The sequence below is a fragment of the Oncorhynchus nerka genome, linkage group LG10, assembly GCF_034236695.1.
Source record: "Oncorhynchus nerka isolate Pitt River linkage group LG10, Oner_Uvic_2.0, whole genome shotgun sequence".
Classification (NCBI taxonomy): domain Eukaryota; kingdom Metazoa; phylum Chordata; class Actinopteri; order Salmoniformes; family Salmonidae; genus Oncorhynchus; species Oncorhynchus nerka.
In genome coordinates, this window is record NC_088405.1 from 73,635,522 (window position 1) to 73,779,700 (window position 144,179).

The 144,179-nt window shown below is 42.0% G+C and overlaps 4 protein-coding genes, 2 long non-coding RNA genes and 2 pseudogenes across 7 annotated transcripts; 2 read left to right on the top strand and 6 right to left on the bottom strand.

Annotated features, from left to right (window-relative positions):
- Positions 1-14,629: 14,629 nt before the first annotated feature.
- On the bottom strand, positions 14,630-18,755 carry LOC135573783 (uncharacterized). The gene is made up of 2 exons (XR_010464918.1): positions 18,202-18,755; positions 14,630-17,763 (listed from the first exon to the last, which is right to left on the bottom strand). It is a non-coding gene; the product is annotated as an uncharacterized LOC135573783 (long non-coding RNA).
- A 3,923-nt stretch (positions 18,756-22,678) lies between these two features.
- Positions 22,679-33,935, bottom strand: LOC115135992 (E3 ubiquitin-protein ligase rififylin-like). 2 transcript variants are annotated; one of them, XM_029671278.2, is made up of 6 exons: positions 33,757-33,935; positions 29,150-29,328; positions 28,212-28,349; positions 25,640-25,960; positions 25,130-25,340; positions 22,679-24,601 (listed from the first exon to the last, which is right to left on the bottom strand). In XM_029671278.2, exons 2-6 carry the CDS (start codon positions 29,318-29,320, stop codon positions 24,420-24,422), a joined length of 1,023 nt encoding a protein of 340 aa, XP_029527138.2. In that variant the 5' UTR covers positions 29,321-29,328; positions 33,757-33,935; the 3' UTR covers positions 22,679-24,419. The 2 variants fall into 2 exon arrangements, with proteins under 2 accessions (XP_029527138.2, XP_029527139.2); XM_029671279.2 differs by lacking the exon at positions 33,757-33,935 and adding an exon at positions 28,913-29,064 and having other exon boundaries at positions 29,150-29,237.
- A 25-nt stretch (positions 33,936-33,960) lies between these two features.
- rfc2 (replication factor C (activator 1) 2) lies at positions 33,961-40,854 on the top strand. The gene is made up of 11 exons (XM_029671276.2): positions 33,961-34,127; positions 34,777-34,846; positions 34,951-34,992; positions 35,135-35,241; positions 35,394-35,495; positions 35,595-35,695; positions 35,957-36,114; positions 36,370-36,435; positions 36,540-36,620; positions 40,096-40,209; positions 40,389-40,854. The coding sequence occupies exons 1-11, from the start codon at positions 34,018-34,020 to the stop codon at positions 40,497-40,499; spliced, it is 1,062 nt and encodes a 353-aa protein (XP_029527136.1). The 5' UTR covers positions 33,961-34,017; the 3' UTR covers positions 40,500-40,854.
- Positions 40,855-61,249: 20,395 nt separating this feature from the next.
- Positions 61,250-63,374, bottom strand: LOC115136493 (uncharacterized). The gene is made up of 4 exons (XR_003864635.2): positions 63,276-63,374; positions 63,034-63,119; positions 62,526-62,629; positions 61,250-62,281 (listed from the first exon to the last, which is right to left on the bottom strand). It is a non-coding gene; the product is annotated as an uncharacterized LOC115136493 (long non-coding RNA).
- A 1,701-nt stretch (positions 63,375-65,075) lies between these two features.
- On the top strand, positions 65,076-86,148 carry LOC115135993 (myb-binding protein 1A-like protein). Its single transcript, XM_029671280.2, has 26 exons — positions 65,076-65,307; positions 65,745-65,840; positions 67,025-67,108; positions 67,240-67,314; positions 69,332-69,439; positions 70,532-70,722; positions 70,827-70,994; positions 71,239-71,356; positions 71,587-71,876; positions 71,958-72,068; positions 74,145-74,270; positions 74,472-74,678; positions 74,762-74,870; positions 74,975-75,062; positions 75,317-75,480; positions 75,644-75,763; positions 77,945-78,073; positions 78,334-78,507; positions 78,726-78,883; positions 82,870-83,089; positions 83,408-83,539; positions 83,667-83,735; positions 83,936-84,049; positions 84,270-84,374; positions 84,474-84,598; positions 85,416-86,148. Exons 1-26 carry the CDS (start codon positions 65,104-65,106, stop codon positions 85,729-85,731), a joined length of 3,801 nt encoding a protein of 1,266 aa, XP_029527140.1. The 5' UTR covers positions 65,076-65,103; the 3' UTR covers positions 85,732-86,148.
- A 4,222-nt stretch (positions 86,149-90,370) lies between these two features.
- LOC135573723 (ctenidin-1-like) lies at positions 90,371-90,926 on the bottom strand (annotated as a pseudogene).
- Positions 90,927-94,968: 4,042 nt separating this feature from the next.
- Positions 94,969-96,477, bottom strand: LOC115135995 (uncharacterized protein C11orf87 homolog). Its single transcript, XM_029671281.2, has 2 exons — positions 96,075-96,477; positions 94,969-95,559 (listed from the first exon to the last, which is right to left on the bottom strand). Exon 2 carries the CDS (start codon positions 95,452-95,454, stop codon positions 94,969-94,971), a length of 486 nt encoding a protein of 161 aa, XP_029527141.1. The 5' UTR covers positions 95,455-95,559; positions 96,075-96,477.
- Positions 96,478-105,825: 9,348 nt separating this feature from the next.
- The window catches only part of LOC115135997 (probable ATP-dependent RNA helicase DDX10), a 126,737-nt pseudogene continuing 88,383 nt past the window's right edge, over positions 105,826-144,179 (bottom strand).

The window sequence follows — 144,179 nt, forward strand, 5'->3', positions numbered from 1 at the left end:
TCAATGATGTCTTTGACTTGAGCCTCGGCGCCATCACCCCTGCTCTCAGGGTTTTTTCCTTGGAGCTACAGGCTCCAACACACCGCTCCAGGTTCCCAATGTCCTGTCACTCAAAGAGGTCTTTCTCTCCCACGTCCTCTATCTTTTTCGTCCCTTCCTAAACGCTGTCCCTTTTTCTCACCTCCCTTCCTCTCCTAATGCTGTCCCATTTGTTCCCCCTCTACCAGTGCTTTTGCATAAACACCAGGCCCTCACTAGCATAACGTTCTGATCCTTCTCCTCCGTGTTGAAAAGAGGGGGTACAATGAGGAAAAAGAAAACATAAACTGTGGCCAAAAGTATGTGGACACTGCTCGTCGAAACTCTCATTCCAAAATCAATGACATTAATAGTGAGTTGGTCCCCCCATTGCTGCTATAACAGCCTTCACTCTTCTGGGAAGACTTTCCACTAGATGTTGGAACATTGCTATGGGGACTTGCTTCCATTCAGCCACAAGAGCATTAGTGAGGTCAGGCACTGATGTTGGGCGATTAGGGCTGGCTCGCAGTCGGCATTAAAATTCCTCCCATCTGGGTTTGATGGAGTTGAGGTCAGGACTCTGTGCTGGCCAGTCAAGTTCTTCCACACCGATCTCGACAAAACATTTCTGCATGGACCTCGCTTTGGGCTTCCGAGCCATTGGACTCTGGCACAGTGGAAACACTGTGGAATGATGGATCACTCTTCACTATCCGGCAGTCCGATGGATGAATCTGGGTTTGACGGATGCCAGGAGAACGCTACCTGCAACCAATGCATAGTGCCAACTGTAAAGTTTGGTGTATGAGGAATAATGATCTGGGGCTGTTTTTCATGGTTTGGGCTAGGCCCCTTAGTTCCAGTGAAGGGAAATCTTAATGTTAAAGCATACAATGACATTCTAGACGATTCTGTGCTTCTAACTTTGTGGCAACAGTTTGTGGAAGGCCCTATCCTGTTTCAGCATGACAATGCCCCCATGCACAAAGCGAGGTCCATATAGAAATGGTTTATCAAGATCGGTGTGGAAGAACTTGACTGGCCTGCACAGAGACCTGACCTCAACCCCATCGAACCCTTTGGGATGAATTGGAATGCTGACTGTGAGCCAGGCCTAATAACCCAACCTCACTAGTGCTCTTGTGGCTAAATGGAAGCAAGTCCCAGCAGCAATTTCCCAACATATAGTGGAAAGCCTTCCCAGAAGAGAGGAGGCTGTTATAGCAGCAAAGAGAGAACAACTCCAAATGAATGCCCATGATTTTGGGATTAGATGTTTGATGAGCAGGTGTCCACATACTTTTGGTCATGTAGTGTAACTTAGTTAAAGTAACACGAAGATATTTACCTAAACAACTTATGGTGCTCTTAGTTATTGTGTATGGTTCAAATCTTACACTTCTGACCAACTATCATTTGTGTGGGGGTTTAAAAATACTGATGCCAAGAAAGGTCATTTAAAAATAAAACCACAGCCTTGCAGGTCACTACAACTGGACATGTGATTGGAACAATTATTTCTCTTTTTATTAAGTGGCCCCTTTTTATAGGTCTATTGAATACAAAGTGTGTATTCAGTTAGAGCCAGCAGAAATGGGGCATTTATGCTGCAGGGGGCATGTAAAATCAGAAACTTGTGTTTCTCTTTTAATTGTTCTAAATACTGGGGACTAGAGTGGGCATTTAAGGGAGAATGGAGGCGCAAACATCGGAAACAGACCTGGGGCTATGTTTCGCCATGCTGTTTGCTACATATCCCATGAGAAAATGTTGCATTTTGATGTCTCCACACAGAGGCTGGAGCTGCATCAAGTGGTCTCAGAGGGCCAAGGGAAGCTATGCGGGGTAGCTTTGGCATGTGGGAAAATGACCTCTCTGTAGGCCAATCAAAGGTTGATTGAGATGAGGACCATATACAATATTTTTCCTGCCTTGAAGGGTACATTCAACCCCCCTGATTCATTGTTTTACTTAAAACCAACCTCTTAGCCTTAGGACAAATATAAATTCAAATGCAGCATATTGTATCATTATTCGCAATTTCTCAACAACAAAACAATTAAACTCCTTGATAATATTGGTGATATTAAGATTGACAGTAGGATTTCAAAATCAACCCAGCAATAACCTTTATTTGTTATATCCTTTCTGCCCATCTCATCCATCAACCTTCTCCTCCTTCTGTATCACTCCATCCATCCACAGGCTGGCAAGGGACTGTGCCTGTGCCATTTAACCCTGCTCTGCAAGACCAAATAGCTCACCACACCAGAGAAAGCAGGAAGCATAATATTTACATCAACAATGACCCTCTGTGCCCAACAAGGTAACCATGTCGGCATTAGACTACCCAAAAACCAATCACCCATTTGAAAAATAATGTTCAAGATGAAAAGGTTGTAGTCTTTGGAAGAACTCGCTTCAGCTCCATTTGAAATCCTTCAAGAAAAACATTGGGGGAAAAGCTGAGCTGTCAAGTCTGCAAGTAATTATACAGAGGGTCCGAGAGAAAAAAAGGCCCCTCCGCTTTATATGCAAGGAAAGAGGCCTGAACAAAAACACCACTGTTTTTATGACGTTCCCTTGTAGGTTTCTCCGCCCCTCGACATATAAGCCTACATATACTTGACCCCCAACAGAGAGAGGAGCTCTCATACCCTGAGGAGGAGCCCTCATACCCTGCTTGTGGTGGCAGGAACCGAATCTCCAAGATATGGTGATAAGCAATCAGCTCCTTGACAAAGCCACTTCTGTATTGGAGGGGAAAAGAAAGGAAACATCCTCCTTCTCTCTATCTTCAGAACGCTGCAATTCCAAACAGCAGGGCGTGTGTTTAATCAGAGGGAGAGCAGCGAGAGGAAAAGAAAACACAACCTTTCCTAAACCTGAAAAAAATGGGGGGATGGCGGCACCACTTTAGATGTTATGAATAGGACATTGATCCACCAAATGGGGCTGAGAGGAGGGGATCGAATGTACGCAAACGGCCTAGGAGTGTTTTCATAAATTATTACTCTACAAATCATAATAATGCCAGGCAGAGTTGATTTAAGAGTAGGGTGTGTTTCTTCTTTCTCCTCAGCATGTTCCCTATGTGCCTGGTTAGACATGTTTCAGAGGCTTCTGTATAGCGTGGCTTTCGTCTTGGCCCTGATGCTGGCTGGTGCTGAATTGGCTAGCTGACTTGGCTGGTTCTCTCACCCAGTGTGTGCCGCAGCCATAATGCTCTCTATGGCTCATTGACTCCTGGGGAGTGAGGGCTGACACACACACACACACACACACACACACGCCAGTGAGCGCTTGCGCATCTCAAAGGCCATGTTTCTGTCAGCACCACTGGTATATTAAAGTAGACCCAGCAGAACAGGCATGGTAGTGAGACCGTGCCCCTCTGGTCATCCAACTCCCAGGACACAACTAATCTTAGACGTTTCTTGGAGCTCCGTTTGATGTGCCATCATCCCCTGAGTGATTTTGACCGTACCTCCACCGACCCCAAGAGAGCATTGGCACCCATGGGCTGTGTAACTAAAAGCATAGGCCAACAATTACTTCTGATGTTTCTGTAGGTTTGGGAGTGTTTTTAACCCACTGCATCCTCTTCACCTTTAGTACATACAAACTGTCAAGTGTGTCAAGCCCCTAACGTCATCGTCTCAGCTCGGTGTGGTCTACCTCACCCAGAGAGTAAATGGTATCACAGTTTCTGATAATATCTTTGTTGTTGCTGGGTGGCTCCGTTGGTCCTGCCTCTCTGCAGACTCCATGGCAGCGCTATCTTATCTGGCTGGCCTTCCTCTATGGATCCTCATTGAGTTCCATCGTCTCCTCCTCAGGAACAAACTAGAGCTCAGGCATAGAGCTGATCCCTTTGTGTAGACCTTATCTGCTTGTTCCATCTGAAGGCGCTATCTGCTCAGAGTTTGCACGAAGGCCTGTGTACACAAACATAACTGCAATGGGCTTGTACTGTCTAGACATGCAATGGGCTTGCATTGTGGTAGGTCGAAAACTTAAGTAGGCGTTTGAGCGTCTTCATTCTTAAAACCTTTTTACACTGCTCTGTGTAGGGTACCGTCTTTCGGATGGGACGTTAAACGGGTGTCCTGACTCTCTGAGGTCATTAAAGATCCCATGGTACTTATCGTAAGAGTAGGGGTGTTAAACCCGGTGTCCTGGCTAAATTCTCAAGCTGTCCCTCATACCATCATGGCCACCTAATCATCCCCAGCTTACAATTTGCTCATTCCTCCCCCTCCTCTCCCCTGTAACTATTCCCCAGGTCGTTGCTGTAAATGAGAATGTGCTCTCAGTCAACTTACCTGGTAAAAAAATATATATATATAAATAAATAACTTGAATGTAAGCACAATGAGTGGATAAAACATGCTTGATAGACTGACCAACCCTTTGACAGGGTGTCAGCCTGGAGAGAACTACTGTATCAAGACAAAAACACACTGCTCTTTGCTGCCAACCGTTGGCACGAAAAAGAAGACAAAAAGAGGACAAAACTTTGGGACTGAGTTATATGGATGTGGTGAGAGTTCAGACACACTCTCCAGTGGGCTTAACATACAAACCCTCAGTGTATCTAACTCATATGATTGGCAGTCTGCTTCTCAACTTAAAGGGGAACTTATTAGGGGACAGGATTGAAGGAAGAGGAGGGGTGTGATGATTTACATTAAAGAACATATCCGATGTAAACAAATTGAGTGGTCATGTGATAATGAACTAGAATGTATCGGCCTGAACGTTACACTGTCTCCCCAAATGTCTTTTACCCTCATTGGAATGTATAGGCCACCTTCCACCAAAAGTGTGTTTTTTGATCAGTTTAATACAATGCTTAGGGAATGTGATTTTGGGAAAGAGGTCATCTTAATGGGAGATTTTAACATGAATTATGAAGACAAGTGTTGTAGGAAAACCCTCAAACGGATCACTAATACCTTTGACCTTACACAGCTAGTTAAAGGGCCAACCAGGGTGACTTGTTGCTCTAAAACACAGATTGATTTGGTGTTCAGATAAACCAGAGAGAGTGACTAAATCATTCAATATGGTTACTGGGCTGTCTGATCATAATCTGACACTTATAGCCAGAAAGCTGTCTAAGAGCAGGTTTAACCTCTCTACTGTTAGAAAGCCGGATCAACTCAGAATACCTAAGAGTGATTTAAACTATTTTGAAAAAGCAATTAAGGGAATAAACTGGAATGATCTCTTGTCCTATACAGACGTGGAAGCTGATAGTCAGGTTTTTCTATCCACAATCCAGACTACAATAAATGGCTTCCTAAAGAAAATCAAATCCAAACCTGGCCAAAAGAGCACTCTTCCTTGGCTAAATGGAGAAATCTGGAAATTGATGAAAGAACGAGATTATGCTCTAAAAATAGCCCTAAAATCTAAATTAGAGCATGACAGACGTAGGTTTACCATGTTGAGAAATAAGGTGATGAAAGAAATCAGACAGGCCAAGGCAAACTTTTTTATTAACATAATTGGTGAAGCAAAGGGAAATTCTAAATTGATATGGGAGAATCTAAAAAAGTTAACAGGGAAAGACCATGGTAACACTGCAAAAAGACTAGAAATCATGGTGAATAACAATCTAACACAGGATGCAGTCGAAATAGCAACAGCCTTCAATTCCTACTTTATTGACTCTGTCAGGGTACTGACACAGAATCCCTCCACTGGTTTCTTGGGCTCAGTGCTAGTGAATGACACTCAACCTGTCTTCATCATAAGGGAGGTTTCTGAGTCAAAGGTGAACAAGGTGATTAGCTCACTAAAGAACTCTAAAGCCAAAGATGTGTTTGGGATGGACTCTACCTTTCTTAAAAACTACAAAGAGTCACTCATTGGCCCCATTACTAAGGTCACCAACACATCTATTGGTCTCGGTGTGTTTCCCAAGGGTATGGAAGTCGGCCATAATAACGGCCATCTTTAAATCAGGCGACCCTGCTGACGTGAGTAACTACAGGCCCATTAGTATACTACCTGTGGTGTCAAAGGTTGTTGAAAAGTGTGTAGCAGAACAACTGATTGCCCACCTCAACAACAGCCCCTTCACATTACACTCCATGCAGTTTGGCTTCAGAGCGAAACACTCCACAGAAACGGCCAACTGCTTTCTTCTGGAAAATGTGAAGTCCAAGATGGACAAAGGGGTGCTGTTGGGGCTGTGTTTCTGGACCTAAGGAAGGCTTTTGATACTGTTAACCATGAGATTCTCATCACAAAATTGTCCAAGTTCAACTTTTCCCCTGATGCCTTGAGATGGATGAAATCATACCTTGAAGGCAGAACTCAGTGTGTCAGAGTGAGCAATGAGATGTCGCCCACTCTTAGCTATGATGTGGGCGTGCCCCAAGGGTCAATACTGGGGCCCCTCCTGTTCAGCCTGTACATTAATGATCTGCCTTCTGTCTGTACTGGGTCTGAAGTTCAAATGTATGCAGATGATACAGTGATATATGTGCATGCAAAGAGCAAACAACAAGCTGCACAAGAACTCACTACTGTAATGGTCCAGGTTACAAAGTGGCTCAGTGACTCGTGTTTGCATCTCAATGTGAAAAAAACTGTTTGCATGTTCTTCATAATGAGGGCAACAGATGCTACTGAGCCAGATGTCTATGTGTCAGGGGAGAAGCTCCAGGTGGTATCCGATTTTAAGTACCTTGGCATCATACTTGATTCCAACCTCTCTTTTAAAAAGCATGTGAAAAAGGTCATTCAAATAACCAAATTCAACCTAGCTAATTTCCGATTTATACGAAATTGTTTGACTACAGAGGTAGCAAAACTGTACTTCGAATCTATGATACTCCCCCACTTAACATACTGCTTGACTAGTTGGGCCCAAGCTTGCTGTACAACATTAAAACCTATTCAGTCTGTCTACAAACAGGCTCTCAAAGTGCTTGATAGGAAGCCCAATAGCCATCATCATTGTCACATCCTTAGAAAGCATGAGCTCTTGAGTTGGGAAAATCTTGTGCAATACACCGACGCATGTCTTGTATTCAAGATCCTTAATGGCCTGGCTCCCCCTCCACTCAATATTTTTGTTAAACAGAAAACCCAGACATATGGCAGCAGATCCACAAGGTCTGCCATGAGAGGTGACTGTATAGTTCCCCTAAGGAAAAGCACCTTTAGTAAATCTGCATTCTCTGTGAGAGCTTCCCATGTCTGGAATACACTGCCATCAGACACACATAACTGCACCACATATCACACTTTCACAAAATGCTTGAAGACATGGCTAAAGGTCAATCAGATTTGTGAACATGGTCCCTAGCTGTGTGTTGCCGCTTTCCATGTTGTCTGTTGTCTGTAGCTTGTGAGGTGTGGAAACACTTTGTTGCTTTTATGAATTTTGTATTGCTGCTTTTTGTTCTATGTTGCTCTGTCTGTATGCTACGTCTTGCTTGTCCTATGTTGCTATGTCTTGCTTGTTCTATGTTACTATTGTCTATATTGTAATTGTTTTTAATAACCTGCCCAGGGACTGCGGTTGAAAATTAGCCGGCTGGCTAAAACCGGCACTTTTACTGAAACGTTGATTAATGTGCACTGTCCCTGTAAAAATAAAAAATAAACTCAAACTCAAACTAATTGACTTTGACAAATCTTGGATGATAGGTTGATAGGTTAGATGGAGCGTCTCAAAAGTTTGAAAAGGAACGTAGCCAGCGGTTGGCTATACATAGGCACTGAGCCTTTTGCACAGGAGGAAGTCTTCAGAGAAAGGGGGGTGACAGGTGAAAACTGCCTTTATACAACATTACATCAGGTTATTTTATCAACTTAAACTAGAATGTGTATTTACAGGAAAATATATCAAAATATGAAGAATATCAGAAGTTAAATCATCTGAAAAAGAGCACATTCTGAATGTTGCTGATACTGATATTGTGGGTGTGCAGTTATGCCTTTAATGTGGACAGGGTGAGAGGGCACAAAAAGTGGAGGGGTACGCATTTTACCTTCGTAGGATGCCAACAAAGAAAACTAAACCGCTCCATTCATTCAGCAAGCCTAAAATATCCAGTATTTATTTTGAATCAATTGCAATTACGACCCCAAGGAAAACAGTTTACCTCAGCTTCAAAACCTTGGGTAGGATAAGCATTTTCTTCAGCCCGCTGCAAAACAGCCTCCGGGAACCCCAAGGAACTGAAGAGGGGCTTGTCTGACTGGGTTTACAACGATGACCTCCAATGCTGTGCTTTGCGTGAGTGAGAGTGTCCAGTTTATAAAGGCAGCATTATATGGTCTGACCTTTGCTGAATGTGTCAGAAAGGACATCATCACACACCATACATGACTGTAGAGCAACCTAAATGAGAGGTTTCACACCCGCACTGGCTAATGTAATGGATGCAAATATATTCACACCAGACTAAAAACTCTCCACGCACAAAATACCTAAATCCAAGCCTTTCAAGTCCCAAAGACAAGAGTACAAAGCCTAGTGTTCCGTCTTTATCACTCAAAGACAAGCACTTCAGATACTTTAGAGGAAATGTTAATGGTTAGACTTCCCAAATCCTAACTAATTCCCCAAACCCTACCTCAACAACACTCCTCCGCCATTCATTACTCAATATATATTCTCAATAAATATAATGTAGTCATCAACCCCAAATAATTACTCTAAACCCATTACTTGGATGTGATATTTCAGATTCCATCCTGTATCTTCATAAATGAACAATAACAAGTCTAAATATTACACTTTCAATACAAGGTAAATGGATACTCTTAGCAAAAAGGGTTCCAAAAGGGTTCTTTGGCTGTCCCCGTAGGAGAACCCTTTTTGGTTCCAGGTAGAATCCTTTTGGGTTCCATGTAGAACCAAAAATAGTTATTCAGAAGGTTCTCCTATGGGGACAGCTGAAGAATCATTTCAGGTTCTAAATAGAACATGTTTTTCAAGGGGGTAGATTCAGTGCAATCCACAGCACTTTAGATGCTGACTGAATCACGCTCAAAACATGTTTTATTTTATTACAGACTATACTGTAAACATAATTACTCAACAGCATTCATGGATTCTAAACAAATGTGGTTGCGCACCCTCTAGCATAAACAAATCTTAAAATAACATAACTTTGCAATTGGACAGACTTTTGAAAGTCATAGTAAAAGGAATTTGGATGTCCTGATTCAAATATAAGCCTGTACTCATTAATTTAAAGTCAAGAGGACAGGATCACAGAGGGAATGACAACTAAAACGAGAGGCAGAGTACATCCCTGTGGACCAGAGCAGGAGTCTCGGTCTTGTATCTGTGTATGATGGAAATACATAAATACCCACACCCATTCCACATTTAGCCAGAAGTGCACAATTTACACAGCAACAACCACGTTTAAATTATTGCTACTGATTTTCTTACTGGGACTCAAAAGGAACCGGGGATGCCCTGCAAACACAAACGTCCAAATTAACACCTAAAATTACAAATGCTCGAGCTGCTGCCTTTGATGACGTGTTAGACGAGTAGCTGTCTTTTCTACTTGCAATATGAAGATGGCCGTTTTGTGTCTACTGAACATGACCAGAATAGTTGAAATGTGAAGCATAATAGCCAGCGATAGCATTAGCACCAGACACTTAGTCTGCAAAGCCTCAAACAGCCAGAGCATGGAATGGCGACACCAGCAAAACGGCATCAACCAAAGCCACTCAACCCATCTGTCACGTTCTGACCTTAGTTCTTTTATTATGTCTTTGTTTTAGTATGGTCAGGGCGTGAGTTGGGTGGGTTGTCTATGTTCCTTTTTCTATGTTTTGGGATTTCTGTGTTTGGCCTGGTATGGTTCTCAATCAGAGGCAGCTGTTTATCGTTGTCCCTGATTGAGAACCATATTTAGGTAGCCTGGTTTCACTTTTGAGTTGTGGGTGATTATTTTCCGTGTTAGTTACCACATGGGACCGTTTTGTTTGTGTCACTTTGTTATTTTGTATTTTTGTAGTGTTCAGTTTATCTTATTAAAATGGACACTTACCACGCTGCAAATTGGTCCGACCTCTCAGACTCCTCATCAGAGGAAGACGACGAACGTTACAGAATCCCCCACCACCAAAGGACCAAGCAGTGTGGTAACGGGCAGCAGCAGCAGCAGTGATCTCAGGACTCCTGGACATGGGAGGAGATTCTAGACGGAGAGGGACCCTGGGCACAGGCTGGGGAATATCGCCGCCCCAAGGCAGAGCTGGAGGCAGCGAAAGCCGAGAGGCGGTGGTATGAGGAGGCAGCACAGCAGAGCGACTGGAAGCCCGAGAGGCAGCCCCAAAAATGTATTGGGGGGGGCACACGGGGAGTGTGGTGAAGTCAGGTAGGAGACCTGTGCCAACTCCCCGTGCTTACCGTGGCGAGCATGGAACTGGTCAGGCCCCGTGCTATGGGGTGATGCGCACGGTACCACGACGGAGTATTCACAGGCCGGTATGCTCGGTGCCAGCGTCCCGCATTTGCCGGGGGGAAGCTGGCATCCAGCCAGAAAGGGTGGGGCCAGCTCTGCGCTCGAGACCGCCAGTGTGCCTCCACGGCCCTGTGTATCCGGTGCCCCCACTACGCACCAGGCTTCCGGTGGCAGCCCCACGCACCAGGCTGTCTCTCAGTCTCCTCCCTCCCGCCTGTCCGCCCGGAGCTGCCAGATTCTCCGAGCCGCCTGTCCGCCCGGAGCTGCCAGATTCTCCGAGCCGCCTGTCCGCCCGGAGCTGCCAGAGTCTCAGAGCCGCCTGTCCGCCCGGAGCTGCCAGAGTCTCAGTCTAGTCACGCCCCCTAGTCACTCCCCCTAGTCTAGTCACTCCCCCTAGTCACGCCCTGACCTACTACACCATAGAGAACCAAGGGCTCTCTATGGTCAGGGCATGACAGCAACTGCAGTGGGTGTGGGCCACACCATTGAAAAGGCCTGAAAACCTACAGAAAGGTAAACTGTAGTACGCAGTAATGACAAAAAATGAACCAAGTTAAGACCTAGATGTGATAAAGCCTGAAAATGATTTGCAAAGCATGATCTTTTAGCCATATACAATCCCATCAAAACATGTTTTAAAACGTTTTGCAACAGAAAACAAAAATAAGCCTTTCTTATTGAACAGATAGGCGTACACAACTTCCCGGCTTGTTTTTCTGTCAGGTCAGGTGTTCTCTGCTGGGAATGATCTAATTGTAGTTAGTGTTGTTGTGGATGTAACAGTCAGAGAGGAGAGTTGCTGCTCTCCACACGATCTTCCCACCCTATTTCAAACACCTGATTGCATGGGCCTTTTCTCAATTAGACTTGCTCAACTCTTGTGTCCTCTCTCTTCTCCATCCTCTCTGGCCTCTTTTTGAAAAAGGTCAAAGGTAATTGAGGAGAGGCGGCAAGGAGTGTGAAAGTAGACAAAAATGCGCTTGTATGAAATGACTACTCCAATCACATGTTACAGGGTGGAATCCCAAAATAATTCTAAAGTAATTAAAAACTAAATGTGCAAGACATTTTATAGAGAAAGGGATAAATAACATAGTTTTTAGCCAATGTTTGCAATGATGATGAAAAAAATAACATTCAATTGCTCATTAGATTGCGAGGCTGTCTTGCTTGTGTTTGATATGCTGCCTAGATAGCTGCATGTAACTCCCCACTTGAGTATTGCACTGGGGCAAAAAACTATCTGCGAGTTTGTACAAACATGATGACCATGTCTTTTGTGTACAACATGAAGTTTATAGGCTGCACCAGACAGTGTTAATTGCTGATCAAGGAGGGGGAAGCTGCAGTGTAACACTGAGCAGCAGCTACGTGAAAAAAAACCTGCAAATGTCTTTAGCCATGGCTAAATCGGGTTTACAGAAAATCCGGAACCACAGCCAATCCGTACATAATAATGGGTTGCCTCCAACCTGCACCAATGACTATAGACCTAGACATTGAAAAATGAGTGCCTCTAGCCTATTAGACTAAATTGACTAACTCCTTTAGCAGTAAAAACATGGTTTCCCTTCCAATCATAATACAGAGTAATTGAAATGGCTCTGCGTCCGCTATAATGAGCGAGCTATCTCGTGATCATCTACCACTTTAAACAAACACCGGGTGGGAGAGTTTCTCTGCCTCACTTGTGGTTAAAAGCCAAACACTGTTTAGCTGAGGGTCTCCGACAAAGATCTTTGGTGAGGCACACTCGCTAAACACACATGGAAGGCTCACTCCTGGACAATGATGGTAGGCGGAAACCACATTGCCTGCAGAGTACCCGGCAAGCATGCCCCACGGTCAGCTAAGCAGAACAGGTGAACATTTAGGATAGATCTCGGGTGTAATTTGGCTTCTTCCCCTTCTTTCCTACTCCATCTAAACACATCTGAAAACACAGGTAAAAGCAATATGGCAGACACCCTACAGGAATTTACGTTCACTTGTCCAGTTCTTTCACACCAGTCTAAATAAAGGAAACAAGATGAAGGGATGAAGGTAGGGAGCCACTTAGACTATTCAGATGCACCTTTCAAGTTCCTCCATTGAATTCCTCAGTGCTTGGGGAGCGGGCACCGCCAAGGCAAAACTGTGTGGCAGGAAGCGGAGGCAGTAAAAGCAGTCCTTGTGAAAGGACTAGCCCTAGGCTATAGGATTTGGTAAGGTGAAGGGATAAATAACCGTAGACATGGCTTCCACTCTACACTGCACGCACAGCTTACCTCGAAGAACCACCTAGGCTCTTTAGGTTGGTCAGTGTTAAAAGAAAATATCCACCGGACCACCGTCAAATCAAGCTCACAGCTCTTTCCAAAACCTGATATGATCTTAGAAATAGGCTCACAAGTAAATTATAGTCAGCTTGAAGCAATTCCTCGATTATGGCTTCTGAAACCATAATGCTAGGCATAGAATCCAAATATGGTCATAAGCAAAGAGATTGATTTAATATTGCTGTCTGCATAATGAAACAGAAAATCTATCATTTTAACATTAATTTACTGAAAAACTCCTAAAAGCTACTCCTGGTGCAGCTGAAACTGCAGCGCCCATGCCCCTCGCATCTGACTTTTTCAGCCATCTATTTCCTGTGTTTGAGGGGTGGAAAATCCACTTGTCACTTAAATCTCACTGGATTGACTGCTTCAATTTGACTCTTTTATACTCTTGCTTTTGCCTGTTGTTTTTTCCAGTTAACGTTACGACCATGAAAATGTTTGCAATGAACTGTCATGAACCCGGTAATTGCTGAATTGGCTCAATGGAATACATCGTCTTGCCTGTTGCATTTCTAAGAACGGTAAAGCTTCATAAGGGATTTAACACACTCTTGACATTTATATCACAAGAAAGAGAAGAAATATAACTTCATTTTGATGTTCAAACGTGTTGATTTTTAAATCGAGGGTATCTGCTATTGACACACTTGTTGAATTATGCAAGAGAAACGTGACAACAGTAAAAAATGAAGCAGTATAGACAGAGCAGGTGAGTGCTGGTAGGGTAGACAGAGCAGGTGAGTGCTGGTAGGGTAGACAGAGCAGGTGAGTGCTGGTAGGGTAGACAGAGCAGGTGAGTGCTGGTAGGGTAGACAGAGCAGGTGAGTGCTGGTAGGGTAGACAGAGCAGGTGAGTGCTGGTAGGGTAGACAGAGCAGGTGAGTGCTGGCAGGGTAGACCGAGCAGGTGAGTGCTGGCAGGGTAGACAGAGCAGGTGAGTGCTGGCAGGGTAGACAGAGCAGGTGAGTGCTGGTAGGGTAGACCGAGCAGGTGAGTGCTGGTAGGGTAGACAGAGCAGGTGAGTGCTGGCAGGGTAGACAGAGCAGGTGAGTGCTGGTAGGGTAGACAGAGAAGGTGAGTGCTGGTAGGGTAGACCGAGCAGGTGAGTGCTGGTAGGGTAGACCGAGCAGGTGAGTGCTGGTAGGGTAGACCGAGCAGGTGAGTGCTGGCAGGGTAGACCGAGCAGGTGAGTGCTGGCAGGGTAGACCAAGCAGGTGAGTGCTGGCAGGGTAGACAGAGCAGGTGAGTGCTGGCAGGGTAGACAGAGTAGGTGAGTGCTGGCAGGGTAGACAGAGCAGGTGAGTGCTGGTAGGGTAGACAGAGAAGGTGAGTGCTGGCAGGGTAGACAGAGCAGGTGTGTGCTAGCAGGGTAGACAGAGCAGGTGAGTGCTGGCAGGGTAGACAGAGCAGGTGAGTGCTGGCAGGGTAGAAAGAGCAGTGTATTTTTGTGCAATAGTTCAGTCAATATCTGATGAATTACAACAATTCTAAAAGTTTGGAGTATCTACGTCCAGTTTCTAACTGCTGCATTTATTTTAGTTGTTTTTAAAGCCTTAACAATTTCGATGTCCGTTGCTAGTTTGTTTGTCAATGGTATCAAGAGATTTAAACAAAGAGAAGTATATCAACTCTGCCTTGTAAAACCAGCATGTTATGGTATTCCAACTGGCTTCCATGAAATGTCCTTCAATACAGGTTTCCCTAGGAATGCTTTATCTGAAACTTGCTTGAATCACTGGAGAATATGTTTATTCAGACAAGACAATGGTATGTTTTGGAGGCTTTACCTCTTGAATATATCTCAATAAACAACAATGGCCCTTGAAAATATTTTAACAAGATGAACACAAACACATTTTTTATTATTAAGACATTTCACTGTGTCCCAACTGCAGTTGGATTTAGTGTACAGAATAGCTTTGTAAATGTTGGTACATAATGAACAAAAACTCTTGAAATCAAAGTGAACATATTTACATAATGTAGTAAGGCTTGTGTGAGTCTTCGGTGTTGACTTTAAGTTCTCCTTACACCATCACCTGCAACAGAATGTGAGTCCAAAATGTAGCTTCAGACATTGCTCCTCTCTCTCTCACTCTCTCCTGGCAGGCAAATAGGGCAGATCCCACCTTGTGATACAGGGAGGACACCTCAGCAAAACTGGAGTGTCCTAAAGCTCTGTAGAACGCCCAGAGCATGTAGGCAACATGATTCCCAAATTACACTCAGAAGCCTTTGATCTTGAGAGAGCGCTGCCATTTGAAGATGAGAGTCTGGAGTTTGGATCCTTGCATAGGCAAATATTTATGTACCTCTGGAAAAAAACAGGTTCTGACAAATCACACTCAAGTTTTGGTTGGTCATCCATTTGGGAACAGATGACTGCAATATCTCTGTGAGCTGCCTGTGGATATAATATTGCATCTTCCAATTCCACATGAAAACATGACTATACAAATATGCTAGATGATTGCATTGTCTTAGATGGGCACTGATGGCACTGCCTATCTTATTAAAACAAAGTGAAAAGGGGCAACTATCTGAACTGGATACAGATAGTTAGCAATGTATGTGGCAAACATCAATCAATGCTTTGAATCTGTTCATACGGCGCCCTCCTGTGGCTAGCACAGAAATACAAGGTTACCATCCGGCCTTTTTATGTGAGTAAAGTACATGTCGGGTAAAAAAAAGTCACAACAGGCCTGATGGAAACAGAAAATGTGTCCGTAAACGTTCCAAATGTCGACAAAACAAAATACACTAGACAAGGTGGGCTCCCCGTGTTGGTCAAATTAATTATGTGAGAATTTTTCAAATGGTGGTGGAAATGCCTTTATGCGCAATGGACTTCTGTGGGCAAATGTTCACCTTTGACAGCCACTGGCACGCTGGAGAAGTGTGCTCTTCACAGATTAATCCCAGTTTCAACTGTACCAGACAGATGGCAGACAGTGTAGTGTGTATGGCGTCATGTGGGCAAGCGGTTTGCTGATGTTAACGTTGTGAACAGAGTGCCCCATGGTGGCGGTGGGGTTATGGTATGGGCAGACATAAGCTATGGACAACGAAACCAATTGCATTTTATCGATGGCAATTCGAATACACAGAGATACCATGACGAGATCCTGAGGCCCATTGTCATGCCACTCATCTGTTGCCATCACCTCATGTTTCAGCATGATAATGCACGCAAAGTTCTGTACACAATTCCTGGAAATTGAAAATGTCCCAGCTCTTCCATGGCCTGCATACTCAGACATGTCACCCATTGAGCATGTTTGGGATGCTCTGGATCAACGTGTACGACAGCGCGTTCCAGTTCCAGCCAATATCCATCAACTTCACACGGCCATTTGAAGACGAGTGGGACAACATTCCACAGGCCACAATCAACAGCCTGATCACCTCTATGTGAAGGAAATGTGTTGGGCTGCATGAGGCATATCGTGCTGACACCAGATACTGACTGGTTTTCTGATCCAAGCCCCTACCCTTTTAAGGTATCTGTGACCAACAGACGCATATCTGTATTCCCAGTCATGTGAAATCCATAGATTAGGGCCTAATGAATTTATTTCAATTGACGGACTTCCATATATGAACTGTAACTCAGTAAAATATTTGAAATTGTTGCTTGTTGCGTTGAGTGTATTTGGGATTTGATTAAATCATGGTGAATCAAATCATGTGAATCAAAATAATATTTTGTGAAACACAAACAGTAATTTTCATAGACTTCCTTTGGGATTATGTGGCTGCAAAACTTGTTTTGTAGATACTTCAAATTGATTTGGACATTTCATTTATGGGACATTGAAACTCAATAGATGCTAGTCAGCCTGCAAAGTAACTTCTAAGGTAAGATAAATATGACTAAACTAGAAAAGGTACATTTCCCGAAGAAAATCTGTGTGCTTGCCTGTCTAAAAATATTTGTTAAAATGTAGAATTCAAGCTGAATAGAAAGTGAAATGGTTCATCATAGTAAGAATAGGTCTGATTACTTAAGTATATACACTCGGTGGCCAGTTTATTAGGTACAACAAACTAGTACTAAGTTGTACCCCCCTTTGCCTCCAGAACAGTCTGAAATTATTTGGGGCATGGAAACCTAACGTGTGCCAGGAAAACATTCCCCACACCATTACACCACCGCCACCAGCCTGTATCGCTGAACCAGGCAGGACGGGGCCATGGACTCATGCTGCTTATGCCAAATCCTGACTCTGCCATCAGCATGACATAAGCCTGTAATGCTGGAACCGGGACGCAACAGGAACCGGGATTCGTCGGACCAGGTACATTTTTTCCACTCCAAAATTGTCCAATGTTGGTGATCGCATGCCAACTGAAGCTGCTTCTTGTTTTTAGATGAGGAGTAGAACCCGGTGTGGTGCTGCAATAGCCCATCCGTGACAAGGACTGGCGAGTTGTGCGTTCCAAAATGCCGTTCTTCACACCATTCTTGTACTGCGCCGTTATTTGCCTGTTTGTGGCCCGCCTATTAGCTTGCACGATTCTTGCCATTCTCCTTCGACCTCTCATCAATGAGCTGTTTTTGCCCACCACACTCAAAGTTGCATAGGTCACTAATTCTTCCAATTCTAATGTTCAATCGAAGAGTAACAGAATGCCTCGATGCCTGTCTGCCTGCTTTATATAGCAAGCCACGGCCACGTGGCCACGTGACACAGTCTGTAGGGGCGAACCATTTTTGTGAACGGGGTGGTGTACCTAATGAACAGCCACTGAGTGTATTTCAGCTAGCAAAGTTTTAGGCAATTAACTGTGCCTAAAACTCCACTGAGACAGGCTTTCAAACTGTGGTCCCTGTGTCTGTCATTCTAAAACCATTATAACATCTCTTGGCACTGGTGGGCCTTCTCCAGGTTGGACCTTCTTGATCCCGCCATCGCCCAAGAGGTCCTGCATCTGCTGGCCCAGGCGGTGGAAAGGGCTCTGACAAGGATATAGAAAAGTTAACATTGATAACATTTACCTAATTTTTTTTCAAACCTTTTTAAATGTGTTTGCAGTCTTGCCAAAACACCGTTTTATATCTTAGTTAGATAGCTAGTAAGTTGAAACGAAATTCTGCAAGATGGGACGCGAAGCAAAAATACTTTTGCGTGACAGGATCAAGCTCGCGAGGCTGAAGCATAGTGTCTTGGTTAGTTAGCTAGCTATCGAGCAAATGAGCAAATTATGCACAAAAAGTTGTATTCATTGTAACCAGTGAGCAATACATTTTGGTTCATGAAACAACCCTATTAATATGGTATAAAGTTGAGCAAATAATAGTTGTGTTCAAATGTTGACATCACATGTAACGTTAGGTTAACTAGGGAACGTTAACTCGCTGCTGGCAATAAGACAGCCTCCCATCCACCTCTTTACCTGAGTACCTGCCATTAGCCGCTCGTGGGGATCCAAAAACTGCTGAATTCTGGTCGACAGTCCGTTTCCTGACATAATGTTGTCGAAAGATGATTGCAAATTTCAATTGCACTAGCTAGCTATGATAATGTAACGAGCTTGCCGCACGAGCATGCTTTTGCGGCACAGTCGATAGCGCGCCGGACCTCGGGCTCGAAGGTCGAGGGTTCGAGACCTGCTCCCTGCTGTTTCATTACACTGGTCTCAGAAGTGATCGGACAGTGCGTGTGCTTGACCGGTGAGCGCGTTCCTGTAGTAAGACGTAGAGTCGCAAGCTAGCGCGAGGACGCGCTCTTTGAAAGGAGGGAGTAGTGTAACCTGCTCCCTGCTCTTTCATTTCAATAATATAACATTCTATGAATAATGTGTGTTGCTAGTTAGCTTGCGTTAACAGATTTCCCGCGGCGAACGTAGCCAAGGGTGCGTTCAGTTCAATCGAACGTTTGCTTACTTTGCTTTACGACTTTTACACGTTTCCCCAAAACGTTCAGGTCGTTACAATACTTTGAGGTACGTTCTCTACGTTTGGCGGGTGTGTCCTTTTAGCAATGAGTGACGTTTTAAAGGGCAGCGGTGCATTTTAGAACCCACAACCCAACCAAAGTGGTCCTTCAGAACAGCACCGTTCGTACTATTTCCCCTTTTGCACAATTCTTATTTTTCATGTTTGTCATTGGCATAACAGTCTATTGGACATAGATACGCCTACTGTACACATTTAGTTTGTAAGTCTGTTGGAGTACTTTGACATTTTTACATTGATAAAAATATAAACAAAACATGTGCACAAGAACATCAATAGCATAATACATTTTCAAAAATATGTTTTTCTGAAAAATAAATGCTATTAGCTTCCGTTGTAGTTTTAAGAACAGATCCAGCATTTAGCCTATACCACTGAACACATGTTTTAAATGTTTAAACTACAAAAGGCAATAGTCCATGCTAGTAATTTGACAAATGTACAACACACTCAAACATATTTAAAATTATACAGTGGCATGGGACTATTTTATACAATTTCACAGTTTAAGATAAAGTTAAATCCTCAGCGTATACCAAACACAAACAAAGAATTTCACGGTCGTTCGTAGAATTAACGGACCAAGGCGCAGCGTGCATAGAGTTCCACATGTTTAATTCAAGAAACTCGCCAAAACAATTCAGAACCAAAACTAAACGTGAAGTCAAATGCAGTGCACACTGGCAACTACACACAAACAAGATCCCACAAAAGCCCAGTGGAAAAAGGCTGCCTAAATATGATCCCCAATCAGAGACAATGATAAACAGCTGCCTCTGATTGGGAACCATACCCGGCCAACATAGATATATAATAACCTAGATAACCCACTCTAGTTACACCCTGACCTAACCAACATAGAGAATAAAAGGCTATCTATGGTCAGGGTGTGATAGTACCCCTCCCCAAAGGACCCTCCCCAAACCTGACTCAATAGGGGAGGGTCCGGGTGGGCATCTAACGTCGGGTGCGGCTCCGGTGCAGGGCGAAGTACCCACTCCGCTCGCAGAAACGTCCGCTTCGGTGGCAGCTCTGGTGCGGGGAGAGACAACGATACACAGCTGCCTCTGATTGGGAACCATACCAGGCCAACATAGACATATAATAACCTAGATAACCCACCCTAGTCACACCCTGACATAACCAACATAGAGAATAAAAAGGCTCTCTATGGTCAGGGCGTGACAATATACTGTATACGAGTCATTCCAAGTGTTTTCAAACAGACTTTTGCCAGAGCAGTCTTCCATCAAAGTTTTACTTCATATGCTAATAATTCATCTTTCCCCCCCAGGGTGGGTTAGTGCAGACTAATTTACCTGTTCTAATCTATTTACTGGTGGGGGTGTTAAGCTTTTAGCGCAACACTCCATAGCAAGACATTTGCAAAAATGTTGACTGTTAGAGCATCAAATATACGATAACTTTAGTCTGTAGTCTTCAGAATACGTCCATCATTTAAGAATAGTACATTGATTTGTCTTCAAAATACCTACGTTTTAATGTCACCCATCACAATTAAACATGGATATCTACACTCTTAGAAAAAAGGGTTCTTCGACTATCCCCATAGGAAAACCCTTTTTGGTTCGAGTAAAAATCTTTTTTGGTTCCACATGTTGTGGAAAGGGTTCTACATGGAACACAAAACTGTTCTACTTGGAACCAAAATGGTTCTACCTGGAACCAACAAGGCTTCTTCTAAGGGTTATCCTATGGGGTCAGCCGAAGAACCCAGCTCTCGTTTGGAGAGCTCCTTAGTCTTCATGGTGCCACTTGCTTGCTAAGCCCTTGCTTAGTGGCATTGTAGACTCTGGGGAATTTCAGAACAGGTGTATATATACTGAGATCAGGTGACAGATCATGTGACACTTAGATTGCACATGGGTGGACTTTATTTATCTAATTATGTGACTCCTGAAGGGAATTGGTTGCACCAGATCTTATTTAGGGGCTTCATAGCAAAGGGGGTGAATACATACAGCTGAAGTCGGAAGTTTACATACACCTTAGCAAAATACATTTAAACTCAGTATTTCACAATTCCTGACATTTAATCCTAGTAAAAATGCTTAGGTCAGTTAGGATCACCACTTTATTTTAAGAATGTGAAATGTCAGAATAATAGAGAGAATGATTTATTTCAGATTTTATTTTTTTCAACACATTCCCTGTGGGTCAGAAGTTTACATACACTCAATTAGTATTTGGTAGCATTGCCTTTAACTTGTTTAACTTGGGTCAAACGTTTTGGGTAACCTTCCACAAGCTTCCCACAATAAGGTGGGTGAATTTTGGCCCATTCCCCCTGACAGGGCTGCTATAACTGAGTCAGGTTTGTAGGCCTCCTTGCTCGCACACACCTTTTCAGTTCTGCCCACACATTTTCTATAGGATTGAGGTCAGTGCTTTGTGATGGCCACTCCAATACCTTGACTTTCTTGTCCTTAAGCCATTTTGCCACAACTTTGGAAGTATGCTTGGTGTCATTGTCCATTTGGAAGACCCATTTGCGACCAAGCTTTAACTTCCTGGTGGCTTGAGATGTTGCTTCAATATATCCTTCCATAGGATGCCATCTATTTTGTGAAATGTTCTTTGGCTTGCAAGCCTCCCCCTTTTTCCTCCATACATAATAACGGTCATTATGGCTAAACAGTTCTATTTTCTTTTTCATCAGACTAGAGGACATTTCTCCAAAAGTACGATCTTCGTCCCCATGTGCAGTTGCAAACCGTAGTCTGGCTTTTTTATGACGGTTTTGGAGCAGTGGCTCCTTTCTTGCTGAGTGGGCTTTCAGGTTATGTCGATATAAGACTCGTTTTTACTGTGGATATAGATACTTTTGTACCTGTTTCCTCCAGCATCTTCACAAGGTCCTTTGCTATTGTTATTATTCTGGGAATGATTTGCACTTTTCGCACCAAAGTACATTCATCTCTAGGAGACAGAACACGTCTCCTTCCTGAGCGGTATGGCGGCTGCATGGTCCCATGGTGTTAATACTTGTGTACTATTGTTTGTACAGATGAACGTGGTACCTTCAGGCATTTGGAAATTGCTCCCAAGGATGAACCAGACTTGTGGAGGTCTACAATTTTATTTCTGAGGTCTTGGCTGATTTTTTTGATTTTCCCATGATGTCAAGCAGAGGCACTGAGTTTGAAGGTAGGCCTTGAAATACATCCACAGGTACACCTCCAATCGACTCAAATGATGTAAATTATCCTATCAGAAGCCATGGCGTCCTTTTCGGGAATTTTCCAAGCTGTTTAAAGGCTTCTGACCCACTGGAATTGTGATACTGTGAATTATAAGTGAAATAATCGGTCTGTAAACAATTGTTGGAAGAATTACTTGTGTCATGCACAAAGTAGATGTCCTAACTGACTTGCCAAAACTATAGTTTAACAAAAAATTTGTGGAGTGGTTGAAAAACGAGTTGTGACTCCAACATAGGTGTATGTAAACTTCAGACTTCAACTGCACGCACCACTTTCTCATTTTTATCAGTTTTATTTTTCAAACAAGTTCTTTTTTTCCATTTGACTTGACCAATTTGGACTATTTTGTTTATGTCCATTACATTAAATCCAAATAAAAATCCATTTCAATTCCAGGTTGTAATGCAACAAAATAGGAAAAACACCAAGGGGGATGAATACTTTTGCAAGGCACTGTATGTTATCATTTGTGCAGAAAACACTCCTCGGAAAGAAGGAGTGACTTGACTGACAACCTGGCTTGTATAAACTGATATCCAGGATAAAAATGAGAAGTTTGTAAAAAAAAAAAAAAAAAAAAAGATCCAGTTGTCTCATGACACTGACATATCTTATTTCACCTGCTCTCTGCAAATTACACGTGAGATTGTTGCATGATATTATAATAGTTATTGACAACAGGCATATCAAACAGATTGGTGTAAAAATCTATTTGCGATATTGGCAGTCACAGTAAGAAATGGTTTTGTTATTGTAGCTAAACAACTTAAAACCCGTACATTCATTTCAGACAGACTGGGTATCTGGGATGAACAGAGTCTATCCCAGCGGATTTGAATTCACTAAAACAGACATTAATTAGTTTAAGTGCATTTTCCTTATATGAGCAGTTTTATGGTACATTCATTACCTATAAAACAAGATGTACAGTAGAAACACCATTTAAAAGTGAACCGTTATGTTTCTCTATGATTTTAAAACAACATGTTCCATAAATGTTAGTTGCAGAGAGGGCTGGCAAACCATTTCAATTACAGGAAATCGGACAAATGCATTCCAATTAACATTACCGAAAATTGCCCCTAATTTTAAAAATTCAATCTCAATAAATTTACTGAATTGCCTAGTTGGAATAGAATGAACCCCTCTTAAAAAAACATCAACACAAACAAAAGTACATTTTCAGAAAACGTATGTTTTGATAAACTAGAACATAATACATCAACTTGTCATTAGGAAACGAGTGCATTCAGTGCACTGCGTAGTCAATGAGCATTCCATTCTGGGGCACTTGCTGATAAGAGGGGGATGGTGAGCGCCTTAGAATGTAGACATGCTGCCAAACGAGGTCAGCTCTATTTATTTACCTCAAATCTAATTTGGGGTAAGGTCACAGAACCAACCTCAAACAGCAGCAAACAATTGACAACATCCAGAGAATTTGTATAAATGCATATCTACCGTACTGTGCATGGTTTACATTTCAGAAAATGTTCCCATTGTGGCTCATTTACAGAACTGTATATTAACTGTCAAGTCAATGTGTGTTCTTTTCCAGTTTTGATAAAATATCTACAAGTTAAAGGGTATTTTGACCATAAAAGGGCAAATGAACCCAAGCTGTATGCCTCCTTGACCCTCAAGTACTTTCAGTGAGCTACATGTAGACAATTGCATTTAAAGGGTTGTTTCCACTCCTAGGATGCTATGTTCAACCACCACACATCTCTGTGTCTGAAGGATCGCCAATAAGACAAATAAGGCCTGGGTTCTATGCTTAGCAAGTGCACTGCAACCTAAAGATAGCTCTGGACCACAAAACCAATTAACAGATCAGCTGGGTTGCAGGTACTGAAGTCAGAGTGTCATTTGGAGGATGCAAAACAGACCTTAGCACTTCATATATTCTGTGTGACACTTATTGCACCAATTACACAACTACTGCATTGCCTGCATTAAATATCCACACCGTCATATCCAAGCCTGCTTTTTCCAAGCCTTGCTTGAGGCGATAAGGTTGGAAATAAACTGTTTTGACATTACCGCCGCTTATTCGCATTGTCAAAATGGGGCCCTGAATGTTGTTCACCATTGGTCAAATAGCACCATTCTGGCCACTCTCTGTTTTGCTATTGATATGAACAAGAGTAAAACTAGTTGAATAACAAAGTTATTGTACTGAAATCTTGAGTTCTTGTAAGACGCTGAAAGATCAGAAACAATAGGTTCAGGTAGAGTAGAAAAACTGAGAACCCAGAAAAGTTGAGTCAGGTTATTTCTCTGGAACACCAGTATGAAGAAGACTGTTTGAATGAGTGAGTGTGCATTGGTGGTGTTCATTTATATAGTGTATTCTTGTAAGCTATGCTATCACTGAGCAGTGGTGGCAGCAATGCCATTTTGTCCATTGTATCCCTCCCTGTGGCAATGCATCAGGACCTGAAGACATGCACCGCCCGTACCACGTACTGCCTACAGATGGGGCACTCGCTCATGCGTTTGCCGCACTTGCTGCAGGTGACCATGTGGCCGCACTCCAGCAGAACACAGTCAATGGGAGAGTCCATGCAGATCCGACAGAGGTTCTCCTCCTGGCTCTTGGGAGCCACAGGGTCTATGGTACAACGACAGGGGAAAGAGGAGAGAAGAGAGGTCTCTAAGTGTATTCTAAATAACTACTTGGGTCATCTTTCATTGTTTCATATTTGGCAGGTTGCCCATAAAAGGATACATTTAAGCAGTGGGAACAAATATTTCCATTTGGATTAGTGGATGATTTAGGTGATCTTCAAGTACTTCTCAAAATGCTTTTGATCATGCTTCTCTTGTCTTTAGAACTTGATACAATACCCTTACCTTTACCTGTTGTATTTGAAACTGGAAAAATGAAAAAAATAATTGAACTGAATTGAACTAATATATATATATATATATTTTTTTTTTCTTTTACGGGCTAAAATTCCACACCAGTCATCCCCAGATATAATATATGCCATTTAGCAGACATTTGGAGTAGTCTACAGTGAGTGCGTACATTTTCATATATGTGACCCCAGCGGAAATCGCACTCACTTCCCTGGGATTTCTAGCGCCACGCTATTACCAACGTAGCCTAACAGGACCACACACTGAAAATGCTCACCTTGGTTCTGGAGGTCCTTCTGGTTGTTGTAGAGGCGGGTGACCCTCTCCATCAGCTCCCACTTCTCGCAGCAGCCCTTGTAGTTGACAAAGTTGCGGGCCAAGATCTCCTTCAGCTGGCGCACGCTCAGGCCCTCGATGTCCTCAACGCAGCTCAGGTCAGACAGAGAGGCCCTCCGGCCGGGGATCAGGGTCTCCTCGTTGTCTGATGACTGCAGCAACAGGACAATCATGGAGGTGTGTAAAAATAATAATGTATATTTTGTCTGGTCTGTTTTTTTGGTTTGGCCAGTGTGTATTTTGTCTTGTCTTTGTCAACAACAGTGGTTTGCTAAACAAAAAACAACAACCTTTATGAATTTGATTTTGTCTGGTCTACGTGTATTTTGTCTGGTCTTTGAGTCCGTCTCTGCTGCTGTCTGACATTGATTATCCCCTTGGTGGTGATAGATAAATGGATACCTAACAGCTACTGATTAATCAATCCCAAAACCTTGAACTTAGCAGTTACCTCTTCACCTTCGTCCTCCTCTTCTTCATCCTCCTCCTCATCAGATATCTGCTCTGACTCTGGCTCTGCCTCGGGGGCTGATTGTTCTGGCTGCTCTGGGCTCAATGTGTCGGGGCTGATAGGGCCCTGTGTCTGGGGAGGGGATGGTGTGCCTGGGGAAGGGACGTTGTTGTGAGCCGTGGGCTGGGAGGACACGGTCTCACTGCTGGTGCTGGTGCTAGGGGTCTGCTGGCCCAAGACCAGCTCAACCAGCTCCTCCTTTTCCCGGCACGTCTGGGTGGGCACCTCATGCAGGTGGAGGTAGTCGCGCAGCTCCCGCACCTAGTTTTTGGGGTTATTGTTGAATTCCATTTAACACTATTTAGATATTCCCTATTTGTCTGTGTAATTACAAAAAAAACTAAAACTCAATTACTATGCACCTAAAATGCAGTTACTAAAACATCATGTCATCCTGACATCTTAATACAATGTCTAACTAATGTAATTAGTGTTATTACACAGATATACGAATAACAGAATGAAAAGTGTTATTGCTTTAGCTTTCACTTGACTTAGCTACAATATACACTACTCAAAAAAATAAAGGGAACACTAAAATAACATCCTAGGTCTGAATGAATGAAATATTCTTAAATACTTTTTTCTTTACATAGTTGAATGTGCTGACAACAAAATCACACAAAAATTATCAATGGAAATCAAATTTATCAAAATTAAAGTGGAAAACCACACTACAGGCTGATCCAACTTTGATGTAATGTCCTTAAAACAAGTCAAAATGAGGCTCAGTAGTGTGTGTGGCCTCCACGTGCCTGTATGACCTCCCTACAACGCCTGGGCATGCTCCTGATGAGGTGGCGGATGGTCTCCTGAGGGATCTCCTCCCAGACCTGGACTAAAGCATCTGCCAACTCCTGGACAGTCTGTGGTTTAACGTGGCGTTGGTGGATGGAGCGAGACATGATGTCCCAGATGTGCTCAATTGGATTCAGGTCTGGGGAACGGGCGGGCCAGTCCATAGCATTAATGCCTTCCTCTTGCAGGAACTGCTGACACACTCCAGCCACATGAGGTCTAGCATTGTCTTGCATTAGGAGGAACCCAGGGCCAACCGCACCAGCATATGGTCTCACAAGGGATCGGAGGTTCTCATCTCGGTCAGGCTACCTCTGGCGAGCACATGGAGGGCTGTGCGGCCCCCCCAAAGAAATGCAACCCCACACCATGACTGACCCACCGCCAAACCGGTCATGCTGGAGGATGTTGCAGGCAGCAGAACGTTCTCCACGGCGTCTCCAGACTCTGTCACATCTGTCACGTGCTCAGTGTGAACCTGCTTTCATCTGTGAAGAGCACAAGGTGCCAGTGGCGAATTTGCCAATCTTGGTGTTCTTTGGCAAATGCCAAACGTCCTGCACGGTGTAGGGCTGTAAGCACAACCCCCACCTGTGGACGTCGGGCCCTCATACCACCCTCATGGAGTCTGTATCTGACCGTTTGAGCAGACACATGCACATTTGTGGCCTGCTGGAGGTCATTTTGCAGGGCTCTGGCAGTGCTCCTCCTGCTCCTCCTTGCACAAAGGCGGAGGTAGCGGTCCTGCTGCTGGGTTGTTGCCCTCCTACGGCCTCCTCCACGTCTCCTGATGTACTGGCCTGTCTGCTGGTAGCGCCTCCATGCTCTGGACACTACATTGACAGACACAGCAAAACCTTCTTGCCACAGCTCGTATTGATGTGCCATCCTGGATGAGCTGCACTACCTGAGCCACTTGTGTGGGTTGTAGACTCCGTCTCATGCTACCACTAGAGTGAAAGCACCGCCATCATTCAAAAGTGACCAAAACATCAGCCAGGAAGCATAGAAACTGAGAAGTGGTCTGTGGTCACCACCTGCAGAACCACTCCTTTATTGGGGGTGTCTTGCTAATTGCCTATAATTTCCACCTGTTGCCTATTCCATTTGCACAACAGCATGTGAAATGTATTGTCAATCAGTGTTGCTTCCTAAGTGGACAGTTTGATTTCACAGAAGTGTGATTGACTTGGAGTTACATTGTGTTGTTTAAGTGTTCCCTTTATTTTTTTGAGCAGTGTATATAGTTCGACATGTAACTTAACCTAATGCATTTGTCCTTGTTTATTTGCCATCAACTGTTTAAAAAAAAGAGCAGCGGGCCTCCTGGGTGGCGGAGTGGTTAAGGGCGCTGTACTGCAGCGCCAGCAGAGATTCTGGGGTCACGCCCAGGCTCTGTCGTAACCGGCCGCGACCGGGAGGTCCGTGGGGCGACGCACAATTGGCCTAGCGTCGTCCGGGTTAGGGAGGGCTTGGCCGGTAGGGAAATCCTTGTCTCATCGCGCACCAGCGACTCCTGTGGCGGGCCAGGCACAGTGCGCGCTAACCAAGGTTGCCAAATGCAATGGTGTTTCCTCCGACACATTGGTGCGGCTGGCTTCCGGGAGACAAGATAGTAGCCACTAAACAATTGGATACCGCGAAATTGGGGAGAAAAAAAAGGAGTAAAATTAAAATTAAAATTAAAATAAATGTAAAAAGAGCAGCGGCACACCTTGAGTCGCATCAACTGGGCGCGGTCGAATAGGGTTCCGTGAAAGTGCTGACATGTGTGGCAGAGGCGCGGGCGTGGCGGCTCCAGCTGCACAGAGCAATGGCCGCAGAAGTTCTTCTTGCAGTCCACGCAGACATGCTGGGTTAATGAGAGAGGAGGACAGGACACAGTGAGGGTGAAACTTACCAAGGAATGAACGGTCACAGTAAGGGGTGTGAAAGAATAACAGTGCGTGTGGAATGTGCAGGCTACCTGAGCTCTAGACTAGAACCTTATTGATGGGTAGTTGATTAGTTGAATCAAGTATGATAGCCATACTGTACAAAAACTTCAACTTTTCTCACCGAAATAACTAACCTCTGGCCAACAGCTGTTGGCACATTTATAGAAAAGATGATAAGAACTTACTTCCATGCATGTTCAGTAATAACTAATATAAAATGCAATTAAAAAGTTGCTGTTTACTTTGCAGGTGAGATTGTGTGTGGCAACTAGCAGGCAAACATGTCAGGAGGGCAAGGCCTGTTGGAGAAATAACTGACCTACATTTGCTAGTGATTTAAACAGCCTTCTAAAAAAATATAGTCACTATTCTAGAGGTGTAGCCTACTATTTAGGATTTTCCAGAACATGAGCATCTCTGTGTTGTAAGACTGACTAGTACAGGGTCAGTTACTGTCAGCTACTAATGAATTACTTACCGACATAGTGAATCTAAGAATTGTAGTGAATCATAGACGTCTAAATTCTAGTAACTCTGTTGACAATCAAATCTGTTACTTTGGAGTCTGTAGCAGCTCATCTGTATCAAATCCTCTTGGGTCTATGCTGTTCCAGACTTTCAAGTCGCACTCTGTTACACAAATTTCAGATGAGAGCTGACCAGCCAGCCCTCCTTTACAATATTTATCAAGGTATTATTACCAAGTGCCTCTTACCTTCCTAGCGATGGTGTCGAATTGGCTTCCGCAGGCCTTGCACATATGTTCGGGAGAGGTCAGGGATTGGCTGTAGACTGAGTTTGTGTAGGCCTGGCGCCAGGAGCTGACATTTTCTTCCACTGTGACGGTGGGTTCTAAACAAAACCAGCTACAACAGGATGTCCACATGCTCCTGCCTGTTCACACAAAATACATACACAGGAAATTACATCACTTTCTCATGGAAAGACTTGCACATGGAATTAGAATCTTAATTCTAGTTCTATGGACTTAAAGGTGCATAGAAAAACAGAGTTGCCTAGTAAGGAAATGTAATTGCAGAATAGTGAAGCATGGCTTTCAGATGAATTGTATAGATATTAGTGATGGGGGGGCGAATCGAAACAGTTACATATCGGGATATTATTTGACAATATATTGTATCGTATTGACAATATCGCAATATTATTTTGTTCACTAGTTGGCTGTAACGGACCCAAAACTTTTCCTTCATAGCTTGTTCTCTGTTTTCAGCACCTTTATTTCCCTGACTGATCAAAGCTCATTTTCTCATAGCTCTCTCTTGTCCCTCGGCAGCAGACATATGGTGAGCAATATGTTTGGATCATCGAAACGCAACAAAATCACAGTATCGAATCACAATACATATAGAATAGCGAGAATCGCAAAACATATCGTATCGGCACCTAAGTATTGTGATAATATAGTATTGCGAGTTCCCTGGCAATTCCCAGCCCTTGTAGATACAGTTGAAGTCGGAAGTTTACATACACCTTAGCCAAGTAAATTTAAACTCAGTTTTTCACAATTCTTGACATTTAATCCAAGTAAAAATTCCCTGTCTTAGGTCAGTTAGGATCACCACTTTATTTTAAGAATGTGAAATGTCAGAATAATAGCAGTGATTTATTTAAGCTTTTATTTCTTTCATCACATTCCCAAAGGGTCAGAAGTTAACATACACTAAATTAGTATTTGGTAGCATTGCCTTTAAATTGTTTAACTTGGGTCAAACGTTTTGGGTAACCTTCCACAATAGCCCATTCCTCCTAACAGAGCTGGTGTAACTGAGTCAGGTTTGTAGGACTCCTTGCTCGCACACGCTTTTTCAGTTCTGCCCACAAATTTTCTATAGGATTGAGGTCAGGGCTTTGTGATGGCTACTCCAATACCTTGACTTTGATGTCCTTGAGCCATTTTGCCACAACTTTCCTTGCAAGTAAGCTTGGGGTCATTGTCCATTTGGAAGACCCATTTGCGACCGAGCTTTAACTTCCTGACTGATGTCTTGAGATGTTGCTTCAATATATTCACATAATTTTCCTTCCTCATGTAACCATCTATTTTGTGAAGTGCACCAGTCCCTCCTACAGTAAAGCACCCCCACAACATGATGCTGCCAACCCCGCGCTTCACAGTTGGGATGGTGTTCTTCAGCTTGCAAGCCTCACCCTTTTCCTCCAAACATAACAATGGTCATTATGGCCAAACAGTTCTATTTTTGTGTCACCAGACCAGAGGACAAACCAGAGGACAAAAGTACAATCTTTGTCCCCATGTGCAGTTGCAAACCGTAGTCTGGCTTTTTTTATGGCGGTTTTGGAGCAGTGGCTTCTTCCTTGCGGAGCGGCCTTTCAGGTTATGTCGATATAGGACTCGTTCTACTGTGGATATACAGTGGGGTAAAAAAGTATTTCGTCAGCCACCAATTGTGCAAGTTCTCCCACTTAAAAAGATGAGAGAGGCCTGTAATTTTCATCATAGGTACACTTAGACAAAATGAGAAGTAAAAAAATCCAGAAAATCACATTGTAGGATTTTTTATGAATTTATTTGCAAATTATGGTGGAAAACAAGCAAGATTTCTGGCTCTCACAGACCTGTAACTTCTTCTTTAAGAGGCTCCTCTGTCCTCCACTTGTTACCTGTATTAATGGCACCTGTTTGAACTTGTTATCAGTATAAAAAGACACCTGTCCACAACCTCAGTCACACTCCAAGCTCCACTATGGCCAAGATCAAAGAGCTGTCAAAGGACACCAGAAACAAAATTGTAGACCTGCACCAGGCTGGGAAGACTGAATCTGCAATAGGTAATCAGCTTGGTTTGAAGAAATCAACTGTGGGAGCAATTATTAGGAAATGGAAGACATACAAGACCACTGATAATCTCCCTCGATCTGGGGCTTCACGCAAGATCTCACCCCGTGGGGTCAAAATTATCACAAGAACGGTGAGCAAAAATCCCAGAATCACAGAGGGGGACCTAGTGAATGACCTGCAGAGAGCTGGGACCAAAGTAACAAAGCCTACCATCAGTAACACATTATGCCGTCAGGGACTCAAATCCTGCAGTGCCAGACGTGTCCCCCTGCTTAAGCCAGTACATGTCCAGGCCCGTCTGAAGTTTGCTAGAGAGCATTTGGATGATCCAAAATATAACTTTTTGGTAAAAACTAAACTTGTCGTGTTTGGAGGACAAAGAATGCTGAGTTGCATCCAAAGAACACCATACCTACTGTGAAGCATGGGGGTGGAAACATCATGCTTTGGGGCTGTTTTTCTGCAAAGGGACCAGGACGACTGATCCGTGTAAAGGAAAGAATGAATGGGGCCATGTATCGTGAGATTTTGGGTGAAAACCTTCCATAAAACCTCCTTCCATCAGCAAGGTCATTGAAGATGAAACGTGGCTGGGTCTTTCAGCATGACAATGATCCCAAACACACCACCCGGGCAACGAAGGAGTGGCTTCGTAAGAAGCATTTCAAGGTCCTGGAGTAGCCTAGCCAGTCTCCAGATCTCAACCCCATAGAAAATCTTTGGAGGGAGTTGAAAGTCCATGTTGCCCAGCAACAGCCCCAAAACATCACTGCTCTAGAGGAGATCTGCATGGAGGAATGGGCCAAAATACCAGCAACAGGGTGTGAAAACCTTGTGAAGACTTACAGAAAACATTTGACCTCTGTCATTGCCAACAAAGGGTAGTATTGAGATAGTATTGAGATAAACTTTTGTGATTGACCAAATACTTATTTTCCACCATCATTTGCAAATAAATTCATTGAAAATCCAACATGATTTTCTCATTTTGTCTGTCATAGTTGAAGTGTACCTATGATGAAAATTACAGGCCTCATCTTTTTAAGTGGGAGAACTTGCACAATTGGTGGCTGACTAAATACTTTTTTTGCCACACTGTAGATACTTTTGTACCCATTTCCTTCAGCATCTTCACAAGGTCCTTTGCTGTTGTTCTGGGATTGATTTGCACTTTTTGCACCAAAGTACGTTCTTCTCTAGGAGACAGAATGCATCTCCTTCCTGAGCAGTATGACGGCTGCGTGGTCCCATGGTGTTTATACTTGCGTACTGTTGTTTGTACAGATGAACGTTGTACCTTCAGGCATTTGGAAATTGCTCCCAAGGATGAACCAGACTTGTGGAGGTCTATTTTTTTTATCTGAGGTCTTGGCTGATTTTCCCATGATGTCAAGCAAAGAGGCACTGAGTTTGAAGGTAGGCCTTGAAATACATTCACAGGTACACCCTCCAATTGACTCAAATGATGTCAATTAGCCTGTCTGGAATTTTCCAAGCTGTTTAAAGGCACAGTCAACTTAGTGAATTTAAACTTCTGACCCATTGGAATTGTGATACAGTGAAATAATCTGTCTATAAACAATTGTTGGAAAAATTGCTTGTGTCATGCACAAAGTAGATGTCCTAACCGACTTGCCAAAACAATAGTTTGTTAACAAGAAATGTGTGGAGTGGTTGGAAAAACTAGTTTTAATGACTCCAACCTAAGTGTATGGAAACTTCCCACTTCAACTGTATGTATGTTATGAAATCCTGAATCACCTGAAAATGTTGGGGGGGGGGGACAAGCAACATTGAAGGGTTAATATTCCATTCTCTAAAGAAGTAATACACTGAGTATATAAAACATAAGGAACACCTTCCTAATACAGTGGATCATTCTGACTGTTTTCTATACAGGTGCCTACCAGTGTCTGGTGCACACGGCATCTTATTGAGAGAAGCTCAAATTAAATATTATAAAAACACAGCAATGAATGACTGTATGTCTTGTCTAGGCCAACAGCTGGTGCTAGGTGTAATACAATCGATACTAATTGCTGTTTTAATTAGCCCACAACGTGCCTCTGTGGTGGTCACGCCTAGAATAACTTGGACATTGCATGGGAGGGGCACCTTGCAAAATGCAAATCAAACAATCATCAGTTGATTTTTGGATTCCAAAAGAATGGATAAATAAATCAAGGCATGCACAATACAGAGATATTTAGCCTACATTAAACTATCCCTGTGATTGACGCAAGGGCGTGTGATCGAATGGCCTTGATGCTGCATGATGTTTCATTCCACCCAGCCATTTCGAATGGGATATCCCAGATCCTTGCCAAGAGGAATGGAAAAAATTAAGGATGACATCTTCGAACAATAAAGGGGATAAGCCTCCATTTTGAAATTATTTGACATCATGCAACTACTAACTGAGATTTGGACATAAGCTACCTCACTCTAATTTCTTAGACCCGCCAGCTTGTCTGATCACACTGATGCGCAAGCGACCTTACCTGGGTGACCCGGAGCAAATCCTCTTTGTAACAGCCATCTCGGATTGCTGAAACAATCACACACATGCAAGGTCTCAAAGCCAGGATTTTGTCGTAAGCATAAACTTGGTCCACTGTGTTGTTCAATGTCTGGCCATACAACCAACTGGCTGGTATGAAAATCTACGGTTGGAAGACTGTTCGCATCTTCAAGGAAATGACGTCAGTTTAGCGCCAGCTGTTTGGTTCCTGTCTTGGCGGGAATTTTGTGCACCCGAAAACATGGACGTGGCGATGAATGAGGTAGATTCTGAGCAAATTCAAACAGAAGTTCAACTGAAGAAAGATGAGGCCCCTGCGAAGTTGTCTAGTAGTGGATATGAGCTGCCATGGTAAGGTTTACTAGCTAGACTAGTTGGCTAATTGCAGTATTTCTGTATTTATTAGCGGACTGAAATCGCTCAGCACAGCTAGTAGTGCTAATGGCTAATAGCTAACGTTAGCTAGCCAGCACAAGTATGAGTACAGATGCTAGCATTGTACTTAACTACGCAAGGCATACTATTAGCTATGAAAACAAATCCATTCTGCATGCCTCTCAAAAAGTAAGTAGATAGCTTGCTATGTAATGTTATGTCAAATATACTGGTAACTAGCTATCTTTTAAGCATCTCATAGAGCAACAGCTAGCTAGTGCAAGTTATAGCAATAATAATTTGATGGGTGCTAATTTGTCCTGTTTTACACATGTACACGTGTTTTATACACATACGTGAATTGGAAATGTGTGTTTTTATTGCATATCCCAACCCTGTCTGACACCCTCGCGGAGAGTACGGTCACAGCCCGGCCCTGCTAAAGGGCACAATGACAGATTGTCACCTTGTCTTCTCGGGGATTTGAAATGGCAATCTTTCAGTACTGGCCCAACGATCCAACCACTAGGCTACCTGCCGCCCATATCTACCCTCCATATATATCGTGTGAATCACTATGAATTGCTTGTTGCTGATAGCTATGCGTGTTCTGAATATCTCACAGGGTTGAAAAATACAGACCCTTGAAGTTGAATGAAATAGTAGGCAACGAGGAGACAGTTAGCAGATTGGAGGTAAAGTATCCTCAATATTTTATTACAGTAGTTTGACAGTTTCAATACATTTGATGCTAAATAATAGCTACTTGTATGAAATATTGTTCCATTCTTTCTTACAGGTGTTTGCCAGAGAGGGAAATGTGCCGAACATCATTATTGCAGTGAGTGACTGAAATAATTAATTCTTAAATCATAACTATACGATATTACATACTGAGATGTTGGCGCAGCAGAGTAATAGTATGCAAGTTATGCCATCTTTCATATGCCATCTCTTTTTAAACACAATTATCAATATTATAGGGTCCCCCCGGTACAGGAAAGACCACCAGTATTCTGTGTTTGGCGCGAGCTCTTCTGGGCCCAGCCATGAAAGATGCTGTCCTGGAACTGAACGCCTCCAATGACAGGTGAGTAAGTGAAGTCTACCATGAAAAATGTTACAGTGGAATACTTAAGTGCACAACCTGTGAGTCCAGGAGCTGCATTTTGAGTTAAAATCACGTTGTGTTTCTTTAGAAAGTGAAGCCTACACTAACACATTGTCATCCACCTTCCTCAGAGGCATCGATGTAGTTCGAAACAAGATCAAGATGTTTGCCCAGCAGAAAGTCACCCTCCCTAAAGGGAGACACAAGATCATCATCCTGGATGAGGCTGACAGGTAAGTCAACTGAGGGTCACGACATCTAAGCTGAAAGCTGATCTAGTGTACCTGTACCTATAACGACTGTGTCTGTAAAGGCTGTGCTTGTGCCACCAGTATGACAGACGGAGCCCAGCAGGCCTTGAGGAGGACCATGGAGATATACTCTAAAACCACACGCTTCGCTCTGGCATGCAACGCCTCCGACAAGATCATTGGTGACTGTCCTTTTTTATTTATTTTTGAGAAAATATTTAACATTTCTGCATTGTTGGTTAAGTACTTAACCAAGCATTTCATGGTAAGGTCTACTCCGGTTGTATTCGGTGCATGTAACAAATAACATTTGATTTAACAGTTCAACACCGATGCTGTCGTATTGAATAGAGACCCTAGTGTAAGCGACAGTCGCATTACAAAACCAACCTGGCTTTTTCACTGTTGTGATGGTCTTCCATGTTGCTGTGCCCCCTCCACAGAGCCCATCCAGTCACGTTGTGCAGTCCTGCGCTACACCAAGCTGAGGGACGAGCAGATCATGATGCGTCTGCTGGAGGTGGTGGAGAGGGAGAACCTGGTCACCAGCAACGACGGCCTGGAGGCCATCATCTTCACCGCCCAGGGAGACATGAGACAGGTGGGGGAAAGGGCCAACTGTACTCAACCTCCATGTTGGCACTAAGGGTTCCGTGAGAATAGCATTCTTGTTACCATTGACTAGATTGGGAATGTCTTAGGCGGTTTGGGTGTAAACATGGCACCCCTTTAAAAATCTGAAGTTTGTTGAACAATGTATATCCATGGCTCCTCATAGTGCCTTGTACTTTTGGGCCAAGTCTGGCTGAGACGTGTGAAACTATATAACTTAAGCTGTCTTTTTTTGCATCATCAGGCGCTGAATAACCTACAGTCCACAAACTCTGGGTTTGGCTACATTAACAGTGAGAATGTGTTCAAGGTACAGTTCTGTTTCCAAACCTGTCTTTTTCAGTCATTTTAGAACAAAGTTGACAAATGCCTAGCTCTGTTTCAAATGAAAGAAAAGTAAATTGTTTTTCTCAGGTGTGTGATGAGCCACATCCCCTGTTGGTGAAAAGCATGCTCGAACACTGTGTCAATGCAAACATTGATGAGGCTTACAAGGTATTGCAATCCACATTCAATAACAGTAGACATAAATATAATCATATGGCTCTCAATGAATAACCCTAATTTCTGTAGCCTTTTAAGCATGGTTCTTGAAGTGACCAATAACTGATTAGTTAGAATATAGTATGAGCATATAGCTGATATACAGTAGGGCAAAGTATTTAGTCAGCCACCAATTGTGCAAGTTCTCCCACTTAAGATGAGAGGCCTGTAATTTATCATAAGTACACTTAACTATGACAGAAAATGAGAGAGAGAGAAAATCCAGAAAATCACGTTGTAGGATTTTTAATGAATTTATTTGCAAATTATGGTGGAAAATAAGTATTTGGTCACCTACAAACAAGCAAGATTTCTGGCTCAAAGACCTGTAACTTACTTCTTCTTTAAGAGGCTCCTCTGTCCTCCACTCGTTACCTGTTTTTAATGGCACCTGTTTGAACTTGTTATCAGTATAAAAGACACCTGTCCACAACCTCAAACAGTCACACTCCAAACTCCACTATGGCCAAGACCAAAGAGCTGTCAAAGGACACCAGAAACCAAATTGTAGACCTGCACCAGGCTGGGAAGACTGAATCTGCAATAGGTAATCAGCTTGGTTTGAAGAAATCAACTGTGGGAGCAATTATTAGGAAATGGAAGACATACAAGACCACTGATAATCTCCCTCGGTCTGGGGCTCCACGCAATATCTCACTCCCGTGGGGTCAAAATGATCACAAGAACGGTGAGCAAAAATCCCAGAACCACACGGGGGGACCTAGTGAATGACCTGCAGAGAGCTGGGACCAAAGTAACAAAGCCTACCATCAGCAAGGGCATTGAAGATGAAACATGGCTAGGTCTTTCAGCATGACAATGATCCCAAACACCACCCGGGCAACGAAGGAATGGCTTCGTAAGAAGCATTAAGGTCCTGGAGTGGCCTAGCCAGTCTCCAGATCTCAACCCCATAGAAAATCTTTGAAGGGAGTTGAAAGTCCGTGTTGCCCAGCAACAGCCCCAAAACATCACTGCTCTAGAGGAGATCTGCATGGAGGAATGGGCCAAAATACCAGCAACAGTGTGTGAAAACCTTGTGAAGACTTACAGAAAACACTTGATACTCTTTGTTGGTAATGACAAAAGTATTGAGAAACTTTTGACCAAATACTTATTTTTCCACCATAATTTGCAAATAAATTCATTAAAAATCCTACAATGTGATTTTCTGGATTTTTTCTCTAATTTTGTCTGTCATAGTTGAAGTCTACCTATGATGAAAATGACAGGCCTCATCTATCTTTGTGGGAGAACTTGCACAATTGGTGGCTGACTAAATACTTTTTTGCCCCACTGTATAATATACACACAGTACCAGTCAAAAGTTGACACCTACTCATTCAAGGGTTTTTCTTTATTTGCACTGTTTTCTACATTGTGGAATAATAGTGAAGACAGAAAAAAACATGAAATTATGTAACCAAAAGTGTAAAACAAATCAAAATAGATTGTCTTCAAAGTAGCCACGCTTTTCCTTGACCGCTTTGCATTCTCTCAACCAGCTTCACCTGGAATGCTTTTCCAACAGTCTTGAAGGAGTTCCCACGTATGCGGAGCACTTGTTGGCTGCTTTTCCTTCACTCTGCGGTCCAACTCATCCCAAACCATCTCAATTTGGTTGAGGTTGGGAAATTGTGGAGGCCAGGTCATCTGATGCAGCATTCTATCACTCTCCTTCTTGGTCAAATAACCCTTACACAGCCTGGAGGTGTGTGTTGGGTCATTGTCCTGTTGAAAAACAAATGATAGTGGGACTAAGTGCAAACCAGATGGGGTGGCGTATCGTTGCAGAATGCTGTGGTAGCCGTGCTGATTAAGCGTGCTTCGAATTCTAAATGAAAAACAAAACAAGAAAATGACCAGCAAGGCACCCCCACACCTCCATGTAACACGGTGAGAAATTTGGGCTGCAATCGGAGGTGAAGTTAACGCTAAGGAACTTATCCTCTGCAGCAAAGGTAACTCTGGTTCTTCATTTCCTGTGGCATCTTCATGAGAGCCAGGTTCATTATAGAGCTTGATGGTTTTTGAGACTGCAGATAATAAGTTCATTAGAGTTAACTACACCTCTGATTGCAGCCCAAATATCCCACCGTGTTACATGGCGGTGTGGGGGTGTCTTGCTGGTGATTTTTTTCATTTAGAATTCGAAGCACGCTTAACCAGCACGGCTACCACAGCATTCTGCAACGATATGTCATCCCATCTGGTTTGCACTTAGTCCCACTATCATTTGTTTTTCAACAGGACAATGACCCAACACACACTTCCAGGCTGTATAAGGGCTATTTGACCAAGGAGGATGGAGTGCTGCATCAGATGACCTGGCCTCCACAATCACCCGACCTCAACCCAATTGAGATGGTTTGGGATGAGTTGGACCTAAGAGTGAAGGATAAGCAGCCAAAAAGCGCAAATATATAATGATTTGTTTAACTTTTTTTTTTTTTTGTTACATGAGTCCATGTGTTATTTCATAGTTGATGTCTTAACTATTGTACAATGTAAAAAATAAAGAAAACCCCTTGAATGAGTAGGTGTCCTAACTTGACTGGTACTGTGTATGTATGTACACTACCGTTCAAAAGTTTGGGGTCACTTAGAAATGTCCTTGTGCTTTAGTTGTTTTGTCCATTAAAATAACATCAAATTGATCAGAAATACAGTGTAGATATTAATGACTATTGTAGCTGGAAACGGCTGATAAAAAAAAATATATACATACAGAGGCCCATTATCAGCAGCCATCACTCCTGTTTTCCAATGGCATGTTGTGCTAGCTAATCCAAGTTTATAATTTAAAAGGCTAATTGATCATTAGAAAACCCTTTTGCATTTGTTAGCACAGCTGAAAGCTGCTCTGAATAAAGAAGCAATATAACTGGCCTTCTTTAGACTAGTTGAGTATTTGGAGCATCAGCATTTGTGGGTTCGATTATAGGCTCAAAATGGCCAGAAACAAAGACCTTTCTTCTGAAACTCGTCAGTCTATTCTTGTTCTGAGAAATTAAGGCTATTCCATGCGAGAAATTGCCAAGAAACTGAAGATCTCGTACAACGCTGTGTACTACTCCCTTCACAGAACAGCACAAACTAGGTTTAACCAGAACAGAAAGAGTGGGAGGCCCCAGGGCACAACTGAGCAAGAGGACAAGTACATTAGTGTCTAATTTGAGAAACTGGCAGCTTCATTAAATAATAGCCGCAAAACACCAGTCTCATCGTCAACAGTGAAGAGGTGACTCCGGGATGCTGGCCTTTTAATGGACATAAGTGATTCTTTCAAAAACAAGGACATTTCACAAGGGACCGCAAACTTGTGTGTGTGATATATATATATATATATAAATTAGTCACACTTTATTTGGATAGTCACCTATAGATTTACAGATGGTCAAAATAATCTATGCAATTGCTTGTTTAGATTATTGAGCAGCTGTGGGCCCTGGGTTACTCCCCTGAGGACATCATCGGTAACATCTTCAGAGTGTGTAAGACCTTCCAGATGCCGGAGTATCTCAAGCTGGAGTTCATAAAGGTAAGAGACAAAAACAAGTCTGCAGTTGTATATTGTTATGTATGTCTCATGTTAGATCCTTTCCTGTGGTTTCTTTTCTGAAAGGATTTAGTTGGGTGAAACAGAATGGCTGAAAAGTGCCAAAATGTAAGCCATGTCACCTCTTCATTTCTCTCCCTTTCTACTGTCCCTTTTCTCAGGAGATAGGCTACACCCACATGAAGGTGGCAGAGGGCGTGAACTCCCTGCTGCAGATGGCAGGCCTCCTGGGTCGACTGTGCAGCAAGACGGCCACCCCGGATACCAGCTAACACCCCACCCACGCTGCCACCCATCTCAGCACTGTCTCTTCTCCCACCTGTCTGTCTCGTCGGGGTTGTGTTCATTAGGGGAAACAAAACACTTTCCACGAAATGCAAATTTACATTTTTTGTTATTGTCCTTCCATGTTTGGCTGGTTTCTTCTGTTTCGTTCATAATGTACACGACTTTGCTTCAAAACGCTGACTAAGAGTCCTGGGGAGTTTTCTGTTTAGACATTTCTGGATGAAATACATGTTGTATTTTATACAAGTTAGTTAATGTAAATACTATTGTAAGTCACTTCTGTAATAAATCAGTGTTGTAATTATGACTTATTGGAATATAAAGAGGTTGTAAACTTAAGTTTTGAATTAAGGATTTATTATTACAGACTGACATGTTATCTACATTTGAACTGTTTCTGAGCTCTTTTATTCATTTTGTAACACTCAAGTACTGTACATGGTTCCCCTACATTTTTAGACTCAAGGGAATTCATTATGAAGTAACACTGTTTGGGTGTTTACCCATTGCTGGCATTGAAATTTGTATCACTTAGCATTTATCCAAGCATCTCAACAAAGATGGTAAGAACATTCCATTCCCATAGTCATCTACTCGTTGAGCATGTAGTTTCCATATCATGCCGTTTTGTTCACATAAACTGGTTCATCTGTGACAAATAAAAGTACATTCCTAGTTAATTACATGTAAGCAATCATTTAGCACAGTGTTTCCCAACTCCAGCCCTTGAGCATCTCCAACAGTACACATTTTGTTGTAGCCCCAGCCAATAACACTTGATTTAACAAGTAGAATCAGGTGTGCTTGTCTGGGGCCACAACAAATATGTACTTTTGGGGGTCCTGGAGGACCGGAGTTTGGAAATGTGGATTTAGCAGACGATCTTACCCAAAGTGACTTACAATTAGTGCATTCATCCTACGTTCATAGCAATTATTATAAAGCACTATGGTGACTTACCGTCCCCTGAACCCATTTTCATTTGGTCCAGGAATTCAGTGTTCTGGTAATCTGATCCATCTGTTAGTTGTAAGGTGTGGGGAGAATAATCTTAGTTAAATATCAAATGTAATTCCAAGTTCAAAACTAAACTTTTCCAAAAGCAATCTTCATAAATATGACTTAATTCAAGGGATGGATAGGCCTAGATGTACTCCTTTTAATGTGCATACCAGAGTCATGGCTGATTGTTTTTCCATCTAGTGATACATTCTCATATGAACATTGATCATCATCTAGAAAGAAAGACATTTTTTAATCAAATTACATTGTCTGACATCCAAATAAGGCAAGTGACAATCAAATAAGTGTGTTAGTCACATGCACAGGGTTGCAGATGTAATTGCAGGGAACAGTGACATTTTTATGCTCTTGAGCTCCAACAGTGCAAGTCAAAGAGCAGTGAGTTGCAATTACTAATTGGATATCACGAAATTGGGCAGAAAGCAAAAAAGAAAAGTGAGTGAAACAAAAATACTAAGTAAGAATAGAAAAAGATTACAAGACATACACACATGTGTAATGTATATATACACACAAAATATACAGAGTGTACAAAACATTAAGAACATTTTCTTACTATTGAGTTGCACCCCCTTTTGCCCCCAGAACAGCCTAAATTTGTCATGGCATGGACTCCACAAGAGGTCAAAGGGATTCTGGCCCACGCTGACTCCAATGCTTCCCACAGTTGTGTCAATTGTGCTGGATGTCCTTTGGGTGGTGGACCATTATTTGATACACAAGAAAATGTTGAGTGTTGCAGTTCTTGACACAAACTAGTGCACCTTGAATGTCCATGTCTCAATTGTGTCAAGGCTTAAAAATCCTTCTTTAACCAGTCCTCTCCTCTTCATCTACACTGATTGAAGTGGATTTAACAGGTGACATCAATAAGGGATTATAGCTTTCACCTGGATTCACCTGGTCAGTCTGTTATGGATAAAGCAGGTGTCCTTAATGTTTTGTATACGCAGTGTATATATACATATTTTCAACAAGTTTGCTGCAGTTAAGTGGCAAAGTGTGTAAACAAGGATACTTGTCCATAGAGTGATGAGTGAGCAACAAGGATAAATATCCTTTGGGGGGCAGGGGGAGGGCTGATAGTCTGGAGGAAGAAGCTATTGGCCAGTCTGCCTATACTGTGCTCTGAGCACATCAGAGCACATACAAAGAAGTTATCGAGAATGTTTTAGTCCAGTGTAGGTAGACTGCCATGTATTGTTGCCTGTACCTTTTGATGTGGTTTTTACTGAAGCTTGACATTACTTTTAACTGCAGCAGACTACATTATCTGCGAGGATATCACCTGACCCACCCACTTGCCTCCCCTCCTTTAGGTGTTGCATGTTCTTTCCATTAGCCTTACAATAAATGGCTCTACTGATCAAAATGCATAAATGGTGGGCCGCCCAACTTTCTTTTCATTATGTTTTGGATTCATAAAAAGGCCCAGGGAGTGGGCGAGAGGAAGGGGGTTGTTTATTCGTTCCTTTTGAGTGTTTTTTTCCCCTCATTCCACCTGGTTCCATCTGATAAAACCATAGGCATACAAGTTGTATTCATGTCATTGGATAAATCATACTTACCACTTTCAGAATGTCTGGTCTCTGCATTTGTACTCTCATCAACATTCTGGTACACTAACACTGGGATTGGATCACTGTAAAAACAATAGGCACGTGTATTATTATTCACAGAAAAAAAATACAGATGAATTGTAAGTATATAACGTTTTACATGGAAATCAAAACATTAGCAGATAGATACTTACACATATGTTGCTTCAAAGTTTCCCATCGGAGCTAAAATTACACAATTGAAAAGGCAGTTAGTGCTGAGGAATTTGGTAGTGTGAATTAGCCTATTAATAGTGTTACCACACTAACCACGTTTCCATCCACAGTTTTTATGAGATGTAAAGTCATAATGTATATACAAAAAAGTCACAACAGCTGTGATGGAAACAGGAAGTTTCGGTACAATTTTATGAATGCCAACAGATCAGTGAGATCTTGTGTTGGTGAAATACATTATGAGAGAAATGGTGGTGGAAACGCTTTTATGCGCAAATATTGATATAACAACCATCATATCGAGGTAAACTTGGAGTCATGCGACAATATTGTGTGTGGTCCTCTTTACCACTGTGGAAAGCTTTACTACCATTTAAAAAATAATAATTATGGAGTCGGTCCCCCTTTGCTGCTATAACAGCCTCCACTCTTCTGGGAAGGCTTTCCATTAGATGTTGGAACATTGCTGCAGGGACTTGCTTCCAATCAGCCACAAGAGCATTAGGGAGGTCAGGCACTGATGTTGGGCAATTAGACCTGGCTCGCAGTCTGCGTTCTAATTGATCCCAAAGGTGTTCGATGGAGTTGAGGTCAGGGCTCTGTGCAGGCCAGTCAAGCTCTTCCACACCGATCTCGACAAACCATTTCTGTATGGACCTCACTTTGTGCATGGGGGCATTGTCATGCTGAAACAGTAAAGGATCTTCACCAAACTGTTGCCACAAAGTTGGAAGCACAGAATCATATAGAATGTCATTGTATGCTGTAGTGTTAAGATGTCCCGTCATTGGAACTAAGGGACCTAGCCCGAACCATGAAACACAGCCCCAGACCATTATTCCTCCACCAAACTTTACAGTTGACATTATGCATTGAGTCAGGAAATATTCTCCTGGCATCCGCCAAACCCTGACTTGTCAGCTGGACTGCAAGATGGTGAAGCGTGATTCATCACTCCAGAGAACGCGTTTACACTGCTCCAGAGTCCAATGTCGGTGAGCTGAGCTCTTCGGTAAAGCCATTCTACTGCCAATTTTTGTCTATTGAGATTGCATGGCTGTGTGCTCGATTTTATACACCTGTCAGCAACGGGTGTGGCTAAAATAGGTAATCAACTAATTCTATCGGGTGTCCACACACTTTTGTATATATATACAGTACCAGTCAAAAGTTTGGACACCTACTCATGCAAGGGTTTTTCATAATTTTTACTATTTTCTACATTGTAGAATAATAGTGAAGACATCAAAACTATGAAATAACACATATGGAATCATGTAGTAACCAAAAATCGGTTAAACAAATCAAAATATGTTTTATATTTGAGATTCTACAAAGTCATCACCCCTTGCCTTGATGACAGTTTTGCACACTCTTGGCATTCTCTCAACCAGCTTTATGAAGTAGAATGCATTTCAATAAACAGGTGTGCCTTCTTAAAAGTTCATTTGTGGAATTTCTTTCCTGTCCTTCTTAATCCATTTTAGCCAATCAGTTGTGTTGTGACAAGGTGGGGGAGAAACGACAGTCCATCGTTACTTTAAGACATGAAGGTCAGTCAATCCAGAAAATGTCAAGAACTTTGAACGTTTCTTCAAGTGCAGTCGCAAAAACCATCAAGCGCTATGATGAAACTGGCTCTCATGAGGACTGCCAGAGGAAAGGAACACCCAGAGTTACCTCTGTAACTGCACCTCAGATTGTAGCCCAAATAAATGCTTCACAGAGTTCAAGTAACAGACACATCTCAACATCAACTGTTCATAGGAGACTGCATGAATTAGGCCTTCATGGTTGAATTGCTGCAAAGAAAACACTACTAAAGGACACCAATAAGAAGAAGAGACTTTCTTAGATTAAGAAACACGAGTAATGGACATTAGACCAGTGGAAGCATTCCTCATGAAACTGGTTGAGAGAATGCCACGCGTGCAAAGATATCATCAAGGCAAAGGGTTATATCCTTCCTGTTTGGCCCTGTCCGGGGGTATCATCGGATGGGGCCACAGTGTCTCCTGACCCCTCCTGTCTCAGCCTCCAGTATTTATGCTGCAGTAGTTTATGTGTCGGGGGGCTAGGGTCTGTTTGTTATATCTGGAGTACTTCTCCTATCTTATCCGGTGTCCTGTGTGAATTTAAGTATGCTCTCTCTAATTCTCTCTTTCTCTCTTTCGCTCGGAGGACCTGAGCCCTAGGACCATGCCTCAGGACTACCTGGCATGATAACTCCTTGCTGTCCCCAGTCCACCTGGCCGTGCTGCTGCTCCAGTTTCAACTGTTCTGCCTGCGGCTATGGAATCCTGACCTGTTCACCGGACCTGTCCCAGACCTGCTGTTTTCAACTCTCTAGAGACATCAGGAGTGGAAGAGATACTCTTAATGATTGGCTATGAAAAGCCAACTGACATTTACTCCTGAGGTGCTGACTTGCTGCATCCTCGACAACTACTGTGATTATTATTATTTGACCATGCTGGTCATTTATGAACATTTGAACATCTTGGCCATGTTCTGATATAATCTCCACCCAGCACAGCCAGAAGAGGACTGGCCACCCCTCATAGCCTGGTTCCTCTCTAGGTTTCTTCCTAGGTTTTGGCCTTTCTAGGGAGTTTTTCCTAGCCACCGTGATTCAACACCTGCATTGCTCGCTGTTTGGGGTTTTAGGCTGGGTTTCTGTACAGCACTTTGAGATATCAGCTGATGTACGAAGGGCTATATAAATAAATTTTATTTGATTTTGCTACTTTGAAGAATCAGTCAACTTTACAAAGGTGGGATATTTTTGTGTCATAAAATGATCTATCCAAGACATTTCGGTGGAAACGCTTTTATGATGAAATATTGATATAAAAAACAATCATATAGAAGTAAACTTGGAGCCACGCGATGACTCCCACTACGACTCGTCGGGAAAGCATGCAGTTTATTAGTGTCACGCCCTGACCGTAGAAATCCTTTTATTCTCCATGTTTGTTTGGTCAGGGTGTGACTCGGGTGGGAAAGTCTATGCTTTCTGGTTCTTTGGGACAGCTGTCTATCATTGTCTCTGATTGGGAATCATACTTAGGCAGCCTTTTTTCCTTTTCTCATTTGTTGGTTGTTGTCTCGTTTGATGCATGTATAGCCTTACGGAACATCGTGTTTGTTATTTATTGTTTTGTTGGCGACATTTAAAAAATAAAGAAAAATGTACGCTCACCACGCTGCACCTTGGTCCGGTCATTTTCAAGACTACTCACGTGACAATTAGGCTACAGATTAAATAAATTATGATGAACTTCACAAGGTGTTTAAAATGCAAAGTGATGAGCTTGATGCTTCTTTTCAATAAATATTGAGGGTCTTATTCTGGTGACATAATTATAGATGCTTGACTACGAAAAATTATCTGGCTCTTTTGTCCATCATAATATTGTCATGTTGGCTATACCCGCACTGTATCTGCGAGCTGCTGGCTAGAGCACATGTGCCAACATCACAGTGGGAGCACTCGCTATATAAAGCAAAACGTTTTTTGTGAGAAACCCATCAGTCGAGTTGAAAATGTCATGGAAGCCCATATAACTTGTATTTTTTTATTTGGTACATAGGAATTTAACAGGAAAATGTATTTTCATGTGCACTATGTCATCAGGCACAGCCTTTTACACACAGCATATGTTTGTATGTAGAATTTTGAATATTTGCATGAAAATCTGTCTCCAATTAGATGGAAACCTAGCTAGTGTTTCCTAAATTGAAATGTTTGCATTCATATATACCTAATACAACTACTAACAGATAGTGTTTATCATTTACAATGTTTTGATACTTGGGTTGCTCCTCATTCACAGCTGTACATATTACAAGATAGTATTACACACAAACCATGTTGAAATATATGTAATGGTAGTAATCTTGAATGGCTGTTCATATTCTGGGTCCAGTTGTTTCAGTTTTGTCAACAAGTTTTGTCTACAGACTCTTTAGACACTGACACCATAGAAGTCAATGGAAAGGTCTTCATTGTACATTAACAAATACATACAACGTACCTTGTGGTATTGGTTCCCTGTAAAATAAAATACATTAAAGTATTTATTGTGAGTGTAGAGTATCTGTTGTCTGTTACTAGCATATCTGGTGACAATGATAAAGTGCTGAGAGGCCATCGAAGGTAAAACAGACCATAGCTAATATGTGGTCAGAAGTAAATCTGTGGTCATTACATGTAAGAACCAAAAGGGGTGAGCTGGAAGGTGAAAAACTGAACTCCAATCTTTTTTTTAGATTTTCTCCAATTTATTTGAAGCTATTGTTTGCTTGTATTCATATTTGTACAGGTATATATTTTGCCACCCATCCGGTTTTAAGGAACATTTCAATTGTCATGTTGAAACAAGACAAAAGCAGGGTGGGCATAAAGACCTTCATGTATGAGTAAAGTTACTTACACTGGTGTTGGCGGCAGCTCTCTTTTAATCTGGTTGGATCGTGTGACTACAAAAGACCAAGACATTCAATAGAGAACGATTCAGTAGTGAGAACATGTCATTTACTGTTGATCAGCACAAAAGCCACATATATGAATTAGATTCATTCAATCATTCAATATGAGACGAGATATCACAATAATTGAGGACAATTGTGAAATGCATTTTTTTAATTCTGGATTATTTTAAGTAGAATAAGGCTACTCCTGCAGGTGAAACTGACTCAAAAGGTATGATGAATCAAAATGTCAGTTTACCTCTTTGAGATCGCATTACTGCAAATCTGTTACCTTCGCTTTGGCTGTTGAGTGGGTAGAGTTACGGGATGTAAAATCATATTGTAATATATTAGCCAATAATGAGGTTAAATTGTTTTACAACATGTATTTAAACTGTAATGTTAGAATAGAAACAGCTCTTTTTTCCCCCTATTTCATGAATTTCACATTAGAAAATACATACACTCATTTTTCTATTCTTCTATGTAATATTCACCATATCCATAAGATCACAATCGGTCCTACAGTGCATCAATTATTTCATATCTATGTTTATGTTATACTTACAATATTTGAGGGTCATAAATTTGATTCTCTTCATGTATTATTTCTACAGATGAGGAAAAGCAGGACAATGGTTTTAATGGCACATACACTACACTGACTGATTCTGTACAATTATTTCACAAATCAAAGTGGCAAACTAAGGAATTAAGTATATTGATTTAGCTTTAGTGCTACATGACAAATTGATTTCATGACATTGTACAGGTTGATTAGTGTAACATGTAATACATTGTAATACATTTCATAATATTTAATACAGTGCTACTCACTGGTTTTCCTCCTGCACCACAGGCAGAAAGCGGAGAAAACACTGAGCGATGCCACAGACACAACGGTGAGGACAGATCCTTGTAGGCTGAAGATGGCTATCATACTTAAAGGGGAAAAGTAGCACAACAATGCATTTTTCTTTGGAATAATCTAATGTATTTCCTTCATAGTTTTCATCTGTATAAGTAATTCACCAAGAACAGTTCAGTTAGGGGAAATTATAGCAGATTTTCTGATAAAAGGTATAAAAGACACATTTATAGAGATAGGGAAGAGGCATATCATGTACATTTGGTATTGATCAAACTTAGGAATACATTTAGTATGTTTAACTACCTTGAGCATAATAGTTACTATGATCTACATGACTAATAAAAACTAATAAAGTATTAATGACTGGTCTATATTTTTTATTCCAAAGAGAAGATACAGTATTTGACACATGTAGGCTATGACTATACAGTTAAACAGAAATAGTTACATTGTCTTAATTGTACAAAGCCTTAGCATCAAAGTATTTTTGCAATGTGAATGTTCTTTTCTTTACACGCTCAGCTTTACAGTAATTCACCAAGAACAGTTGCTTACTGCTGTTTTTCACTTTACTAAAAATAACTTAGAATATTTGTTTGGTATTACTGCTTTCTCTCTTCCATAGGTGTTGGCCAAACTTGTTCCTTATTCAGCTGTAACGGCACAAATCTCCTGCTCACCCAATTTTGTCTTAAAAAGAATGTAGAAAACCCCACACTTGGTATACATTGTTGTGTTCATGTGTTCCTTGTGTTCCTGTAAAGAACCTAAGCCTACAGATAACCACAGCACTATAACCAAATGCCATTTTCAAGAACAAATGATGATGGTATTGTATTCAATACATCCCTGTTAGTTCAGTGATACAGTATCTGCATCAGAAGATAAGAACACTTTCAGCTTTAAAACATTTAGGCTTATGTATACAGTTAAACAGAAATAGTTACATTGTTTTAATTGCACTAAACTTTAACATCATACTCTTTTCACACATTCAGCTGAACATCATCCATGATTGCTGGTTGATCTTTTTGACATTTCAAAACTGAAGTGGTACATTATTGAAAGCTATAATTAAATCAGGATGAAGAGGATGAAAATAACACAACATAATGCGTCTAAAATTGAAGCCCTTCAAATAGTCTATCTTTCTCCAACCAAGTTGCTCCTACACTCTTAAACATGAGACAATAGAAGTACATGTATTGTGTTGTTCTCACCTTCAGTAAAGCCTCTTCAGGCCACCTCCATCTCACTGACAGCTCCACTTACAGACAGGCTGCTGTGACAGAGCTGTTAAGGGGGAGAGTAGAACGAGCTTCCTGTTTCTAACTGAACTCCACACCACATCCGTCCTGATCAGCAGGCTGGACAGAGAGTCTGGTGGACAACCTCTGAAGGGTGCCCTACATCACTGTAGTTCAATGAAGGTGCGAGAAATGATACCGTTCAGCGAGGTGCTTTAGTGACAGTGCCCTGATGCACATAAAACATGGCTTTTAAATGGACTTTGGAATTTGCTTTGTCGTAACTGTAGAAATATTTCAGTGCTCTTCACAACTGGTCCTAGGGGTCCTCACATTGCAGGTGCTGTAGTGTGGCCCTCTGGGACCAGGGATGAAAACCACTATGCAATGCAATACAGCTTGAAGTAAAAAGTATGTTCTTCATGGAAAACAATGCTAATGACTGTGGCAGAAAAACACTTGTCGCTGTAGTTTATGAAGAAGTCTGTGGAGGCCTCCCGGGTGGCGCAGTGGTTAAGGGTGTTGTACTGCAGCGCCAGCTGTGCCACCAGAGACCCTGGGTTCGCGCCCAGGCTCTGTCATAACCAGCCGTGACTGGGAGGTCCGTGGGGCGACGCACAATTGGCCTAGCGTCGTCCGGGTTAGGGAGGGCTTGGCCGGTAGGGATATCCTTGTCTCATCGCGCACCAGCGACTCCTGTGGCGGGCTGGGCACAGTGCACGCTAATCAAGCGTGGACGGTGTTTCCTCCGTGCAGTGCGGCTTGGTTGGGTTGTGTATTGGAGGACGCATGACTTTCAACTGTCGTCTCTCCCGAGCCCGTACGGGAGTTGTAGCGATGAGACAAGATAGTACCACGAAATTGGGGAGAAAAAGGGGTAAAAAATTCAACAAAAAAAACACACACAACAAAAAAAAGAAGTCTGTGGAGAAAATGTCCAGTTATAAAGAGAAATGTTTCCAAACAGATGCCCTTATTATGTGATGTATATAAACCCTGGATTGCTGATTATATGTATTGGCCAATGACTTTATTGGTACTACTCAGAAAGGAATTAATGTCATTCTACAGTATTTCAATAAAATGTTACAAGGACAAAATGACATGTGGGGACAGTAACATTCAGGGCTAAAGCCCCAGGGCCCTGGTAGACGGACGGGAGACAGGTTAAAGAACGATTTTTAAGCCTTGAGACAATTGTGGCCTTGCGTGCTATTCAGAGGGTTAATGAAAAAGACCAAATATTTAAGTGCCTTTGAACGTGGTATGGTACTAGGTGCCAGACGCAGCAGTTTGTCAAGAACTGCAACACTGCCGGGGTTTTCACACTCAGCAGTTTCCGATGTGTATTAAGAATAGTCCACCACCCAAAGGACATCAAGCCAACTTGACACAACTGTGGGAAGCATTGGAGTCAGCATGGGCCAGGAAGTCTGAGGGGGGGGGGGGGGGGGGGCTCTGAGCGCATCAGAGCACGAAGAAGAAGTTACCACGAATGTCTTGAGAGGATGTGTTAGATTGTGTTAGTGTATGTAGATGTATTGTTGCCTGTACCTTTGATGGTGTGGTTTTTACTGAATCTTGACATTACTTTTAACTGCAGCAGACTACATTATCTGAGAGGATATCACCTGACCCACCCACTTGCCTCCCCTCCCTTTAGGTGTTGCATGTTCTTTCCATTACAATAAATGGCTCTACTGATCAAAATGCATAAATGGTGGGCCGCCCAACTTTCTTTTCATTATGTTTTTGTTTTGGATTCATAAAAAGGCCCAGGGAGTGGGCGAGAGGTAGGGGGTTGTTTATTTGTTCCTTTTGAGTGTTTTTTTCCCCTCATTCCACCTGGTTCCATCTGATAAAACCGTAGGCATACAAATTATATTCATGTCATTGGATAAATCATACTTACCAGTTTCAGAATGTCTGGTCTCTGCATTTGTACTCTCATCAACATTCTGGTACACTAATACTGGGATTGGATACACCCACCAGTTGAAACTAATTTACTGTACTTCTACACAATTTTAAAACTCTAAAATGAAATAACAAACAAAGATGTCCCCCAGACATCATACGTTTATATTAGGTTTAAAGGTCTGTGGAATGGCGTGTCAAATGTACTACTCAACTTCATCATATATAGGCTGCATTGACCGATTTAGCCTTCTTGTGGAACACTGCATACAGTGCAACAGGAAATAGATTCATAATACATGCTATCAAGGCCAACTTCATATACCGACATCAATGTGAAAGTAACCGGAGCATCATCATGGTTTGGGTTTGGCCGGTGTAGGCTGTCATTGTAAATAATCATTTGTTCTTACTTAACTGGCTGCCTAGTTAAATAAGGGTTAACATTTTTTTATATATAAAACAGCTGACTGCGAATGCAAACCATGCCAGATAAATCCTACACATGCATTTAAATAGAAGGCATACATTAAAGGAATTACTTAGTCCTACAATCGACAAGGACGCATAAAGACAAACAAACTCGACCAAGGAATCTCCAAATTAAAGCCGAGCCTGTGATTCAGAACCGCTGAATGGACACAGCCTCGGTACAGGTACGCATAGTGGAGCTCCGTGGGGTGTGGCAACGTCTCAGTCTAGTAGCCAGCTAGAATTAGGCAATTCAGTTTGTGGGCAGTTAGATATTTTCTGGGCACAGTTGAGTAGCCTACAATGATTATATCAAAATCATAACTGGCACGCAGATCTTTAAAAATGGTATGATCAATTGTAATTGAGCAAATGCCACTGGCCATAGCTGCGGATATATAATAAAATGTATATTTTATATGTTATTTTTTCACAAAAGTAGTTCATTGGGATTTACTAGCTCTGTATTAGCAGACCGATATAGCAGTCTTTAGCTCGGGCAAAAACATTTTTCTCTCTCACAGAAGTAGTGCACTGGGCCTTTACAAGTCCTAATTAGCTGACTGATAGAGCCTTCTGTTGCAAGGCCCCCCAAAAAATATAGTACCGCAATAAACAGTGCCAGTCAAATGTTTTGGACACACCTACACATTCAAGGGTTTTTCTTTATTTTTACTATTTTCTACATTGTAGAATGTATTTGGGGGGACAGGTAGCCTAGTGGTTAGAGCTGTTCCTAGGCCATCATTGTAAATAAGAATTTGTTCTTAACTGACTTGCCTAGTTAAATAAAGGTAAAATTAAAAATTAAAAAACATCAAAACTATGAACTAACACATATCATGGAATCATGTAGTAACCAAAAAAGTGTTAAACAAATCAAAATATATTTTAGATTTTAGATTCTTCAAAGTAGCCACCCTTTGCCTTGATGACAGCTTTGCACATGCTTGGCATTCTCTCAACCAGCTTCATGAGGAATGCTTTTCCAACAGTCTTGAAAGAGTTCCCACATATGCTGAGCACTTGTTGGCTGCTTTTCCTTCACTCTGCGATCCAACTCATCCGAAACCATCTCAAATGGGAAGGAACACCTACTGTATTTGAGAATGCTATTCATTGACTACAGCTCAGCGTTCCACACCATAGTGTCCTCAAAGCTCATCACTAAGCTAAGGACCCTGGGACTAAACACCTCCCTCTGAAACTGGATCCTGGACTTCCTGACTGGCTACCCCCAGGAGGTAGGGTAGATAACAACACATCTGCCACGCTGATCCTCAACATGGGGGCCCCTCCTGTACCCTCCTGTACTCACTGTTCACTCATGACTGCATGGCCAGGCACGACTCCAACACCATCATCAAGTTTGCCAATGAATCAACAGTGGGTGGCCTGATCACCAACAACGATGAGACAGCCTATAGGGAGGAGATCAGAAACCTGGCCGTGTGGTGCCAGGACAACAACCTCTCCCTCAACGTGATCAAGACAAAGGAGATGATTGTGGACTACAGGAAAAGGAGGACCGGGCACGCCCCCATTCTCATCGACGAGGTTGTAGTGGAGCAGTCATAGGCCCCAAAAAGTCATAGGCCCCAAAAATTGTCAAAGAATCCAGCCACCCTAGTCATAGACTATTCTCTCTGCTACCGCACGGCAAGCGGTACCGGAGCACCAAGTCTAGGTCCAAAAGGCTTCTTAACAGCTTCTACCCCCAAGGCATAAGACTCCTGAACAGCTAATCAAAGGGCTACCCAGGCCCCTCTTTTACATTGCTGCTACTCTCTGTTTATATCTATGCAAAGTCACTTTACCTCTACCTACATGTACATATTACCTCAATTACCTTGACTAACCGGTGCACCCACACATTGACTCTGTACCGGTATCCCCTGTATATAGCCTCGCTATTGTTATTTTACTACTGCTGTTTAATTATTTGTTACTTTTATTTTCTATTTTTTTACTTATCTATTTTTACTTATCTATAGTTGGTTAAGGGCATGTAAGTAAGGTCTACCTACACCTGTTGAATCCTTGCGCATGTGACAAATACAATTTGATTTGAGCTGCAATTTCTGAGGTCCAGTTAACTCTAATTAACTTATTCTCTACAGCAGAGGTAACTCTGGGTCTTCCTTTCCTGTGGTGATGCTATGAGAGCCAGTTTCATCATAGCACTTGATGGTTTTTGCGACTGCACTTGAAGAAACTTGTAAAGTGCTTGAAACGAATAAGGCAAACCTGTTAATTGAAATGCATTCCAGGTGACTACCTCGTGAAGCTGGTTGAGAGAATACCAAGAGTGTGCAAAGCTGTCATCAAGGCAAAGGGTGGCTACTTTGAAGAATCTTATTTTGATTTGTTTAACACTTTTTTTTGGTTACTACATGATTCCATATGTGTTATTTCATAGTTTTGATGTCTTCACTATTATTCTACAATGTAGAAAATAGTAAAAATAAATAAAACCCTGGAATGAGTAGGTGTGTCCAAACGTTTGACTGGTACTGTATCTCTGTTTATTGCATTATTCGTAAATTACATTATAATTTCCTCAATCAAAGTTTGTACCAATTAAAAAGCCTATCAATACAGGGCTCTCCAACCCTGTTCCTGGAGCACTACCCCGGTTAGGTCTTGTGAGCGGAAACTTGAACATTGTGAGAATTTTGTGCAACTTCGGCGTGTGTTTACAGTGAACACTGAGGCTGTACACTTAGAGTTTTAGACAGTAGCCAATAGGCTATTGTGGCAATTTGATCATAATGTAGGCCTATCAACAACACCAATGGAGCAATTCCCATAACATTTTCACATGGAAATAGCTTTTGATTTGTATGATATAGCCTACAGTAGCCTATATGTGGTGTTCAATGCAGGCCGACATTACATTAGACTTTTAAAAACGTTTTTACATTATGAAGGGCTTGACATTAATGATGATTTACTTGGTCTGTAACACCATGGGCCAAATATGTGACTGTAAATTGCATTGTATTGTGTTGTATGATGCAAGAAACCCCTTAACAAAATACAATGAATTATTACCATACAGAGAATTAGATAATGTTGGCTTCCCCTCGGCCTATTGGCTTATTTGCATATTCAAGCCTGTCTCAAAACACAACACTGCCCCTTTAATTAAGACATAAGCTTTTTTTTCCTAACGGACTTTTCAAAGAGAGCTTGAAATGTACCCTACACGTGTTGTGCTCTTGTAGAAAACAGTAACTCCCCATTGCTGACCTATAATGATCTATAACTGGGATCACAACTTGCTCACTTGCAAAGAATACCAACAAATGTGCACATGCGCGGTTCTGCGTTCTGATCTGAAAAGGGCATTCACTCGCCGGTGATTGAAAGACCGCTCTAGGACGAGCCCCGCCAATAGAATTCTACTCCATTGTGCTCTGTACTCTGGCTCTGCATACAACAAAATCACAGACTCAGTCTTGCAAAGTTAGATCTATTTTGGTTTGTTGCATTGAAAAGGGGCTGATAATATGTTGATTTGATCTCAGAAAAAACGTTGATCTATATAGTGCAAACTAATGGGAGAACTCAGTGAAGTTCAATATCTTGCATCGCTGAGCTGCAAGGCATTTGTTTCGCACCGCAGTCCTGGAGAAAGTGCTCGACCGCACGCAGTTTAGATTGACCATTGGTTGTAACTTACTCCATTAATTTGATAAAACTAGCTAATTATTATAATCAGGTGCGCTAGATTAGGGTTGGAATGAAAACCTACAGAATGGTAGCTCTCCGGGAACATGGTTGAAGATTCCGTTTATAAAATATGCATAAAATGCATCCTCCAATTGCAACGTCTGCCTATGCCCAGCCCACACATATTGCCTCAAGAAAATGTTATATTTTTAATACCCTCAAACACTAAGTTAGGCATACCTACGTATTCAGGTTTTACTGGTGAAACTGCATCTACATGGCAATAATTTGATTGATCTCAGTCAGTTAATGGCAATAGCCTATGCAATTCGATCTTCTTGAACGACTGTTTTGTGAGCCAATTAGAGCAGATGATGTTAACAAACCATTAGCCTTTTTTTGTATTTTGTTTAAATCAAAGCATATATCTTGCCTAGTTTTGGCGCATGATATAATATATATATATTGTGAATCGTTATGTCGTTATGTGATTTTGCAAGACCTTTATTCTAAATTAACTAACAAGCGCCATTGTGAGAAGTGATAATCTTCTATTTGTAATAATAAACTTGAGCACATGATTACAATATAACCTATTACAGATAAAATAATACAGAGGGGTGAATTATCAATTCATATAATTTATTTTCATAGATTTAATCATCAAATCAATTCACCAAGTAGTGAACGTAAATCGTAACTACATAGAATTGCAGGAAACTCATTTTAAAACAGCCATAAAATCAAGCTATGGTGTGGTGTATTCATGTATCTCAATAAACTATAACCTAAATGCGTTATTACCTTCAACTTGGCCCAATTCACATTTCCAATTTCCCACCCTGACATAGCCCACCAAGATAGAACGGGCAATTGCATCATAAACAATAGCCAATATAGGCTAAATATCCCAAGCAGGGCTACAGCAACTTCCAGAGAGGGTCAGGCTCTAGGGTTTTGCCGTGACCACTGGTTTGGGTGTCCTCGGCAGAACAGTGTCGCTGTATCCAAGTGGTCCGTTCTGGGTTCCACTGCACAACAGAAGGTCGGTGGAGTTTTATGAACGTCAAAGCATTCACGGTGATTACATTTTTTTCAACATTCTGAAGTTGGCAAGCCTCCAACGGGCCTCTGCAGTGCACACACGTAGCTCACAGTTCTTGATTATTCGACAGAGAGATTAGGGAAGAAACAACCATAGGCTACAGCAACCTACCTACCTCTAGGTTGCTGTAGCCTATATATTTATTTGGTTTGTAATTCTATTGTTTTTCATGGAATTTGTGTGGTGATTAAATATCATGTATTTAGAATTTATCAGAATAAATGTTATTTGTATTCTCAAATTGAAAAAAGTGAGGTCCCTCAGTACACACCTGCTTTACTTGTGAAGTGAAGGCAGCTGCACGGCGCTATTTCATCAATACATGTTGTTGATGTTTTTTGAAGGGGGAGGGGGCTGATTATTTGTGACATGATAATCGATGCTTGGCTGCGGTATGACAAATAATCTAGATTTTTTTTGTCCAAAATAATCTCATAATGTAGTAGGCTATACCCGCACTGTATCTGCGAGCTGTTGGCTAGAGTGGGCACCAGAGTATGAGCCAATACCAGAGTGGGCACGATTGCTATGTAACGCCACATTTTTCGTGGTCAGTATAGTTGACTATGCGATGGAAACCCATGTAACCTTTTATTCGGTACATGGGAATTTAACCGCAAAATATATTTGTTTGTGCACTACATCATCACGCACAACCTTTTATCAGCAACAAGTATATTTGATGGAAATATCTCTGGTGGGAAAATGATTGTTTTTATGTGGATTTTAGAAAATGTACATTAAAATCTGTCGCCAATTGGAAGAAACCTAGCTAGTGTTTAATTTTGTAAAAATGTTTGACATTCATATATACCTAATACAACTACTAACAGATCGTGTTTACCTGTTGTAACATTTCGATACTTGGGTTGCTCCTCATTCACAGCTGTACATATTACAAGATACATTCGGGAAGCGTCGCCCCATGGACCTCCCGGTCGCGGCTAGCTGCGACAGAGTCTGGGCTCGAACTCATAGTCTCTGGTGCCACCCGGGAGGCCTCTGAGTTAAATTTTGAGTCTCATAGCAAAGGGTCTCAAAGTGTCTCAAAGCAAATACTTATGTACATAAAATATTTCTGTTTTTTATTTCTTAATAAATTAGCAAGCATTTTTTAAAACAGGTTTTCGCTTTGTCATTATGGGGTATTGTGTGTAGATTGGGGGACAAAAATATTTAATCAATTTTTAGAAAAAGGCTGTAATGTAACAAAATGTGTAAAAAGTGAAGGGGTCTGAATATATTCTGGATGCACTGTATTGCACACATACCATGTTGAAACATCTGTAATGGTAGTAATCTTGAATGATTGTTCATATTCTGGGTCCAGTTGTTTCAGTTTTGTCTACAAGCTTTGTCTACATACTCTTTAGACACTGACACCATGGAAGTCAAAGGAAAGGTATTTACTCTACATTAACAAATAAATAAAACATGCTCTGTGGTGTTTGTTCCCTATCAAATTAAATACATTTTAAGTGTTTTTTTGTGAGTGTAGAGTATCTGTTGTCTGTTACTAGCATATCTGGTGACAATGATAAAGTGCTGAGGGACTACCAAAGGTAAAATAGCTAATATGTGGTCAGAAGTAAGTCTGTGGTCAAGGCTTAGTGTCATAGACTAGACATAACATAGTAAACGTTGGTCTGTGGTCGCAGCCTGGTGTCATAGACTAGACGTAACATAGTACATTTATATCCGGGACACTCAATTTAGTATGATACAGTTGAAGTTGGAAGTTTACATACACTTAGGTTGGAGACATTAAAAGTAGTTTTTCAACCACTCCAAACATTTCTTGTTAACAAACTATAGTTTTGGCAAGTTGGTTAGGACATCTACTTTGTGCATGACACAAGTAAGTTTTCCAGCAATTGTTTACAGACATATTATTTCACTTATAATTCACTGTACCACAATTCCAGTGGGTCAGAAGTTTACATACACTAAATTGACTGTGCCTTTAAACAGCTTGGAAAATTCCAGAAAATTATGTAATGGCTTTAGAAGCTTCTGATAGGCTAAATTACATCATTTGAGTCAATTGGAGGTGTACCTGTGGATGTATTTCAAGGCCTAGCTTCAAACTCAGTGCCTTGACATCATGGGAAAATCAAAATCATTCAGCCAAGACCTCAGAAAAAATTGTAGACCTACACAAGTCTGGTTCATTCTTGGGAGCACACGTTCATCTGTACAAACAATAGTACGCAAGTATTAACACCATGGGACCATGCAGCCGTCATGCCGCTCAGGAAGGAGACGCGTTCTGTCTCCTAGAGATGAACATACTTTGGTGCGAAAAGTGCAAATCAATCGCAGAACAACAGCAAAGGACCTTGTGAAGATGCTGGAGGAAACACATACAAAATTATCTATATCCACAGTAAAACGAGTCCTATATCGACATAACCTGAAAGACTGCTCAGCAAGGAAGAAGCCACTGCTCCAAAACCGCAATGAAAAAGCCAGACTACGGTTTGCAACTGCATGTGGGGACGAAGATCGTACTTTTGGAGAAATGTCCTCTAGTCTGATGAAAAAAAACAGAACTGTTTAGCCAAAATGACCATCATTATGTTTGGAGGAAAAAGTGGGAGGCTTCCAAGCCGAAGAACACCATCCCAACTGTGAAGCACGGGGGTGCCAGCATCATGTTGTAGGGGTGCTTTGCTGCAGGAGGGACTGGGGCACTTCACAAAATAAATGGTATCATGAGGAAGGAATATTATGTGGATATATTGAAGCAACATCTCAAGACGTCAGTCAGAAAGTTAAAGCTTGGTCGCAAATGGGTCTTCCAAATGGACAATGACCCCAAGCATACTTCCAAAGTTGTTGAAAAATAGCTTGACAACAAAGTCAAGGTATTGGAGTGGCCATCACAAAGCCTTGACCTCAATCCTATAGAAAATTGGTGGGCAGTCCTATAAGTCCTATAAACCTGACTCAGTTACACCAGCTCTGTTAGGAGGAATGGGTCAAAATTCACCCAACTTATTGTGGGAAGCTTGTGGAAGGCTATGCAAAACGTTTGACCCAAGTTAAACAATTTAAAGGCAATGCTACCAAATACTAATTGAGTGTATTTAAACATCCGACCCACTGGGAATGTGATGAAATAAAAGCTGAAATAAATCATTCTCTCTACTATTATTCTGACATTTCACATTCTTAAAATAAGGTGGTGATCCTAACTGACCTAAGACAGGGAATATTTACTACGATTAAATGTCAGGAGTTATGAAAAACTCTGTTTAAATGTATTTGGCGAAGGTGCATGTAAGCTTCCGACTTGAACTGTATGTTGCGTTTGGTATTTTTACTTAAGACAGATGGTTACTGAAGGCAAAAACAAAAGTAGGGTGGCTGGTCGGGGTGGATTGGTAGGTGCTTAACATGAACCTCTAGAAACCTAAAGGTTGTGAGTTCGAATCTCATTAGGGACACCATTTTATCTAATTAGCAAATTTTCAACTACTTACTACTTTTTAGATACTTTGCAACTACTTAGCATTTTAGCTAACCCTTCCCCTAATCTTAACCCTTTTAGCTAACCCTAACCTTAACCCTTTTAGCTCACCCTAACCTTAACCCTTTTAGCTAACCCTAACCCTTTTAGCCTACCCTAGCCCTAACATTAATCCTTTTAGCTAACCCTAACCCTTTTAGCCTACCCTAGCCCTAACATGAATCCTTTTAGCTAACCCTAACCTTAACCCTTTTAGCTAACCCTAACCCTATCCTTAACCCTTTTAGCTAGCCCTAACCCTAACCGTAACCCTTTCACCTAACTCCTAAACTTAACCCTAACCCCTAACCCGAATCCCTAGCCTAGCTAAGGTTAGTCAGCTAGCTAACGTTAGCCACCTAGCTAGAATTTGTAACATACTGTATCATACGTTTTACAAATTCGTAACATATTGAACATTTTGCAAAATCATAACATATAATACGAATTATAATTTATAACATATCGGTGTTGGACATCCACAAATGAATACACACCATACGAAACATAACATATCATACTAAATGGAGTGTCACGGATATAGATACAGAACAATACGAAATCCTCAGAGACCAGGTTGTTACACTGGTGTTGGAGGCAGGTCTCTTATTGTCTGGTTGGGTCATGTGACTAGAAACCCCCCTCAAAAAATTCAATTGACAATGATTCAGTGGTGAGAACATATAATTTACTGTTGATCAGCACAAGATAGCCATAGCATATTAATTAGATTCATTCAATCATTCAATGTGAAAAGAGATATCACAATCGGTAAAATCCATTATTAATCTGGATTAATTTAAGTAAAATAAGACTGGTCCTGCTTGTGAAACTGCCCCAAATGGTATGATGAATCACAATGCCAGTTTACCTGTTTGAGATCGCATAACTGCAAATCTTCTACCTTTGCTGTGGAGTGGGCAGAGTTATGTAAGCTAAAATCATATTGTAATATATTAGCCAATAATGAGGTTAAATTGTTTTACAACATGCAATTAAACTGTAATGTTAGAATAGAAACAACTCTTTTATGAATGATAGAAAATTCCTACTTTATGAATTTCACATTAGAAAATACATACACTCATTTTTCTATTAATCTATGTAATATTCACCATATCCATATCCATAAGATCACAATCGGTCCTACAGTGCATCAATTATTTCATATCTATGTTTATGTTATACTTACAATATTTGAGGGTCATACATTTGATTCTCTTCATGTATTATTTCTACAGAAATGGGTGATAATTGTATTTAATGGCACTTACACTGAGTGTACAAAACATTAGGAACACCTGCTCTTTCCATGACATGACCAGGTGAAAGCTATGATCCCTTATTGATGTCACTTGTTAAATCCATTTCAAATGTGTGAAGGGGAGGAGACAAGTCAAATAAGGATTTTTACGCCTTGAGACAATTGAAACATGTATTGTTAATGTGTGCCATTCAGAGGGTGAATGGGCAAGACAAACTATTGAAGTGCCTTGAAACGGGGTATGGTAGTAGGTGCCAGGCACACCGGTTTGAGTGTGTCAAGAACTGCAACTTTGCTGGGTTTTTCACACTCAACAGTTTCCCGTGTGTATCAAGAGCAGTCCACCACCCAAAGGACATCCAGCCAGCATTGGAGTCAACATGGGCCAGCATCCCTGTGGAACGATTTCCATACCCCGACGAATTGAGGCTGTTCTGAGGGCAAAATGTGGTGCAACTTAATATTAGGAAGGCGTTCCTAATGTGTTTTTACACTACACTGACTGATTCTGTACAATTATTTCATAACAAGTCAAAGTGGCAAATTAAGTAAGTTAGGTACATTGAGTTAGCTTTAGTGCTACATGACAAATTGATTTCATGACATTGTACAGGTTGATTAGTGTAACATGTAATACATTGTAATACATTTCATAATATTTAATACAGTGCTACTCACTGGTTTTCCTCCTGCACCACAGGCAGAAAGCGGAGAAAACACTGAGCGATGCCACAGACACAACGGTGAGGACAGATCCTTGTAGGCTGAAGATGGCTATCATACTTAAAGGGGAAAAGTAGCACAACAATGCATTTTTCTTTGGAATAATCTAATGTATTTCCTTCATAGTTTTCATCTGTATAAGTAATTCACCAAGAACAGTTCAGTTAGGGGAAATTATAGCAGATTTTCTGATAAAAGGTATAAAAGACACATTTATAGAGATAGGGAAGAGGCATATCATGTACATTTGGTATTGATCAAACTTAGGAATACATTTAGTATGTTTAACTACCTTGAGCATAATAGTTACTATGATCTACATGACTAATAAAAACTAATAAAGTATTAATGACTGGTCTATATTTTTTATTCCAAAGAGAAGATACAGTATTTGACACATGTAGGCTATGACTATACAGTTAAACAGAAATAGTTACATTGTCTTAATTGTACAAAGCCTTACCATTAAAGTATTTTTGCAATGTGAATGTTCTTTTCTTTACACGCTCAGCTTTACTTCATCATACCAAATAAAATCAAGTCTTCACCCTGGTGTGAGGATGACAACAACATGACATGATGTGTCTCTCTGAAGTTGAACCCCTTCAACTTCAGAAGTGTTAAACAAATATCTTTCCCCAACCAAGCTGCTCCTACACTCTTAAACATGAGACAATAGAAGTACATGTATTGTGTTGTTCTCACCTTCAGTAAAGCCTCTTCAGGCCACCTCCATCTCACTGACAGCTCCACTTACAGACAGGCTGCTGTGACAGAGCTGTTAAGGGGGAGAGTAGAACGAGCTTCCTGTTTCTAACTGAACTCCACACCACATCCGTCCTGATCAGCAGGCTGGACAGAGAGTCTAGTCGACCACCTCTAAAATATTTCCTACTTAACTGTGTTTAAAGAGGGTGCGAGAAATGACACATTTCACCACGTGCATTAAGGACATGTGCCCTGATGCACATAGAACATGGCCCTGATGCACATAGAACATGGTTTTTAAATGGACTTTGGAATTTGCTTTGTCGTAACTGTAGAAATATTTCAGTGCTCTTCTCTACTGGTCCTAGGGGTCCTCACATTGCAGGTGCTGTAGTGTGGCCCTCTGGGACCAGGGATGAAAACCACTATGCAATGCAATACAGCTTGAAGTAAAAAGTATGTTCTTCATGGAAAACAATGCTAATGACTGTGGCAGAAAAACACTTGTCGCTGTAGTTTATGAAGAAGTCTTTGGAGAAAATGTCCAGTTATAAAGAGACATTTTTCCAAACAGATGCCCTTATTATGTGATTAGGTTATTACCAATGATGTATATAATAGTGAAATAGTCCAAATAGTCTGTGAATCTGCGAATATGACCAAATGTACAGTACCAGTCAGAAGTTTGGACACACCTACTCATTCCATGGTTTTTCCTTATTTTACTATTTTCTACATTGTAGAGTAATGGTGAATACATCAAAACTAGGAAATACCACATATGGAATGATGTAGTAACTTAAAAAGTGTTAAACAAATCAAAATATATTTTATATTCGAGATTCTTCAAAGTAACCAGCCTTTGCCTTGATGACAGCTTTGCATACTCTTGGCATTCTATCAATCAGCTTCATGAGGTATTCGCCTGGAATGCATTTCAATTAACAGGTGGGCCTTCTTAAAAGTTAATTTGTGGAATTTATTTCATTCTTAATGCGTTTGAGACAATCAGTTGTGTTGTGACAAGGTGGGGTGGTATACAGAAGATAGCCCTATTTGGTAAAAGACCATATTCAAGGGTATCATGTCAAGAACAGCTCAAATAAGCAAAGAGAAACGACAGTCCATCATTATTTTAAGACATGAAGGCCAGTAAATCTGGAAAAGTTCAAGAATTTTAAAAGTTTCTTCAAGTGTAGTTGCAAAAAGCACCATACGCTATGATGAAACTGGCTCTCATGAGGACTGCCACAGGAAAGGAAGACCCAGAGTTACCTCGGCTGCAGATGATAAGTTCATTAGAGTTAACTGCACCTCAGATTGCAGCCCAAATAAATGCTTCACAAAGTTCACATAACAGACACATCTCAACATAGACTGTTCAAAGGAGACTGCGTGAATCAGGCCTCCATGGTCGATTTGCTGCAAAGAAAACACTACTAAAGGACACCAATAATAAGAAGAGACATGTTTGGACCACGAAAAATGAGCAATTTACATTAGACCGGTGGAAATCTGTCCTTTGGTCTGATGAGTCCAAATTTGAGATTTTTAGGTTTCATCCACCGTGTATTGGCTACAACGGCTGTGTTTACACAAGCAGCCCAATTTTTATCCATTTCCACTAATGTGTCTTTCTGACCAGTCCGCTCAGTTATTTTGCCAATAATTGGGTAAACGGTCCGAATTGGGATGCCTGTGTAAACCAGCAAAGAGCTGACAAAAGCTGGATGGCTCGTGAAGAAAAGGGACTTCCTTTGAACCCGGAAGATGTGCGTTTTTTTTTAGATGCTGGGGTCATGCACGTTTTTCTCCAAATTGTCACATGGCATGCATGGCCACTACGATGCATTTAGATATGGGGGAGATAGAAAATGAACCAGTGCGACCAAAAATTAAGGATGCAAAGGGTATTCTCCAACAAAACCGCGAGTTCCTGGACTTCTTCTGGGATATCGCTAAACCTGAACAAGATATACGGCTGAAAGCCATTGAAAATCTCATACAATATCTGAAGAAGAGTGAAAAGGTTGGTGTGTTTGGGTCTGCTCTCAGTTGCTAGCTAACAGTTAGCTAACATAGCCTACTTATTTGCTAAACTATCGACCGTAGTTAGCTAGGCACATTGTCACATTATGATATTGGTGGGTGTTGCACTTTAGAGCAACCCATAACGTTATCAATTTCCAGATTAGTACAGCTGTAAAACGCTGAGCAGTATGGCTAGCTAGTAAGGCTAACGTTGCTAACTACTGGAGATGGCCAGGAATATTATTTCACACATGGCCATGTGGGTTGAATTGTGAGCTTTGATTGCTGGCATGCGCCTTACTCTAATTCTATCAATTTGAGTTGTCAAACTCTCTTTGGAAGGGGTAGGTGCTACCACACGTACATTTTATGTTAACTTTATAGAGCTACACAGTTCTTGACATTTAGCCATAAGGTCTTGTCTTTCCTTTCTAGTCAGATGAGCTGAAGTACACTCTGAAGAGACTGGTGGATGGCTTGGCACACACCAGAGAGGCTGCCCGGCCAGGCTTCAGTTTGGCTTTGGGACAGGTAATGCAATCAAAAATGCATATTTTGACAAATGGGTAAAACAATGTTAATTGTGTTGATAGTCCTTCAAGAAAACCAATGGTCCAAACCTCATGTTGCTATTATAAGCCGTTCAAAGTTATTGGCGTTTTTCAGTGGTGGGAAAGTACCAAATTCTCATACTTGAGTAAAAGTAAAGATATGTTATTAATAGAAAATGACTCAAGTGAAAGTCACCCAGTAAAATACTACACGAGTAAAAGTCTACGTATTTGGTTTTTAAAATACTTAAGTATCAAAGGTAAATGTAATTGATGAAATGTACTTAAGTATCAAAATGAAAGTATAAATAATTTCAAATTCCTTATATTAAGCAAACCAAAACAATGATTTGTGGATAGCCAGGGTCAACATAATTTAAAAACAAAACATTTGTGTTTGATTCTGCAATATCAAAGGCAGTAGGGATGACCAGGGATGTTCTTTTGATAAGTGTGCGAATTGGACAATTTTCTGTCCTGCTAAGCATTCAAAATGTAACAAGTACTTTTGTGTGTCAGGGAAAATGTATGGAGTAAAAAGTAGATTATTTCCTTTAGGAATGTAAACGTTGTCAAACAAAATATATATAAATAAAGTACAGATACCACCAAAAACTACTAAAGTAGTACTTTCAAGTATTTTTAACTTAAGTACTTTACTCCATTGGAGTTTTTACCCTTGTAAGATGGCCAAAATTAGGGTGACTAAGTCAATGAAGGCCAGAGGGGGAAATAGGAGTTTTTTTTGTAACCTATGGAAACATTGAAGAGGACGACATGTAAAAACCTCAAAAGTTGCCGTGAGAAAGCTGCACTGCTCTGTCAACATAGTTCTGTGCTTATTGGATGTATTAGGTTACAAAATCGGACTTTATGGATACATACGGTGAATTAAAAGACCCGCTGAACGATTCAGAACAGGAACAACCATATTTGTCTTGGTAAACTATTTTATAACATAAGGAAGTGAAATTTCATCACCAAAGTGCGTTTTCACCCACTCATGGCAGTGGGTGGCCACCCTACTATACATCTAATGGCTCAGCAAAATCCTGCGTCTCTTTGTACATGTCTAATGAATGAGTTATTAAGGTGTCATTACGTAACATGTTAGAAGATGATGTGACTTATGCATAATTTCTCTTTCATTGTTTTGGTTGTCAGGTTCTGAGCGTGTTTGAGGAGGTATCTCTGCGTACCGCATTTGATCAAATCAAAGAGAAGCACAACTTGGTGACAGTGAAAAAGGTGAGCATGTGATATGACTAAAGTTAGATGCTGTGTACCATGGTAATATTTATTAGTCATTTTACTAACACAAAACTTAATGTAATCGGTCAATGAAGATCTCCATTTTATACTGTATCTTGTGTTGACAGAAACTCATCAGAAATGCTGCTTTTGGGAACTTCTTTGGTGTGCTTGCCTTGTCTCAGTCCACACGCCTTCCAAAGGTAAGAATGACACCAGGTAACCCAAGGGCTTGGCAGAGAAGATTAGTATACCATGTTTGGTGCAGATAATGGAGGAGCACATAGACAGGTTGGTTGTTTAGCAACAAAACTGACGGGTGCGGAACTATGGGGCAAAACAGACGGGGTTGGCTTAGACTGTTTACAACATGTAAACTACACTGAACAAAAATATAAACACAACATGTGAAGTGTTGGTTTCATGAGCTGAAATAGAAGATGCCAGAAATGTGACATTTGCATAAAAAGCGTATTTCTCTCTGTTGTGCACACATTTGTTTACATCCCTGTTAGTGAGCATTTCTGCTTTGCCAAGATAATCCATCCACCTGACGGGTGTGGCATATCAAGAAGCACACCTGTGCTGTGGACAATAAAAGGCCACTGTAAAATGTGCAGGTTTATCACATAATCCAAAGCCATGGATGTCTTAAGTTTTGAGGGAGTGTGCATTTGCCATGCTGACAGCAGGGCTGTCCACCAGAGCTATTGCCAGATAATTTAATGTTCATTTCTTTATCATAAGCCGCCTCTAACGTTGTTTTAGAGAATATGGTAATGCATCCAACTGGCCTTACAATCGCAGACCACGTGTATGATGTCGTGGGGGCAAGCGGTTTGCTGATGCAAACAGTGTGCCCCACGGTGGGGTTATTGCATGGGCAGGCATAAGCTACGGACAACAAACACAATTGCATTTTATTGATGGCAATTTAAATGCACAGGGATACCGTGACAAGATCCTGAGGCCCGTTGTTGTGCCATTCATCCTCAGCCGCCACCGCAGGTTTCAGCATGATAATGCACGGCCCCATGTCGCAATGATATGTACAATTTCTGGAAGTTGAAAATGTCCTAGTGATTCATGGCCTGCATCCTCACCAGACATTTGATTTTTATTTATTTACTTAACCCGTTTTCTTCCTAATTTTGAGATATCCAATTGGTAGTTAGTCTTGTCCCATCGCTGCAACTCCCGTACGGGCTAGGGAGAGGCGAAGGTCGAGAGGAATGTGCCCTCCAAAACACCACCCTACCAAGCTGTACTACTTAACACACTCGCTTAACCCAGAAGCCAGCCGCACCAATGTGCAACAGAAAAAGTACAACTGGCTACCTAGCATGCGCCCGGCCCACCACAATACTCAGGCATGTCACCCATTCAGCATGTTTGGAATGCGTGTCCTAGTTAAAGCCAATATCCAGCAAATTCTCACAGCAACTGAGTGGGCCACAATCAAGAGCATGATCAACTCTATGTGAATGGGAGATGTTGCACAGCATTTCATTTTTTTATTTTACTAGACAAGTTAAGACCAAATCTTGTTTACAATGAGGGCCTACCGGGGAACAGTGGGTGTGCTTGCCCTGCCTTGTTGAGGGGCAGAACAACATATTTTTTCCTTGTCAGCTCGGGGATTGTTATATCTATTATATCTGTATTCCCTGTCATATGAAATTCCCTGTCATATGAAATCCATAGATTAGTGCCTAATGAATTGATTTCAATTGACTGATTTCCTTATATGAATTCTAACTCTGTAAAATAGTTAATTGTTTCATGTTGCTTTTTATTTTAGTTCAATTTATATTTAGTCTCAATGTTTTATTGTAGCCATATTAGCATAGACCTGACATCAGTCAAAAAAACTAAAAACAAGATGTATCAATAGCAAGATACAATGAGCTGAAATGAGCCACCTTTGATTCCCTACATTGCAGTTTCTTGTCATTGTTGCTTCTTGTCATTGTTGCTTCTTGTCATTGTTGCTTCTTGTCATTGTTGCTTCTTGTCATTGTTGCTTCTTGTCATTGTTGCTAGCTATCTGACCATTCAGAATCATAGTAACGCACGCCTTCCAGCCTCGTCATGCTTGCATCATTTTCCTGAAGTCAGCCAACCCAGTCGATATGTCCATCTATTGTTACTGCGGAACCTAGCTCTGTCTCTAATTTTCAGTGTGTGTTTGGTATGCTTACTTACCTGTGTGTGTGACAGGAGCCGCAGGTGGTGCTGGAGTGTGTCCAGCTCCTCCAGAGCCTCTCGCTTCACAGAGAACACCTGCGGGACCTTCCCAGGAAGACCATGGTGGACATCTTGTCTGAGGTGAGTGACTCAGCCAGCTCTACCTCATACTTCATAAATAATCTACTGGCCCGAACATGGTGTAGTTTTTAAATGCATTGGGACCATGCAGGGCCTATAGGTTGGAATGCTTTCTCTCTGTATTTAGCTATTAATAAGCTATCTGGTTATTATGGTATTGAAGTTGTGTAATATTATTTAGCAATCTAAGTCATTACTCCATTCTTTAGAATTGTATTAATTGCATACATTTTTCATTCAAATTTTTTTAATAAGAATTTTTCCCTACTTTCCAAAATAGGACGCTGCCCCTTTTAAGACGTTCTGCATTCCAAAAGAGATATCGTCATGGCTACAGTAGGCTAGCCAAGACGAATGCCAGGTGTCTTTTTGTAGCTTTCTTTGTGCAGACTATCAACACTAGCCAGCATACTGCTAGTCTGTTCACTATTTCTCTAAAATAAATAAGCTCAGCCAGTAGATTGGGGCTCCCGAGTGGCGCAGCGGTCTAAGAGACTGCATCTCAGTGCTAGAGGAGTCACTACAGACACCCTGGTTAGAATCCAGACTGTATCACAACCAGCCGTGATTATAAGTCCCATAGGGCAGCACACAATTGGCCCAGCATCATCGGGGTTTGGCCAGGGTAGGCCGTCATTGTAAATAATAATTTGTTCTTAACTGACTTGCCTAGTTAAATAAACAAAAGATTGATGGACGCTTGTTTTTTCTCTGGACAGCTTGCGTGTGCTGTTTGTAAAGGCATCAACTCATGTACTGCTCGAGTGCTCGACAAGTTTTGACTAGCGGTAGCATCGTCGTGTTTGAATGAATGGCCAATCATATGGCTCAAATTCAAATAGCATGACTTTTTGCGTGTAGTCTTCAATGTTTTAAAATGGTGGACTACGACATAGCAGGTAAATGTTGATCTGGAACATGCTGAGAAGTAACTGGCCCTGACAAGATCCACTGGCCCTGATTTTACTCACCATTTTATGTGCCATCTTTAATGTCGGACCCTGCTTCTCATGGGGTCCCAATGTGATAAATCCTGGTGTGGAAGGGTGCAGTCAATATGACTTGTGTTTGGTGTTGTTTGTGTTTCTCCAGACGTCAGAGGAGGTGTTTGAGGAGGTGTTGCTGGGAGCTCTGCAGACAGACCTGTCCTCCGCCTTCAGCACCCCCGAGCAGCTGCAGCTCCTACTGGTGGCCATGCAGAAGTTCCCCCAGGTGCTCAAGCCCAAGAAGCTGAAGAAGTTGCTGGGCACCTCTACAATCATTACCATGGACAATATCCCTAAGTGAGCAGATTTTTACCACTATGTCTAGGTTTCTTCTTCCATGGTCATGGTCACACACACTTTGACTAAATGTACAATCAAAACCTGTGTTTCCTCTCCCCTAGGTTAACAGAGGTACTGAAGATGGCTGCCCGCTCTGTCAAAAAGGACCGCCTACTGCCTGCGGTGGCTCTGGACCTGCTGCAGATCTCTCTGAAGGAGGACAACTTTGAGCTCTTCTGGAGGGAGACAATAATCAAGGGAATGTTAAAAGACCAGCCAGGGCCCACACAGTAAGCACAGAACTGGGGTTAAAAGACTATTGCTCCCCACTTACATTTGGACCCTGAACCTGAGTATTAGATGATTGAACTATGTTCTGTTGTCATTTTAAATTGTTCCTGTCATTTTTCAAATGTATTGCAAGCACCCCCCCACACACACACAATGTACGTGTATGTTCCTGTTTTCCTTCCTTTGTCGCAAATGTCCATAGCTGTGCCAACAGGCTACATCCCTCTTCTCTCTGTGCCACAGTTACCTGAGCTACCGGCTGCTGGGCAGTGCCCTGCCCTTGCTGACCCTGGTCCAGCTGAAACAGGTGCTAAATGGAGAGGTGATGAGGGCCTACGGGGAACACGTGGTCTCTGCTCAGGTCAGTCTCCCATCAAATGTCTGACTCACGACGGCACCAGGTCAAATGTCTGACTCACGACGGCACCAGGTCAAATGTCTGACTCACGACGGCACCATGTCATAGAAATACATAGTAATGCTGCAGGCGTCTTAGTTAGTCACAGAACATGTGTAGCAAGATGCTCACTTATCGAAAAAGTTACTTTTAAGTCAATATATTAAAAACTAAGGCTCACCTCGCCCCCTCAGCTCCCAGACCGCTTCAAGTTTGCCCCCGAGATGGAGACATACGTGGGTGACTTCCTGCAGGGCTGCGATGAACCGGAGAAGCAGCTGGCGGTGGTGGTGGCCTTCTCCCTGCTCACCAACCAGGGCTACCCCGTGGTGCCCTCCTTTTGGAGGGTTGTGCAGCACCTGCGGCCCACCGCCCTGCAGAGCTACGTGGACTGGCTCAAAGACATGTTCCTCAACCCCCAGCTGGAAAGCTGCCTGGACTTCAGCACCCGCAGGCAGAAGGAGAACCAGGAGGGCGGAGTCCAGTGAGTAGAACCCTTATAGCATGTCACATTAGAACTTAATATATGCCTTTACAATGAATTGCTGACTGTCTCTATCCTTAGGAGAGAGAACTGTATATTCCGCCTGAGGAAATGGATCATTCCGCGCCTCACCTCCATCGTGGAGAACAACCAGGTGAAGAGAGAGGAGGATCTAGTGATGGATGTAGCTAGGTGAGAGATCTCACTGCAGGGAAAACATCATGTCACTGGACTGTTTGCTGCTCCTCCAAGTGATTTTAAATAATGCCTTGGTGGTATCACTTGTGGGAGCAGCAAAGGGTTATCTTTTTCCTGTGCCAAGTTGGATGTAATAATATTAACATTATATCACTACAACCAATGTATTCTGAAGGGCAGTTTATATTCGTAATGTAGCGATTTGCCAATACGCACAGTTTCCCGATTCAAATGTTTACCCTCCCAGGGATATGTGGGACGCTAGCGTCCCACCTCGCCAACAGCCAGTGAAATTGCAGGGCGCCAAATTCAAACAAATCTCATAATTAAAATTCCCCAAACATACAAGTATTATACACCATTTTAAAGATAAACGTCTTGTTAATCCAGCCACAGTGTCTGATTTCAGAAAGGCTTTACAGCGAAAGCACACCTTGCGATTATGTTAGGTCAGTGCCTAGCCACAGAAAACCATACAGCCATTTTCCAAAGAAGGAGAGGTGTCACAAGACAGAAATGGCATTAAAATGAATCACTAACCTTTGATGATCTTCACCGGATGGCACTCCCAGGACTCCATGTTAGACAATAAATGTGTGTTTTGTTCGATAAAGTTTATCTTTATGTTCAGCCACAGAAAAACATACAGCCATTTTTCAACCAAGCAGAGGTGTCACAAAACTCAGAAATAGCATTATAAATATTCACGTACCTTTGATCTTCATCGGAATGCACTCCCAGGAATCCCAGTTCCACAATAAATGTTTGATAAAGTCCATCATTTATGTCCAAATACCTCCTTTTTGTTTGCGCGTTTAGTACACAAATCCAAATTCACAAGGCGCATGCACTTAGTCCAGACAAAGTCAAAACAGTTCCATTATAGTTTCTAGAAACATGTCAAACGATGTATATAATCAATCTTTAGGATGTTTTTATCATAAATCTTCAATAATATTCCAACCGGACAATTCCTTTGTCTTTAGAAATGAAAGGGAACGCAGCTCGCTTTCACGGCCACGCATGTGTGATTTAGCTCCTGGCATTCTGCCAGACACCTGGTTCAAACAGCTCTTATTCGCTCCCCCTTCACAGTAGAAGCCTGAAACAAGGTTCTAAAGACTGTTGACATCTGGTGTAAGCCTTGTATATTGGATAGGCAAAGACTTGAAAACCTACAAATCTCAGATTTCCCACTTCCTGGTTGGATTTTTTCTCGGGTTTTGCCTGCCATATGAGTTCTGTTATACACAGACATCATTCAAACAGTTTTAGAAACTTCAGAGTGTTTTCTATCCAAATCTACTAATTATATGCATATTCTAGCTTCTGGGCCTGAGTAGCAGGCAGTTTACTCTGGGCACCTTATTCATCCAAGCTACTCAATACTGCCCCCCAGTCCCAAAGAAGTTAAGACGAGTGCATTGGTCTGCGGACCCCAACCGGATCCAAATGTAGTATGGTCACTATGCCAGGGTTCTCCTCAAACAAGAGGGGTGCTGCACCACCACATTGGCTTGGCTGAGTAACTATCTTTGATCACCAATGATGTTGTGAATTGCGAAACAGGCCGTTCATAAATTCTGAGTTTTCCTCAATTAATTCAGCCTACTGCTGAAATGTGCTATCTCAACACAAATCCAAAGTTGTTCTATATATTCATTGTTCATAGCTAATTTGTAAACAATACATATTGATACATTACCAACGCAACCACTTTCTGTAATCTGCAAAAATGACAAGCTAATTAGTGGGCGATGGTGATTTCAGAACTAAAGTGGGGAGACAAAATACAGGCTACATCCCTCTGGTAGTGGGGTGGTACATACCCAGTCTCCCTTACGGCTCAGCTCAGGTGCCTACATAGTACAGACACCATATACACACACAGCTCAGACAGATCAAGCTTAGAGAGCCCAGCTCCATCAGCATCAGATTGAAAAATGAATGTGTTTATGCAACACATGTTGGTGCATTTGAATTGTTTCAAACTAAAACGTATCGGAGCCCATTTATCGAATCACATCGCTAATAGATGCTAAGCCATTGTTTTATCCTCCATTGCACCAGGTTTGTCTTTTTCCACGCATTCTTTAACGCTAAGAAAGCTACCCCAGACATACCTGAGACAGAAGCCACTCTGTCAGTGCCCCTGGATGAGAAGACCAGAGTCGTCGTCATCAACTCCTTCTTTGGGTGAAATAACACATTACACTATCACTTTAACAAACACAAGCTGTGGGGTAGTCAAATATGAAGAGCATGGCTGGAATAGTCACTTAAGTTTTAAACATGTATGGTTTTAAAGGGGCAATTTCATGAAAAGCCACAGCATGAGTTAATTTATGTTACTCTACACACCCTATCAACACGTCTCTAACCTCCCAACTCCTTCAGACTCCTGCAGCACATGAACCACCTGCCTTTGCTGGGCGACTCCCCCGAGGTGGCGGCCCGCAACCAGAGGCACGTGCACGGTGTGACGGGTGACGGCTCCATGTGGATCTACTGCCTCGTACAGTATGCCGACGCCCTGCTCAACCAGCCAAAGTATGCCCAGAGCACCCAGCCCTTCAGCCCTGAGCAGAGACGGACCTGGGACAGGTATGGACTATGTAGAGATGGGGGATTTAAAGGTTGGTGTAAGAAATGTAAGCCAGTAGTGAACCTGTTGTTATGATATCTAGTATGCTGGCGTCAGTAAGGACTCTAATGAAGAAATCTAAGAAAGGCCAGACTCCAGAGACCTCTGCATTCCAACAACTCTTCCTGCTGGTTGGCATTCACCTGTTCAAGGTAAGCAATTAACTAACAAATTAGGGAAGGAAAATAATTGTTATAGTATTATGGACATTTTAGATTATATATTTTTTTTAAATGTGTTTGCTTGTGCCGCAAAGGCTCCAGAGGATTTGGTGGACCTGATGCAGGATCTGCAGAACTGCATGGAGAAAGCCCAAGAAAAGAAGTCCAAGAAGAAGGCAACAGGTAAGACCACACATCTGTAGGCCATGTGTCAGAGCTAACAAACTTTACAATCCACCCCGGTCTTCATCTCTGACAGGGAAGGAAGTACTCATCCTCCATAAATTGGACAATGTAAACAATCTATTTATCTATTACCCCTCCATACTCTTTCACAGGTTTACAATGACTGTAAGGTTTGATAAATACCACCCTCTGTTTCATGTGGCAGCCCTTGGTGTGATGTCTCTGTAACCACATGTCCTCCATTGATCCAGGTTCTGCAGGAGGAGAGGAGGAGCCCCACTGGGCTGAGGTGGTAGTGGACATACTGCTCTCACTCCTGTCCCAGCCCAGTAGACACATCCGCCACGTCTGCCGGACTGTCTTCTCCAACATCTGTCCCCACGTCACCGCCAGAGCCCTCACCGCCATCTTGGATGTAAGTGTAGACTAAAATAGACTAAAGAATACTTTACTGTTGCAGAGCTGTAGTTTTGATATATTACATTGTGTTCACTGATGGTAAAACTTTAGTTGATTTGTAAAAGTGCTTGTGGATATATTACAGGAATGTCCATTAATTAGAGGCATTGTGTATTTAGGTTCTGGACCCAGATAAAGATGAGGAGGACAGTGCCGTCGTGGTGACGGATGATCAAGACTCAGACAAAATAAAGAAGGACATTCAAAAGAAAGGAGAGGAGGATGAAGGAGAGATTGAGGTCAGATCAGTTGTTTCACACCTGATCAAGTCCACAAAAGTGTACCGTAATTGCTGGACTATAAGCCGCTACTTTATTCCCACGCTTTGAACCTCGCGGTTTATACAATGACGCGGCTAATTTATGGATTTTTCCCGCTTTCACAAGATTCATGCCGCCAAAAAACTGAGCACCGTCACATAATGTGACGTAAAATCGAGCGCGCTCAAACTTCCCATCATTCTGATTACGGTAGTAATTTTGTCACCCTCATCATGGCAAAGACACGGAGAAATGCATATGATGCAGCTTTCAAGTTGAAGGCGATCGATCTGGCTGTTGGAAAAGGAAAGAGCTGCTGCACGGGAGCTTGGCCTTAATGAGTCGATGATAAGACGTTGGAAACAGCAGCGTGAGGAACTGACTCAGTGCAAAAAGACAACAAAGGCTTTCAGAGGGAAGAAAAGCAGATGGCCCAAAGTATTTGCAGCCACTCGACGTCAGTGTAAATCGTGCATTTAAGGTGTTTGTTCCTTGTTCAGTGGGAGTCTTGGATGACAAGTGGGGAGAAATCCTTCACTAAAACGGGCTGCATGCGAAGAGCAACTTATGGTCAAGTCTGCCAGTGGGTCCTGTCAGCGTGGAGCATTGTCAAAAAATCCACTATCATCAACGGGTTTCGAAAGGCTGGACTGCTGCGTGTTGAAGGGGCAGCATGAGCTCGGCGGGGTATTTGCCTCCGGATGAAAGTGACGAGAGCGACAATGAAAACGATCCAACATCGGATGAAGCAATTCTGAGGCTATTCATCTCCGACACTGAAGGAGATGACTTCAGTGGTTTCAGTGCACAGGAGGAGGAAGATAGTGACCAAGTTAATTTGTTTCAATGTACCGGTAGGCACATAGACATGTGCGGCGGCGTATTTATGTACAAAATACATATTTTTTAAATAATTCAGTGGGTGCGGTTTATATTCAGGTGCGCTTAATAGTCCAGCAATTACGGTATTCTAAAGATTATGAACCGGGTAGTTTGAGCCCTGAATGCTGATTGGTTGAAAGCTGTGGTATGACACATGACTTGTTTACTGTTCTAATTACGTTGGTGACTAGTTTAGATGTCGACGGATTATGATTTTTCAACACCGATACCGATTTATTGGAGGATCAAAGAAAGCCAATACCGTTTAATCGTCCGATTTAAAAATAATTAAATAAAAAATATATTTAAAAATATATATCATTAAAACAGTTCTGAACATTTAAAAAATATTTTTATTTATTTGTAATAATGACAATTACAACAATACTGAACACTTATTCTAACTTAATATAATACATAAAATCAATTTGGTCTCAAATAATGAAACATGTTCAATTTGGTTTAAATAATGCAAATGTTAGGAAGAAATGGTCTTCACACAGTTCGCAACGAGCCAGGCGGCCTAAACTGCTGCATATACACTGACTCTGCTTGTACAGAACGCAAGAGAAGTGACACAATTAGTTAAGTTAATATTGCCTGCTAACATTAATTTATTTTCACTAAATATGAAGGTTTAAAAAAATATATACTTGTGTATTGATTTTAAGAAAGGCATTGATGTTTATGGTTAGGTACATTGGTGCAACAATTGTGCTTTTTTCACGAATGCGCTTTTGTTAAATCACCCGTTTGGCGAAATTGAAGTAGGCTGTGATTCAATGATAAATTAACAGGCACTGCATTTATTATGTGCAACGCAGGACAAGCTAGTAATAACATAATCACTCGTTAACTACACATGGTTGATTGTTTTTATACGTTGCAGCCACCAGGTCCTTTTGATGCTGCACTCGTGTAACAGGTGATCAGCTTGCCACGCAGTCTCCTCGCGGATTGCAATGTAATCGTCGTCTAAAAATGCTGATTACCAATTATGAAAACTTGAAATCGGCCATAATTTATCGACCATGCCGATTAATCGGTCGCCCTCTAGACTAGTTTAGGAATGTGTTTTAAATGAAGATATATTAGTATATGGCCAATATACCATGGCTATGGGCTGTATCCAGGCACTCCACGTCGTGCATAAGAACCCTTATCCGTTTATATTCCACCCCCCGGGCCTTATTGCTTAAATATATCCTTCATTTAAAATGCATCCCATAAGAGTGATTGCTAATATTTAAATATATGTATTACTTGCTTCCTCCGAAGGAGGAACAGTCGGATGCATCAGACGACGACTCTGAGGAGGGTGAAGATGAGGCCATGGAGGAAGGGGGCGAGGTGGATCAGAACTTCCGCATTGAGCTGATGAAGGTCCTACAGAACCAAGGTGCTCTGGTAGGTGTCTTTCCTGTCATTGATATTCTGTTCTACCTCTGGGTTTGTATTTACTGGTAACTAAGGTTGTTATTAGCCTTGATTTAAAAAAAAAAAAAAATAAGAAGAATTTTGTAGTAAGTCTGAATAGGTTTCTAGTGGTTTGAAGGTTGAAATTGTCATTCAGTAAAGTGGAGGATTCAAAAGAAAGGACATTGATACACAGTGCTGGGGTATTCTAGACATGAACTGGATTGGGTCTTTCTTCCTGCCCGTCACAGGCCACAGAACAGGATGGCAGCGATGACGACGAACTGGACGATGAAGCCATGATGAAGCTGGACGGCAGCATCGCAGCGCTGTTCCTTGAACAAAAGAAGAAGATGCAGGCTAAGAAGGATGAGAAGGACAAGCTAAAAAAGGAAAAGACCCTCGTCAGAGACTTCAAGATCAAGGTCTATTTCTGTCTCATCTGTTTGGATAGAGAAATGAGTTCTATGAGTGGAAGGTGTGATGTTTCCAATGCTCCTCCTAGTGCTGGCTTCAGGGCACATACTAATAACTGTTGCAATAGCTGCGAGCAGTGCTATTTCTAACACTGCCTCTTGTTCTTCTGGTGCTGGTCCCCCCTATGTACATGGTGCGCTGACCTTGGTTCTTTGCTGTGTTCCAGGTGCTGGACCTGGTTGAGGTGTTCCTGGCCAGGCAGGGCAGCAGCCCCCTGGTGCTGGGCATGGTGGAGCCCCTGCTCAGCGTCATCGAGAGCGGCATGAGCTCTGAGAGTGACCAGCAGGAGCAGGACTTCCTCCGCAAGGCCGCAGACATCTTAAAGTACGGCATGCTGGTGCCATTAGACACACAGGCACTACTATCATTTTTCCCCCATGTAATTTATATAGGCAGTTTTTAAATATTTTATCAAATAAAATCAACATATGATCCAGGATCAGAACGTCACTAGCTATGTGTTTGCACACATCACCTGCATAGTGCAAGATGAGTGGGCCATTGCTCAAGGACAGAGAGACAGTCAGACATTGTGTCAGCAGGTAGGCCTATAAAATGATAGAGAACAGATTAACTAGGTAGCCAATTAAAACATATATTGTACCCTCTAGTTAACTGTTAAGCTATTTTTAGCATTTATTGATGTTCCAAAAAACGTTCCACCGACTCGCGAATAAGGCCATACAAAGTTGATTTGCTTTTTAAACATTTCATATGACTAATTTAAATGATTATTTTTGACAAAACTAACTATTCACGTTACCATGGTATTAGTTGGGATTGGGTTCAATCGCTATGAATCTAATCATGAACATTTAATTGTAGAAACAAATATTAGATGTTGCCTTTGGATTATGTGGCTTCAAAAGTTGTTTTATAGATACTTCCAGTTGATTTGAGCATCCAATGTATGGGACATTGTAACACAATAGTCAGCCTGCAAAGTAAACAACTTTAATGTAGCTAAGATAAATGACTGAACTAGAAAAGGTTAATTTCCTGAAGATGTGTGGGCCTACCATAGCCATTTCACCTCTTGATATTGTGAATGAGCAAATTATTTCAAAAGGCATAAACTCATTTGTAATGTTGCAATGTTTTACATCAAGGGTGGTCAACCATCCTCCAGGAGAACTAATGGTTGTGCAGGTTTTTATTCCTGTCCCCCTCTAACAAATCACAGTTTAAAAATGAACTGCTCAACCAGACCTTATTAAAGGGCTTGATCAAGAGCCTGAACACCCAGTAGCTCTCCACACTGAGGGCTGACCACATGTGTTTCATACAGTTGCCTAGCAGGGGTTCTACTTTGTGGGGGGGTTAAGTGCCTTGCTCAATGTCATGGGATCAGAGAGCAGCCTCCCTGTGTCGATACCACATTACGCATACTTTTTTTATACAGTGCCCTCCGTAATTGTTGGGACAGTGACATTTTTGTTTCGGCTTTGTACTCCAGCACTTTGGATTTGAAATGATACGATAAGTGAGAACGTTAGACGCGCGCATGTCACCCCCCCAGACATGCTAATGTCTCACCATTGCAACAACAGGGGAGATTAGGATTTTTGAGTGGGTATGATATTTGTGCGTCTAACTTTCTCACTCATCCTTATTCACGTTTCTTTCAGGACTATCCGCAGTCATGGTAGCCTGTGCTTTTAATATAAAAGTGTTTACAATCATATTATATTCCTATTTACAATTGAATTGACTCCAATGACAATACATTATTATTATACCATTCATTTCTATTGGGCACAAAATAGTCTTAACACAACCAAAACAAATGCATCCAACAAGTTTGTAGAGTCCACAAGCTTGATGTAATCATTGCCTGCTAGAAATGTGACTAAATATTACCCTTTAGACTACTTTAATACACAAATGAATTTGGCCCAATACTATGAACAAAAAGTGCTGTAATTTCTTAACTGTTCACCCGATATGGATTAAAATACTCTAAAATGTATAGCTGAGAGTCTGCACTTTAACCTCATGGTCACTGTATCATTTCACATCCAAAGTGCTGGAGTACAGAGCCAAAACAACAATGTGTCACTGTCCCAGTAATTACTGAGGGTGCCATATGTACATGGAGACGCCTCCAATAATTGTTGATCATGGAAATTTGGTTAAGTCATAATGTGTATGAATCCTGCATATCAAAATCATTGACTGAGTACAGAATGCATCCCCACTCGTCATACAAAAAATGATATCAAACAAGAGTTCAGAGTGCGATGTTAGATATGTTCTATCAGGAAGTCAAAGGTAGTTTTGCGAGCCAATGCAAACTAGTGTTAGCACAATGACTGAAAGGCTACAGATACAGTAACATACGCTAGAGAACAATACAAGTGGATTCATAGCTTCCAATCATTCCTCCTCTTGTCCCAAATGGTACCGCATCCCTATATACAGTTGTGGCCAAAAGTTTTGAGAATGACACAAATATTAAATTCCACCAAGTTTGCTGCTTGTCAGATGTTACTATGGAATACTGAAATATAATTATAAGCATTTCATAAGTGTGAAAGGCTTTTATTGACAATTACATGAAGTTGATGCAAAGAGTCAATATTTGCAGTGTTGACCCTTTTTCAAGACCTCTGCAATCCGCCCTGGCATGCTGTCAAGTAACTTCTGGGCCACATCTGATGGCAACCCATTCTTGCATAATCAATGCTTGGAGTTTGTCAGAATTTGTGGTTTTTTGTTTGTCCACCCGCCTCTTGAGGATTGACCACAAATTCTCAATGGGATTAAGGTCTGGAGTTTCCTGGCCATGGACCCAAAATATTGATGTTTTGTTCCCCGAGCCACTTAGTTATCACTTTTGCCTTATGGTAAGGTGCTTCATGATGCTGTAAAAGGCATTGTTTGTCACCAAACTGTTCCTGGATGGTTGGGAGAAGTTGCTCTCGGAGGATGTGTTGGTACCATTCTTTATTCATGGCTGTGTTCTTAGGCAAAATTGTGAGTGAGCCGACTCCCTTGGCTGAGAAGCAACCAAACACATGAATGGTCTCAGGATGCTTTACTGTTGGCAGGACTGATGGTATCACTCACCTTGTCTTCTCTGGACAAGCTTTTTTCCGGATGCCCCAAACAATCGGAAAGGGGATTCATCAGAGAAAATGACTTTACCCCAGTCCTCAGCAGTCCAATCCCTGTATCTTTTGCAGAATATCAGTCTATCCCTGATGTTTTTCCTGGAGAGAAGTGGCTTCTTTGCTACCCTTCTTGACACTAGGCCATCCTCCAAAAGTCTTCGCCTCACTGTGCGTGCAGATGCACTCACACCTGCCTGCTGCCATTCCTGAGCAAGCTCTCTACTGGTGGTGCCCCGATCCCGCAGCTGAATCAACTTTAGGAGACTATCCTGGCACTTGCTGGACTTTCTTGGGTGCCCTGAAGCCTTCTTCACAACAATTGAACCGCTCTCCTTGAAGTTCTTGATGATCTGATAAGTGGTTGATTTAGGTGCAATCTTACTGGCAGCAATATCCTTGCCTGTGAAGCCCTTTTTGTGCAAAGCAATGATGAAGGCATGTGTTTCCTTGCAGGAAACCATGGTTTACAGAGGAAGAACAATGATTCCAAGCACCACCCTCCTTTTGAAGCTTTCAGTCTGTTATTCGAACTCTCAGCATGACAGAGGGATCTCCAGCCTTGTCCTCGTCAACACTCACACCTGTGTTAACGAGAGAATCACTGACATGTCAGCTGGTCCTTTTGTGGCAGGGCTGAAATGCAGTGGAAATGTTTTTGGGGTATTCAGTTCATTTGCATGGCAAAGAGGGACTTTGCAATGAATTGCAATTCATCTGATCATAACATTCTGGAGTTATGCAAATTGCCATCTTACAAACTGAGGCAGCAGACTTTGAAAATGAATATTTGTCATTCTCAAAACTTTTGGCCACGACTACTACCTCTAACTTAAAGGGGCAGCTGAACATTTCTCTCACAAGTGACTCATGAGAGTACATTGTGCCTGATTGAGCATGGAACCCTCATACAGTTTATTCATGAACTTTTAGTGATTTCCTGTCCTCATCAAATACTTTTATTGTGCTCCCAAATGTCAGTGCATTAGAGCCATGTATAATAGTGTTAACGGTATTAACTCATTAACACAAAGCTATGTAATAGATGTAAGCCAGGATTTTTTTACTTCTTTATGCACCTATATAGAACAGCTTGTCAGATGCAGCTTCATTGAAGACTGAGCTATTCCTGTCAAGTTTTCCAGTATTATTCTGCTATACTGATCAGTCAGTAACGTTATCTATCCTCTACTCCCCCAGGAACCAGCTATGCCGGGCCAAGCAGTACTGTAAGACCGTAGGTGACAGACAGGGGGAGCTCCACGACCTGCTGGAGAAACTCATGACCAAAGCCCAGAAGCTCTCGGACTCCTCAGTGTCACTCTACTTCTTCAGTGCGTCTCTGTACCTGGTCAAAGTGCTGAGAGGGGGGGTGCCCGGGGCCTCCGCAGACGGCAAGACAATTCTATCAACTGAGGAGGTAAGTAGCCTAGTGGTTAGGGGCGGCAGGGTAGCCTAATGGTTAGAGCATTGCACTAGTAACCGAAAGGTTGCAAGTTCAAATCCCCGAGCTGACAAGGTACAAATCTGTCGTTCTGCCCCTGAACAGGCAGTTAACCCACTGTTCCTAGGCCATCATTGAAAATAAGAATTTGTTCTTAACTGACTTGCCTAGTTAAATAAAGGTAGAAAAAATAAAGTCTCTTTACCAACCTGAATGTACGCTGAGTATTCACTATTATTGTGTCTTTTGTGTAAAACCAACCTGTTGATATGCTGAAATCTCCTTGTGCTGCAGTTGAGGTTCATGGGCAACGTGGACGTGGAGAGGGTGTCTGACATCTTTAAAGGGGCTCTGCGCTCCTTCATGACACGCAGGAAGAGCCCTCTGTCAGGTCTGATGTTCATCGACCTCTTCACCCGCTTCCCTGTGAGACAACGGCAACAACTCTTATTCTATCTACACTACCTTCAAGGGACTGTATAAACACTTGAAGATGTATAATTATTTTCCTCTTGTGGCTGGTGTAACCGTGATTATCTTCTGTTGTGTGTAGGTTCTGTGTGTGAACCTATTGGAGACTGCAGTGGAACACATCACAATAGGAATCAGAGAACACCAACAAGTAAGACTAGCAGGCTCCTCACCTCAACAATTAGGAGTAAAAATAAGCATCTAACCATGGGTCAACTTCTACCAGCTCCACTTTTAAAACAATGATTAACCTAACTCTTCCCAGCCAATTATCCTTTCAGCCTGATGGTAAATACCACTGATCTGTAGAATAACATCTGCACATTGAGGGTTTGACTTTGTGTTTCACAGAGCCAGGCTAGTGCTATGGTGCTGCGGGGGCTGCAGAGCAGGGAGGTACAGCAGCTGTTGGCGGGCGACCCCTGGACAGGGCTGCTTCAGAAGGCGGTGGGCCAGGTGGCAGCGGTAGGCATCAAACACCTCACCCAAGCTTAGACATTAGAGAACGTGAAACTGCAAACCATAGGAATCGATCTCTACATCACATTAAACTCAGATCAACTAGCAATTGTTTTCATGCAGTTCAATCTATAGGTTTGTCTTAGATGATAAATCACCTCTCTCTCCCTGGGCTGTCGATTTTAGAAGACATTACAGATATGGTTGTGGATGTTGTTCTCCTCAGAGTCTGGAGACTGTAGTTGAGACCGCTAAGAACAAGGTGGTCCAGGAGAAGTTGGTCAAAGCCCTGGAGCTTGGCCTGTTCCTGGTCAAAAATGTCAACCAGCAGGTAAACCAACTCTAATTTCAACACATTTCCCTGTCCTACTAACATGGGAGGATTTTTGTAGGTTCTTTGACCTACCTTTGTCTCCTGTGTTTTTTACAGAAACTGTCTGTGCCTCTGGAGCCCCTCAAGAAGGTTCTTCAGTCCATGAGAGAGGTTCTGGGCTTCAAAAAGACAGGGCAGATGGAGGACACCTACTGGGCTGTCATGAAACACTTTGGAGTCATGTGAGTAACTCTCCCACACGATCACTGTCTGCAGTTACACTACCATGTCATAGGGAATTAAATGTACCAACAATACTCATAGTAACATATAATCATTGAGGCCTACTTAACAGGTTTTTTTGTTGGATGTGAGCAATGTTGATACTTTCCACTATTTCAGATAATTGGTAAGAGCTGCAGTGGCAGTATACCCATAGAGCAGGTTGGTTAGTTGTCCTTCAAAGGGATCTCCAACTTTTTGGGGCAGGGGACCCCTTTTTACACTCATCCAGAGTCTTAAAAGAGCAATTAGGGTTAAGTGCCTTGCTCAGGTGTACATCAGATTTTTTTTAACCTAGTCTGCTCGTGGCTTCGAACCAGCGACCTTTTGGTTACTGACCCAACGGTCTTAACCGCTAGGCTACCTGCCGTGAATTCATCAGGAACCCCGTCATATTCAGAACAACTCGAGTGAGATACAAGGAGTTTTACTATGACTTCTTTGGCAGTGAATGACCAGACAAACCTAGTCTCGGGCCCTGGGAAGGAATATTGTAAATGCCTGCCTCTTGGCATCGGAGAGAAGATTTTGCAGTTTAAGCTACTTTCATGCAATTCTACACATTTTGCCATGAGGCAGAGAGAACTTGGACTAATTTAAGCTTTAAAACTGCTGTTTGTGGATACCAATATCCCATGTTGCTCACCAGCCTCATACATTGTAAACTACATTATAATTTTTAAAATGATTACTAACATTTATTTTGAGGTCTGGCTGCGGACCCATTTTGAGAACCTCTGCTCTAATACCTTGTTTTTGTGGCTCCATCTTTAACAGAAAGCCCAAACAGGACAGGATCAGGAAAACCAAGGAGGACCAGGCTGAGCCGACCGCTCCCAAGAAGAAGAAAGGATTCCTGCCCGAAACCAAAAAGAGAAAGAACCGCAAGAAGCAATTGCCTGTATCTGAGAAAGGGGCAGCAGATGCCAACACAGTCCCCTTGGGGAAACCAGAGGAAGGAAAGAAGAAAAGGAACAAAAATAAGAAACAGCCAGGAGAAGAGACACCTGGACAGGGGCTGGCCAAGAAGGCCAAGATGACACAGTCTGCAATCAAACAGAAGAAAAAGAAGCAGCAGGGAGGCAGAGAATAAAGTCTACTATCTAGACTGTATATGTGTGTACGGGGCCTCACTCTGGTTTTGTAACTTTTCTGTTTATATATTTTTCATAAGGTCAGGGTGAGAGGTTTGTGGCCTGTGCTAGATTGTCTATGAACTAACAAGATGTCATTGGCCAGGATTCAATCAGGTTATGCACATTTAAAAGGCATGCAACGGTTACCTTGAATGAGCTCCCCGAACATTGCCTTTAAAAGATGCATAGTGGACATGGTGTGAATCCTGCCCTTTTGGCATTATGCTAGTAGACCTCAAGCCCATTGAATGTGGTACATGGTAGTGCTTTTATTGATATGTTAAATGTGTTGTATCACCTGATGTGGAGATGGGGCCTCACTCTCTGGTTTTGTAACTTTTCATAAAGTCATGGCGACAGGTTTGTGGACAGTGCTAGATTGTCTCTGTAATCTTTGCTTCCCCCTACACCTTAGGTTCTCTGGCGTGTTCAAGCTTTTGAACTAGTATTACCAAAGTTTACCTTGAATGAGCTCCCCAAATGAGGGAACATTGCATGAATCCTGACCTCAAGCCCATTGAATGTGGTACATCACAGTGCTTTTATTGATATGAAACACTTCATACAGTAAGTCACAGAACATAATTTGGGACAGTGTTGACTTTATTGGGTTGCTATTTGTTAGTAATCCTGCCAAAACAAGGTTCCATCTCAACCCTATGGAGCTGGGTCTCTAGGCAGATTCTCTGGTCTGTCCTCAGTATATTGAGACTGAATGAGGAAGGGTCTGCCTTGTACCTCAACCCCAAATAGAAAGATAAGTACAGCATGTTTTTCCATGTGAATTTACAGTATCTTGACATTTGATTACCTATTAAAATAAATTTTTCAGGATACACAATACTAGTTCATAGAGATGGGAGCTGTGCTCAGGCTGGAGGGCATGTAGCTGCTGCCTCCAGAGCCGGCAGGACCGTGTCGGACTTCAGTCTGAAATGATACACATCACAGATGTAGAACTTCAATCAATTCTGAAATGGTTGTGGGTGATGTATGAGACCATCCTCACTGTCTAGGAGCTTCTTGTATGCGGTGATCTCAAGAGACATTTTACTGGACAGGAGTTCCTGGTACTCTTGACTATAGTGTTATTTACTGTAAGAAGAGCATGATTCATGGGTTATGTTGCACATGAAAGTGCCTCATATCTAACAGGTGTGTACCCCATTATGTCATCAAGCTGCGACTTGCATGTGAGCGTCTGGGACGCTGCCTCATCCAACGGGAGAGGTCAGGTCTGATTATTTAACACTGGTGAGCATTTATCAGGTTAACCCAGAACTAAAATTGTGCGGAATTTGGTTAGCTGCTCCACGAGATACTTAATGAAATCAAAGAAATAAACATTTTCTTTGAGACAACGGTGCATATCAACAGCTCAGATTATCTTCAAGATAATAATCCTACCAGGGTCTTGAGCCTGTCTCTGCAGTTTGTACACGCGCAGCTCCTCTTTGGTTAGAGTCTGGGTACTGGGTTGGAGATGTTACATTTCCATGGTGCCCTCACCAGTCTTCCAACCAAATGTTCTACTGTTTTAACAGAAACGGTCCTGTGTAGGCTACAGCATATTCTGAGTGCAATACTAAGAACATCCACTTGAGGAACTAATCAGGTATAAGAATGACAGATAATGGAGGTTGTACTGATTCCAATGGTGTTTGCAATCAGTTATAGTTAGATACTGCCTGGTAGACTTCAGATAACTTTATATTGCGTTAACATAATACCAGCTTAACCAATTGAGAAAATGCAGACAAGATACTACTGTAGGTCACAGCAGGGTAAATACACTGTCCTGCACAGACACCAGGGCATCCTGCTTGCTGGGCCAGGGCTTTGTAGTGGGCCTGGTCTGCGTTGTCCATGGCGATGGAGAAGGCTGACCTGTCACGATGTTCCTCGCCTCCACTTTCTACAACAAAAGCGCAACAGGACATGTGTAATGTCTGTACAATTGTTTTAACCTTCCTTGTGGATATGACAACACATAATAAGCTATTGTTTAATGTTCATACCACTATCTGAGCAGTGATTTACAGTCACAACTGAACTCTGGAAACACATTGGGCATGTAGCCTTTATTTGAACACGGTTGAATATGACTGGTAAATGTTCCTACTCTTTGTTGAGCCCCATTAATACTGTAACAGTGTTTTTGTTGCACTTACAGACCCATATTGTCACTCCTGTGTACCAAAATGAAGCTGTTTTTAAGGATGCAGAAAGGGTATAGAGAGTCACAGGATCTGTAATGTAAATTCTTAATGTTGTGAACACTTATGGAAGGTCAGGTTCTGCAGTGGTGATCATCTGGGTGATTTAGTGAGAGAGACCAGCAGCGGTGCTTAGTGTTGAGTGCTGGCTCTCAGCTTGTCTAAATCTCCATAATTGATGGGGAGACATTTTAATGCAGCGCCTGGGCAGGGGAGCATCTTCAGAAGACTCTGGAAGGAATGCTTTTACTGGTTGAGTACAGGAGCAGGTAAGGAATGGTGCATATGTAGAATTTGAATAAAACTATCACCGGGAAAGTGTACCAAGAGGAAAACATGCTCAATGTTTTCATGTTTGCTCATTTTGAGAGCCTAAATGTGCACTGAACCCCCCCGCCTTGCAAGGTTAGAGAGAATGTTTCAGTAAAATAGTTATGTCATCATGTACTCACAGCATCATACACCTGCTTTGAGAGACTGATCTGAACTTCCAGTCCACCAATGTTGGTTTGAAGCTCGAAAATGCTCAGGTAGAGGTTGTTCACCTCCTGTTAAAGCATGGGAATAGTGGTTTTCGTAGCCATAACAGAATGTCATTCATTATTTCAATTGTTTAAATCAGCAGAGGCTGGTGAAAGGAGTGATAGGAGGCTCATTGTAATGGCAGTGCTCATTGTAATGGCAGGAATGGACTAAAGGGAACAGAGTCAAGCGTGGTCTCCATATGTTTGATAGTATTCCCTTCCAGCTATTACAATGAGCCTGTCCAATAGCACCTCCCACCAGCCTCTGTTTGACTAATCTTTCCATAGTTTGATGACAACACCATGATGTATCCATACCTCTTAATGTGGTCCAGTCCATCTCTAATGACTTGGTTTGGACAGTCTCCTCAAATCTTAACATCACAGTCACATTTATGCATTAAGTTTCATATATTATCAATGTCTACAATTCTGCTTCATGAGTTTAAAGGATAATATATTGTGTACTCGGCTGAAACAAAATGTGGGTATTGGTTATTTTCGCAGTACAATTGAATCTCAAGCTCTGTGATAATTGGATACAGATTCTCTTTAGAACAAAAGTCTCAAGACTCTGCTGCTGGAGAACAACGAAGGCTATTATTAGATTTTGCTCCAACTGAGCATTAAAAGCATTGATCTGCCGAGGTAATTATAAAGCAAAGTCACAACACCTACATGAGGCTGAGAGACTTCGAGCGGCAGGTAGCCTAGTGGTTAGAGCGCTGGGCTAGTAACCGAAAGGTTGCTGGATCGAATTCCCGAGTTGACAAGGTAAAAATCTGTTGTCATGCTCCTGAACAAGGCAGTTTGTTAGGCCGTCATTGAAAAATAAGAATGTTCTTAACTGACTTGCCTAGTTAAATAAAATTTTAAAAATCTTCAGACCTGGTGCGGCCAGCAGATTATTCATGTATTGAACACTACAGACTAGTAGACCCAACTGTATGTACTGTACTGTACTGTGTATTATGGGGTCACAGATTATTTCATTATGGCCCCACTGTATTGTGAGGTAATCGACCCTAACCCCACTCCACCTGCTCTGGATGTCGTCGATGAGGCTCTTGAAGGGCTCAATCTCGGTGATAATGGCCTCCTTGGTGGTGGACAGGCCATCGATCTGGGTCTTGTAGGTGCCGATGGGGAAGGTGAGCAGGATAGAAGTGCTTGCAGGGCCGCCCTCCCCCGGGTTGGTGAACATGGAGATATTGGCCCTCAGCACAGCGTTGGTCTGCTCCAGAGAGCGAGCCTGGGGACCACAGAGAGTGAGAGGCCAGATCGATGAATACTGTACACACATTGATTTATATTAGGTTAACACACAGACATACAGTCTGGTGATGTTCCTCTCCATGAATGAGTCTGAATTTCAATGAGCTTGAATGATTTTGGACATTGATGTTCAGGACATTCCAATGGGCCCGTTTTATTTTGCCAGACCAAATCACATGCACAATATACAAACAATACATGCGTAATATGTTTTAGCATGTTAACAATGTTGAATGCATACATGAGCATTGCTATCAATTCCAAAACAAGGACAATCTGATACTATCCTCAATTGGGTTTCGATTGAAGCACAGACATTAATTATGGTAGGTCAATGTATGAAAAATACTCACAGGATTGGGTTGTGGAGGATGTTGATGGGTAGATGGAATACTGATAAACATAATGCTAATAATTGTGTTTGTTCAAGCAGAAATACAAATATTGAGTTTAATTTGGTTGTTCGAGTACAAATGCACTTAAAATATTACTGTGATAGAAAAATGTATACAATTTCATTAAAAGTCTGAAACAGTGGCTAAATACCAACATCAACTTTCACTGATTATTGATTATAGTCATTAAAACACAATGTCTGTATGACGTGTAATGTTTATGTGACATACCTTGTCAATAAAGGTGGCAAACCTTCAGCTCCCCCTTTTCCTTTAGGCAGGTCACCTGGATTGTGTTGAGGGAGGGCAGCGAGGAGTCGATGCTGGGCACGGGGCTGAGACCACCCACGTCACCACCCACTGCGGTGGTGGAGCTCAGGAAGGACGGGTTGCCTCCGATCTTGAAGACCCGGCCACCCAAGTGAGCCCTGAGTGGGGCCACTCCAGCCCTGAACCCTGCTGCCCCTCCACCACCTCCTCCTAGAGCCAGGGCATGTCCACCTATTCCCATCCCAAGACCACCTCCTCCACCTCCTATTCCCAGCCCTCCCCATCCCGAGCCCTCCTCTCATGCCGAGCCCCGCTGGTCCACCCCCCCAATTCCAAAAGATCTGGAGAGGGCCAGTTCGGCCCCTCCGCCACCAGCTCCACCGCTCCTGCCCCCAGAGAAGAGCCTGTTGCCCCCATAGGTGAACCCCAAACCTCACCGCCCCCCACTGATTCTCAGGTTAGTCTCCGCCATGTCAGCAGCCTCAAAGCTGGGGTGTCCAAGATGAGTTCCCTAGTTATAGACAGACGGACTGCCAGCCTCCCAGGGGTTTATATACACTAGGGCTGCCCATTTGCTGGGGAGGCGGCTCACGTCACTGCAGGTAGCTGGGCTTACAGACAGGCCAGCGTCTGCCCGACAGGCCATCTAATCCCACAGATGTCGGGAGAGATACTGCTGCCCCCCAGGTGACCAGGGACTGATGTATTTCCAGAAGCTCAGCCTCCCTGACTCGTGTTGCCTTGGCACTGGATGGATGTTCTTCTTGACAATAAGGGTGCACTTACTTTGGCTCTTTCACTAAAGCCTTTTAATTGCCTGGCAAGGACTGATATCCGTTTTATCTTCCAGTGTCGTGCTATCGAGCCGTCGTTTTTGGAGATTGTACCGCTTCACTGAAGGCGTCGCTCATAAATCATTCACAGGGATCACTGCACATTCTTGGATTATCATCCCCTAAGGATGAGCAGCAGGGCCTTTGACAGATGTATATGGTATGCAACATACTGCAACAGACTATAGGAGCTTCAGCATTCTACCCACCAGGAGGGTGGTAATGGATGTGTGGCTTTCCACAATATACAATGTACAGTAAAAACGTTTTTCATCATCTAGAAAAGTGCATTCCAAATCCATCATCCTTTTGAATGGACCGAGTTCAGTTCTAGATCATCTCCTTTGTCCAATCCACTAGGCTCAAACTTGTCCATACACATATCAGCCCGAATGGCGAAAAAGTAAACATGCAGCTCGTGTTGAGTTTTTGCTTCCTTATAACCTTGTAATGCAAATCCAATTACAAAGAGTAAATAGCAGGGATCTATTTGTCCCCACAGTCGCCAATGAAATTAGTCTGTGGACAGATCCGGTGAGACTCCCAACAGCAGGGTTTTATTTTATTTAACCTTTATTTATCAAGGCGAGTCAATTAAGAACAAATTCTTATTTACAATGACGGCCCCGGGCTGTTTTTTTAGGAAACAATTAGGAACATGTTCTTCTGGCACCTGGCAAAGGGCCTTAGCCTCACTAGTTACCACAGCCACAAGGTCATTAAGCTGCCAATTTCTACAATGTATTATTAAAATTATATTCTAACCCTTACATTAACCATACTGCCAACCTTATGCCTAACCTTAAATTAAAACCAAATAGCACATTTGTTTTCAGGAATTTTTATGATAGCCAATTTTGACTGGCTGTGCTATCCAATGGAAATCCACTGCCATAGACTCCTGTTAGAGAACCTGTCAAAGCACTCAAATACCCAATGATCCAATCAGGAGAGGTAGGTGTGACTTTAGATTGAATAAGATCAAGGAACCCCTTGGGTTACTGATAGAGCCAAGGTCGATTTAAGACACATTTTGGTTGAATGCGTTCACTTGTGCAACTGACTAGGCATCCCCTTTCTTTGAGAGGATCATCCATTCTACCCTCAAAGTGAGGCTCAGAATGCACAAGAGTTTTCCAACATCACAATGTTCCATTAATATTACAAGCTACCTGTAATGGTAATATTTAAGATGAATAAAGTTAATATTCAGTTTAGAGTAATTAACACAATGCTTAGCATATTTGTTTTCCGTTTCTGTAATATTCATGATTTCCATTGTTCTATTTGTTACTCATTTGTGTAGGCTGGGTTGATGGTCACTAGACTTGATAAGGGATGTTCTCATTTCGTTTGATAGTGATTGACACCAGAGTTACTGAAGGTACAAAAGGACCGATGACACTATTATTGTATTGACGATATTATGAACACTGTGTGATTCTGTTGCAGCTGGCAAAGTCAATGGTCATGTCCGAATACCCATAGGCCTACTTGCGTTTTAAATAGTCAGCATTTTAGGTAGACCTATGTGACAAAAAGCTGTATAGTAAGCCTATGTGAAATGTCAAATTCAGCATGCTTTAAATGCTGGGATGTCATACTTATTTTGGCTTCTCCTCTAGTTTTAGAATTTGCTGCACACTATTGAGGACGAGTATCGTCTTTTCGAGATTTAAGTGTCTGACAACAGGTAATAATCAGCTGAGGGGACATGCTGTATCAAACTGACATTCTCAGTAGTATGAGCAAAGTGCAGCCCAAACATCTTACTGCGGCTATAGCCTAGCATGCTGATATTTGTTGCTTAATGCATTCGTTAACAGAAGGGTATACTACAAAGCAGGATCAAGGAGTTCATTATCAATAGTTATTTCTGGTTGCTCATCAAAGTAGCAGAGCCCTCAGTACGTTCTAAATTGTATGTAGCACGATTAGTACACATCAGAGGCTGCTGCTGCTGGGAAGAGGTGTAGGAGCACGGGCTCATTGTATTGGCTGGAATGGAATATGAAATGAGTCAAATGTGTTTTTCATGTGTTTTATACAGTTCCATTTATTCCATTCCACTCAATACAATGAGCCCGTGCTCCTATAGCTCCTCCCACCAGCCTCCTCTGGTACATAGTATTCAGTAAGTAGTAGCCTAGGCAAGACAGATTTTGGACAAGGCCACTGTCTTTGGTTTTGACTGACTTTGTACAAGCGTCTTGCGCTGATGTGTAGATAGCTTTTGGTAGCCTACTGTCTGATTAGAATTGGTCTCCAAGAGACCCGTTAGACATTTTCTATGCTTCTGCTCTGGAGGCGTCTCCCTGAATTATTGTATTAAACTCTATTGATCTTTGATTGGTATTATCAATGACTGCTCTCCTTTTTGTTCACCTGGAAATGTTTTGTTACACCAGTATTCTGTTTGACGTAACGTGGCTCAAGGTAGAAAAGGAGACAAAATATGACTTTCATGACAAAGAAAATAAGCATGAAGAAATATTTATGATGCCCCATTTATTACATTTCAGAGGGTACATTATAAATACTGGACTGCTATAGGCTATTAGGACTCACAGCTATCTGGCACATGAAATAATTAAATCTGGAACAGTGCATTATTACAAACCAAACGCATTGTGCCCTACAAGAAGTCACACATGCTAGAACCTACAGTCATCTTCAAGACATTAAAGAAAAGATTGATGTCCTTTATATCAACAACCAATAAAAATGCATCATTTTAATTAAACTATGTATCTCTGAAAATAATTATTTGAGGCCATTTCTAAATACAGTCTGCACTGCCTAACCGCAACAAATGGCAACTTAAACCGCGTGCCACACTTTTAGCAAAGCTAAAAGCCCGAAATAGGTTTGTGAGACCTTGTCAAACATGACATAAAAGCTTTATTTGATAGCTCCTTCAAAACGTTGTGAGAGGGTGCCAAAGCACATGCCAATCAGAGAGTCTGGTTCCTCTTAAGGTATCTTCCTACATCTACTTGCTCTTCGTTTGAAAGCGTTGTACAAATAAAATCAAATGGATTGAAACTAAGAGGAATGCATGGTCGCCAGAGCATATTACATAAAATAATGATTTATAAAGTGAAGCTTGTTCTGTGGAACTGGTTTTAAGAAGTTTGATTGAACTTTTGGGGAAATGTTTCTTTAGATAAAAATCTAATTCTACCATTTGCAAGTCCAGTAGTAGAAATAGTCGCAGAAATAAATACTTTAGAATACTTGGACAACTAGCAATTTACATCTACACAACGAAATTGTGCTAGGGGCACATGAACGTATCTACATTTCAGCACCATGGACAGCGCTCTTTCGAGTGGGCCTGGGATTTCATAACCACGGACAGCGCTCTTTCTTTGTGGCCTGTCTTCAATTTACAATACTCTACCAAATGGTCCTTTGCTGAAATTATGCCACAAATGTATTCCAATATACTGACGGACTCTACTTTTATACACGATTTACAAACGTGGCACATATCAATCCACTCGGTGTGATTTATGATGAAAATGGCAAACATAGTTCCTTGAGGTCATATTGTTTGTTTTTGTGCCATATTGCTTTCCCAGTTAATCCCAAATTTATGTTTTTTTTGTCAGTTACACCTGAACTATAACGTGGATGTTGTTTATTTACAAAGTCCCAACACTTTCAATTGCAGCGTTATCAAGACAAGACGACCGTTTCCAGCACTTGTCCGTCTCCTTGCTCAATGTGTGCCATATCCAATTCTGACGCATTATTTGTAATGGGTAATGTACCGACGTCCTCCTGAATGTGATGACTGGTATTTTGGACAGTGGAGTGTGGCCGGTGTTCGCCATCTCGAGGCGATGGTCGGACAATAATGCATGGTCTCATAGGCTCTCTCTTCGCCTTGGTGGACGGGCTGAGGTTGTCACGCTCGTATTCCTCCTGGGCACGTTGGATCTTCCTCTTCTTCATTCTCCTCTTGTTAAAGTGAAATGCTGCCAGGGAAACCAATATTATCCCAATTATCATGGCCACCAGCACCATGAGCGCAAAGGTCGAGGAGAACGGTTGGAAGAAGCGGCCAATTTGGTCCATGCAGGTACCATTGGTTTGGGAAGCTCCGTTGTAGATGCACAGTGGTATGGAGAGACCCACATCCTCGGACTCCTTGTTTGTCATTTCGTTGGGCTTTGATTTTCACTTCGGGGTAGTAATATGTCCTCTCCAACCTCAGCGCGACGAGGCAAATGGAATCAAAGGCCTTGACTGTCCCATTAGATTTACCTAAATGGAAATTAAAACCCCGTTGAGAACAGTGGCAACATGTTAAGAATACAATAAGGCAATGACATTGTGTAGCGAGACTACAGCGGTCTGCATATGCCATCAGTGTATAGGCTCACCATTCACGGCACGCCCGATTAAATTATTTAAATAATTGAGAGAACTATTAGGCGTGCGTAATTGCGCGTCAATTTTGAGATTACAAAAAATGTATGGCTCCAGAACAGAAATCATAATTATATTTGGATGCCAGAGCCATAATTCAATTCCATACAATTCCAATCAGTTTACTGCAAAAGTTCCTGTGAATAGGGAAAACACGCACTTGAGACGTGCATCTGCAGCATCCAGGCTACTACAATTGCAATGAAACGAATGCACTTACATGAAACAATATGTGGTCACCATGATTTGAGCTAGGCTATTTTCAAGAGTCAGAAATTCAAGAAAACACTTGGAATATTTCAGTCTGTTCGTTTATGTTTGAGGGAAAAATAGATGTTTTAATCTCTTACCTGGTGAAACTGTCTAGTCGAAGCCGTTTCAGAGTCGAGGACCGGCCGGAGTGGCGATATGGGGAGCAGAGAGAATTATCATGGATCGCAATGACGTATCACACAATGCGAAAGCTGTACTCTGTCCACACACACCCACAGTGGATGCACATCTGTGTTCCACATTCATCACTTGAGTCTACATCGCAGGCTCCTCTGCCCTCTGAAAAGCTTAGAGGAAACGTATACAGTAGAACATCAAGCGTAGCCTATACGACCTACAGATACGCGATCAATAAACTGAAAAAACGCCTTGAACCCCAACGTACATTATATTGGTCACATGCACGCACTTCAGCAAAAGCATGCAACATAGTGTGGAGCTGTTCCCACGACACTGGTGCTGAAATCATCTGCACAGCATCACGACTACAAACAGACATGTCTACCTAAGACTATCGACATTGCATTTCACTCACTTTTACTTCTCACATGGTCATATTTGACCCTGATGCATTGGGACTGCCATGGTGATGCAGGTTGTCTAAAAGGAAAGCTGGTGTCAAAAGGAATTGATAGAGATTACTGGCATTCTTGAGGGGGGGGGGGGGGGGCAGAAATAACTCTAAATCAATCACTTCACATAAGTAAACTTGAAGTATCACTGGACTGTATTTGTAGTAGACTAAAGCAGCATTTCCTTGTCAAGATAGGCTAGTGGGCCCAATTTTACACAGCAAGTTACATTAGTAAGGTAGGCCTAAGTGGCCCATTGTAAAAACAAATGCTTGACTTGGCCAACAGTAAAAGCAGATATTAGACCTGTCAATGCCAGAGTTTACAGTCAGGATCTTATAAAAATGGTTTGTCTACTGGGGAGCTGGTAAATCAAATGACACCATTTCCTGTGGTAAAGGATAAATACATGCAACATGATTTCACGAACTCACTGTAAAACTGATGTTTAGCCAAAAGATGCAAACATCATACTGCGAGGCTCCAGCAAGACATAATGTAAGCTAAATGTTATCAAATGTGCAACCAGGTTGCCCAAATTCCCGACCAATATGCAGGGCTCATTCACTCCTGAAAATTATGACATTACCCGTGTCCAAATTATGTCTTTGAGGATGCAAGAACCTTGAGGGCCAAGTTTTACCTGGACCTCTGTCTCTTAAAACCGTTGACGTAGTTGCACGTGGTCAAACACTGTTAGCTGTTCCCATCAGATAACCTGACAGATTTAGCCCTGTGCTAACCTGAGATCTTGGCGGGATTATATCCGGTTGAAATACCTTGAAATCGTTGCTATAGTTGGACGTGATCTAACACTTGTTCATGAAAGCGCACTTAACAGCAGTCCAATGGCACGTTCTGAAAATCAAAGCACTAGATCACATGCATTTGTCTGACAGGTCATATAACTGGCTTACATTTACATTTAAGTCATTTAGCAGACGCTCTTATCCAGAGCGACTTACAAATTGGCTTCACACTGTAGAGCGCCTAGAACTCCTCGTATTTGTCTTAGACGGTGAATGGGTTCGAATCCCACTTTAGTCCCCCCCCCCCCCATTTGAAATGTATAATTACATTTGTGATAGTGTGTTAAGAGAAATGCAGCCAAAACCTTGTAAATGAAGATTTACGAATGCATTTAATAAGGAGCTTCTTGTTAGAGTCCCTCTTGCAGACCAAGACACAGGCTACTGGCACTGCTACATAAATAATCGTCCCTTACTATAGGCTATATTACATAGACGTGTATGCTACACTTACATGTACAACATTTCATATGGATTATTATAATCATCCACTGTCACATATGCATTATTTTAATGAAGCGTCGAGGAGCAGCAGTGAACAGTGTTTTCACTGTAACAAAAATGCTTGCTGCAAGGGGGGCTGGAAGCAATGATTAAGATTGTACATGACAGCTATTTGAAGTCCATAAGGCTCTTACATTTTTTTAAACGATGTATGACACACTTAAAATGCTATAGACCTCCTTTATCTTTTTTTTCCATAAAATCATGTGTGAAATTGATTAGGAAAATCGTGGTATTTTGTCATATGTGAATTTGTCTAAAGTTAGTAGCTAATAGCAATATTGGCACTCTACACTTGAGACAGATGAGCGGGACAAAAGTAAACCTTGAATTTAGAGGTTTAAAATATCCCCCTGGTGGCCAAGTTAACCTATTTTATGTAAAGCCATTGGCTGGTGGATATAAAGTCTGAAATATTTGATTGGCTGATGCAGAATTTGTGACAAGAAAAAATCACTGTCAGCTGGTGAGATTATCATAGGGCTAACGTATGCCAGGTTATTTTATGGGACCAGCTACAATGTAGCGTTCTATCACCTGCAACTACGTTGACGATTGTAATTGGCAGATGCACATTTTGAGAAGGAGGTTTAATTTAATTTTTCAAATGTTTGCAAGTATGGACCCCTGTCAGAGTCAGATAAGGAAAGGTAGAAGCTGAGCTCTCATAACATGCTGACCACACCACTTGCGTTGCGTGCGCGAGCATCGCAAAATAAATGTACACAATCATGTTATTCAATCATTGCACCCACACTGCTTTCGTTTGCGTTGACGTTCGACGGGCTGCAAGTCCTGCCTTTCCCATCTCCTCATTGTTTTTTAGGAGCATATACCCATGTGGGTGATTGAAATATGAACTGGGATAGTTGTATCCCTTTGTAGAAAATCACTTACCGCTTGAGGAATAAGTTAAAGACATTTTACAGAATTTGGCAACCTTTTATTGACTATATGGAGAATCTCCCCCCACATCTCATTGATTGAATCTATATATAATCCTCACATAATGTTTCACACGTAATGTATAATATGTAGCCTACGGCAGGTGATCCAATGTCTCGTTATTTTGTTATTTTTACATTTTTTAAATTATTGTATGTTTGTTTATATAATTATAATTTATTTTTGTTACGTTCGTCTGATACTGTCACTTTGTCCTATCGTTGTCTAATATCTTTTCACTTTTGTTTTGAATGTTCTAAATTGGAAAATGCAAAAATAAAATATAAAAAAAAAAAGAAATATGAACTGGGGTCTACACTCAATTCGGTTGTGGTAATGCACCTTAAAGTTGGTTGCCAACCGCCATATAAAGTCCAAAGAATAACCCTGAAGGAGGAGAGATTACTAGAAGCTGATCAATTGTTGGAGTAGAGGACCTTGTGCATTTCAGATAAAATAACAACCCAATGTTTATATCCAAGGACAAATTAACTTGCAACAGCAAGCTAGCCAACTAAATTGCCATAAATGTTTAATGCTTTTTGACCTGTCCCCAAAATGAATATAGTTGGTTCAGAGTTTGTTTTGATATTTCAACCTGCATGTCCGGATTGTGTTTGGTGTGGGGGGACAAAATCAACATGCGCGCAATAGCAGACACACATACGCGGTCTGGTCATCTTGTAAGGTGAAGCAGCAGCACTGATCGCCCCAGGCAGATTTTGTTATAGTTTTTTAAACAGAGCAGAGGAGCATCTTGCATTGTAGTAAAAAATACATAGAACAGTAGTGTATGTACTATTACGCGTGCGTAGCACATGGGGATGTGTGAAACTTACGCCTCATTATCTAGCTTTTGAGGTGGCGCGATCGGCGTAAGATGCTTGAGGGCGGTGGTCACGTGTGTTTGTGAAGGAGAGGTACTGCGTTGGTGCCAGGTATGGGCAGAATTGGGAGGAAGTGGTACTCGCTAAGCAAGCATCGTGACATCCTTTTCAAGTGCAATGATGTCAGAGGGGGAAAAAACGTCTGTTGTTGCAATATCGCAAACGGACGTTGCAGTTTCACTGCTATGGATTCCAGAAGTATAGTATAAAGCAGGTTCAATGAGTTAGCCAGCTAAATATTCTGAAATAACTTCTTATTTTTAATAAAGATAAGCTTGAAATATGCATGGTCTAATTGATTCAACAAATGAAAAAACATGTTTAGCTTCCATAATAAATCAGAAAATCAACAGCTATTTCTGGTTGTTTATCAAAGTTAGCTGGCTGACTCATTTATTCTGCTTTGCAGTATACCCCTCAGTTTCAAGATCACGGGAGAAGTTAAAATAGAAAACATCATTTTGTTCAACTTTGACTTCATTTTTATTTTTAATCTCAAATCAAGGAAGTGCCTGCAAACCAACGGAAACTTTTGTCAATCCCATTTTGGTGTCAAAACTCCTGGTTGGGAACCCCAAAGTAGAGGATAGTAGAAGCAAACACTCCTGAGTCAATACACACATTAATAAATTATTGTTGCATCTTGGGGCCTGGCAGAGGTTCTCTCTCCACTGTGTTCAATCGTTAACAAGGTGAACTCGTTAGACAAACACAGATAGAATCATTGTTTCTCATTGCCGTGACTGATAATGACTAGGAAAATGACACACTATTTACAAAGACAGGGAGATTTTCTTTCCCCCACAAAAATGCCTGAATTGAACTCATCACAGTGAAATGTGACTGATGTTTGAGTCACGCTGCATTACAGCAATCTTTACTCCATTGAACACTTCCGAAGAGCCACAGCCAACATTACCATCAGATGTGCATGGAATATCAACATACCGCACACACTCAAGATGACAAACTAGACCTTATAACATCAACAAGGTAAAGAGGAAAATAAAAGTCTACAAATGGAACAATCTACCCAATGCTATACCATGGCAATGGTATATAGGGGCAGGGTTATTTTCTACCCCTCTACACTATTACAAGGGCCAGTTCTGAGAAGCATTGGTAATACTGAGACAAAGATGTTGATAATAAGTGACCAAAGAGGAGCTTGAGGGCTATGGTCTTTTGTCCATATGAGTGGATTGGAGTGGTTCAAGCTTGTCCTCTGTGCATAAAGAAAGGAAGATAAGGATGGAAAAGGTTGAAAAAATTGGGGCAAAGTGGATGGCGAGGCGAGTGGAGGGCACACAGCCCTGATGGATGACTGTGGACACAGACAGCTTAAAACTTAAGGAACTGCCTCCATCCGCCCCCATCACACACAACTTCATCAGCTCCATTTGTCACTGCCGTGAGCAGGGCCCGACTGTTTGCTGCTCTGGATAAGTTTGATAAGGTCATTGTGGGAGAAACTCACTTTGCTGCTCTGTCTTCTGCAGTCTATATTTTCCCCCCTCTCTAATTATGTAGATTTAGTTGGAAAGGACAGGCAGAGGACTCTGCGCTAAAACCCAGTAATCCAGCCTTCCCTGGATTACTCACTCTCTCAAAGCACGGCAAAAGGGGGAGTCAACACCACAAAAAGGCGATCTCCTTCATTTCCCAAATTGTTGACCGATTTAAAGGCCATATATTATACAAAGGGCAAAAGCCAGATACGCTTCTAATAAGTGGGTAGCATCTAAACATGGCACCTTTAGTCTTTTACTGTATAAAAACCCAGACTGCATTGAAAAGGGGATTTACGGCTGTACAACTTTCAGGTCTCTTAAGAGGTATATTCAAATAAAACTCAACATTGTTCCACACTTGTTATAAGTAGATATTACCATATATCTTTCAATAGCTTTTCCACAAAAATTATGGAATGACAAAAGGAGGCCATTTTCAGTACTGAAGCAACAATAGAGATTTGCTGACTTTCTATTTTGAGAGTATATTACTGTAAAATAGCTGTGAAGATAATGCTCCCCTGGTTAACCACTGACATGTTAAAGGGAGAGTAAGACGAGTGCCTATGGGCTTTACAGAAAGGAAAAACAAAGTACTGCAGAGGAAGGTGACCTCTCAAGCACACTAAGTGGGTTTAAGACATCTTTCATACATAACTACTCATAGAAATAAATGAAAAACTATTGGATTTCAGGAAGTTAAATCTCTGTCCCAAATATTTTCAAGTGATCAGTTCTGTAACAGGAGGAGACAACAAATGTCAAAAACACTCAAATACACTCTGGGGTGGCAGATTATGAAAAAGCCCATCCTGGCATTCTACAGCATTCGGGATCTGCTAAATTACACCGAACAAAAATAAAAATGCAATATGTAAAGTGTTGGTCCCATGTTTCATGAGATGAAATAAAATATCCCAAAAATGTTCCATACGCACAAAAGGCTAATTTGATCATTACACAGGTGCACCTTGTGCGGGGACAATAAAAGACCTCTCTAAAATATGCATTTGTGTCACACAACACAATGCAACAGATGTCTCAAGTTGAGGGAGTGTGCAATTGGCATGCTGACGACAGGAATGTCCACCAGAGCTGTTGCCAGAGAATTGGATGTTAATTTCTCGACCATAAGCTGCCTCCGTAATTTTAGAGAATTTGGCAGTACGTCCAACTGGTCTCACGCAGACCACGTGTAACCACCATCACGTTTCAGCATAATGCACAGCCCCATATCGCAAGGATCTGTACACAATTCCTGGAAGCTGAAAATGTCCCAGTTCTTCCATGGCCTGCATACTCACCAAACATGTCACCCATTGAGCAGCTTGGGATGCCCTGGATCAACGTGAACGACAGCGTGTTCCAGTTCCAGAAACTTTGCACAGCCATTGAAGAGGTGTGGGACAACATTCCACAGGACACTGTTCAACTCTATACGAAGGAGATGTCACACACTGCATGAGGCAAGTGGTAGTCACACCAGATACTGACAAGTTCTCTGATCCACGCCTCTTTCTTTAAGGTATCTTTGACCAACAAATGCATATCTGTATTCTCAGTCATGTGAAATCCATAGATTAGGACTGATTTCCTTATATGAACTGTAACTCAGTCAAGTGTTTGAATATTGTTGCTTTTCTATTTTTTTCAGTGTAAGTTATGTCAATCACAAGGGAGTCATAGGCAGGGCCTACGCCCATGTAATCTTTGAGCATGATGTGCTGGGAGCTCGAGATCTGAAAGCTGCCCCAGGCGAGCCTCAGACATGAAACCACTTCCTTCTCTGTGAAAGGCATAACAAGCTGCACCACCGATGCCAATAAAAGTAATAGAATACCTTGAAGTCCCTGTCACCAACTGTGCCCCATTACAAAATTACCGTAACTTTACCAAAACATTTCCAGAAATCCTGGTTAGAATATTCCTGTCATCAAGAATAAGCAGGACATCTGGGAATCCTTCATCCAGGACTTCTGGAAAACCTGAGAATCTTACCAGAAAGTTGAGGGAATTTTGCAACTCTAGTGACACCTATTTTTATATTACCGTCAATGACATGGATCTTTCATTTCTATCAAGTCAAGTGGCGCTACAGCCGAGCATAAAAAATAAACGAATAAGCCCCCCAAAAAAGTGGGATAAAGTAATAACAGGTAATGGGACACAGATGGTGACTGGGACTTGAAGGTATTACATTACTGTTGTTTGTTTTGGACCAGTGATGCAGCAATTTATGCTTCACACAGAGAAGGCAGTGGTTTGAAGTAATCTGAGCCTGCATTGGCTTAAAGCCAGAGAAAGGGCAGCTTTCAAAGCTGGAACTGCAGTGAGGGGAAAGGGGGAATAGGACAAGTGGAGACAGAAAAAAAAACATGATGAAAAAGCCAGTGAGAGCCAGAGAACAAAACCGAGAGAGGAGTAAGATGTAATGGGGGAAACAGTGTGATGGAGAGCAACAAGAGTGAAAAAGAGTACCAACGGGACAGCAAGAGAATATTTAACACAAAAAGTTAAAGGGTCAGAAAATAGAGAGTGGTTTTGGGATCTGGGACAAGCATGTCTGCATAATGTACACTGCCAGTCAAAACTTTGGACACATCTACTCATTCCAGGGTTTTTCTTTTTACTATTTTCTACATTGTAGAATAACAGTGAAAACATCAAAACTATGAAACAACACATACGGAATCACGTAGTAACCAAAAAAAGTGTTAAACAAATCCAAATATATTTTAGATTTCAGATTCTTCAAAGTATCAAACCTTTGCATTGATGACAGCTTTGCACACTCTTGGCATTCTCTCAACCAGCTTCACCTGGAACGCTTTACCACCAGTTTTGAATGAGTTCCCATATACTCTGAGCACTCGTTGGCTGCTTTTACTTCACTCTGCGGTTCAACTCATCCCAAACCATCTCAATTGGGTTGAGATCGGGAAATTGTGGAAGCCAGGTCATCTGATGCAGCACACCATCACTCTCCTTCTTGGTCAAATAGCCCTTACACAGCCTGGATGTGTGTTGGGTCATTGTCCTGTTGAAAAACAAATGATAGTACCACTAAGCGCAAACCAGATGGGATGGCGTATCGCTGCTGTGGTAGCCATGCTGGTTAAGTGTGCCTTGAATTCTAAATAAATCCCCAACAGTGTCAGCAGCAAAGCACCCCCACACCATCACACCTCCTCCTCCATGCTTCATGGTGGGAACCACACATGCGGAGATCATCTGTTCACCTATTCTGCGTATCACAAAGACATGGAGATTGGAACCAAAAATCTCAAATTTGGACTCATTAGACCAAAGGACAGATTTCCGATCTCTTGGCCCAAGTGTGTTTCTTTTTCTTATTGGTGCCCTTTAGTATTGGTTTCTTTGCAGCAAATCGACCATGAAAGCCTGATTCACGCAGTCTCTTCTGAACAGTTGATGTTATGTGTCTGTTAATTGAACTCTGTGAAGCAGTTATTTGGGCTGCAATTTCTGAGGCTGGTAACTCTTATGAACGAATCCTCTGCAGTAGAGGTAACTCTAGGTCTTCCCCTCCTGTGGCGGTCCTCGTGAGAGCCAGTTTCATCATAGCGCTTGATGGTTTTTGCACTGCACTTCAAGAAAATGTCAAAGTTCTTGACATTTTCCAAATTGACTGACCTTCATATCTAATAGTAATGATGGACTGTCATTTCTCTCTGCTTATTTGAGCTGTTCTGCCATAATATGGACTTGGTCTTTTACCAAATATCGCTATCTTCTGTATACCACCGCTACCTTGTCCCAACACAACTGATTAGCTCAAACGCATTAACGAAAGAAATTCCACTAATTAACATGGCACACCTGTTAATTGAAATGCATTCCAGGTGACTACCTTATGAAGCTGGTTGAGAGAATGCAAAGTGTGCAAAGCTGTCAAGACAAAGGTGACCACTTTGAAGAATCTCAAATATATTTAGATTTGTTTAACACTTTTTTGGTTATTACATCATTCCATGTGTTATTTCATAGTTTTGATGTCTTCAATATTATTCTACAATGTAGAAAATAGTACAAATAAATAAAACCCTGGAATGAGTAGGTATGTTCAAACTTTTGACTTGTACTGTACATCTGTCAGCCTGCCAGTCCCCCCTCGTAGTGTGTGGAGCAGATCTCTGGTGAGGCCACAGGGGGTATAAGGAATTATACATTAATTTCCTTCTAGAATGTGCCAAAGTCATTTACATCTGTGAAAAGAAAAACATGAAAGTGGGTTTCAGGCTTTAACCAAGTGAATGGTGGCCCCTGCATCGAGCTAGAATCAAATCATTCCAGTCAAGGTGCAGCATGTTCCATGCCATTATATTACAATAGACATCACTTGGAACGAGATGCAGAGAAACACGTACGCCAAGGAAATGGTTGTGAGATATTACTTTGTCATAAAATGGATGGGTAATTGAAAGGTTATTTTAGAACAAAGAGAAACATTTGAGAAGAAAAGTAAAACAGTATGTGGATAGGTACTAACTAAAGCACTTGTCAAATGTTTTCCATGTTAAATTGCATATTCTTTTTTTTACCAAACAAGCACAGGTAACTACAGTAAAACAATCACATGTAACAGTAAATTGTATGTTTTATTTGACAGTTTGGGAAATCTCTAATGTTCCCAAAATAGTGGGGAACATCCAAATAATGACGACAAGACATTGAAGAGGATCCTCCATAACACAGTGTTCGGTAAATGTCCTCTCTTTCGTGAGCCCTAGCGCCGGATCCCTAGCAGATGCAGGACCAGCTCTTCGTCCTCAGCCAGAGAGAGGCCAGTGTCCAGGGGCTTGGCAGCTGCCTGTTGCCTTGGTCTCTTCCTGCTCCCCTCTGCCTCATCTTCCTCACCAGAGTCATCGCTGCAGTCACTGAGGCTGCGCTTCCTCATCCCAGCAGCATGGCTTTAAACAAAGAGAGGAGAAAGGTTTCAACAATCAGTTTAGCTCACATCAATGGGAGTGCAGTTTATATTGAGGGTCGGTCTATGGAGATGGTCTTTGAAAAAAAGGTGTTATGAGACATACCGTGGTTCATGGGGATCTGTGTAAAACAGAGGTAGAGGATTGCAACCCTGGGAGGTATCTTGGTTAAAAATCTTCCAATGTTGCAAGCTATTTCATTGCATGAGGCTGCTCAAGATTCTTTGTAATTGAGAGGGATGGAAAGAGGCACCCGTCTCATATCCATCTGATAGGGGAGATAGCTGGCTCTCTTTATTCAAAGTTGTGAAATGGCCGGGATGATCAGACACCAGCAATGGCGTAATGGGATTAATTGAACAAATGAGCCGAAAAAAGTCTAAAACTTGGGGAACACAACTTATCTTTGATTAAGTCAATTGGTGTGGATCAAGGGAGTGGGGAATGATTTATCATGTGAACAGGAAGCAGAGTGAAACACAGTTATTGCTGATAGAGCTGTCTCTCCTATTATCTGCACCTCTGATTGTTGACACTCCACAGCTCAAGGGCTGGGTGGTGAACACTAGGAATACAAAATGGCTACCATGCATGCAGAACCCCATTGTGGGTCAATTCATTAGGGCACACTGTGGAAAACGGTTCACAATGGAAATATAAAACAAGCATTTTTTTGTTGGATGGTACCGCCTCGTTTCGCCTGTTTCTTCCAATGAATGTATAATGCGTTACTTTTAAAGTAACCTTGCCAACCACAAACATGCAGGGAAGTGCATTTTCTTGACACAGTCTTTCCGCTAGCCATAAAGAGGAGTAATTTCACCCAAAGTAAAAATGAAGGGGAAAACAAGTGGTACATTTGTCTTGCTTTGCTGTTTGTTAGTGCTGACAGGGTGGTTCTCTCTAACCTTAGCCCCTGGTAAAGACAACGTGAGCCCAAATTAAGAACTTAGTTGGTAGAAAATCTGTTTGGTGCACATAGTGAAAACATGAGAATTTGGGGAATGGTCCCACCTGATCAAAGTAAATTGTTTGCAATTTTAATCTATACTGAACAAAAATATAAAACGCAACATAAAACATTTCTACGACTTTGCTGAGTTACAGTTCATATAAGGAAATCAGTCAATTTAAATCAATTCATTAGGCCCTAATCTATGGATTTCACATGACTGGGCAGGGGCGCAGCCATGGGGTGGGCCTGGGAGGGCATATGCCCAGCCAATAAGAATGAGTTTTCCCCCACAAAAGGGCTTTAGAGACAGAAATACTCCTCTATCCCCCCCACACCCCGACGATCCCGCTGGTGAAGAAGCCGGATGTGGATGCCCTATGCTGGTGTGGTTACACGTGGTCTGCGGTTGTGAGGACGGTTGGACACGGCTTATGATAGAGATATTAACATACACTTCTCTGGAAACAGCTCTGGTGGACATTCTTGCAATCAGCATGCCATTTGCAAGCTCCCTCTGAACTTAAGAAATCTATGGCCTTAATGTCCCCAGCACAAGGTGCACCTGTGTAATTACCATAGTGTTTAATTAGCTTCTTGATATACCACACCTGTCAAGTGGATAGATCATCTTAGCAAAGGATAAAATGCTAGATAACAAACTTTCAAATCAAATCAAATCAAATTTATTTATATAGCCCTTCGTACATCAGCTGATATCTCAAAGTGCTGTACAGAAACCCAGCCTAAAACCCCAAACAGCAAACAATGCAGGTGTAAAAGCACGGTGGCTAGGAAAAACGCCCTAGAAAGGCCAAAACCTAGGAAGAAACCTAGAGAGGAACCAGGCTATGTGGGGTGGCCAGTCCTCTTCTGGCTGTGCCGGGTAGAGATTATAACAGAACATGACCAAGATGTTCAAATGTTCATAAATGACCAGCATGGTCAAATAATAATAAGGCAGAACAGTTGAAACTGGAGCAGCAGCACAGTCAGGTGGACTGGGGACAGCAAGGAGTCATCATGTCAGGTAGTCCTGGGGCACGGTCCTAGTTTGAGAGAAATAAGCTTTTATTTCAGCTCATGAAACACGGGACCAGCACTTTACATGTTGTGTTTGTTCAGTATAAAATAGCTAAAAGAGCAGCAATAATAGACTTCAAAGATCAAACATCTGATTCATTCTTCTGGCAAGTTTTTAATTTACCCCTTAACTGACCCCTGTATCATGCTCTTATCGTAAGTGTTTTTCCTGTAGACTCAATTGAATTCCAAAGGCCAGCAGGTCTCATATAGTAGTGTGTTTAATACACTCCTGGGCGCCATCACACAATAGCCAAGCTGTGTCTTCTGAGAACAAGAACCTGACCAGGGGAAAATAACATGCCCTATAGAGCTACATGTCTATGATGGAATAATTGGTAGTGTATCTTAAATAAATACATCTTTACAGAAGTTCCAAAGGTAAGGAAAGCTCAGAATGTCCTGTACAAGCTGGCTGGTTGTAAATGTTGGTGTATGCATGACTGCAGTCATATGCATTTCTGCATGGATTGTTTAGTTAAATTCAGGGGTTGGAACCAAAATTATTTACCGATCATTTCGTTCAGAACTACAATTATTTTCATTCCATTCCACTGTTCTGACCTGTATAATAAAGTTCTGAACCGGTTAAAACCAGAAAAAGTACTGGTTTATATTGTTCCTTTCTATTCCTTTTTTAACTTGTTAAGTCAACAGTTTTTACAATTAGCTCATTTAGCTTATTAAATGATTCCACCAGTCAATGCAGATTGAGCAGCTTTCCATGGACCAGGCAAGCTATTTGTTATTAGTAGGTGTATAATTACTTTACTGAATAGCATAATTATATGCTAGCTAGATAACTACACTGAACAAAAATATAAACGCAACATGAAACTATTTCAAAGATCTTACTGAGTTACAGTTCATATAAGGAAATCAGTCAATTGAAATAAATTCATCAGGCCCTAATCTATGGATTTTACATGACTGGGAATACAGATATACATCTGTTGGTCATAGATACCTTAAAAAAAACAAATAGGGGCATGGATCAGAAAACCAGTCACTATTTGGTGTGACCACCATTTGCCTCATGCAGCGAGACATCTCCTTTGCATTGAGTTGATCAGGCTGTTGATTGTGGCCTGTGGAAAGTTGTCCAGCTCTTCTTCAATGACTGTGCTTAGTTCCTGGATAATGTCGGGAACCGGAACACGCCATTGTACACGTCGATCCAGAGCATCCCAAATATGATCAATGGGTGATATGTCTAATGAGTATGCAGGCCATGGAAGACCTGGAACATTTTCAGCTTCCAGGAATTGTGTACAGATCCTTGCGACATGGGGGTACGTTATCATGCTGGAACATGGGGTGATGGCGGCGAATGAATGGCACAATGATGGGCCTTAGGATCTCATCACGGTCTCTCTGTGCATTCAAATTGCCATCCATAAAATGTAATTGTGTTCATTGTTCATTAGCTAGTTAATTGTTTACAAACAAATGAGAGACTGTGCTAGAAAGCTAAACAGCTACCCAGCTAGCTAGTTCACTGCCTAGGCTAGCTAGCTGACTGCCTAGGCTAGCTAGTTGACTGCCTTGGCTAGCTAGTTGACTGCCTTGGCTAGCCAAAAAGGACTTGTTTTGAAATTTGGATAATCATATACTTTGAGGCTTAAAAAAAACCACCTATGATTTTGAACATTGAGAAATGTTCATGCAAGCGTTGTCGTCACCTTTGTTTGCTACATAAATGTCTGAGTGATGGGAAGCACGAGCACACCACCACCAATCAGCCTACACCATTGTGCACATACCCGTCGTTATTACTATGACAACTAGCAGAACCATGTCAACAAATGACTGCTGTCTGATGATTTGGTCACTTGTAACTTGCTGTTTGGACCGTCAGTACTCCAAAACAGATTTGTCTCGCAGTGTGAACAAGGCTTAAGTCTGTTGAATCATTTAAGGCTTTTCTCCAGTGGATGCACACAGAACTGTATATGGTGGTATATAATGTATAGACTGGAATGGGTTTAACAACTGATAAGAGGGAATGTTTCATATGTTATGGCCCTCACGTCAGTCATGGCTTAAGTTGTGTTGCAAACGTAATTTATTCAGAATCGGTGGGACGATTCCCCAACATCTAATGTTCTTACTATCTGCACCAAACAGATTTTCTACAAACTACGTTTTTAATTTGGGCTCAGGTTGTGTTCACCATGGGCTAAGGTTAGAGAAAACCACCCTGTCAGCACTAACAAACAGCAAAGCAAGACAAATGCACCACTGGTTTTCCCCTTCATTTTTACTTTGGGTGAAATTACTCCTCTTTCTTGTTAGCAGAAAGACTGTCAAGAGAATTTGCTTGTCTATATGTTTGTTGTTGGCAAGGTTACTGTTAAAAGTAACTCGCCTCACCTTATATCCTAACAGCTTATCAGCTTATCAGCTTTATACTCCAGAGTTGTATGTTTTCTGTATTTATATTGTATATTCCGTATGTTGATTATGTTTCTGTATTCTGTTTGTACATTGTCTATCGATGGCAGCAACTATTCACCAAGTCAAATTCTGGGTATGTGTATTGGTTGGTTTATTCGGATCCCCAGTAGCTTTTGCCAAAGCAGCAGCTATTCTTCGTGGGGTCCACACAAAAACAAGACAAGTAACAAAACACAGATACACAGGCACACAAATCTAAAATACTACGGTGGCCTCCTGAATTATTGATCCTGTTCATGGCTGTTTATCAGCTATATCATACACTCAAAATATCATATGAATCTAACCTTTGAGTTAAAACATTTAAGAAAGAAATGGTCATCAAGAAATAATTATACTTAACAAAAATATAAACGCTACATGTAAAGTGTTGGGTTGCAATAATAGATCCCAGAAATGTTCCACAAGCACAAAAAGCTTATTTCTCTCCAATTTTGAGCACAAATTTGTTCACATGCCTGTTAATGAGCATTTCTCATTTGCCACGATCAATCCACCTGACAAGTGTGGCATATCAAGAAGCTGATTGAACAGCATGATAATTACACAGGTCCACCTTGTGCTGGGGTCAATAAAATGGCACTAAAATGAGCAGTTGTCACAATACAATGCCACATACGTCCACATTTTTGAAAGAGCGTGCAATCAGCCCCCTTTTATTAAATGAGCGATCTACATGACATTTAGTGTGAAGTCACCCAGGTACATTTGGGCAAATCGTGAGGGAGACATTTGCATTCATACTACATTTTTTCTGCAAGAATATCGTCAAATCTGTATACTTGGACTTTGATTGAGCTTTCCAGTATTAGTAGCCATATTATAAGTTCAACATTTGCAAAACAACCAGTTTTCATAACTCTGAATATTCTTATAATTCTTGTCCAAAAGGAAAAGCCATGCTGTCGTACAAGGTTAGTAGCTATATTTTAAGACAGATAAAAGCTTTCCGGATACTCCCATAAAGCCCAGCTCATTGGCTATCTAGCTAGCTTCGTTTGACCACAATTGGTGCTTATTTGACAAAGTTAGAGTCGTTCAAGTGAAAACCGTCCGTGTCATCGGGGTGCCATGAAGGCGTCGCTCTCTGAACAAATATGGTGTCCTATAGGATATACTACACCCCTAATGATATAGTGAAGTCTCGTTACATTCTAGGATCTCTGAGGAATACATACTAACGTGATTTGACTGGTTGAAACAATGTTTAGGGTTAGATTTTCACAGATTCCATTCTTTGCTGGGACATGAAAAAGGATTTTATTTAACAAAACGACACTTCATCTTATCTCTGGGACACTTTGGATGATAAATCAGAGCAAGATTTCAGAATGTAAGTACACATTTTACCTTCAGAGGTAAATTTATCAAGCCTAACGCGGTGATAAAAGTGTTTTGTTAGGAGCTCACCTCAAACAATTGCATGGCCTTTTTTGCAGTAATAGCTACTGTAAATTGCACAGTGCAGTTATATTAACAAGAATGTAAGCTTTCAGCCGATATAAGACACTTGTACCGACATTTGTTGTTTCTCTAAAATCTGCGATGGTGACACAAGGCCCTGCATTAACTGTCCCGTTGACGGGATGCCAATTCCTAAGAAGTTTTGAAGTCCTGTTTCACTAGGGTATAAATATGAGGTGACACTCCCTTTGTCCTTTACCATGTTGATGGATGACTGACAACACAAATGAAATAAGACAAAAGGTTGTTAGCCTTCACAAATCAGGTAATGGCTTTAAAAACATAGCTACACACCTGAAAATACCCATCTCCACTATTAGTGCAATAAGACATGTAAAACAACTGAAGTAGTGATGAACCTGCCTGGAAGAGGACACAAGTGTATTTCGCCCCCACGCACAGTGAGAGGGATGGTTCAAGTGGAAAAATACATCGCCAAGAATCACAGTTGGAGAATTGCAATAGTTGGTTACATCTGGTCTCCAAAACTACAATAACACCACCTCCATGCCAAAAAGTTATTTGGAAGGGTTGCCTGAAGAAAGCCTCTGCTGCCAAACCACAAACGTAAGCGGCTGGAGTTTGCTAAATGTCTTTGAACTTTGATTGGAACCAGAGTTATCAGACTCCAAAACATCCACGCAGTATTGTTTTTCCTCGGGAATAGAGTTCAATACACATAGGTTGACAATAAATGTGGCTCAATTCACAGTCCCACAAAATAAGAGCTACAATGCTAATGTTATCTGGGTGTCACTGAGTAGACTGATACCCCATGTCATTGATCCAAAATCCATAGGTAAGGCTGTACAGTGAAGTAAGTTTGCCCCCAATACAATTCTAAAGTATAATACATCCAGTGTGATTTCAACAGATTTTTGTCAAATTAACAAATTATTGTCTTTTGTTGATTTTATATAACATTCCAACCTCGTTTAGCATGATCTATTCAATTATGGAATAATTATACTATTTGTATTCATTTGCGTCACTGTCAATGACATACTTTTATTCTGAAGGCTAACCGCAAAGTCCATTATTGTTGCTAATCCTTATTGTGGCTAGCATCACATAGATGGTTCCGACCACCATTAAATCAAATAACGGTCTTATAAATTAAGGTTATTTTACATTATGACACCTAGCTATATAGTTAGGTAGCTAACTATAGCTACTGAAACATATGTCATTTTGCTATGTTTTTGGGGAAGAACATTGTTTGCATCTATGACCTAGCTAGCTTTTTTTATGACCAGCGCTGTAGGTGCTCGAGACAACTTTCCCAGCATCATAGCATACGTATTAGAGGTCGACCGATTAATCGGAATGGCCGATTAATTGGGGCTGATTTCAAGTTGTCATAACAATCGGAAGTCTGTATTTTTGGGTGCCCATTTTGCCGATTCTTTAAAAAAAGTTGTATTTTATTTTTTATACCTTTATTTAACTAGGCAAGTCAGTTAAGAACACATTCTTATTTTCAATGACGGCCTAGGAACGGTGGGTTAACTGCCTTGTTCAGGGGCAGAACGACAAATTTTCACCTTGTCAGCTCGGGGGATTCAATCTTGCAACCTTATAGTTAACTAGTCCAACGCTCTAGTATATATTTTTAAACCTGCATATTTAGCTAAAATAAATCCAGGTTAGCAGGCAATATTAACCAGGTGAAATTGTCACTTCTCTTGCGTTCATTGCACGCAGAGTCAGGGTATATGCAACAGTTTGGGTAGCCTGGCTCATTGCGAACTAATTTGCCAGAATTGTACGTAATTATGACATAACATTGAAGGTTGTGCAATGTAACAAGAATATTTAGACTTAGGGATGCCACCCGTTAGATAAAATACCGAACGGTTCCGTATTTCACTGAAATAATAAACGTTTTGTTTTTGAAATGATAGTTTCCGGATTCGATCATATTAATGACCAAAGGCTCATATTTCTGTGTGTTATGTTATAATTAAGTATATGATTTGATAGAGCAGTCTGACTGAGCGGTGGTAGGCAGCAGCAGACACGTAAGCATTCATAAGAATTCATTCAAACAGCACTTTCGTGCATTTTGCCAGCAGCTCTTCGCAAGCACAGCGCTGTTTATGACTTCAAGCCTATCAGCCTAATGGCTGGTGTAACCGATGTGAAATGGCTAGCTAGTTAGCGGGGTGCTCGCTAATAGCGTTTCACACGTCACTCGCTCTGAGACTGTGTTAAGAAGCAGTGCGGCTTGGTTGGGTTGTGTATCGGAGGACGCATGACTTTCAACCTTCGTCTATCCCGAGCCCGTAACGGGTGTTGTAGCGATGAGACAAGATAGTAGCTACTAAACAATTGGATACCACGAAATTGGGGGGAAAACGGGGTAATTTTTTTTTTTAAATATATAAAAAATAAAAATAAAAAATACTATATTAACTACAACCTAAAACCTCTTACCTTGGAATATCGAAGTCTCATGTTAAAAGGAACCACCAACTTTAATATGTTCTCATGTTCTGAGCAAGGAACTCAAACGTTAGCTTTTTTACATGGCACATACATGGCACACACTTTTACTTTTCCAACACTTTGTTTTTGTATTATTTAAACCAAATTGAACATGTTTCATTATTTATTTGAGGCTAAATAGATTTTTATTGATGTATTATATTAAGTTATATTATATATATATATATATATATATATATATATATTATATTAAGTAAAAATAAATGTTAATTCAGTATTGTTGTAATTGTCATTACAAATAAATACATAAAAAAATAATAATAATACAAATGTTAAAAAAAAAATCGGCTGATTAATCGGCATTGGCTTTTATTGGTCCTCCAATAATCGGTATTGGTATCGGCGTTGAAAAATCATAATCGGTCGACCTCTAATACGTATCGATGAATCATTGTGACATATGAAATACGAGTGATAGTGTAATCAATGTGTAATAACTACATAACAAATTAAGTAACGTGTTAAATTATTATGTGACGTTCAGTCATATTCAGGTCAACAAGCTTATTTGACACGTCAGTGTTATTTGACGTGTATCTTTTTTGACACGCAAAGACCCAAACGACGTTCCATAGAAATCCTGGTTGAGAATGAAACGACTGAACAAATGAACAACGAAACAGCACTGCAAGTAAGTGAAATAACTACGTTTGATTATGTTTTACTGGTAATAGAGACATACGTAAATGCCAACAAAACACATTTTTGGTCAGCGTGGTGTGTGTAACCTTTACTTAACTAGGCAAGTCAGTTAAGAACAAATTCTTATTTACAATGATGGCCTACCCTGGCCAAACCCGGACGACACTGGGCCAATTGTGCACCGCCCTACGGGACTCCCAATCACAGTCGGATGTGTTACAGCCTGGATTCCAATCAGGAACTGTAGTGACGCCTCTTGCACTGAGATGCAGTGCCTTAATTTTAACACACACACATGGACGCAGTGGTCTAACTTTAACTGCACAAGAATGCTTAAAAGGCCGCTTAAATTGTAAATATCGGTTATCGGTATACATTTTTTTGGCAAGGAAAACATCGGATATTGGTATTGGCCAAAAATGTAATATCAAATCAAATCAAATTTGTCACATACACATGGTTAGCAGATGTTAGTGCGAGTGTAGCGAAATGCTTGTGCTTCTAGTTCCGACAATGCAGTAATAACCAACAAGTAATCTAGCTAACAATTACAAAACTACTACCTTATAGACACAAGTGTAAGGGGATAAAGAATATGTACATAAAGATATATGAATGAGTGATGGTACAGAGCGGCATAGGCAAGATACAGTAGATGGTATTGAGTGCAGTATATACATATGAGATGAGTATGTAAACAAAGTGGCATAGTTAAAGTGGCTAGTGATACATGTATTACATAAGGATGCAGTCGATGATATAGAGTACAGTATATACGTATACATATGAGATGAATAATGTAGGGTATGTAAACATTATATTAGGTAGCATTGTTTAAAGTGGCTAGTGATATATTTTACATCATTTCCTATCAATTCCCATTATTAAAGTGGCTGGAATTGAGTCAGTGTGTTGGCAGCAGCCACTCAATGTTAGTGGTGGCTGTTTAACAGTCTGATGGCCTTGAGATAGAAGCTGTTTTTCAGTCTCTCGGTCCCAGCTTTGATGCACCTGTACTGACCTCACCTTCTGGATGATAGCGGGGTGAACAGGCAGTGGCTCGGGTGGTTGCTGTCCTTGATGATCTTTATGGCCTTCCTGTGACATCGGGTGGTGTAGGTGTCCTGGAGGGCAGGTAGTTTGCCCCCGGTGATGCGTTGTGCAGACCCTCTGGAGAGCCTTACGGTTGTGGGCGGAGCAGTTGCCGTACCAGGCGGTGATACAGCCCGACAGGATGCTCTCGATTGTGCATCTGTAGAAGTTTGTGAGTGCTTTTGGTGACAAGTCAAATTTCTTCAGCCTCCTGAGGTTGAAGAGGCGCTGCTGTGCCTTCTTCACGATGCTGTCTGTGTGGGTGGACCAATTCAGTTTGTCTGTGAAACAGCACTGGTGCAACACTAGCTGGAATTATGGAAATAGGATGATTATTCTAATTAAATAGTTAGAATACAGTGTTGTTTGACATGACAACGAATGAAAATGCCAGGGAGGAGTTCTTGTGACAGGGTAGGAACCAAAGTGTTCTTTTTTTCCCTTCTTTTTGTGGGAACCACAGTGTTAATAAGTGTTTCCTAGGGGACCCTACAATCTTTGGCTTGAAAGTTCTCTTAACTACTTCATGTAGGTAACCTATTCATGCTTTGCATATTCCTGTTTGATTTATTAAATACTGTTGCACAAACAACATGCTGATTTAGGTCTACACCATCAATGGTTTTATCAGGCTGTATAGCTAATTACGTTTGCTCTGACATGTATAGCTAACTAACTAGCTATTATCATTAGCAGCTAACAAGATTTAGGCTCAACTTGCTAAGAAAAGACAAACTAGCTGTTTGCAGATGTGTTTCTTACAAACTAAGAGTAATTATAGAATGCTAGTGGATTTAATAAGAAACAAAGTGAAAACAACACCAACATTGTTGCATGTGCGGCATTGACCATGCAGACTGAACGCAAGTGTCTCCTGGTCGAGGAACAACAAATGCGCTCCTTGAGTGACGGGGACGGCTAGGTCTGTGTGGAAAGCAGCATGGAGAGAGGAGAGATGACTCAAGTAGCGAAGTAAACTATAAAAATGGACGTTACACATGGCGTATCACATGTAACAAACTAAACATTCAAATACCGTTATGGAAGGTAAAGTAAAAACCCAAACCGGTCCGTGTATCAATACCGGTATATCGCAAAATACAGTATACCGCCTAGCCCTAGTTTCGGTATGGAGGAATGATCTCAAATCACGTCCTTTGTGTCCTCCAACCTCATCAAACATTATAGCAGATGACTCAGATCTGTTATCTTGGCAAAAGGAGGGTTCACAAAATACTAAATGCTGTGGTGCCAATAATTGTGACATGTATGTTTTTGAATAAAATAATGATTTATTGATGACGAAAGTTTTTCTTTTAACAATTTTAACTCAATTAAAAGTTTGGATTCATATGATATTTTGAGTAAAATCAAGTTAAATAAAAAACAACCTCACAGCCTTCTTTGATCATACAGTATTTACCTAGGGTGCCAATAAATCAGGAGGGCACTGTACACAAAATAAATCTAAAGAATAATGTGTGTGTAGATTGTGTGTGTTAGTGTGCCTGTGTGTGTGTTTTTGTCATTTCACAGTCCCCACCTTCCATGAGATGTTTAATCAGTTTTTAAAGGTAATTTAGCTGTTTGCTTGAGTAAATGGAGATGGAAGGGAGTTCCATGTGATCATGACTCTGTATAAAACTGTGCCTTGCTGTGAATTCGTTTTGGACTTGGGGACTGTGAAGAGACCCCTGGTGCATGTATGGTTGTCTGAGCTGAATGTTACTTGATTATGCAAACAATCTGTAATTTTCTTCAGTAATATTTTTCATAAAAACTACTGTAGGAGAGAAGCAGTTACTCTCATCAACCCTCAACCAGGAGAAACTGGCATGCATGTTGTTGATGTTAGTTCTGTATGCGCTGTTAAGAGCTAGATGTGCTGCTCTGTTTTGAGCTAGCTGCAGCTTTGATAGGTCTTCCTTTTCTGCACTTTACCATATTACCAGACTGTAATCAAGACCGGACAAGACCAGAGTCTGAAACTAGTACAGTTGATTTTTATACTTGGCGAATAACGTGATTCTGATTTTGGTGGTGGTGATACATAGTTAACACAGTGTCAGAAACGAGGGTAATATGGTCTGCTAAAGGCTGAGCATCAATCAATTGCACCCCTATGGTTAGCGAGTAGCATGCTAATGATCGTCTATATCCAGGTACAGCCAATTGGCCTTAGAGCTGTCCTGGGGACATTCATCCATCCAAATACTTGACGGTGCTGCTACTCATGTCACCGGCTGTTGCCCTGGAGATCACGATCAAATGACTCAGTGATTACGTCAGCCAGGGAGACTGTCAATTACACTGTCATTCATCATCACCACAGGATATGATCAGTGGAGTGAGTCAGAATAGGCCAATACAGGCATGGATGGACTGAGCAGGGATATGGAATGGATACAGTACATCCTTGGTGCGCTGTAACAATGGTCAGGCCATAAACCAGCAGCACAAGGGGGTACTCTGCACAGGGGGGATATCTGCCAGGGGAAGGCACTAGGAGGTGGTGTTAATATACACTGGAGGAAAGAGGCGGAGGGAGGGGGAGAGAGAGGAGGGGGGTGTCAATGGGAGGGTGATAAATAAGTGGTGGTGTTCTGAGAACCCCCACCTTGGTATAAACCAGCATCCCGGTGAGAGAGGCAGGCAGGCTAGTGGTAGATCTCCGTGGTAACGGGCAAGCGTAGTCATGCAGTGAACGCCAGGGGAGCATAAATCTGTTCTCGCCCCCAGCCCTATGGACTAGTGGGCTTACGGAGGAGGAGGAGGAGATGGAATGAACATCACCTGCTCCTCCACACACAGGGGAGAGAGGCAGAGAGAGAAAGAAGTGTATGTGAGGAAGCGAACGGAAAAGGGACGGAGAAAGGTAAGTAGAATCAAGTCAGAGAGCGAGAGCACAAAGACAATACACCGGAATAGACACCTAAGACACTGAGAAAAGAGAGGAAGACGTGGAGCAGAAAACCAGAAGCCTCGTACTGCCTGCCTCTCTGCCTTTAAATCCTTGGTGCATTGCCCTGTAGCGAGAGGCTGCGTTGCCCTTCACCCTCAGCTGCCACTTTTAATCTGTCTCTAATTACACACTTTATAGCCTAGCTGCCGCACGCCCAGCGATCAATGCCTCGGCCAGCGGGCTACAAGGGAGTCCTCCCTCCTGGAAAGGGTATAGTTCTGCTCCAGAGTCAATTACACCCCAAATCCCAATAACCCTAGGCAGACGAGCAGAGATACAACATTGCAAATCTAATGAATCTAGGAATGCTCGAAGGAAACAACCCTCGCTACAACAGACTGCTGGTCCAATAATGCTGAGCAGCTCATTGTTTTCCAATATGGATTTCTTGAGAAATGTCAGACCATTGCTGGATCACAAGCCCATGACTTCTCGATTCTGTCTGGTAGTTTTTAAAGGATTGGACATGTAACAGTGATAGCCAAACATCTAGGCTTGGTCGAATTGATGCCTGTTCTTTCAGATCTACTAGTCACAAAATCCTTATGGGTAGGGCTGCATTGTCAAGTGATTTTAAATGCTCGGGCTGGAGCTTTTAGTCTATCATACATTCAGTTTCAGCCTAAAAACTAGCTGGTACAGTAACCTATAGTTTTTACCTGCTCTGGTCATCATCTTCCTCCGAGTCAGAGCATAGTTTGTCCGGGTCGGGAAGCGTGCTGGGGTCAAACTCCTCTCCATCGGCACAGTCCAGGTACGCTAGCACCTCCTCTTCAGACTTCTGCTCCTGGGATAAACGGGACAAAATACAGTTACTTCAAATACCTCAGGTGTTGGATTCAATAAGAAAATCAACCAATTGTGCTAAGACTATATGAAACCCAATGAATGTTGTGCCAGATGTCTTGAAAAAGCTCTTACTGAGCGAATCATTTACACATCAAAAAGGTACTGATGGGAAAATCACAAGTCACGTGCGATGTCAACATCTTCACTTGGCATTGGCAATGCAATCAATGAATAGATGAATTAACATGGCAAGGAGAAGAAACAAATTCCCCATACAGGGTAATGTATGGGTACCGATGTCAGTGTACCCAATTACTGGAAGCTATCTTTCACAAGGTGAAAGCTTGCCAAACCACACTAAAATCACACCCCTATATGAACTCAGCAGTAATATTAAGTCTGAAGCTGGCAAGTAGCAATACTGCAGGGCGGACAGAAATAATAGCCAGAGGGATATAAAACAGTAGAAGATAAGAAAATACCCCAACTGCCTGGTGCAGGAGTAGGTTAAAAGAAGATGGAGAAAGATAAACGCAGCTGGATATTGGGGTTTACAGAGACCGGCAGAAAGGTAACCCTAGTAATGTGAGCATCGTAAAGACCGAATCGGGGGCACAAAACAACTCTGGTCGTTTGTGTGTCACTAATAACCTGTGGATCTCCCTCACACAATGTAACCTATATGCATAAATGGAGGACAATAAAAGCTACAAATAAAACAAGTGGAAGTTCTAGGGACTTTTACTGTGTGCTCTTTAATGCAAGCAGGGAATGAGAGGGGAGGTACAGAGAGAGAAATAATTGATCTACTTAAAATGGATGAAACTGCCCAGTGGAACGCACTTGTTAATGAGCTTGGGTTCTCAGACACACAGAGCACACATCTTATGAAAGAATCTGGGACAAACACGGCTGTGGTAGATTTCTCTATGGACAATTATAATGAGAGGGTGCTGTTTGTTCCACATATCTGAGTCCATGTCTCTAATCTCAGTGTTCAACGAGCCTTATTCGCCCCACACGGACAAGTCAGACTTAATGGCTTCCAGAAAACCATGGACTTTCTCAGACCGTCTGTGAGAATGAGACCAACCCACAGAATGTTTGAAAAGGAAAAAGGTCAAAAGGTATCATGACTGTTACTTCAAATCGGGTAAACGGCGTCACTTCAGAGGCTACCGCAGAAAACAGAGGGTCATGAGCAGAGGGTCATGCTGGAGTGCATTGCTGTAGCTTTCATAGCTTTCCAAACAGAACCTGCAGTATGGATTTTCCTACGTTCTGGTGGTTATACACAATGTACAAAACATTAAGGACACCTGTTCTTTCCATGACAGACTGACCAGGTGAAAGCTATGATCCATTTTGACATCACTTGTTAAATCCACTTCAGTGTAGATGAAGGGGAGGAGACAGGTTAAAGAAGGATTTTTAAGCCTCGAGACAATTTAGACAAGGATATTTGCCAGAGTGTGAATGGGCAAGACATAAGATTTAAGTCCCTTTGAACAGGGTATGGTAGTAGGTGCCAAGCACATCGGTTTGTGTCAAGAACAACAATGCTGCTGGGTCAACATTAGGCTGGTAAAAACTCAATATTAGGAAGGTATGCACAGCTAAGTAAAAATAGTTAATTGTACTTAGCTGATTTAATCAAGTGATATTCACATGAAGTAGAATGAAAGGCAGAGTTCTAAGCTTAGTGGATGACATTGAAGCAATAGCCATGCCACATATGTAGGCTTAGACAGACACATTATGCCATAGTATTTCACTCTTCTTACAGTACTTTAGATTCTATATACTAAAGCTGGGCGATATGGACCAAAATCCATATTTCGATAACGTGCCTGAATTAATGCGATAACGTGCCTGAATTAATGCGATAACGTGCCTGAATTAATGCGATAACGTGCCTGAATTAATGCGATAACGTGCCTGAATTAATGCGATAACGATAAATAGAAGTTTATTACATTGTGTTTTTATTTTGATCCTTTAAACTTCTACTACTAGTTTGATGGTTGTAGCCATCAATTGTCTCATTAACAGTCACCCATATTAGCAAACTTATTTCATTTAAAAACGTCACATTTCTCTAGTATAGGCTACTTATCGTTATGAATGATATCAAACTGCCTATGATAACTGATTGGTGTCGATCATTTTCATTTTAGCTTCCTTGCTCTACTATCTACTCCTATATCCTATCGACTCCTATACCCATTTTCTACCCAGAGACGACAAAATGGGGGAGGTAATGGAAGAGGCGGGTACTTTATTGTAGTAATTCTTGAATCTAGGCAGGAAATCTAATCTTTGCTTTATCTAATATTAGAATAGGTTAGAAATAGCTGCCGTTTCCCACTGCAAGTCTTGCTGTGCAGGGAGACAGATTCAATGTCTGTATGTGCTGTAAACCAATCCTGTCTGGAAATCTGGCTTTGTGCGATTCATTTGAAATTCTGCTGACAGAGACTTGCGGTAAGAACAGTCCTGTCCATGTGAACAGAATAAAAACAAGAGTTGGCCCTGCCTCATGCTGACGACAGGGAGACTGAAAGAAATCCAACCCCTGACAGAGAGCAGGGAGAACTCAATGAGACTCACACAGTACCACTGTGTCCCAACACTAGTTCTTGAAATCAGGTGAGTACTGTATTTTTTTCCTAACCTGGTCATAATATACAGATTAACAGCAAACATGCATCGTTTCATTCACTTTGCTCAATAAGTAATTACAAAAAAATCTAAGCTGACAGTATCATAAACTAAATCTACTGATGAACTGGCAGCATAACGCCACACCACCAAGCAGGCCGGTGCGTGGTTTCATATCATTATCTTCAGTATAGTCTCAGATGTTCAATACAGCCACAGTGCAATCTCAGCCCCCGCTAGAGAGACTTCTGGACTCATCATAACAAGAATGCCTTATTTAGCTGAGCGAGGAGCCAGTGTTTCCTTAGAAACTGAAAACCCTTTTAGGCATATTACAGATACTGTGTGGAAAATAACGGACAATATGTTCAATGAAATATTCAGAGCACCTTTAGTTGGAAATGTGTTAACATTTGACAGTGTATGGCATGCCATGCATATGGACGGAAACAGGATATATAATATTATAGAGTGCATTTGGAAAGTTTTTCAGACCTCTTGATGTTGTCCACATTTTGTTACGCTACAGCCTTATTCTAAAGTTGATTAAATTGTCCCCCCCCCCTCATTAATCTACACACAATACCCCATAATGACAAAGCAAAAACAGTTTAATAAATTTGCAAAAATGTCTAAACAATGAAATATCACATTTCCATAAGTATTCAGACCATTCACTCAGTACTTTGTTGAAAAACCTTTGGCAGCGACTACAGCCTCGAGTCGTCTTGGGTAGGATGCTACAAACCTGGCACACCTGTATTTGGGGAGTTTCTCACATTCTACAGATCCTTTCAAGCTCTGTCAGGTTGGATGGGGAGCATTGCTGCACAGCTACTTTCAGGTCTCTCCAGAGATGCTCGATCGGGTTCAAGACCGGGCTTTGGTTGGTCCACTCAAGGACTTTTAGAAATTTGTCCTGAAGCCACTCCTGCATTGTCTTGGCTGTGTGCTTAGGGTCATTGTCCTGCTAGAAGGTGAACCTTCGTTCCAGTCTGAGGTCCTGAACGCTCTGGAGCAGGTTTTCATCAAGGATCTCTCTCTGTACTTGCTCCATTCATCTTTCTCTCGATCCTGACTAGTCTCCCAGTCCCTGCAAAACACCACCATGCTTCACCGTAGGGATGTTGCCAGGTTTCCTCCAGACGTGACACTTGGCATTCAGGCCAAAGAGATCAATCTTGGTTTCATCAGAAAAGAGAATCTTGTTTCTCATGGTCTGAGAGTCCTTTATGTGCCATTTGGCAAACTCCAAGTGGACTGTCATGTGCCTTTTACTGAGGAGTGGCTTCCGTCTGGCCACTCTACCATAAAGGCCTGATTGGTGGAGTGCTGCAGAGATGGGAGAACCTTCCAGAAGGACAACCATCTCCACAGAGGAATTGGAGCTCTGTCAGTGTGAACATTGGGTTCTTGGTCACCTCCCTGACCAAGGCCCTTTTTTCCCCGATTGCTCAGTTTGGCCGGGCGGAAAGCTCTAGGAAGAGTCTCGGTGGTTCCAAACGTCTTCCATTTAAGAATGATGGAGGCAACCGTGTTCTTGGGGACCTTTAATGCTGCAGACATTTTTTGGAAACCTTCCCCAGATCTGTGCCTTGACACAATCCTGTCACGGAGCTCTCTGACAATTCCTTCGACCTCATGGCTTGGTATTCGCTCTGACATGCACTGTCAACTGTGGGACCTTATATAGACAGGTGTGTGCCTTTCTAAATCATATGTCCAATAAATAGAATTTAACACAGGTGGACTCCAATCCAGGATGATCAATGGAAACAGGATGCACCTGAACTCAATTTTGAGTCTCAAAGCTTACAGTTACAATACTTACAGTTGAAGTCGGAAGTTTACATACAATTAGGTTGGAGCCACTAAAAATAGTTTTCAACCACTTCAAACATGTATTGTTAACAAACTATAGTTTTGGCAAGTCAGTTAGGACATCTGCTTTGTGCATGACACAAGTAATTTTTTGTTGTTGTTTACAGACAGAGTATTTCACTTACAATTCACTGGATCACAAATCCAGTCGGCCAGTTAGCATACATTATGTTGACTGTGCCTTTAAACAGCTTGGACAATTCCAGAAAATTATCTCATGGCTTTAGAAGCTTCTGATAGGCTAATTGACATAATTTGAGTCAATTGGAGGTGTACCTGTGGATGTATTTCAATGCCTACCTTCAAACTCAGTGCCTTTTTGCTTGACAACATGGGAAAATCAAAAGAAATCAGCCAAGACCTCAAAAAAAGAATTGTAGACCTCCACAAGTCTGGTTCATCCGTGGGAGCAATTTCCAAATGCCTGAAGGTACAACGTTCATCTGAACAAACAATAGTACGCAAGTGGGACCATGGGACCACGCAGCCGTCATACCGCTCAGGAAGGAGACGCGTTCTGTCTCCTAGAGATGAATGTACTTTGGTGCGAAAGTGCAAATCAATAGCAGAACAACAGCAAAGGACCTTGTGGAGATGCTGGAGGAAACAGGTACAAAAGTATCTATATCCACAGTAAAACGAGTCCTATATCGACATAACCTGAAAGGCCGCTCAGCAAGGAAGAAGCCACTGTTCCGAACCTGCCATAAAAAAAAGCCAGACTACGGTTTGCAACTGCACATGGGGACAAAGATCGTACTTTTGGAGAAATGTCCTCTGGTCTGATGAAACAAAAATAGAACTGGCCATAATGACCATTGTTATGTTTGGAGGAAAAGGGGGAGACTTGCAAGCCAAAGAACACCATCCCAACGGTGAGGCACGGGGGTGGCAGCATCATGTTGTGGGGGTGCTTTGCTGCAGGAGGGGATGGTGTACTTCACAAAATAGATGGCATCATGAGGCAGGGAAATTATGTGGATATATTGAAGCAACATCTCAAGACGTCAGTCAGGAATTTAAAGCTTGGTCGCAAAAAGTGTGCGCGAGCAAGAAGGCCTACAAACCTGACTCAGTTACACCAGCTCTGTCAGGAGGAATGGGCCAAAATTCACCCAACTTATTGTGGAAGGCTACCCGAAACATTTGACCCAAGTTAAACAATTTTAAAGGCAAGGCTACCAAATACTAATTGAGTGTATGTAAACGTCTGACCCAATGCGAATGTGATGAAAGAAATAAAAGCTGAAATAAATCATTCTCTCTACTATTATTCTGACATTTCACATTTTAAAATAAAGTGGTGATCCTAACTGACCTAAGACAGGGAATTTTTACAAGGATTAAATGTCAGGAATTGTGAAAAACTGAGTTTAAATGTATTTGGCTAAGGTGTATGTAAACTTCCGACTTCAACTGTATGTAAATAACGTATCTATTTTTAATACATTCGCAAACATTTCTAAAAACCTGTTTTCGCGTATAGACTGATGAGAAAAAAAAATATTTAATCTCTTTTAGATTAAGGCTGTAAAGTAACAAAATTTGGAAAAAGTGAAGGGGTCTGAAGCGATGCTAGAGCTCTGTTTGATGTTTACAGTGGTGGTGGCAGATGTTTGAACGAGAGAGACCATTAGAAAATATGCACATTTTTTACAACACTAAACCCACAAATACGTATTTTACAGTTATAAGGTGAAATCATAGTCATTTTATAATTTGATTATACAATATTTAGAAACCAGTCATTTCAAGCCTCATGCAGTTTTGTTGAATAGGAAATACATAATATTACTAGCTATTGTTTATGAACCTCATGATAAATAATTACTTCAGGAAACTATGTAGATTACATTTAGCTGGTTAAGGTCAAAGTAAAAAGCTGACATTCAACATCATTTAAAACGCTTTAAAATGCAGGTGAACTGGGCATACATTAAAGGCAAGCTAACCTACAGTGAGTTCATCATCCAGGGATCCTAATTTCAGCGTATCCATTTTTCATAGTATAGTCCGTTACGGCTACACTGCTGGAGCACGTTATGTCAACCTAGGTAGCATAAACGTAACCACATGTAACACATGGATTTGCATTAGAATACACATCAAAAGTCCCAATGCAAAGTTCCCTAACTTTTCGGGGGGGGGGGGGGGGGGGGGGGGTGATGTAATGTAATATGTAGAACCCGGCAAGCCAGCCTGTTCCTTAGACATGAAAACTCCAACAGAAATAACTTTTAATTAAAACAAATCACTTGCACCCATGTCTATTGGTTTCAATGTAATTTCCAGCCAATTTAAAAGCAAATACTTACGAATGTATTGTTACAAATCAACTTGCAAGGTTGCTAGCCAACTAGCCTGCCAACGTTAGCCCTACTAGCCTGCTAACTCTAGCCCTACCAGTCTGCTATCGTTAGCCCTACTAGCCTGTTAACTCTAGCCCTACTAGCCTGTTAACTCTAGCCCTACTAGCCTGTTAACTCTAGCCCTACCAGTCTGCTAAAGTTACATTAGCACTACGAGTCAGCCAGTTGCTATCAACACCTACAGTAGCTTACAACTACATTAAAGTTAATCAAAGTTTTGGAAACACATAACGCCTTCTAAACAGTTATCAAAGAATGTTAGCTTTTTGCAGTTATCTTTGCTAGGAAGCAATCCCTAGTTTTGCTTAGCTCTGTAATTTATTTTTCAATACCCAGCATATTCAACATGTATTGTATGGTAGTGGTTGTATGGAGATTACACCTACTGTAGTTGTAAAAAAAAAGCCTGTCCAGTTTTCTAATTGTTGTTTACAGGTTTCACTTCTGTACTCCATCACTAGGTGGCGACATTGACCACGGCACACCCTGAGTACCAACCTTTATGGTTTACCACAATGTCTCTCATTAGCACCACCAGCTGAAGAGAGTTCTCCCTAATTGTCTTCCCCATGCCCTATATTAACTTGTATATTCCTTGTGTGATTATTCTGAAGGCCATTGAAGGCCGAAGCGTCAATCTTTTAAACTCGTTTAATAAAACTATGCATTTTTAATAGTGAGTGAGCATTGAGCCTCTTCCTGTCCAATGATGTCTACACATTTTTAGTATCCACCTCTACTCACGTTGGTTGAGCACCTTCTACTTCTTTCCAGCAAGCTAGTCAACCAGCTAACGTTAGCCAACTAGTTATTAGCCTAGCCAACCACCGCGGTCGCGGGTTGGAGCGAGCGGTCGCATTCGCACTTCGGCCCGCAGGTAGTATAACTTTTCATTACATTTCACTATAGCACAACGGTTTGATTTGTCTAATCTTAGCAATTTCTTCTTAGCTAGCTACATAGCCGTATTTGTATCAAAGATAATTGCGTAATTATCGTATTTCGTCGTCCTAACGTAGTCTACACTGCTATCTGCCCAGCAGCTAGCCAGCTAGCCAGCTAGCTAACGTCCACCGTCTACCGAATAGCAGCACTGTAAAAACTATTACACTCAACTGAACGACTTGATTAGTGTAGTGTTAGCTAGCTACATAGTTGTCTTTGCTGTCTTCGTATCCAAGATAATTGTGTAGTTTAGAGTGTGTAGTCTTAGAGTGATTATCTTAATTTACCGAGGTTAGCTAGCCAGCTATTTGTTGTCCTTAACGTAGGAGACACTGCTAGCTAGCCAACAGCTAGCCAACGTCTACCGAACAGAACTTCCTCACTCAACAACCCGGTCGCATTCCGCTTCGCTCCACAGGTAGTATCACATTTTCATTTCATTTCATTACAGTACAACGGTTTGATTTGTTTGATCGTAGCTAGCTACATAGCTAGCTACATAGCCGTCTTGGTATCAAAGATAATTGTGTAGTCTAGAGCGATTTTCTAGGTTAGCTAGCCAGCTATTGTCGTTCTTTTAACGCAACGTAACGTAACCAACACTGCTAGCTAGCCAGCTAGCCCCCGAATAGCAGCACTGTAGAAACTATCACACTCAACGGAACGACTTGATTAGTGTAGTGTCAACAACGCAGCCACTGCCAGCTAGCCTACAAAGTCAACAACGCAGCCACTGCCAGCTAGCCTACTTCAGCAGTACTGTATCATTTTAATCATTTTAGTCAATAAGATTCTTGCTACGTAAGCTTAACTTTCTGAACATTCGAGACGTGTAGTCCACTTGTCATTCAATCTCCTTTGCATTAGCGTAGCCTCTTCTGTAGCCTGTCAACTATGTGTCTGTCTATCCCTGTTCTCTCCTCTCTGCACAGACCATACAAACGCTCCACACCGCGTGGCCGCGGCCACCTAATCTGGTGGTCCCAGCGCGCACGACCCACGTGGAGTTCCAGGTCTCCGGTAGCCTCTGGAACTGCCGATCTGCGGCCAACAAGGCAGAGTTCATCTCAGCCTATGCCTCCCTCCAGTCCCTCGACTTCTTGGCACTGACGGAAACATGGATCACCACAGATAACACTGCTACTCCTACTGCTCTCTCTTCGTCCGCCCACGTGTTCTCGCACACCCCGAGAGCTTCTGGTCAGCGGGGTGGTGGCACCGGGATCCTCATCTCTCCCAAGTGGTCATTCTCTCTTTCTCCCCTTACCCATCTGTCTATCGCCTCCTTTGAATTCCATGCTGTCACAGTTACCAGCCCTTTCAAGCTTAACATCCTTATCATTTATCGCCCTCCAGGTTCCCTCGGAGAGTTCATCAATGAGCTTGATGCCTTGATAAGCTCCTTTTCTGAGGACGGCTCACCTCTCACAGTTCTGGGCGACTTTAACCTCCCCACGTCTACCTTTGACTCATTCCTCTCTGCCTCCTTCTTTCCACTCCTCTCCTCTTTTGACCTCACCCTCTCACCTTCCCCCTACTCACAAGGCAGGCAATACGCTCGACCTCATCTTTACTAGATGCTGTTCTTCCACTAACCTCATTGCAACTCCCCTCCAAGTCTCCGACCACTACCTTGTATCCTTTTCCCTCTCGCTCTCATCCAACACTTCCCACACTGCCCCTACTCGGATGGTATCGCGCCGTCCCAACCTTCGCTCTCTCTCCCCCGCTACTCTCTCCTCTTCCATCCTATCATCTCTTCCCTCTGCTCAAACCTTCTCCAACCTATCTCCTGATTCTGCCTCCTCAACCCTCCTCTCCTCCCTTTCTGCATCCTTTGACTCTCTATGTCCCCTATCCTCCAGGCCGGCTCGGTCCTCCCCTCCCGCTCCGTGGCTCGACGACTCATTGCGAGCTCACAGAACAAGGCTCCGGGCAGCCGAGCGGAAATGGAGGAAAACTCGCCTCCCTGCGGACCTGACATCCTTTCACTCCCTCCTCTCTACATTTTCCTCTTCTCTCTCTGCTGCTAAAGCCTCTTTCTACCACTCTAAATTCCAAGCATCTGCCTCTAACCCTAGGAAGCTCTTTGCAACCTTCTCCTCCCTCCTGAATCCTCCTCCCCCTCCCCCTCCTCCCTCTCTGCAGATGACTTCGTCAACCATTTTGAAAAGAAGGTCGACGACATCCGATCCTCGTTTGCTAAGTCAAACGACACCGCTGGTTCTGCTCACACTGCCCTACCCTGTGCTCTGACCTCTTTCTCCTCCCTCTCTCCAGATGAAATCTCGCGTCTTGTGACGGCCGGCCGCCCAACAACCTGCCCGCTTGACCCTATCCCCTCCTCTCTTCTCCAGACCATTTCCGGAGACCTTCTCCCTTACCTCACCTCGCTCATCAACTCATCCCTGACCGCTGGCTACGTCCCTTCCGTCTTCAAGAGAGCAAGAGTTGCACCCCTTCTGAAAAAACCTACACTCGATCCCTCCGATGTCAACAACTACAGACCAGTATCCCTTCTTTCTTTTCTCTCCAAAACTCTTGAACGTGCCGTCCTTGGCCAGCTCTCCCGCTATCTCTCTCAGAATGACCTTCTTGATCCAAATCAGTCAGGTTTCAAGACTAGTCATTCAACTGAGACTGCTCTTCTCTGTATCACGGAGGCGCTCCGCACTGCTAAAGCTAACTCTCTCTCCTCTGCTCTCATCCTTCTAGACCTATCGGCTGCCTTCGATACTGTGAACCATCAGATCCTCCTCTCCACCCTCTCCGAGTTGGGCATCTCCGGCGCGGCCCACGCTTGGATTGCGTCCTACCTGACAGGTCGCTCCTACCAGGTGGCGTGGCGAGAATCTGTCTCCTCACCACGCGCTCTCACCACTGGCGTCCCCAGGGCTCTGTTCTAGGCCCTCTCCTATTCTCGCTATACACCAAGTCACTTGGCTCTGTCATAACCTCACATGGTCTCTCCTATCATTGCTATGCAGACGACACACAATTAATCTTCTCCTTTCCCCCTTCTGATGACCAGGTGGCGAATCGCATCTCTGCATGTCTGGCAGACATATCAGTGTGGATGACGGATCACCACCTCAAGCTGAACCTCGGCAAGACGGAGCTGCTCTTCCTCCCGGGGAAGGACTGCCCGTTCCATGATCTCGCCATCACGGTTGACAACTCCATTGTGTCCTCCTCCCAGAGCGCTAAGAACCTTGGCATGATCCTGGACAACACCCTGTCGTTCTCAACTAACATCAAGGCGGTGGCCCGTTCCTGTAGGTTCATGCTCTACAACATCCGCAGAGTACGACCCTGCCTCACACAGGAAGCGGCGCAGGTCCTAATCCAGGCACTTGTCATCTCCCGTCTGGATTACTGCAACTCGCTGTTGGCTGGGCTCCCTGCCTGTGCCATTAAACCCCTACAACTCATCCAGAACGCTGCAGCCCGTCTGGTGTTCAACCTTCCCAAGTTCTCTCACGTCACCCCGCTCCTCCGCTCCCTCCACTGGCTTCCAGTTGAAGCTCGCATCCGCTACAAGACCATGGTGCTTGCCTACGGAGCTGTGAGGGGAACGGCACCTCAGTACCTCCAGGCTCTGATCAGGCCCTACACCCAAACAAGGGCACTGCGTTCATCCACCTCTGGCCTGCTCGCCTCCCTACCACTGAGGAAGTACAGTTCCCGCTCAGCCCAGTCAAAACTGTTCGCTGCTCTGGCCCCCCAATGGTGGAACAAACTCCCTCACGACGCCAGGACAGCGGAGTCAATCACCACCTTCCGGAGACACCTGAAACCCCACCTCTTTAAGGAATACCTAGGATAGGATAAAGTAATCCTTCTCACCCCCCCCCTTAAAAGATTTAGATGCACTATTGTAAAGTGGCTGTTCCACTGGATGTCATAAGGTGAACGCACCAATTTGTAAGTCGCTCTGGATAAGAGCGTCTGCTAAATTACTTAAATGTAAATGTAAATGTTATGGTCACTAAGCTAGAGCCCAACTACTGGAACCCAGCTAGAACACAAATAACAAAACTAGGACTGTCCCCGACCCCAGAAAATATTGGTTGACCGAAAGTTGTCTGTTCTTTCAACCAATCGATTGCCCAAATTATTTTTTATTTTTTTACATGCATTTTTCCATATATATATACACACACACACTAGGTGTTTTAGTAAAATCAACTATATGCATTGAGCTTATCTGATGCGTTAAGCTTATGTTTGATGCCTCAAGAGGGCGCCAGAGATCTAGATAACCGGAAGAAAAAAACCTGACCCAACTATTCTCCTCCCGCTCCTGCTGGTTTTCGCAGATTCTGTGAAAAGGCTACAGGAGGAGTCGGCAACCTTTCTCAGGTGGAATGCCAATTTATCTTAACATTTCTACTGATCTGCGTGCCAGTAATGGTTTTTATATGCACATTTTCCTAAAACAATTTAATTTAATTTAGAATATATCTCAAAATCATTGTCACGTGGTTAATCAAAATTCTATCCAAATCTAAATGGAAATGATAAACCTAAAAAGTAACTTGAGCTGAGTACCGGCACCTCAAATTTGCTACTGCTTGAGCTCCTGTTCCTCTTATAGAATATTAGCTCAAAAGTATTGTGGAGCTCCTGCACCTAAATATTAACAGTACCAGCACCCAAAATTAGTACCGGAACCTATTTGAGTCCAAGTCAAGCACTGATAAGAATCCTATTTTATGACGTTTCCACTGGATCAGAGCCTGACATTTTTTCTTTTCAGGCTGAATGGTTATCCAAAGGGAGAGAGCTGGAAATATTTTCAAATAAATTGAGGAACTATTATAATTCTCAATGGATGTAAAAACGGACTTTGTTTGCGGTGAATAAAACATTACTTTGAGAAGCTCCACAAGTCATTAGTGTTGGTGTGTTAAACCAATCAGAACTACTATCAGATCCCCAAATGGGAACATTAATATGCCTACATTTGTGCGCAGGCCATGCAGCCTATAGACAAACTTCTATGCATGCGAGTCCTTACTCAACATTGACAGGAGCGCTCCAAACAAAAGACAATGACTAAATTGACAGAAATCGTAAATGGAATGAAATAAACCAAAACTTGTTTCTCACAAGTGTAGCATAGGTTGTGCACTCTGCAAACTTGTCCACTCCAACAATGAGAACAGGAAGACAGGAATATGAATATTGAATTCATTAAAATAAATTACCATAACCAAAGTAAAAAACATTGCAGATTAGAAGTTATAGGAATTAGCGATAAATGTACTACTGGTGATATATGTAATGTGGAATTGATATACACTAACAATCAAACAATTCACACAATTAATTTATGAAACAATGAATGTACACAAATCGTCAGGAGAGCGTGCATTCTGGAGAGAGCATTGCATTGTGCATCTAGGCGCATGGTCAATCTGACATCTGCATTGGCCATGCAGCATTTAAGGTGATATGGCCTTAGCAGAAGTCAGGGCATTCATACTTCTTGCGCTTTGCAGAGCAGTGCAGAGCTGTTGTCAAGGAAGTGAGTTTGTGTTTAAACAGGATGTAGCGCCCCCACCAAACGTCAAACAATCAAGTCAATGAGGAGCTATACAGAGCACTCAGCATTGTTACAAAATTTGGAGCCGTGGACCACATTTTCGAATAAGGCATAAATGGTCTTTTAGTTCAGGCTTCCGCAATGGATTAGTTCACTGAGATGGGCACAAATATACACAGGTGAAGTCGGAAGTTTACATACACCTTAGCTAAATACATTTAAACTCAGATTGTCACAATTCCTGACATTTAATCCTAGTAAAGAATTCCATGTTTTAGGTCAGTGACGATCACCACTTTATTTTAAGAATGTGAAATGTCAGAATAATAGTAGAGAGAATTATTTTTTCAGCTTTTATTTCTTTCATCACATTCCCAGTGGGTCAGAAGTTTACATACACCCAATTAGTATTTGGTAGCATTGCCATTAAATTGTTTAACCTGGGTCAAATGTTTCAGGTAGCCTTCCACAAGCTTCCCACTGGCACGCCTTGGTCTTAGTATTTTGTGTTTTCTTTAGTTATTTGGTCAGGCCAGGGTGTGACATGGGTTTATTGTGTTGTCGTATTGGGGTTTTAGTAGGCATTGGGATTGTGGCTGAATAGGGGTGTCTAGCATAGGCTATGGCTGCCTGAGGCGGTTCTCAATCAGAGTCAGGTAATTCTCGTTGTCTCTGATTGGGAACCATATTTAGGTAGCCTGGGTTTCACTGTGTGTTTTGTGGGTGATTGTTCCTGTCTCAGTGTGTTTGTATTCACCAGATAGGCTGTATAGGTTTTCATTCATTTCATTCATTAAACATGTATCGAACTAACCACGCTGCATTTTGGTCCGACTCTCCTTCGACGGAAGAAAGCCGTTACACCCACAATAAGTTGGGTGAATTTTGGCCCATTTCTCATACCAGACTTGGTGCAACTGAGTCAGGTTTGTAGGCCTCCTTTCTCGTACACGCTTTTTCAGTTCTTCCCACAAATTTTCTATAGGATTGAGGTCAGGGCTTTGTGATGGCCACTCCAATACCTTGACTTTCTTGTCCTTAAGCTATTTTGCCACAACTTCGGAAGTATGCTTGGGGTCATTGTCCATTTGGAAGACCCATTTGCGAGCAAACTTTAACTTCCCGACTCATGTCTTGAGATGTTGCTTCAATATATAGACATAATTTTCTTACTTCATGATGCCATCTATTTTATGAAGTGCACCAGTCCCTCCTGCAGTAAAGCACCCCCACAACATGACGCTGCCACCCCCGTGCTTCACGGTTGGGTTGGTGTTCTTCGGCTTGCAAGCCTCCCCTTTTTTCCTCCAAACATAACGATGGTCATTATGGCCAAATAGTTCTATTTTTGTTTGATCAGACCAGAGGACATTTCCCAAAAAAGTACGATCTTTGTCCCCATGTACAGTTGCAAACCTTAGTCTGGCTTTTTCATCGCTGTTTTGGAGCAGTGTCTTACATTTACATTTACATTTAAGTCATTTAGCAGACGCTCTTATCCAGAGCGACTTACAAATTGGTGCGTTCACCTTAAGACATCCAGTGGAACAGCCACTTTACAATAGTGCATCTAAATCTTTTAAGGGGGGTGAGAAGGATTACTTTATCCTATCCTAGGTATTCCTACAATCATACATTCATTTACAATCGTACATTCATTTACAATTGTGTACAAATAAAACTGCATCCATGGATTAGTTATGATGTTCCTTTACAGAAGTGATGCCATTTTTTTATGAAAGACTGCAGAGTTACATTTTAATCTAATAATATCATATATTAATATACTTTTAAAAAAATGATCCATGCACGGACACCATATCAAAAACTGGTTTTCCACTTTCTTGAAGTCTTCAGAGAAGTGCAATTACAATAAGTGATTGTCAGACTAGGATGATCGTCACAGGTAGAATCACACTGCAACCTGATTGTCACATATACCATTACCCATCAGAAAGAAAGGTGAAACTCCCCAGGGGGCAAAGTGATTTCAGACAGAGAGACGGCACTTATGTAACAGACTAAGGGCTTGTAAGTTAAGCATTTCACGGTAAGGTACCTGTTGTATTCAGCACATAAGGTCTGGTACCTGTTGTATTTAGCACATAAGGTCTGGTACCTGTTGTATTTAGCACATAAGGTCTGGTACCTGTTGTATTTAGCACATAAGGTCTGGTACCTGTTGTATTCAGCACATAAGGTCTGGTACCTGTTGTATTCAGCACATAAGGTCTGGTACCTGTTGTATTCAGCACATAAGGTCTGGTACCTGTTGTATTCAGCACATAAGGTCTGGTACCTGTTGTATTTAGCACATAAGGTCTGGTACCTGTTGTATTCAGCACATAAGGTCTGGTACCTGTTGTATTCAGCACATAAGGTCTGGTACCTGTTGTATTCAGAACATACGGTCTGGTACCTGTTTTATTTGGCGCATGTGACACATTTGATTTGACAGACTGAGGAAAATGGGTTCCATATGAAAACATAGTGTTACACAAAACATCTTTGAGATTGACTTTGGAGCAGTCTTGGATGCTCCAGCAGTAGTTGTTGCCTGTGACAGACTCATCTAATGTGGGCATGGATGGACTGTCTGTATTAAAGGAAAGAGGTCTTGTGTAGATCAGTTTGTAAGAGCGTGGCAACGCCAAGGTTGTGAGTTCAATTCCCGCTGTAACTTCTTCTTCCTGCGCAGCCTTTCAGGTTATGTCGATATAGGACTCGTTTTTACTGTGGATATAGATACTTTTATACTTTTTATACTCCAGTATCTTCACAAGGTTCTTTGCGATGGATTTTCACTTTTCGCACCACAGTACGTTCATCAGTCACCAAGATGGCATAGCAGTCAGATGTCTATATATATATATATTTACAACTTTCTTTGCATACCTGTTTATATATATTTTTTCTTTTCCATAAACTCATCTTCAAAACACTCTCCTGCAACCCGCCTCACCAATTTATATATATATTTTTAAAGAAAGTTTTATTTACCTCAAATCTGTAATCCTCCATAGAAGCTAACCAGAAGCTAGCCTGAAGCTAACCAGAAGCTAACCAAAAGATAGCCCGAAGCTAGTTAGCTTCTTTACTGGCTAATCGTTAGTATTCAGCTAACCACGGTTTGTGGTCATCAGCTATCCTTTAGCTCGAAAATCTAATCGCCTGTTTTGTACGGCGCGGCTCGGAACATACTGGAACTATTTTTCTCTCCATGTCCCCGGATTTCAACCGCAAGCTCTGGACATTTATACCTGGATCTCGCAGCTAGCTAGCTGCTATCCGTGTGACTATCGGCGTACGTCGATTCCGGAGCAAACATCAATTATTCCAGAGCTAGCCAGCGGAAGAGTTCCATCAGTCACTCCTGGGCTACAATCACCTATCTGGACTCGTTTGACTTATTATTATTATTTTTTACCCCTTTTTCTCCCCAATTTCGTGGTATCCAATTGTTTTTTTAGTAGCTGCTATTTTGTCTCATCACTACAACTCCCGTACGGGCTCGGGAGAGACGAAGGTTGAAAGTCATGCGTCCTCCGATACACAACCCAACCAAGCCGCACTGCTTCTTAACACAGCGAGCATCCAACCCGGAAGCCAGCCGCACCAATGTGTCGGAGTTATCTGCCCGAGGTAGTTATTCAGCTGGCTCCTCCGTCACGATGTTACCAGACCTCTATCCTATGCTAGCTTGCTGCCGATGGCCAGGCTAGCTGTCTGAATCGTCGTGACCCCAACCAACCTCACTACTCACTGGACCCTTTTGATCACTCGACTAAGCATACCTCTCCTTAATGTCAATATGCCTTGTCCATTGCTGTTCTGGTTAGTGTTTATTGGCTTATTTCACTGTAGAGCCTCTAGTCCTGCTCACTATACGTTATCCAACCTATTAGTTCCACCACCCACACATGCGATGACATCTCCTGGTTTCAATGATGTTTGTAGAGACAATCTCTCTCTCATCATCACTCAATACCTAGGTTTACCTCCACTGTATTCACATCCTACCATACCTTTGTCTGTACATTATACCTTGAAGCTATATTATCGCCCCAAGAAACCTCCTTTTACTGTCTGTTCCAGACGACCAATTCTCATTGCTTTTATCCGTACCCTTATCCTACTCCTCCTCTGTTCCTCTGGCGATGGAGAGGTGAATCCAGACCCTGCAGTGCCTAGCTCCACTCCTATTCCCCATGCGCTCTTTTTTGATGACTTCTGTAACCAAAATAGCCTTGGTTTCATGCATGTTAACATTAGAAGCCTCCTCCCTAAGTTTGTTTTATTCACTGCTTTAGCACACTCTGCCAAAACGGATGTTCTAGCTGTGTCTGAATCCTGGCTTAGGAAGACCACCAAAGATTCTGAAATTTTCATCCCAAATTACAACATTTTCAGACAAGATAGAACTGGCAAAGGGGGCAGGGTAGCAATCTACTGCAAAGAGAGCCTGCAGAGTTATGTCCTACTATCCAGGTCTGTACCCAAACAATTTGAACTTCTACTTTTAAAAATCCACCTCTCTAAAAACAAGTCTCTCACCGTTGCCGCCTGCTATAGACCACCCTCTGCCCCCAGCTGTGCTCTGGATATCATATGTGAATGATTGCCCCCCATCTATCTTCAGAGCTCGTGCTGCTAGGCGACCTAAACTGGGACATGCTTAACACCCCAGCCATCCTACAATCTAAGCTTGATGCCCTCAATCTCACACAAATTATCAATGAACCTACCAGGTACCTCCCCAAAGCCGTAAACACGGGCACCCTCATAGATATCATCCTAACCAACTTGCCCTCTAAATACACCTCTGCTGTCTTCAACCAAGATCTCAGCGATCACTGCCTCATTGCCTGCATCCGTAATGGGTCAGCGGTGAAACGACCTCCACTCATCACTGTCAAACGCTCCATGAAACACTTCAGCGAGCTTGGCCTTTCTAATCGACCTGGCCGGGGTATCCTGGAAGGATATTGATCTCATCCCGTCAGTAGAGGATGCCTGGTTATTTTTTTTAAATGCCTTCCTAACCATCTTAAATAAGCATGCCCCATTCAAGAAATTTAGAACCAGGAACAGATATAGCCCTTGGTTCTCCCCAGACCTGACTGCCCTTAACCAACACAAAAACATCCTGTGGCGTTCTGCATTAGCATCGAACAGCCCCCGTGATATGCAGCTTTTCAGGGAAGCTAGAAACCATTATACACAGGAAATTGGAAAAGCAAAGGCTAGCTTTTTCAAGCAGAAATTTGCTTCCTGAAACACTAACTCAAAAAAAGTTATGGGACACTGTAAAGTCCAGGGAGAATAAGAACACCTCCTCCCAGCTGCCCACTGCACTGAAGATAGGAAACACTGTCACCACTGATAAATCCACTATAATTGAGAATTTCAATAAGCATTTTTCTACGGCTGGCCATGCTTTCCACCTGGCTACCCCTACCCCGGTCAACAGCACTGCACCCCCCACAGCAACTCGCCCAAGCCTTCCCCATTTCTCCTTCTCCCAAATCCAGTCAGCTGATGTTCTGAAAGAGCTGCAAAATCTGGACCCCTACAAATCAGCCGGGCTAGACAATCTGGACCCTTTCTTTCTAAAATTATCTGCCGAAATTGTTGCCACCCCTATTACTAGCCTGTTCAACCTCTTTCGTGTCGTCTGAGATTCCCAAAGATCGGAAAGCAGCTGCGGTCATCCCCCTCTTCAAAGGGGGGACACTCTTGACCCAAACTGCTACAGATCTTTATCTATCCTACCCTGCCTTTCTAAGGTCTTCGAAAGCCAAGTCAACAAACAGATTACTGACCATTTCGAATCTCACCATACCTTCTCTGCTATGCAATCTGGTTTCAGAGCTGGTCATGGGTGCACCTCAGCCACGCTCAAGGTCCTAAACGATATCTTAACCACCATTGATAGGAAATATTACTGTGCAGCCGTATTCATTGATCTGGCCAAGGCTTTCGACTCTGTCAATCACCACATCCTCATCGGCAGACTCGACAGCCTTGGTTTCTCAAATGATTGCCTCGCCTGGTTCAACAACTACTTCTCTGATAGAGTTCAGTGTGTCAAATCGGAGGATCTGCTGTCCGGACCTCTGGCAGTCTCTATGGGGGTGCCACAGGGTTAAATTCTTGGACCGACTCTCTTCTCTGTATACATCAATGATGTCACTCTTGCTGCTGGTGAGTCTCTGATCCACCTCTACGCAGACCACACCATTCTGTATACTTCTGGCCCTTCTTTGGACACTGTGTTAACAACCCTCCAGGCAAGCTTCAATGCCATACAACTCTCCTTCCGTTGCCTCCAATTGCTCTTAAATACAAGTAAAACTAAATGCATGCTCTTTAACCGATCGCTGCCTGCACCTGCCCAACATCACTACTCTGGACGGCTCTGACAACTACAAATACTTAGGTGTCTGGCTAGATTGTAAACTCTCCTTCCAGACCCACATCAAACATCTCCAATCCAAAGTTAAATCTAGAATTGGCTTCCTATTTCGCAACAAAGCATCCTTCACTCATGCTGCCAAACATACCCTTGTAAAACCATCCTACCAATCCTCGACTTTGGCGATGTCATTTACAAAATAGCCTCCAATACCCTACTCAACAAATTGGATGCAGTCTAACACAGTGCCATCCGTTTTGTCACCAAAGCCCCATATACTATCCACCATTGCGACCTGTATGCTCTCGTTGGCTGGCCCTCGCTTCATACTCGTCGCCAAACCCACTGGCTCCATGTCATCTACAAGACCCTGCTAGGTAAAGTCCCCCCTTAGCTCGCTGGTCACCATAGCATCACCCACCTGTAGCATGCACTCCAGCAGGTATATCTCACTGGTCACCCCCAAAGCCAATTCCTCCTTTGGCCGCCTCTCCTTCCAGTTCTCTGCTGCCAATGACTGGAATGAACTGCAAAAATCACTGAAGCTGGAGACTCATATATCCCTCACTAGCTTTAAGCACCAGCTGTCAGAGCAGCTCACAGATCACTGCACCTGTACATAGCCTATCTGTAAATTGCCCATCCAACTAACTCATCCCCATACTGTATTCATTTATTTTGCTCCTTTGCACCCCAGTATCTCTACTTGCACATTCATATGCTGCACATCTATCACTCCAGTGTTTAATTGGTATATTGTAATTACTTTGCCACCATGGCCTATTTATTGCCTTACCTCCCTTACCTTGCCTCATTTGCACACACTGTACATAGACTTTTCCTACTGTATTATTGACTGTATGTTTGTTTATTCCATGTGTAACTCTGTGTTGTTGTATGTGTCAAACTGCTTTGCTTTATCTTGGCCAGGTCGCAGTTGTAAATGAGAACTTGTTCTCAACTAGCCTACCTGGTTAAATAAAGGTGAAATAAACAAAAGATAACCAGATCAGGACTACAACTACGTTACGTCTTTGACCACACAGTGTTTTTACATTGGTGAGTAAAAACTCATGCTTCTACATCTGCATTGCTTGCTGTCTGGGGTTTTAGGCTGGGTTTCTGAATAAACACTTGGTGAGACATCTGCATCTGTAAAATAGGCTTTATAAATACATTTGAAATGATGCTTCCTACCCTTTAAAGATGTAGGACAAGGAATTATTATTGAAGGTGGAACACGGTTTGATAGTCTTTTTTAAAGACTTAAAGATAAAAAATCTGTTCATGGGTAGTTCAGAGCTACACAGGGTTGAGGTAGGACCATATTCCAATCAATGAAGGAATTTGCTGATTAATGTATGGACTCTGTATCAACATTGGGCCAACAACTATGCACAAAACACAAACCTAAGTGTGGCCACATCAGATTGAAATCCCAATGTGGGAGTAATAAGAGAGACCGGTGGACAGATTGATGAGACGAGAGTAAGTTAGTATTTTTGGAGACACTCTGGCATGACACCACAGCTCACTCTCCCTGGTGGACTTTTATCAAATCTCTTCAGGCCCCTGGGTGAAGGATTCTCATTTAGAGCTTCATCTCTGAAAGTCTAACTCTGGAAAATGTGTAAAGCAGTCTGAGGGAACATGTATTACCAACCTGTCAGACATTAGGCTGTCTGTACTCATTGGTACATGCAGATCTCCCCCTGCATTTCTCATTGGTTTTATAATCAAAGAAAGACCTAAAAGACTTCCCGGGATAAAAAATAAATAAATATATATGCTAAATAGAGGGTTTATAGATAATTTTGTGAAGGCTATGAGACTAGATAGTGAACACATCTGAAAATCATTGAGTTTACATTGACACAGCTCATTAGATAAAATTTGTATCCATCTGGACACCAAAACAATATACAAAACGAGAATCTGTTCCTTGGTCGGACAAGCAAAGTAATAAACAATACTTAATTTGCTGTGCTTAAAAATAACACTTAAGAGATGGGCTTTTGGGTGTCGATTGAAAGACAGTCATTAGGCGACAATAAATAGTAGCTTCGGTTCAGGTACCAAATAGATGTGATAACTGAGCACATAAAGCACCACCAGGTCCATTGAAAACAGGCTGTCAAGGGGTGGGATGGATACCTCTTCCCTACACCAGTGCCAAGGCATCGATTGGATGATTAATCGCTGCATCCACACACCTGCATTTGCATATGCTTGCTATGCGAGGTATCCCCAAGTGAGACTGAGAAAAGAATGGACATGACAGCTGCCATCCTGAACCTGTGGACAGCCTCCTGAAATGGATGACAACAGCTGCTTACCAGGCATCTCTGACTCAGTCGGATATAACCATTCCAAGGGGAGCAGAGAAACACTTTGGATTGGCCATCACTGGGCTGCTGCCAAATTCTCTGCAAAGCTGACTTTTAAAATGGCAACAAAGAGCGGTTACCCCTTCCAACTTCAACTTCTGATGTAGAGTCCGGGCATTGTGGCTTTCTTGGCATGACATCACAGTAATACACTTCTCTTAGGTGGAAGTGAATCGAGCAAAATGCCATCTGTCCGAAGTGGGGGCTTTGTTTGATAAATCTTGGTCTTAAGAGATCTCTATTTAAAAGCAAGGGAGTGAGGATCCATCTGCTCCCATTGGTGTTTTAATCAGATTCACTCAAATGTCAGCGAGCTAAGTGAGCTAACTGGCCTCAGTAGGGCCAGTATCAAAATGTTCATGTTTGTGCACTGGTCTGTGTGACGATGATAAGGGTCTCCAAAGCCTTACAGAATTGTATATGAAATATTCTTTACACGACTGCACCGTGCAACATATTGGGAAGCACTTCACGTGAGGTACATCAAATCAACAAAGTATATATATAAAATCATCAACCAACTTCAAACACATGGCAACTGAAATAACTCCATGGTAAGCATTAGCATTTTAGTTTGTTTGAGGAGTCACCTCAGTTGACAGAAGCACAAAGATTATTTCCATGACTTGTTATGACAGGATTCAATGTCAATGTTATCACTGGGACAAAGCCTACATGAGAGAGGCCATTAAATGAACTGTTACAATATATTGCTTTGAAAGTCAACCTCCTCCTTTCAAGATAGCAAAGCTCTTTTGTAACAAATCTTTCAAATCCCTTGCTTCTGAAGAAGTGGACTTCATAAGAGTCGTATCCCCATGAAGATAGTTTAAGGGGGCTGGAGGGGTGAGAAGAATTTGAGCAGTCTCCCGCTACTAACAAAAAAATAGCAGGGTTGTTCCATCAATTTGGTGCCTTTGGGAAATGCAACTTCGTCAAAAAAACATTTGATTTCACCTCATTTTAACATTCTGCGTAAGAGCACATTGACATTTATGAAAAACAAGTTCTCATCAAGAGGTTAAATACAAAAATGGCTATAGTACGTGCCTATTTAGTGCCAAATAAAGTAAAAAGGTTGACAATTTCTTAAATCAGCCATAAATCCCCTGACCGGGGAATGGAAGTTTGTGTGCAACAGAGAGTGGCAATTGAATGCAAGCTTCAAATGTTTTTCTCTTGTTAAAACCATTCTAGCCTGTCTATGGGTAATAGGGTTGACATGTAATGCTCAACCCGTTCCGTTTCCCACCTCAAAACACCAGAAAACTGACAAGAATAGTGGTAGGCCTGATCACCAAAAACGATGAGACAGCCTATAGGGAGGAGGTCAGAGACCTGACTGTGTGGTGCAAGGACAACAACCTCTCCCTCAACATGATCAAGACAAAAGGAGATGATTGTGGAGTACAGGAAAAGGAAGACCGAGCACGCCCCCATTCTCATCGATGGGGCTGTAGTGGAGCAGGTTGAGAGCTTCAAGTTCCTTGGTGTCCACATCACCAACAAACTAACATGGTCCAAGCACACCAAGACAGTTGTGAAGAGGGCACAACCTATTCCCCTTAGGAGACTGAAAAGATTTGGCATGGGTCCTCAGATCCTCAAAAGGTTCTACAGCTGCACCATCGAGAGCATCCTGACGGGTTGCATCACTGCCTGGTATGGCAACTGCTCAGCCTCCGACCGCAAGTCACTAAAGAGGGTAGTGCGTACGGCCTAGTATATCACCAGGTCCAAGCTTCCGTCCATCCAGGACCTATATACCAGGCGGTGTCAGAGGAAGGCCCTAAAAATGGTCAAACACTCCAGCCACCCTTGTTATAGACTGTTCTCTCTGCTACCATGCG

Coding starts and splice junctions, on each gene's coding strand:
- LOC115135992 (XM_029671278.2), bottom strand. CDS start 29,320: ATGTGGACATCCTGTTGTAGCTGGTTTTGTTTAGAACCCACCGTCACA. Junction 25,341..25,639: donor AGGAGGACGAAGGTGAAGAG/GTAACTGCTAAG, acceptor CTGTTGCTGCAG/TCATCAGACAACGAGGAGAC. Junction 24,602..25,129: donor GAAGGACCTCCAGAACCAAG/GTGAGCATTTTC, acceptor GTTGTACCATAG/ACCCTGTGGCTCCCAAGAGC.
- rfc2 (XM_029671276.2), top strand. CDS start 34,018: ATGGACGTGGCGATGAATGAGGTAGATTCTGAGCAAATTCAAACAGAA. Junction 35,496..35,594: donor ATCCTGGATGAGGCTGACAG/GTAAGTCAACTG, acceptor TTGTGCCACCAG/TATGACAGACGGAGCCCAGC. Junction 40,210..40,388: donor TCAAGCTGGAGTTCATAAAG/GTAAGAGACAAA, acceptor CCCTTTTCTCAG/GAGATAGGCTACACCCACAT.
- LOC115135993 (XM_029671280.2), top strand. CDS start 65,104: ATGGCATGCATGGCCACTACGATGCATTTAGATATGGGGGAGATAGAA. Junction 74,271..74,471: donor GTCATCAACTCCTTCTTTGG/GTGAAATAACAC, acceptor CAACTCCTTCAG/ACTCCTGCAGCACATGAACC. Junction 78,074..78,333: donor TACAGAACCAAGGTGCTCTG/GTAGGTGTCTTT, acceptor TGCCCGTCACAG/GCCACAGAACAGGATGGCAG.
- LOC115135995 (XM_029671281.2), bottom strand. CDS start 95,454: ATGACAAACAAGGAGTCCGAGGATGTGGGTCTCTCCATACCACTGTGC.